Source organism: Podarcis raffonei, chromosome Z, assembly GCF_027172205.1.
Source record: "Podarcis raffonei isolate rPodRaf1 chromosome Z, rPodRaf1.pri, whole genome shotgun sequence".
In the NCBI taxonomy this organism is placed as follows: Eukaryota; Metazoa; Chordata; class Lepidosauria; order Squamata; family Lacertidae; genus Podarcis; species Podarcis raffonei.
In genome coordinates this window covers 2,489,321-2,590,427 of record NC_070621.1, presented here as the reverse complement: position 1 = coordinate 2,590,427, position 101,107 = coordinate 2,489,321, and the positions used below count along the sequence as shown (strand labels likewise).

Sequence of the window (101,107 nt, the reverse complement as noted above, 5' to 3'; positions counted from 1 at the left end):
AAGGTTCTGAGTGGTGAAAATGGCAGCATTCCTTAAACTGTAAGTAGGAATTCTAGAGTCAGACTAGCCAGCGATTAAAAGAAATCACTTTGGTCAGAAGAAAATCCACCTGTGGTGAACAGGGGCTCTCCGTGTAATTACATATCTTGCTCTCAACTTCCAAAACTGTTTCCCACAAAGTCACTGTTTACATTAGCTGCAGAAACCTCAGGCACAACCTACTTGCGCCGCGCAGATTCCCTCCCCCCCCAACTCAGAGACGCTGCTTGCACAGCACAGGGTGATGGAAGAATGCATAATTGGGGGTGACATTTATTTGTTTCCAAGGCCTCTTGCAAACAGACGTTGGAACTGGCCAGCTGTGAATGAGGCGGCCGGCAGGGAACCATTTCACTGGGAAGCTGGATGGCAAATGGTTTATCACTAGCTAAAAAGCCTCACCTCACCACCACAGGTATGTGATGCAGGTGCATTGCTGGGGAATGTGCCTGAGGTGTGCCTCCCCCCCGACAGTGAAGGGTAGGTGGACAAATGTCTGGTGTTAACATAAGCACCTTTAATCTGGCCTGGAAACAAATCAGCAACGAGTGTATAACGATCTCTGGCAGGCAAGCAGCCTGATAAGAAGCAAGGACTCTCAGTTTTGTGCAAGTTTATTTACAAGGAAAAACACATCCGGAGCATGGGTTCTCGCCTGCTCCCATTAATAGTAGTTGATCTGTCTGACTCACCGTCCCTCTCCCAACAGGAAGAACACCAAAATCCCACCTTTCTTCTCCTTCCCTTCCATTGTTCTCTGAGCTTCACCAGTCTCCTAGTACGGGGACTGAACAGCTGGCCTGCTTCCTCCTCACTCCCAGAAGACACAGCTCAGACTCTGGCTTATCTGCTGGTTGCCTTGCAACGCTCTGGCCGCTTTCCAACTCTTCCTCTCCTTGGGAGCTAACAGCGTCTTCCCTAGGAAGGAGGGGGGCCAAGCTGCCCTTTCTAGACTCTGACAGGCAGCTCTGCAGAGTTGGCCCTTTGCGTGCTTAGTTCAGTTTTTGAAGCGGACTCTTCTGCTGCACTCTGGGAGGCCACGTTCCTGACACAGTGCTGCTGCTTGTTTGTTTTTAAGCAGGGGTCACAGAAGCGCTACACAGAACCCCAGCCAGTAACCTGGCTGAATTTTGAACCCAAATAAAGTTACCTCCCTTGTATAATTGTCTCTAGATTGTAAGCCTACAAGGGCAAAAGCCTGTCTTTACTTGGCTGTAGCAGGGGGACAGGTCAGACACCACTGCCCAATACATTGGCCCAGCTGGAGCACACAGTTACTTAGAATAATAGAGAGTTGGAAGGGACAACAAGGGTCATCTAGTCCAACCCCCTGCAAGGCAGGAATCTCAACAAAAGCATCCCTAACAGGTAGCCATCCAACCTCTGCTTAAAAACCTCCAAGGAAGGAGAGCCCATCACCTTCCGACAGATTCCAAGGAGCCTGTTCCACAGTCAAACAGCTCTTATTTAGGCCAACTTCCTCTTCCATGCTGGCCATTAGACAGCAATATAATTTTATCACTTGTTCTCTTGTTGTCCATCTCTCTCCCCACACAAAAACCCCTTTTCCTTTGTGGTTCATGTCCTAGAAAACTTTGTGCTAGGGATGGGGAGCATCTGGTGCCCCCAGGTGCTGTTATCTAACCCCCATCAGGGTCATCCAGCATGGCCAGTGGCCAATGGTCAGGAATGCTGGGGGAGGGGATGCCCCACATTCCTGAGTGCCACAGGTTGGTTTTTAGGTGCTTAACAACAAAATGAGCTACAGCAATCATTTCACGGCACTTTACAGAATAGAAGAAGAAGAGTTTGGATTTGATACCCCGCTTTATCACTACCCAAAGGAGTCTTAAAGCAGCTAACATTCTCCTTTCCCATCCTCCCCCCCAACAAACACTCTGTGAGGTGAGTGGGGCTGAGAGACTTCAGAGAAGTGTGACTGGCCCAAGGTCACCCAGCAGCTGCATGTGGAGGAGCGGGGAAGCGAACCCGGTTCACCAGATTACGAGTCTATCGCTCTTAACCACTACACCACACTGGCTCTCCTAATAACCTAGAACATCACAACAGCTTTGCTGGATCAGGCCAGTGGCCCGTCTAGCCCAGAATCCTGTTCTCACGGGGACCACACAGATGTCTGTGGGAAACTGGCAAGCTTCTTCCAGCAACTGGTATTATTATGATCATTTGGTTTTTTTATTGCATTTATACCCCACCCTTCTTCAAGGAGCGATGGAGGCAGGGCAGAGCCATCGTGGCCAGTAGCCACTGAAAGCCTCCTCCTCTGTGAATTGGTTTAATTCTCTTTTGAAGCTGCTCTAATCCTCTTTTAAAGCAAGTTTGACAGTTTAGCTATGCACTGCATGAAGAAGTATTTTCTTTTATCTGCCCAGAAAGAAAGGGGGGAATGAAAATGTATCTCCCTTGCTGAAGGAACTTACCATTTAGAACACATATTTAAAGCACTGTGATACAGTGGTACCTCAGGTTAAGAACTTAATTCGTTCTGGAGGTCCATTCTTAACCTGAAACTGTTCTTAACCTGAGGTACCACTTTGGCTAATGGGGCCTCCCACTGCCACTGTGTTGGCGCAATTTCTGTTCTTTTTTTTTCTTTTTGAAAATCAATAAACAAATTTTATTACGGTAGAAACCGTTGCAAAAAAAACATCCAAATGTAAAAATATGGAACGCTTCACGAATTTGCGTGTCATCCTTGCGCAGGGGCCATGCTAATCTTCTCTGTATCGTTCCAATTTTAGTATATGTGCTGCCGAAGCGAGCACCGCAATTTCTGTTCTCATCCTGAAGCAAAGTTCTTATCCTGAGGTACTATTTCTGGGTTAGCAGAGTCTGTAACCTGAAGCGTCTGTAACCTGAAACGTCTGTAACCCGAGGTACCACTGTACTCCTTTAAACAGTCATTTGTTGTTTCTTGTTTAGTCGTTTAGTCGTGTCCGACTCTTCGTGACCCCCTGGACCAGAGCACGCCAGGCCCTCCTGTCTTCCACTGCCTCCCGCAGTTTGTTCAGACTCATGTTTGTAGCTTCGAAGACACTGTCCAACCATCTCGTCCTCTGTCGTCCCCTTCTCCTTGTGCCCTCCATCTTTCCCAACATCAGGGTCTTTTCCAGGGAGTCTTCTCTTCTCATGAGGTAGCCAAAGTATTGGAGCCTCAGCTTCGCGATCTGTCCTTCCAGTGAGCACTCAGGGCTAATTTCCTTCAGAATGGAGAGGTTTGATCTTCTTGCAGTCCATGGGACTCTCAAGAGTCTCCTCCAGCACCAGAATTCAAAAGCATCCATTCTTCGGCGATCAGCCTTCTTTATGGTCCAGTTCTCACTTCCATACATCACTACTGGGAAAACCATAGCTTTTACTATACAGGCCTTTGTTGGCAAGGTAACGTCTCTGCTTTTTAAGATGCTGTCTAGGTTTGTCATTGCTTTCCTCCCAAGAAGCCTGCGTCTCTTAATTTCGTGGCTGCTGTCACCATCTGCAGTGATCATGGAGCACTTCTGGGAGTTTAAACAGTCATGGCTTCCCCCAAAAGAATTCTGGGTGCTTAGTTTGTTAAGGGTGCTGAGAGGTGTGAGGATATTCTGCCCCATTCCCCTCAAAGACCTGCAATTCTCAGAGTTCCCTGGGAACAGGAATTGATTGTTAAACAACTCTGAGAATTGTAGCTCCCTGAGGGGGCTCTCCTAACTCTCACCACCCTTAATAACTACAACTCCCAGAATTCTTTGGGAAAAGCAATGACTATTTAAAGTGGTATCATAGTGCTTTAAATATGTGGTGTGGATGTGGCATAAGTGTCTACAATTGTGGAGACAGGGAAGGAAGAACAAACCAAGAAAGGGCAAAGAGATTAGTGCTAACCCCCCCCCCCTGCACCCTGAATACAGTTCACCAAAGGGGGAATGACTTATAAACATTTCTGAGCACAATTCAGAGTGTTGGTGCTGTCCTTTAAAGCCCTAAATGGCCTCGGTCCTGTATACCTGAAGGAGTGTCTCCACCCCCATCGTTCAGCCCAGACACTGAGGTCCAGCTCCGAGGGCCTTCTGGTGGTTCCCTCCCTGCGAGAAGCAAAGGTACAGGGAACCAGGCAGAGGGCCTTCTCGGTATTGGCACCTGCCCTGTGGAACGCCCTCCCACCAGATGTCAAAGAGAACAACAACTACCAGACTTTTAGAAGACATCTGAAGGCAGCCCTGTTTAGGTAAGCTTTTAATGTTTGATGGATTACTGTATTTTAATATTTTGTTGGAAGCTGTGCAGAGTGGCTGGGGAAGCCCAGCCAGATGGGCGGGGTATAAATAATAAATTATTATTATTATTATTCCCTCACTGCAAGAAGCGGTTACAGGGAACCAGGCAAAGGGCCTTCTCAGTGGTGGCACCCGCCCTGTGGAACACGCTCCCACCAGATGTCAAAGAGAAAAACAACTACCAGATTTTTAGATGACATCTGAAGGCAGCCCTGTTTAGGTAAACTTTTAATGTTTGATGGATTACTGTATTTTAATATTGTGTTGGATGCCGCTCAGAGTAGCTGAGGAAACCCAGCCATATGGGCGGGGTATAAGTAATAAATTATTATTATTATTATTATTATTATTATTATTAAGATCAGGTCTTCTAGTCCAGCATCCTGTGGCGAACCAGATGCATAGAGGAAAACCACGGCTGGGGCATGGAGGCAACAATGCTCTCATCCTTCCTAAACTGGCATTCAGGGGCACTGTGGCTCTGATCCTGGAGGATCAGGTACAGACCTCCACAGCTTTCACCATTAGTCTGTAATCCCTCTCAGGGCAGAGACCTGTTCTCTTGAACTCAGGAAAGCACGAATGGGGAAAAGGTGGCCTTCCATGTCCATCAGCCCCGGTCAGCACCACCAACAGTCAGGGATGATGGCAGTTGCAGTTCCATGCACCACCCAGGGTGGAAGGGGAAGGTTGCCGTGCGCACAGGGTCTTGTTCCAGGTTGGAGGAAACTTGCAAGGTCAGTGTTGTGCGGCAGTCAAGTGTCAAACTAGGACCTGGGAGACAAGGGTTCGAATCCCCCACTCGGCCATGAAGATCATTGGCAGTGACCCTGGGGGCCAGTCGCTGCCTCTCAGTGTAATCTACCTGCTAGGGTTTGTTGTGGGGATGGGGGTGTGTGGGGAAAACCATGTACACCTCTTTGTGCTCCCTGTAGGAAAAATGCAATAAATAAATAAATCTAAGATAAGCAATGCATAAACATCTTCATATTCCCCCCCCATACGAACCTGCCCATGTTTTGAGATCTTGTGGGAAGGCCTTTTTCTCAGGCCTGCCACTCTTTCCGGCACGCTTGGTGGGGACGTGAGACAGGGCCTTTTTGGTGGTGGCAGCTCCCATGCAGCTTTGGAACTACCTGTCTAGAGAAGCCAGACTGGCTCCCTCCTTGCTTTCCTTACATCAGCAGGCGAAGGCCTTCTTGTTCTGGCAGGCTTTTGGGAACTGGCTGCTGTTACTGAAAGGGCTGGTGCTGTTTTTATTTTAATTGTATGAAGTTTATAAATTTTATATATGTAGGTAGTTTTAATTCTATTAATGTTCAATGGTTGTTTAACGATACTTTCCCTATGTGTTTAGTGGTTCTTGTTTTTATATGTAAAGATAAAATAATAATAACAACAATTGGCCATTTAACAGCACAAGCAACACTGTTAATAACTAACTGCTATGCCACAGGCATTGTTTTTAAATCTCCACAATGTCTGAGCTATAGCTGTTACTATAGTAATAATAATAAAGTGGACTTTGGAGGGTGGGAGTTTAATAATAATAATAATTTTATTAAACCAATTAGTCTCCAAGCGACTTACAGCAAATATCTACCTACCTACCAGGACATACGCCACACAGTAGCACAGTTCAAGGAAGGGGAAAGGGTTGTGTGTCATGCATGAATATATATAACCATAAAAATATATATAAGCCATAAAAATAATAACAAGCAACATTAACTAACACCCCTCCTTCTTTGCCCAATGGAGCAGCAAAGCAACCCCCCCCCCCAAAAAAACACCCCAACACACAAAATAAACCAAGCAGGATCGGGGATGCCTCTGAGCTGCCTGCCTCCACCCTCGCCGCCTGCAGGAGGTCCCCTTTTCCGCCCCGGGAGGTCCCGTGGCGCGCCCGCCTCCTTCCTCCCTTTCTCCCCCGTCGCCTCCATTCCCGGTGCCCGCAGCCGCTGCCTCGATTCAGCTCCGCCCCAACGTACCGCATCACTCGGGAAGAGGGAAGCGCCGGGAGGAGCTTCCTCCTCCTCCTCCTCCTCCTCCTCCTCGGCGCCCTCGTCCTGGGCGAGCCGAGCGCTGCGCTCCCGGCTCCTGCCTCCTGCTCTTTGCTGCGGTGGCGGCGGCTGCTGGCGCGCGCGCGCGCGGCAGGGACTCGCCGTCGGAGCGGCCGGGCGATGCTCTTGCAAGATGCCGGTCAAGCTGAAGAACCGCTACAACCTGGTGGACGATGCGGGAGACTCGCGGGTGCCGCTGCACAACGAGGAAGCCTTCCAGCACGGGATCCACTTCCAGGCCAAGGTGAGCCGGGGGTTTGTGGCAGGCGCCTTTGCGCGCCTTTACGCACGGGATCCCGCGCTGCCACCGCTGCTTCTTCCAGGCCGGAGGTCCCGTCCCACAGCCCCACCCCGTCTGGCGACAGCCCAGCCGGCTTCTCTCCAGTACCCGCAGCCGTGGGGCGCGGATTGTCACCTCTAAAGAAAGAGGTCTGCCCGTGCATGTGCAGAGTGCTTCTCAAGACACGCTGTGATTCCTTGGCAAGCAGCTCTTCTCCTCCCTGCGGCGTGTTTAACTAGGAAGCTCCCGCGATTTCCCCGGTCAAAGCCGTAACTCGGAGCGTTGAGGAAAAGGGGTTCCCAGAACATGTGCAGAGCTTTTGGCTCGCGTTGGGCAGCGAACTCCTTGCATGTTTGCAGACGCCTACCGCCTTTGCTCCCAGTAGCAAGAGTGCTTCAGGTTGCAGCCTTTGATCCAACACCTAAGAAGGCAGGAAGGCAGAAGGTGCAGCTTTCCCCCCATCATTCCTGCCTCCAGGGAGTGGGAATAATTCCTTGTTTAGGATTTCTGCCTGTCGTAGAAGTTGTGACAGGTACAGAAGTCCTGTAAGAAGAGAGAGGCAATAACTCTTCCCTTCACCTTTTATTTGGCAGTGGAGAATGCAGCAATTTCATGTGCCTGTGAGGTGGGGCGGCACCTGAGCCCCCTAGGCACACTGTCCACACCTGGGCATCCAAGCCCACTGAACCTCTGACCATGCTTCAACCCCCAAGCAGCCTGCGAGCCCTGTGCACTGGCCGGCATGTGTCAGACAAGCGCTGGGGCTCAAACCTACCTGAAAATGTGCGCCCCCTCCCCAAGCTCAGACTCCCTACTCCTAGCACTTAGGGAAGGGGGCTAGGTTCCCACCTAAGTGGCCATAGTCATAGCCCCTAAAATGGAGCCTCCATGTGCAGGGGCAGTGTGCCCTCTGGGAACATGGCTTGCAGGTTAACAACCTTCCTGGGGTCATCCAGCTGGCTGCTTTTGCGGACAGAGTGCTGGACCAGAAGGACCTTTGGTCTGATCCGGCAGATCTCTCCGTTGCCTTGTAGCTAAATAGAACCTCTGTGTGTAGCTGCAGTCTGCTTCTGAATGCTGGGTACTGGGAGCAGCAGCTGCAAAGAGCGGGGGAGAGAGTACGCCCTTTATTCTCTGCTTGTGGAAATCCCTCAAAACGTGCAATTGCCCGTTGCTTAAATTGTGGTGCTGATCGAGATGGATGCTTGGCCCCATTGCCGGAAGGTTGCACCGCTGTACATGGTCCGAGCCCCTGTTCCTAAGCCAGACTGGAGAGCAGCAGTCCCAGGGGAAGGGGTGTGAGTGATTCCTCGCTTGTTGCATTCCTTCGGGGGGGGGGCGCTCCTTAGCACACAGGTAGCAAGAAGGTAGATTAGGATCTCCTGGGAGATATTTGGGTAACTTGGCAGCAGTAGGTGTTCTTATTACTAACTTCTGAATGCTTACCAGTTGCTGGAGGCCACAGGAAGGCAAGTGATGCTTTTGGGCACAGATCCTACTTGCCAGTGGGGCATCTGGGTGGCCACTGAGAGAAGAGTGGCCTGATCCAGCACGCTTGTCTTATGTTTTAAAAGAGTTTCTTGGCGGCTCTCTTTTATACATTCTTAGCTCTCTTTCTCTCTCTTTTGTGTTTTGTCTGCGTTGTTTTAATTTGTGTAAGCCACTTTCAGTCCCAGCCTGGGGGAAAAGCGGGATATAAATACATATAATTACAATAATAGATTGACAGGGCTACCTGCCTCCCAGCTGCCTGACAATAGCATGGGGGTGTGCCTTATACAGAATCGGGCCAACCACTGCCTATCTAGCTCAGCGTTGTCCACACTGACAGGCAACAGTAGTGGGTTTTACAGTTTTGTCGATGGGAGACATTCCCACCCTAACCTGGAGAGGTAGCGGATTTAGCATGGGACCTTCTGCACACAAGACAGGTGCTCTGCCACTGAGCCACTGTTAACCATGTGCTAAGGTAGGTTGTGCCGTGGGTTAAACCACAGAGCCTAGGACTTGCCGATCAGAAGGTCGGCGGTTCGAATCCCCGCAACAGGGTGAGCTCCCGTTGCTCGGTCCCTGCTCCTGCCCACCTAGCAGTTCGAAAGCACGTCAAAGTGCAAGTAGATAAACAGGTACCACTCCGGCGGGAAGGTAAACGGCGTTTCCGTGCGCTGCTCTGGTTCACCAGAAGCAGCTTAGTCATGCTGGCCACATGACCCAGAAGCCGTACACCGGCTCCCTTGGCCAGTAAAGTGAGATGAGCGCCGCAACCCCAGAGTCAGCCACGACTGGACCTAATGGTCGGGGGTCCCTTTACCTTTAAGGTAGGTTGCCAGAAAAGGCTGCTTGGGCTGGTGGGGCATCAGAAGCAGGGGTTCACAGGTATAGATTTGACAGTGGTTACTGGTGTGGTCCCAGGTCCCAGGCTACGCTCAAGACAGTTACTGTGCAATGACAGTTACAATTTGTAGTCCAGAATTCTCATAGTGACTAACCATATGCCCCTGTGGGAAACCCACAAGCAAGATTAGAGGCAAGAACAGCCCTTTCCCCTCCTGTGGGTCCCAGAAACAGGGATCCAGAAGCATTGCTGCAGAGCCAAGATGGCTAGCTCTCTCCTTCTCCATGAATTCACGTAAGAGCATCAGCAAGTACAGCTGACCTGCAGGTCTTTCCAGCCAAATTTAAAAGGACTCCGGCTTTTATTCTTGTAGTGTTTGGAACTGGCTGTTCCCACACCCTGCAGTCAAAATGCGTTTATCTCAAAAGATCTGCGATGTCATTTACAGAGGGAAAAACAAAGTCAAGAGAGTCGGGCCAACCAATTTCTTTTTAATTACGTCCTAATCGGATGGAGCTAAGGAGGTTTACTCAGGGAGTGAAGGGGCGCAGATTCAAGAGGTCATAACGGTTGTATGATCTTGTTCCATATAAACTGGCTTATCCTGCTCAGTATGGTTTCATATTCAAAATTAATCTTCTCTGGTTTTCAGAGTTTAAATCTGTTGGGCATTTTCCCTGCAGGAATCCTTAGGAACCTGCTCTGGGGTGGTGGTGGGGAAAACTTCCTCACGCCAGGATCCAGTCTTCAGAAGTTGCCTTAATACTCAGTCAGACCCTTGATCCATCCAGCCCAGTATCTGACAAGCAACAGTTCTCCCTAGGCTCTACTTGGAGATTCCGAGGAATGAGTCTGGGAACTTTTGCTTGCAAATCTGGTGCTTGTGCCGTTGAGGTCTCAGCCCCATCTTCTTAGAATCATAGAATCATAGAGTTGGAAGAGACCACAAGGGCCATGGAGTCCAACCCCCTGCCAAGCAGGAAACACCATCAGAGCACTCCTGACATATGGTTGTCAAGCCTCTGCTTAAAGACCTCCAAAGAAGGAGACTCCACCACACTCCTTGGCAGCAAATTCCACTGTCGAACAGCTCTTACCGTCAGGAAGTTCTTCCTAATGTTTAGGTGGAATCTTCTTTCCTGCAGTTTGGATCCATTGCTCCGTGTCCGCTTCTCTGGAGCAGCAGAAAACAACCTTTCTCCCTCCTCTATGTGACATCCTTTTATATATTTGAACATGGCTATCATATCACCCCTTAACCTCCTCTTCTCCAGGCTAAACATGCCCAGCTCCCTTAGCCGTTCCTCATAAGGCATCGTTTCCAGGCCTTTGACCATTTTGGTTGCCCTCCTCTGGACACGTTCCAGTTTGTCAGTGTCCTTCTTGAACTGTGGTGCCCAGAACTGGACACAGTACTCCAGGTGAGGTCTGACCAGAGCAGAATACAGTGGCACTATTACTTGTCTGAATTCTTGTCTGAATTGAGACTGGTGTGATGGTTGTGTGCTGCCACATGTGTCCTATGAATAGCTCTGTGGGTCTTGAAATCTGGGGGAAGAATATGCAGGCTGTGTTGCCGACACAGAATTCTTCATCAAGCAGAGCATAAGGGGAACGGATTCTTTTTAGACCTAGAGAATGAAGGTTTCCATGGCAAAATTTAAGAAGTGTAATGTGAATATTTGCATTTGAAGTGGCATTTACGTGATGCCAGCATTTAGGTCCCAGCTTTATAGAGGACTGAAAACAAAGTCTAATATTCCTTGGAGCCTCTAATCATGTTCTTGCCTGCCTGGGCAGCCAGTTGCTGATACCAGCTTGGTATCAAAATCCCATTTGCGTCTGAAAATAATGCAAGCTTCCAAGCTATACAGAACCCTTCACATGGCAGAATGGCAGTGGTATTTTTTGCCAGCTGTTTATTGCAACAACTGTGCTCAGCAGATGGGCAAGAAAACTTCAGTTCTGCCCTGCAAATAGTTCTGTGTCACTCTGAAGGGACACGTGGAATTTGATTTGACCGTTTGACCTGTATTTAGCCTGTCTCCCAGTGTAGGTGGTGCAGAGAGAACCCAAATCAGGATGTGATTATCTTGTGCAAAAGTAATTTGTAAATGCTTGCCAGTTGTTCAGGGATGAGCTCCAAGAGAGTCTTGCGATGTTGACCTCTCTTATGGGCCCAACCTTGCATTAAAGGCGCTCTGGGTGGCAGCAGGATGGCGGGAGGAGCTGTGTGAAGACTGACCTTCGGAGACAATAATGGGTGTTTTGGAGGGCAGGAGTGGGGGCTGGGGGAGAGAGATGCTTTAGATGCCGGACACTGTCATCTGCCCCCTCCCCCTTCTCAAGCTGTGCCACTGCTTTCTTCCTTTTTAAAATAGCCAGCTCCCCTCCCTGGCTGGGAATCTTCCCTTGCCAAACCCACTCTGTCTTTGTTCCCAAAACCACAATAAATCCTAAGATTGCAGTCCTAGAACCCAGTTGCTAGATAGTTTTAAGCCCTGTGGAATTGAACCAAGCTGGTTTCTGAGCAAAACCATGCCGAATATGTAACGCAGAGAGTGGTGTTTTCTGAAGGAGTTTGAGCCCAGAAGCACATTAGCACTTTTAGAAAATATCTGAAAAAATGGGAAAGGTGCAAAGGGATATCTTGTTGATTTCAGAGGGTGGGCGGACTTTTAAAATGGTAATATTAAGAATATTATTATTAATAATAATGTGTGGTTTATCAGTCTGTTATTAACAATGGTGCTCATGCTTTTAAAGGAATGCAGATGTTTATCTTCGGATTTCCTTATACCTTGCAAGCTTCCTCAAGCCTGGAATTAACTATTAGAGTGCCTTGGTATTTAATAAAGATTCCCTGAACAGAACTTGTGGTGAAGCACAAGAATAGGGTAAAGAAAGCCAAGGTCATCAGTTCTTCATAGGAGAGGGAGATTATAGTCTTGGGAAAACATTGGTCCCTCTCATTGCTTGAGTAGTGATATTCTGATGGACAATCGTGAGAATGATCAGCACCTGAGAGGGGGGGAACAGTGATTTCAGTACATCAATTTCCCCCTTATTATTCAGGGTTATTGGCTTTTGTTGTTATTACAGTGGTACCTCAGGTTAAGTACTTAATTCGTTCTGGAGGTCTGTTCTTAACCTGAAACTGTTCTTAACCAGAGCACCACTTTAGCTAATGTGGCCTATTGCTGACGCTGCGCCGCCGGAGCCCAATTTCTGTTCTCATCCTGAAGCAAAGTTCTTAACCTGAAGCACTATTTCTGGGTTAGCAGAGTCTATAACCTGAAGCATGTGTAACCTGAAGCGTATGTAACCTGAGGTGCCACTGTATTATGTTATGTATTTTGTGTTTTTATTTTGTAATTTATGCTGCAAACGTCCCTGTGATCTTCAGATGAAGGGTGGTATGAAAATTTAATAAATACAAAATAATAATAATAATAATAGTCATAAATTAATTAATGAAGAAGAAAAAGAAGCAGACCCTCATTACTGCAGATTGCAGTCTTCTAGGGGACAGAGCCCTGTTCTTGATTTGCTTTGTGGTTTGACATTCTTACACATCAGGCAGAGAGCACTGGCTGTTCATCATTTTTATGAAGGAAATACGTTTCACAGTTTCGTGGGGGTGGGGGTGGCACAGCTCTGCTTTGGACTGCAGACCCTAAAGTGCCAAAGGTGTCTAGGAGTCTGGTCTCCGTGAAATAAGACGGATTGCAGAGTGCCACAAAGACCCCTGAGCCCCAATAGAGCTGGAAAGGGGAGCAGGGCCTGGGAGGATCTGGGGGTCCTGACCCTGCCTACCTCGCAAGGCTGTTGTGAGGTTAAAATGAGGAAGTGGGAAGCCATATACGCTACCTTGAGCTCCTTGGAGGAAAGGAGGGCTATAAATGCAAACGACGACAACAACACAGGTGAAACTCAAAAAATTAGAATATCGTGGAAAATTTCATTTATTTCACTAATTCAGTTTGAAAGGTGAAACTAATACAGTGGTACCTCAAGTTATGTACTTAATTCATTCTGGAGGTCCATTCTTAACCTGAAACTGTTCTTAACCTGAGATACCACTTTAGCTAATGGGGCTTCCCGCCGTGGCGGCGCAATTTCTGTTCTCATCCTGAATCAAAGTTCTTAACCCAAGGTACTATTTCTGGGTTAGCGGAGTCTGTAACCTGAAGCGTCTGTAACCTGAAGCGTCTGTAACCTGAAGCGTCTGTAACCCGAGGTACCACTGAATATGAGATTGACTCGTGACATGCAAGGCAAGATATGTCAAGCCCTGATTTGTTATCATTGTGATGATCATGGCGTACATCTTATGAAAACTCCAAATGAACAATCTCAGAAAATTAGAATATTCAAGGAAATCAGCAAAACAAGGATTGCAAATGGAGCAAGATTGGACCTCTGAGAAGTAGAAGCAGATCTCGCTTTGCATGTCATGAGTCGATCTCATATATTAGTTTCATCTTTTAAGTTGAATTACTGAAATAAAGGAACGTTTCCACGATATTCTAAATTTTTGAGTTTCAACTGTAAATAACGTTCCCTCCTGCAGCATAAACAGGAGAACAGGTTTGGCAGAGGTTCCCTTCTTGATCTGCAGCTGCAGCAACTTTTTCAGCTCCAGCTCCCTTCAGCCCCAGCCAGTGTGGTAGTGGCTGGCCAGGAATGATGGGAGTTGGAGTCCACCAACATCCAGAGGAGAAGAAGAAGAAGAAGAAGAAGAAGAAGAGGAGGAGGAGTTTGGATTTGATATCCCGCTTTATCACTACCCGAAGGAGTCTCAAAGCGTCTAACATTCTCCTCTCCCTTTCTCCCCCACAACAAACCCTCTGTGAGGTGAGTGGGGCTGAGAGACTTCAGAGAAGTGTGACTGGCCCAAGGTCACCCAGCAGCTGCATGTGGAGGAGCGGGGAAGCAAACCTGGTTCACCAGATTACGAGTCCACCGCTCTTAACCACTACACCACAGAGGGCACCATATTGCTTCTGTACCTGGCCTGCAGGTGGCCAGTAAAGCAAAAACTGGTGCCCTGGGATTATGTGTTTTGCTCCTGGCATGGGTCCAGTTGCAACCATGAGGAGATTTCTGGGTGCCAGGTTGGCGGCCACAGTTTAAAGACCCACCTTGGTCCATAGTTAATTCCATTTTCACTGTGTGTGTTTCTCCTCCTTGCATACTGGGACAAGTGAATTGTTCCAAGAGCAAGATACAGTCAGGCAATACAGTAGTTGAGATCATGTTCTTGTTGTTTAGTCGTTCAGTCGTGTCCGACTCTTCGTGACCCCCTGGACCAGAGCATGCCAGGCCCTCCTGTCTTCCACTGCCTCCCACAGTTTGGTCAAACTCATGCTGGTAGCTTCGAGAACACTATCCAACCATCTCTGTCGTCCCCTTCTCCTTGTGCCCTCCATCTTTCCCAACATCAAGGTCTTTTCCAGGGAGTCTTCTCTTCTCATGAGGTGGCCAAAATATTGGAGCCTCAGCTTCACGATCTGTCCTTCCAGTGAGCACTCAGGGCTGATTTCCTTCAGAATGGATAGGTTTGATCTTCTTGCAGTCCATGGGATTCTCAAGAGTCTTCTCCAGCACCATAATTCAAAAGCATCAATTCTTCGGCGATCAGCCGTCTTTATGGTCCAGCTCTCACTTCCATACATCACAACTGGGAAAACCATAGCTTTAACCATATGGATCTTTGTTGGCAAGCTGATGTCTCTGCTTTTTAAGATGCTGTCTAGGTTTGTCATTGCTTTTCTCCCAAGAAGCAGGTGTCTTTTAATTTTGTGACTGCTGTCACTATCTGCAGTGATCATGGAGCCCAAGAAAGTAAAATCTCTCACTGCCTCAATTTCTTCCCTTTCTATTTGCCAGGAGGTGATGGGCCCAGTGGCCATGATCTTCGTTTTTTTGAGATCATAGAGTCGTAGAATTGTTGTGTGGGAAGTGACCCAGGGGAACCTCTAGTCTAATAATACCTTGGCCAATAGACATTCTGTTGTGGTGACTGTAACCTGGATTTAAGATGCCATTTGGCACCTAGCTTATATATCTGAATTTATAACACTAATGCCAGCCTCCCCCTTCTTGGCACTTTCTTGAAATCTGAGTGTTCCTATGTGCTCCATCCACTGTTTGCTGGTGTGCCCATGGCAGCCTTTGCCAAGCTGGTGCCCACTAGATGTCTTGGACTCCAGCTCTCATCAGCCCCCAGGTGGGCTTCAGTATACATTGACCCCAAATGGCTTTGAGGTCCCCCCAAAAAAAATTTATTTGGAATTGATTGTAAAAATCAAACAAACCAATGGTGACCTCAGAACGGTTTACAGAAAGAGTGAAACAATGGAATTATCAGTAAAACACGTGAAACAGCTATTTGAAACATTCAGATCTTAATTTAAATAAGTGGTTGAAAAATACTTGGAGTCCTGCAGTGATTTCATGCTCTTTATTGCAGCTTGTAAAACAGTGACTGAATTGCCCCCCAAACCTCAGGCTTTTATATATATTATTTACACAATGAGTCCCACCTGATTGGCTGATTCTGCTTCCCTCCTGGAGCCTGATTGGTCTTTTCCTGCAGGCCAATCAGTTGTTGCATTCTTCAATCCTACCAGCCTAATAGGCTGATTAACTTCCTCCTGGAGCCTGATTGGTCTTCTCCTGCAGGCCAATCCGTTGTTGCATTCTAGGATCCTACCAGCCTAATAGGCTGATTAACTTCCTCCTGGAGCCTGATTGGTCTTCTCCTGCAAGCCAATCCGTTGTTGCATTCTGGGATCCTACCTGCCTATTGTTCTAGGGATCCAAGCTTGGTACATAACAGCGATGAAACTAAAAACCAGATTAAAAGACTTGCCAATGTTCCACATAGCTGGGTAGGCTTAGCAGGTACCACAACCAGCCAGTTGTGCCTTCCTGGTGTCAAGAGGCAGGGAGTTCCAGAGTATGGGCAACACTGCACTAAAAGATCAATTCCTTACAAATTTGGAGCGGGTATTATGTGGCACCCGTAATAATAATTCCGGTTCCGCGGATCGAAGCGGCTGGCTGGGCAATCTTCTGCAGCCGAGTGCTATATGAATTTTATGAAATAAATAAATAAATGGCTTCCCTTCTGGCGCTCGGGTACAAGACCATTAAGCAGGATTAGAATCCCCATTTCACCTCTAAGCCCCCCCCCGCCCTATCCAAGCTCCTTTCCACCCCCCTTGTGGCTTAAAGAAGGTTGAGCAACTAATCTCCAGTTGAGCAATGTTGGAGTTGGCACCCTCAGTGGCAAGCTTGATGGGTATCACTCGGGTCCAAGTCCGATGGAGTGTGCATGTGTGTGTGTGTGAGAGAGATGGGCAATAGAAATCCTGCCACTGGCGTGCAAATTTTTGTACAGAGCCTCATTAAAACGAACAATTTGCAAATCAGCAGTTATTTCCTCCGGCGGGTACCAATTCCAGGCTGGCTGAGTTTGGCAAGAGGTGGGATTCTGTTGGCTTGGCTTATCTTGCGAGGAGCAGCATAATGCCAGGAAATGGAGGGTGAGGAAATGGAGGCCAAGAACTTTGTTTTTGCAACTCATTTCCACCGCAGGGTCAAGGGTGTTGTGACATCCCCAGGATAGGCACACATCAGCTGATATGGAACACCCGTAGGGTTACTCAACAGACCAGAGGGTTGCAATCCAGCTGTTGCAGTGCAAACACAGAGCTCTGTCCCAGCCAGAGTGCTTGCGAACTTTAATGCCAGGCACCCAATCTGTGCATACTTGTGTAGGCTTACACCCCAGGCTTTCTGGAGGACCATATCTTCCCATGTGAACCTGTCCAGATTCTGAGATCTTCAGGGGAAACCCTTTTCACAGTCCCACAGCCTTGGTGAGGACATAGGAGAGGGTCGGCTACTCCCAGACTCTGGTACTCCCTCCCTAGAGAGGCAAGCCTGGCTCTCTCCTTGTCTTTTTGCCAGCAGCTGAATGCTGTTTAATTCCCACATGCCTTTGAGAACTGACTTTTTGAAAAAGGAAAAGGCTTTGAAATTATGCTGTGCTTCTTTTTTAAACTGTATTTTAATACATTGGTTTTTAATATTCCTTGAATTCTATTACAGTCGTACCTTGGAAATCGAACGGAATCAGTTCCAGAAGTCCATTTGACTTCCAAAACGTTCGAAAACCAAAGCGCGGCTTCTGATTGGCTGCAGGAAGCTCCCGCAGCCAATCAGAAGCCCCGCTGGACACTCGGCTTCCAAAAATAGTTTGCAAACTGGAACAGTTACTTCCAGGATTGTGATGTTCGGGAGCCAAAGCGTTCGGGAACTAAGCTGTTTGACCTCCAAGGTACGACTGTATAGTATTCAGTTATTGTCTTTATATTTTTAGCCTGTGTCTGGGGTGTTAGGGGAGGGGCAGTACTTCTGGTGGGGGGCATGTTGTGCTCCTTCTCAGGTAGTTCGTCCCCCTTTGGTCCCCACCCCGCACTCAGCTCTCATCTGTGGCTCCTAGAAGCTGCCAGCATGTGACAGCAGCCACAGTCCTGAGAACGGCTTCAAGTGGCCAGCTGCATCAGCTGAGGGTAGCCAATGGGTCACAAACCCTCAGTGAGTTTGGGACTCTGTGTGCGAAGACAGGCTCCGAAGGATTGAGCGGACAAGACAAGACCTTGTACCTACGGGACTGCCTCTCCTGGTATGTCCCACGGAGGACCTTACGGTCTTCAAACAAAAACATCTTGGAGATCCCGGGCCACAGGGAGGTTAGGCTGGCCTCAACCAGAGCCAGGGCCTTTTCGGCTGTGGCCCCGATCTGGTGGAACGCTCTGTCACAAGAGACTAGGGCCCTGTGGGACTTTACATCTTTCTGCAGGGCCTGCAAGACAGAGCTGTTCCACCAGGCCTTTGGCCAAGGCACAGCCTGACCCCCTCCTTCTGTAATCCTCATAGAACTCTAGCCCAATGGTTGCCATTAATTTGATTCTGAATTGATTTTAGAATGAATTGATTTTAGAATGTATTTTAATTAATTGATTGTGATTGTATGTAAATTGTGTTACTTTTACTATTGTTAGCTGCTCTGAGCCCGGCTTCAGCTGGGGAGGGCGGGATATAAATAAATTATTATTATTATTATTATTATTATTATTATTATTATTATTATGAGTGGGTCCAGCAGTCAAGAAGGTGGTATCTGCACATGCTGTAGAAGGAAGTGAGGGCCAGGTGGGGCCAATCCACCTGGGAAGGTAGCCCACCTGGGAGAAGGAAAGCTCTGGTCCCAAACCTTGTAGGATAACTTCAAGAAAAGAAAAAAACTCAGGAGCAAATCTTACACAAAACCAAAGTGGAGTCCCTAAGGCTGTTGGATGGCACCTTGTACTCCACCTACCATCCAACTCCTGCAACCAAGCAGGTAACGTATTGCTCTGCTTTCCTTTAGAAAGAGGGGTCTGGTAGTGTGGTCAGCCCAGGACCTCCAGACACACTGCCCAGGCTTGCACCCCAGGGAGCTCACTTTGGTGCTGCTAACACAGTGGTTGGACATCACCCCTGGAGGTGCGCTCCATTGTCTCTCGAGACAGATGGATGCCAACAAAGCCTTTGTATTTTATTTGTGCTGCTTTGATTCGCGTAAGCTGCCTTCAGTCCCAGTCTCTGAAAAAGATGGGCTATAATAATAATAATAATACAGTGGTACCTCGGGTTACAGATGCTTCAGGTTACAGGTGCTTCAGCTTTCAGACTCCGCTAACCCTCGTAATAGTACCTTGGGTTAAGAACTTTACCTCAGGATGAGAACAGAAATCGTGCAGCAGTGGTGCAGCGGCAGCAGGAGGCCCCATTAGCTAAAGTGGTGCTTCAGGTTAAGAACAGTTTCAGGTTAAGAATGGACCTCCGGAATGAATTAAGTACTTAACCCGAGGTACCACTGTAGTAGTAGTAAGAAATAAGTGTGTGAATGCACAGAGCCCTTGCAGATACAGATGAGAATGAGGCAGATGTGCACAGCTTTGGAACAGGGGCAAATTGTTCCAAAAGTCTTTAACGAATCACTCCTGGCTTTGCTGTCTCCCTTCAGTACATTGGCAGTCTGGACGTGCCAAGACCCAACAGCCGCGTGGAGATAGTGGCCGCGATGAGAAGGATCCGGGTGAGTCATTGCGTGCGTCTTCCTTCCTTCCTTCCTTCCTTCCTTCCTTCCTTCCTTCCTTCCTTCCCCTCCCCAACCTGCAGATTTCTTCTGTTTACTTTGAGCCGCTCAGTGATGCAATCAGAAAAACGTTCTCCTCCCCCTGTGCCTTGTTCTCCGCCACCTCCGAAAGAAAAAAGCACTCTGCCCTTCCCTTCCTTTCCCCAGGAGGCATTCAACCAGAAGGCTGGCTGGACTCCACTTCACATACGCCCCCGCCACCCCCACAAATGGCTGAGCCCACGGATGAGCTGCGTTTCCTCCTGGAACAGAAGCCCAGATTCTCTCAAGTGGCTAAGATGGCCTTCTGGGAATGAATGACTGCAGCTTAGGAGCTGTCTTCTGGAGAGTCTGTGGGGGGCACACGTGGCAGTGGTAGACCAGGTGGTGCCTCTGTCCACTTCTGGGCTCTACTGTCAGTTTGTATTTCTCTCTCTTTCTTCTCTCCTGCCCCCCCCCCCGCCACTTTGCCTGACTTGAGGCAAGGCTGACTCTTTCTTGTCAGTTCTGAGAAGGAGAGCGAGGCCAAAGTGTCTCTTTTCATAGAATTGTAGAACTGTAGAACTGGAAGTGATTTCCAAGGGTCCTCTATTCCAGACCCCCTGCAGGGCAGGATCACAGCACAGGAATCCCTGGCAGGTGCCCCTCCAACCTCTACTTCAAAACCTCCAACAGAGTCAAGTCCACCACCGTCTATAGCTAAGGTGCTCTGGAGCTGGCATGGTAACGTGTGTTGAATTTTTCAGCTTCCAAAAATGGGAGCTGCTAAAAAAAGTTGTGACATGACTTGGGAATTCAAAACATATTGTACAGTCATACCTCATGTTACGTTCTTTCAGGTTATGTCCCTGGGCGACCCGGAAGTACCAGAAAGGGTTACTTCCGGGTATCGCCGCTCGCGCATGTGCAGATGCGCAAAATAATGTCATGCGCATGCACAGAAGCGGTGAATCGCAACCAGCGCATGCGCAGGCACGCTGCTGCGAGTTGCGCTCTTTTCATGTTGCGAACGGGCCTCCGGAACGGCTCCCGTTCGCAGCCAGAGGTACCACTATATATTAAGAAGTTAGCATAATTTAGTTTTGCTTGGTGAGTTAACAAAATTTTAAAAAACTGACTTTTCTATTGTTTTTGTGGAATTTCTGGGTGTGCAGAACCAGGTGCTTCTGGGCCAGTTCTACAGAAACAGGAGTGGGCCAAGTTTTCTTGGGGGACACAGAAGAGGTGCGCAGCAGAACTGCCATATGCAGTCGTGCCCCTTGCCACAAATTCCTGTTTTCAAAACAGGGAGGTGGGGGCGATTTAGATCCTTGGGTTTTACTGGGACCCTCGGCTCCCAGTAGTATTGCATCAGCACCTGGAGGACTGCAGGTCCCCCCCCCCTGCAACCAGTCCAGCTGCCCCCCAGGGCCTTGGGTTTTTGCACCTGCTTCCACCCGTGAAGCCCCACATCCAGTCTCCAACTTGGGAGGCTGTTAGGGAAAGCCTTGGCAGAGCTTGGTGGGTGGACCAGTGCTGCTCTGAGGTGGCCCAAGACCATCTCACCCCTCTGTTCACTGCACCAGGGAGTGCCCCAGCCAGCTCAGGGGTTGGGCACTTGGCTTGGCATACCAGGGGCACCAGGATCAACCTTGGGCGTCCCCTTCCCTAAGGGTTGCAAAGCTGGGAGGGGCCCTCTGGCTGGCTGCTACCAGTCAGAGGAGATAGTACTGAGCGCTGGGTGGATTTGTGGATCTAGCAGATAACAGGCCCCTCTGCCCTTAATAATAATAATAATAATAATAATAGTAATAATAATAAAATTTATTATTTATACCCCGCCCATCTGGCTAGGTTTCCCCAGCCACTCTGGGTGGCTTCCAACTGAATATTAAAAACAATACAGCATCAGACATTAAAAACTTCCCTAAAGAGGGCTGCCTTCAGTTGTCTTTTAAAAGTAAAATAGTTGTTTATTGCCTTGACATCTGCTGGGAGGGTGTTCCACAGGGCAGGTGCCACTACCGAGAAGGCCTTCTGCCTGGTTCCCTGTAACCTTACTTCTCACAATGAGGGAACCGCCAGAAGGCCCTCGGCGCTGGACCTCAGTGTCCAGGCTGAATGATGGGGGTGGAGATGCTCCTTCAGGTATACAGGACCAAGGCCGTTTAGGGCTTTAAAGGTCAGCACCATCACTTTGAATTGTGCTCGGAAACGTACTGGGAGCCAATGCAGATCTCTCAGAACCGGTGTTATGTGGTCCCGGCGGCCACTCCCAGTCACCAGTCTAGCTGCCGCATTCTGGATTAATTGCCGTTTCTGGGTCACCTTCAAAGGTAGCCCCACATAGAGCGCGTTGCAGTAGTCCAAGCGGGAGATAACTAGAGCATGCACCGCTCTGGCGAGACAGTCCGCGGGCAGGTAGGGTCTCAGCCTGCGTACCAGATGGAGCTGGTAGACAGCTGCCCTGGACACAGAATTAATCTGTGCCTCCATGGACAGCTGTGAGTCCAGAATGACTCCCAGGCTGCGCACCTGGTCCTTCAGGGGCACAGTTACTCCATTCAGGACCAGGGAATCCCCCACACCCGCCCGCCCCCTGTCCCCCCAAAACAGTAACCACCCACCCAGGGTCTCTGGGTGTTTTGCGGCGGGTCCTAGGAAAAACACAAGTGCGGGCACAAGCCCTCGCCCACCACCACCATTGCAATTCACACCAAAATCCTGTTGCTCTCTCTGTTTCCACCCTGCTGTGCCAGCCAAAGGCGCTCCAATCCTGTTTCCCAACAGCTGCCTGCTCTCAGGTGCCTTGCAGGGGTTCTCCCTTAGGCTGCCCCCCTCCCTGTCGCCCTGTGGGCTCTGTAGGCTGGCATCCGCTAATCCCCTAATCAGCTGTGCTGAGTGGCTTTATGAAGCATCCTCCTTGTGTTCTGGGCCAGCTATTCCGCCCTCCCCCCTTCCCCCTCCCCTTTTATAAAAAGGCTTCCGAGATTTAATAAGGAGGAAGCCATTCCTTGTGTTCGCATTTCCCAGCTGGGGCTCGGCGTGGGCGCCTTGCTTGTGACAGTTAATTGGCAGTTAGAAAGGGGCTGGGGGGTGGGGAGGCCAGGCAGCGGCGTCAGTGGAGGAAAGGGGGACGGGACCTACGTGCTCCCAAGCAAAGCCAGATCTACGTGACAAATCCTAAAGCAGTTTCAGGCATGCCAAAGGTCTATAATATTGTGTGTGGCGTGGAGAAGGTGGAAAGAGGAAGTGGCAACTCCCTCTCTCCGTCCGTCAGAACTTGGCACCCAGTGAAGCTAAATGATAATAAATAATAATAATAATAAATTTTTATTTATACCCAGCCCTTCCCGGTTCAACAACCAGGCTCAGGGCGGCTAACAACAAATTTAAAACACTTAATTATAAAAGCAGCATAAAATACAGTATAAAAACATGAATAACAATAAAATTCAAAAATCAATTAGATAATCCCCAGGGCTAGCTGGCTGAATTGGTACTACTTGGGCCAGTGAGGGGGCCAGGGGAGAATTAGCCATTGGGTCTCAGAGCGGGTGATCTTCATAAAAGGGAAGAGGGAGGGAAGAGAAGGGAAATAATGATGGAAGATTCAGCTTCCAACATAAAAGAGAGTGCTTCTTTGCACAATGCGTAGTTAACCTGTGGAACTCCCGCCCACAGGAGGCACATTCATGGAGGAGAGGGCTGTCCATGGCTCCCAGCCGTGATGTCCACAGTTGGAGACAGCAATGTTCAGGCCCAGGCAGGAGCAGGAGAGGAGCTTGAGTAGACTTGCCCTGCGTCTCAGAGGACTAAGCTGGCCAGGGCTCCCCGCCAGGTACATGCCAGACGTACACTGTCATGCCAAGATTGCCCCATGCCTCCCAGCTGACTTGGGAACTCTTGCCCTGGGCCTCAGACAAGCTCTGCACAGGCCTGGCTATGCTTCAGAAACCACAGAAAGGGAGAAGGCTCCATGCTTGGGTTCTGTTTTTAGGTTTCATCCAGGCACCTAGAGGCTGGCCTAGATGGGCCATTGGCCTGACCCAGCAGCGTCCTCTTATGTTCAGCACCAGGCTCCTGATCCAGACACCTGGAGAGATGGGAGCTGTAGTTTTCTGAAGGGCGTGGGGGTCCTTGCAAGCAGGGTGGGAAACTCTAGAGAAAGTTTTCCGAATCCTGTGCTAAACTGCAGTCTCCAGGGTCCTTGTGAGGAATTCTGCAATAAGAGCTGAGCATTTTAGGAACCAGCCAAATATGAAATGTCATAGGATCGGACTGACATTTTAAAAACCGTTTGCAAATGGGATAAAACAATGAAAATATCACTGAGAAAAATTAACAACAATAATTTAAGACCTTTGGGAAGTTAAGATAATGATGGACTAAAAGCAGATTAAAGCTCACACTTTCTAAACTTCTGGGTTCGCATGTCTAAACAAAAATGATTTTAGCAGGCACCAAAAGGAGTATAGTAAGGGCTCCTGACATCAGGTAGAGTTCCAGAATTACAGGTGCTGCCACCCTACGAGATCGAGTTCCCACAAATGCCAGAACGGGATGTGGCCAGTCCCACAGATCAAAGCAGGCGAGTGGGCATATATGGGGCAGTTAACAACAAACAAAGGCAAAATATTTGCACACTGACTCTTGGCAGTTTTAAGGCATCCCTTTCTCACGAAGGTGCTGGATGCAAGATTTGGCTTCAGTGTTTCAGGGCAGGATGCTTTACTTTGTTTTTTTTTATTTTTTTTTTTTTTATAATATTTTTTTATTACGTTTCTTTCCAACTTTTATACATTGCAAGCAAATAAGGAATTTACAAGAAACCATTTTTTTTTTTTTAACAAAAATCCCAATTTGGACTTCCCCACCCCTTCCGATTCTGCGTTCTTTATATTAACAATGTCAGCAATTTGTTACCTTATGTCATACCTTATTGTAACTTTTACATGTTATGTATCTAAATTCAATATATTGTGTCACAGTTTTTATACCTTTAAAATAAACGTAACATGTTCAGTTCATATTATCTCCTTTTCTCTTTTATCACTTAGTTTACTATTTACTTAATCATAATTGCTAAAGCGTATCATTTCGAAATCATGCACAATCTTAAGATTCATACAGTTTATAGTACTTTTGCAAGTAGTCTTTAAACTTTTTCCAGTCCGCCTCAGTTGTTTCTACATCCAAATCTCGGATTCTGCCGGTCAGTTCAGCTATCTCCATGTAGTCCATCAACTGCGTCTGCCATTCCTCCAGCGTGGGTAAATCTTGTGTCTTCCAATTCTTTGCGATAAGTATTCTTGCTGCTGTACTAGCATACATAAACAAAGTTCTGTCCTTCTTTGACACTTTCTGGTCTACCATGCCCAACAGGAAGGCCTCTGGTTTCTTGGGAAAGGTATACCTAAATATCTTTTTCAACTCATTATAAATCATTTCCCAGAAAGCCTTAACCCTTGGGCATGTCCACCAGAGGTGAAAGAAAGTCCCCTCTGCTTCCTTACACTTCCAACATTTATTGTCAGACAGGTGGTGTATCTTAGCTAACTTGACTGGGGTCATGTACCACCGGTATATCATTTTCATAATGTTTTCCTTCAAGGCCGTACTGGCCGTGAATTTCATTCCGGTGTTCCATAACCTTTCCCAGTCTTCAAACATAATGTTGTGTCCAACATCCTGTGCCCATTTAATCATAGCAGATTTAACTGTCTCATCCTGTAAGTTCCACATAAGCAGCAAGTTATACATTCTAGATAACAGCTTTGTCTTTGGTTCTAACAATTCTGTCTCTAGTTTCGACTTTTCCACCTGGAAACCAACTTTTTTATCCATTTTGAAAACCTCTTGAATTTGAGCATAATGTAACCAATCTCGCACCTTATTTTTTAGTTTGTCCTGGCTCTGCAACTTCCAATTGTCTCCAATTTTTTCAGTCAGTTCCCAATATTTCGGCCAATAGGCCTCCATATTGGGTCTTTTTCGGGCCTTGGCCTCCACTGGTGATAGCCACCTCGGAGTTTTACTCTCTAGTAAGTCTTTATATTTCATCCAGACTGCAAAAATTGCTTTTCTGACAATGTGACTTTTAAACAATTTATGTACTTTAACCTTGTCGTACCATAGGTATGCGTGCCATCCAAAAGCATTATTAAAACCTTCCAGATCTAGGACATCAGTGTTTTCCAACAAGAACCAATCTTTCAGCCAGCAGAAGGCTGCGGCTTCATAATACAACCTCAGGTCCGGCAGGGCAAACCCCCCTCTTTCTTTTGAATCTGTTAATATTTTAAACTTTATTCGGGGCTTTTTGCCCTGCCAGATAAATCTAGATATATCCTTCTGCCATTTTCCAAAGCAGTCCACTCTGTCCACGATCTGTAAGGTTTGAAACAAAAATAACATTTTCGGCAACACATTCATTTTTATCGCTGCGATTCTTCCCAACAAGGAAAGTTTCAATCTTGACCAAATTTCTAAATCCTTTTTAACTTCCAACCAACATTTCTCATAATTATCCTTAAATAAATTCAAATTCTTGGAGGACAAATAAATCCCAAGGTATTTCACTTTTTTAACCACATTCAGTTCTGTTTCTCTCTGAAACCCCTCTGTTTCTGTGTTTGTTAAATTTTTGGTCAGAACCTTAGTTTTTTGTTTATTCAACCTAAATCCCGCCACCCGACCAAATTCCGATATAAGTTCGAGAACTCTTTTTGTACTGGATTCTGGCTCCTGCAGTGTCAAAACTAGGTCATCTGCAAAAGCTTTCAGTTTATATTGTTTCACTCCGACCTCTATCCCTTGTACCAACCGGTCCTCTCTGATCATATTCAATAGCACCTCCAGGACTGAAATAAATAACAGAGGGGATAGAGGGCACCCTTGTCGTGTCCCTTTTTCAATTTTAAATTCCTCCGTCACCACATTGTTCACTATTAGTTTAGCTTTTTGTTCTGAATAGATTGCATGTAATCCATTCTCAAACCCCCGTCCCACTCCCATCCCTTCCAAGTTCTTCTTCATAAACATCCAAGATATGTTGTCAAATGCTTTCTCCGCATCAATAAAAATTAACACCGCCCTTGTGTTCCTATTAGTCTGCAAAAGTTCTAAAATGTCAATGATGTTTCTAGTGTTCTCATATAAATGTCTACCAGGGAGAAAGCCTGCTTGGTCTTTATGAATTACTTCATTTAACACTTTTTTAAGTCTATTTGCCAAAATGTCTGCAAATATTTTGTAATCCACATTTAGGAGTGAGATGGGACGGTAGTTTTTAAGCTGAGTCTTTTCAGATTCTGACTTAGGTATCAATGTGATGAAGGCTTCTTTCCACGTTTCTGGTGCCCTCTTCCCATCCATGATCTGGTTACATACCTCCAACAAAGGTTGTATCAAATAGTCCTTCAGAACCTTATAATATTTGGAGGTAAGTCCATCCGGGCCTGGAGATTTGCCTAGTTGCATATTCTGAATGGCACCTTCAATTTCCTGTGAGGTTATTGTAGAGTTCAAGATTGATCTTTTATCTTGAGTTATTTTTGATAGTCCATTTGTCTTTAAAAATTGATCTATCTCTGATTCTTTCTGGGGCCCCTGTGCATACAGTTCTTTGAAGTATCTGTGGAAGCACTTCCTAATTTCTTCTGGTTTCTGTACCATCCTTCCATCAATCTCTAGGTTTGTTATCGTATTTAGCTTTTGTCTTTTTTTCAGCTGCCAAGCTAATAGCTTTCCACATTTATTTGCTGATTCAAAGGATCTTTGCTTCATCTGTTTTATTTTCCATTCAATCTCCTGATTGATCAATTTTGAATATTCTGCTTGGTGGAATTTAATTTCTCTCAGCACCTCCTTGGACTTTGGTTTGGTTCTCAGTTTTTTCTCTCCTTGGTATATTTTCTCCAATATTTTGTCCTTCTTTCCATTCCAGAGTTTTTTCTTGATTGTATTCTGTTGTATCAGAAACCCTCTCATAACAGCTTTGCTTGCGTCCCAGATCGTTCTTTTTTCAACTGTAGTATTCAGATTTATCTCAAAATAGTCCTTTAATGTTTTTTGGGCCTTTTTCACAATCTCTTGATCTCTTAGTAGTGTGTCATTCATTCTCCATCTGAAGGAACCAGGTTGAGTTAATCTAAGTTCTATTTTCAAGGCATTATGGTCGGAGCATGTTTTTGGGCAGATTTCCACCCTTTTAATCTTGGGTGCCAGCCCCCTGGAGGTCCAGATTTGGTCGATCCTTGACCAAGACAGGTGGGCCTCAGAGAAAAAAGTTCCTTCTTTACCTAAGGGATTCTTTGTCCTCCATATGTCGATCAAATCCAGATTGTCAGTCAATTCGAAAAAAGTTTTGGGCAGTCTGCCGTCTAATGTTAAGTTTTGGTTGTAAGACTTATCCATGTGTGTAGACACCACTCCATTCATATCTCCCATCATTATGATGTTAGCATAATCCAGATAATCCAGCAACGTCTCATGCAGCTTCTTGAAAAATTCCAATTTCCCGTCATTTGGAGCATAAATTCCTAAAATCAATATTTTTACTCCTTGGGTTTGAATTTCAATTGCCAAAATTCTTCCTTGTTCATCCTTAAATAGAAATTTAGGTGTCAGGCTCTCCTTGGCATAAATCACCACTCCTCTTTTCTTTACTTTGTCAGACGAAATAAATTCTTGGCCTAATCTTTTGTTAACCAAAACCTTCCTGTGGAGCCTAGTCACATGGGTTTCTTGTAGGCAAATAATGTCCAATTGTTCTTTCTTCAATATGTGAAATAACCTCCTTCTTTTCTCCGGGGAATTTCCGCCATTTATATTCCAACTGAGTAGCCGCAGAGACATCCTGAACTATTCTGCTACACCTAGAGCGGTGTGTCTTCTTTCTCCTCTGGTTCCGAAGGTGCAGGTATTGCTCCACCTGGGTTGGGTATAGGCCAATTAGCTGCTGCTTCTTTTTGGAGATCTTCTCCGTGATCGTGCTGGAACTTTTGTAGGTCCTCTGGTGATCTTATTTTAACCTTCTTCTGTTTGTAAGTAAATGATAGCCCTTGTGGGAACTCCCACCTGTAAGGAATTGTGTTGAGTCTCAGCAACTTAGCCAATTCTGAATAGGTGGCTCTCAAGTCCAATAACTGTTTAGGAATGTCTCGGTAAATTTCCACCCTTTTCTCTTGTATCACAATTGAGTTTTTGAAGTGTAGGCCTAATATTTTATCTCTCTCCTCCCTTGATCTCAAAGCTATTAGGCAGTCTCTGAATCTATCTTTTCTTACTAATCTTCCCAACCGAAAAGCCGATACAATTTTGAAGTCACTTTCTTCTTTTAAGTCCCAGAACTTTGTAAACTCTGTTGTCAAAAGTCCTATTAGGTCTTCTTGTTCAATTTCTGGGACTCCCCTTAGTCTGAGGTTGGTCTCGCGATTTTTCAATTCCACCAACGAAAGATAGGTTTGTTGGTCCCCTATCTGTTTATGGAGAGGCTTGACTTCTGCTTTAACTTCCTCGACTTCTTTTTTAGCTGATGTTGCAATTTGAACGGCTTCCCCTGCCAGTTTACGATTCTCTTCTGTTGCTCCTTGCAATTTTTCAATTGCTTGGGTATGTTGGGAAACCTGATCTGTCAATTTCTGGATCGAGGATGTTGCTTGGTCAATTTTTGTTGATTGATTATCAATTTTTTGATTTATTGCTGACAATTGTTCCAAAACTTGTTTCAGTACTGCCTCAGCTCCTCCTGCTGCCATATCTTCCTCTTCAGATTTTTCAGGCTTTTCGGTTTCTACTTTTTGTGTCGCAAGCACAGCTGGAACTGATAGTCTACGTCCCTGAGTTAAAGTTGTTTGCAAAAGCTGTGCTTGCTTTTTTACTTTCTCTTTCTCCTTAGCTTCCTTAGCTTTGGCTGCTCTTGTCTTTCCCGTGCCACTCATCAGTCAATGTTCAAGGTCAAATGTTGTAATCCCATGGGAAAGGCAAGCCCAAAATTGAAAACAGTCTATTGAGAGAAGGTAAACAGAGAAACTTTTCCCAGGCCTCTATATTCCCAATGTCCTCTAGGGGGAGTGCCACCAAAATTTTAGTAAGAAGAAGGTAACTTTTCCCCGATTAAAGTCTCTTTGTTCCAACTTTAAAAACAATTTTAAAAGCAAATTAGTTCCAGCACGCTAAGAAAAAAGTCCTGCAGAGCGCTTTTAAACATGTAACAAAGTTCCAGCAAGGTGCCTACAGTTATATCCACTTCAGCTAGCAGAGCTCAAAATTACACTCTCCAGTTACAAAAGTATCAGGAAGCTTGCAACAGTTCCGCAGTTTAAACAACTTTACCCGGCCACCCGGGAATTTGGGGTTAGAGTCTTCCCTTGCCCCTTGGGGGACCGCTCCAGGTCAAATTTATGCTGTATTTATTCTTTAAAAGAAAAATTCAGATGTGCACGAAAGTCCCAATTTAAAGCTTTAAAGCTTCCCTGTTCACAGCGCTTTCCGCTCTTTAGTCCGTCTGCTTTGATCTTGAAAGCAGTGCCGGAAGACGGACTTCCTCTTTCTCGTCTCCCGTTTTTAGCCGAATTTTCCGAATTAATTTGTAGGATCTTAGGTCCTTACTCACGGGTTTGATGTTTCAGCCCGATGCTTCTTGGAAGAAAGGTCAGCGCTCATCCGTGACAGCCGCGCGGCTTCGCCTCCGCAGAAAGAGCGATGAACCCACAGCACCGCTCCCCCTCCTTCACTCCGGAGCCCCTTACGGGGTTCCTTTTGTGATTTCGGGGTCGCTCCAGGTGCCCGCCGGGTCCCACGGCCACGGACTCACTCTGCCCGTGGTTTGTCTTGATGGGTTGCCGCTGCGCCGTCGCGAACAACCCTTTTCTGCGGTGCCCCTCTTCAGAGCTCGAAGAGGTCCGCCATCACGGTTTCGCGCCGCCTCCGGAAGTGAGGATGCTTTACTTTGAAGCCATGCTGGTAAAGTTTTCCACAGGACAGGTGTCCCCCTTGCCTCCTACCCGCTGCTCAGGGTGGGTGAGGAACCCAAAATGAGTGGTGGGAGCCCTCTGTTCTTTTGGGAGCTCCTGGATCCACTCAGAGACACAGCCATGGCCCCCCCTCAGGCTGGTTTCTTGGCAAGAGGTGTTCTTTAACAAACAGAGAGAAAGCTCAGCCCTTGGAGCAGAATGTAAATTTGGTGGATGAAAATTTGGTGCTTGCTGGGTTGGCTTGACATTAAGGCTAAGCTAAGCCTGCATTTAAATGTGTGGGGGGGTTTTCTGCGTTAAAAATTGCCAGCCTTTCTCCTGGATTATTAGTAGCCTCCTGGAGCCACAGACTTTTTCTGCGACTGACTGAGCTGTAGCTAATCTTCCCTCCTCCCCAGCCAATTCCCCCAGCTTTGACAGTGACAGCGGATGTCATTATTCTTGCCGCTTGAATACTAAGTGGGGCGGCGATTGGTGCGCTCCTTGGCAGGCGCATCCTGGCCCCCCATCACATTCTGGTTCTTTGTAGCCTATGCTTGTTTTCAGAGCCTGGGGATGGTTTAGGAAAGGGCCTCACCCTGAGACCAGCTGCTGGTCCATCTAGCTCAATGTTGCCCATAATTGGTGTGAAGGAAGCTGCAGACATCCAGGTGTGGCTGGACTACAACTCCGATCCTCCCTGGTTGTTGGCCGCACTTGCTGGGGCTGATGGAAGTTGTAGTCCAGTAACATCTTGAGGGCCAAGGGTTAACCCCCCCGGGTCTGGTCTGCACTGACTGGCAGCCTCTGCCTTCCAGGGCCCTAGGCCAGGGACATTCCCAAGCCCTACCTAGAGATTAGTTTTATTTTTTTTTGGGGGGGGGTATTTGTTTTGTTTTGTTATGTTATGTATTTTGCATTCTCATTCTACAGTGGTACCTCAGGTTAAGTACTTAATTCGTTCCGGAGGTCCGTTCTTAACCTGAAACTGTTCTTAACCTGAAGCACCACTTTAGCTAATGGGGCCTCCTGATGCAGCCGCGCCACCGGAGCCTAATTTCTGTTCTTATCCTGAAGCAAAGTTCTTAACCTGAAGCACTATTTCTGGGTTAGCGGAGTGTGTAACCTGAAGCGTATGTAACCCGAGGTACCACTGTATATGCTTATGTTGTAAACAACCCTGTGATCTTCGGATGAAGGGCTTTATACAAATTTAATTAATGATGGTGATTATTATGATGATAATAAATATCTAACCTTTATCTCCCAGGAGCTCAAAGTGGAGTACATGGTTCTTCTCCCCACTCCTCACTGAATCCCCACAACAGCAACCCTCAAGGTAGGTTAGGCTGAGTGGCCCAAGGCCAGCCCACGAGAGCTTTGTGGCTGAGTGGGGATTCGAACCCTGGACTCTCCCGAGTGCTTATCTGATGCTGCAACCACTACACCACGCTGGTGCTCTGCTACTGGGGATTGAACTTGCAACCTTCTGCATGCAAAGTGGAGGATCTAGCATTGAGATACGACTCTTCTTATGCCACTCACAGCGTTAAATGGAACAGGTTGCGTGCCTCCTTTCTCTCCACGGCAAGATAATTCGTTCAGGCTTTGCCTCTGGAGGTGCAGTGTCAGAGCAAGGCCAAAGCAAGCTTAGAGTGCCTTGCTAGGACCTGGGAGGCCAGGGTTCAAATCCTCATCTCATCTATCAGGCTATTGCCTCTCAGCATGACCTACCTCGCAGGGTTGTTGTGAGAGGCTAACATGGGAAGAGGGAGAGCCAGGTATGTCACCCTGGAGGAAAAGGTGAGACAGACATGCAAAATATAAATCTATTGACCCACTGAGAACCCAGGTTAATACAAAGGAAGCAGAGAGGCAAGCTGGCGCTGAAACCATAAATCACATTTTCAGAATAAGTAAATAAACCAAACAGGGTGGAAAGTCAGAAGGCAGCGTAGCCAACTTTGCAGCCGTATTCCTACCAGCAATCCATCGATCAGGAGCCTTGCTTTAAAGGAGAGGATTTAACCTGGCGCCTGAACGCTACAATTGAAGACACTTATTTGGGGGTGCCACCAGCGAAAAGGCCCTACCCCTTGGCATGTGCGTTTGGGGGTGGGAAGTTCCTGAAGAACTGCCTCAGAAGAAGGTTTTTAAGGCCACCCATAGGGCTGCCATTTCCCTGCCTGTTTTATCCTTTGCAAACAACCCTCCGAGGTAGGCTTGTCTGAGAGAGAGGCCTCCAGTTCTTTCAGCCTGGCATGTAACTGCTGCACCGGTGGTGAGGAACATCTGTGGCACTCAGGATGTTGTCAGGATCCCAGCACCCATCAGCCCCAGCCACCTGGAGGTCTATGCCCCGCAACCGCTTCACTACGCCTCCCTGCCTCTCAGTGTGGGCTAATTGAAGTTGGGAGGTTGACGGATCAAGCCTCTGCCTTTTAGCTGATGGAAACATTTAAGAATTGATTGAGTCAAAGTTAAATGGGGACAGTACAAAACCTCAGCAAAGTTTCCTTGTTCAGGACCGTCGAGGACAGGCAGAGAGGTGAAAATGAAAAGACAGGCATGTCTAGATCAAGCAAAGTGCCGTATTTTTCACTCCATAACATGCACCTAGTTTTTAGAGGAGGAAAACAAGAAAAAAAAATATTCTGAATGAAACAGTGGATGTATGATTTTTGTGGTTCATGCTGTGGCCACAGACATGATATGTGATTTGACGGTGAGTTTGGGCTAGCCCAATGCAAAAATCCTGAGGATCCTTGTGGATCCGTGCTTTGTAACCACGTTTTTGCACCATTGAGGGCCCACGAAACAGTGGATGCGTGGGGGTTTTTTGGTGCAGGCTGTAGCCATGGACATGCTATGTGATCTAATGGTGAATTTGGGGTGACCTAATGCAAACATCCTGAGGATCCATGGGCTTTTACCTCCCCCTCCCAGGCAGCCTCCTTTATTGCTAGCGTCCCTTATCTCCCTCCCCGATTGCTTGCCGATCAGCGGCTTTGTTTCAACACCCACTTCCCTCTTTCAAAAAAAGAGAGCATGATCTGCTTTTCGCCCCTGGGCAATTCAGCTCCAGGGACCATGCATTCACTCCACAAGATGCACAGACATTTCCCTTTACTTTTTAGGAAGAAAAAAGTGCGTCTTATGGAGTGAAAAATATGGTAATAGCACTGCTGTATTCTGCCTTGGTCAGGCCACAACTGGAGTCCTGTGTCTGGTTCTGGGCGCCACAATTTAAGAAGGATGTTGACAGGCTGGAAGGTGTGTAGAGGAGAACAACCAGGATGATCAAGGGTCTGGAAACCAGGCCTTATGCGGAGTGGTTGAGGGAGTTGGGTCTGTTTAGCCTGGAAAGAGGAGACTGAGAAGCGATGTGGTAGCCAGCTTCAAATAAAGGCAACTACCAATTTAGACATGTCTGATTGATATGCGATTGCACACACACACACACAGCGCCAAACCTGGAAGTGACCTGAAAATGTCACCCAAATGGCACTAGAAGGGCGGAGCAGTGTGGAACGGAACACTTAACATGGGCCCCCCTGGGGCCCAGAATGTAAAGGTAAAGGGACCCCTGACCATTAGGTCCAGTCGTGACTGACTCTGGGGTTGCAGCACTCATCTCGCTTCACTGGCCGAGGGAGCCGGCATACAGCTTCCGGGTCATGTAGCCAGCATGACTAAGCCGCTTCTGGTGAACCAGAGCAGCACACGGAAACGCCATTTACCTTCCCGCTGGAGCGGTACCTATTTATCTACTTACACTTTGACATGCTTTCGAACTGCTAGGTGGGCAGGAGCAGGGACCGAGCCGAACCGCCAACCTTCTGATCGGCAAGTCCTAGGCTCTGTGGTTTAACCCACAGCGCCACCTGTGTCCCGGTCCAGAATGTAACCCCATGCAAAAGAAAGACTGCCTGAACCTGGAACATGGAAGGCTGTCACATGGAAGATGGAGCAAGCTTGTTTTCTCCTGCTGTGGAGGGTAGGATTCGAACCAATAGCTTCAAATTACAAGGAGATTCAGACTCAACGTCAGGAAAAACTTTCTGACAGTAGGGGCTGTGGAATGGTCTCCCTCAGGAAGTGGTGGGCTCGCCTTCCTTGGGGTTTTTAAGCAGAGGTTGGGGGGCCATCTGTCATGGATGCTTTAGTTGAGATTCCTGCATTGCAGAGCGTTGGACTAGATGACCCCTGGCCTGGGGTCCCTTCCAGCTCCACAGCTCTGTGATTCGACACTTTTTTGGGTCCTAGCAACTTAGTGCTGTAACCCTGAATTCGTCCCTGCTCAGTGACTCCTTTGGAGAAGGGTGTGCTTCTGTAGCAAACAAAGGTCCGGCTCTGCTAAGCCCATCAATCTTGGCTACCATTGCAGCTGGCCACCTCGCCTCCTCTTTTGTCTTCTGGGTGACATTCCTGGGCTGGTGGGACTCCTGGTGCTGGTTGCCAACCCTGTAGTGATATCCTGACAAATCGCAGTTCTAAAGAGGAGGTTGAAAGCTCTGAAAGTCATGGATTGAGTACAGGCAGTGGGCCAAACTGATCCTCCAGGAGCAGCTATGAACCGCAGATCTCAGCCACGGGAAACTGGCTATGGAGCACACACAAAGCAAGTTCTTAGCCCTTATGGGTGAGAATAAGCATTTTATAGGGAAGCTTTTAATGTTTAACAGACCACTGTATTTTAATACTTTGTTGGAAGCCACCCAGGGTGGCTGGGGAGACCCAGCCAGATGGGCAGGGTATAAATAATAAATTATTATTATTTATAAGCAAAAAAAATCTGAAGCCAGTTGAAGAGAAGCTGAGTAAGGTTTAGCATAACCAAGGGGGTGGATTCAGTGCCCTGAAAATCTCTCATCTCCCCCACTCAATGACTAGAAAATTAAGGTAAATTACTCTCCTACTGTTTGCCTCCAAGTCTGCTTTAGCTTGCAGGGTTTGTGGCACAAGCTTTTGCTCTTGAGCAAGGACGAAAAGAGCAAAGATGCTGTCCTCTGTCCTCCTTGCTCTGCTGCCTCAAAATTAATCTGTTCTCCTCTCCTACGCCTTAATTGTTAATAGAGAGGCAGGCATGACTTTTCCCCAGAAGGGTCATTATTCTATGGGTAAGTCAGGTCCAGAGCCAGTTCAGTCGAAAGGTGCATGCAAGAGCATTCTAGCAGTGCATGTGTGCACCTCCCACCCCCCACCCTGGGGGGACTGGTTTTGCCGCAGGCTTTCTGTTGGAAACCACACAAGGCTTTCCCAGTGACACCCTCTGTAAATGTGGATTTGCATGATGCTATCATGCGAAGTCAGTGGAGAATTCATATTTTGTTCCCCCCTAAAAAACCCTACTGGAATTCTGTCCCTTTGGGGGAATGGTCAGGAGGGGCCAGGGCCGTCTTAAGCATATCTGGCGCTGTGGTGCAAAGATCCCTCTGGCACACACACACCCTTTCCCAGAGTTTCAGCCTTTTTTTAGGGCTGGAGGAGGTGGGCAGCTCGTTCGGTGTTTCCCAGACTCTCGCCTGGCGCCCTCCAGAACTTGGCGCCCCGGCACCCTGCGCCACTAGTCCCCATGGGTAAGGCGGGCCTGGGAGGTGCATTGCAATAATACAACTGCAGGCCTCATTCACAGGCAGCTTCACGTGCTGATTGCATTGGGCGCCTTTTTGCAGTATTGCAGCAGCAGCAGCCTACAAGCCAGGAACAACCCCCCCCCCAAAATAAGGCGTCAGGTTTCAAAATGTTTAAGAGCCTCTTCAGAGCTTCAGCAGCACGCTCCATTGTCTCTTGAGACAGATCGATGCCAACAAAGAGCATAAAAAGAGCTTGCTTCTACTTTATAGGTTATCTTTCAAGAAGTGGCTGTTTTCTGTAGTTTTTGCAAGGTGCTGAGAGGTGTAGTTCCCCTCCTAGAACTACAGTTCCCAGAGTGGTTTAACACACGGGTGATGGAGCCAACATCTTTTCTCCTGCTCTGGGAGGTAGCACCCAAACCAGTGGATTCAAATTTCAAGCAAGGAGATTGAGATTAAACCTATAGCACAATATTCTGTGCTCACCAAATGCCACAATAGGAACCGCCCCCCCCCCAAAATTAGGACCTGACAACAACAGAGTCTGAAGGCATAGGCTGTTTCTCAGTGCCTGGAAGTCAATAGCCTATTTCCTCTAAATGTGGAGGGATGCCTCACTCTGCAGCAGTGAGTTCCGTAGGCACTGCATCCCATTGGCTTTGAGAGACTGCCCTGAGTTCCAGAACAGTGGGAGAGGGAGAAAACCCCCTCTCTCTATCTGCACTCTGTCAGCGATCCACCGGGCAGGACTGTAAGGAAGACACATACGGAAGAATGAGGACTATATGCAAGTTATCTTTGGACTATCTGGGTATACTACTTTGCAGTGGAGAGAGGGCTTTGCATAGGCAGGGCTCTTTAAAAATAATTATTATTATGTGCCAAGATAACCTGAGCTCAGTTCATGATTATGCAAATCATGAAGATTTGCATGCATTTTACATAATTCTACATTTCATCATGCAGAATGAGGAGCCCTTACCCCTGGCCTACCGCAAGTGTTGCTTAGCCCCCCTCCGTTTCCATCCTTATCTCTGCAAGGGCAAAAAAAATGGCCTTTTTTATTAGCAATAGTAGAATAGAATAGAAAGCTAAAATCGTGATGCATCCCCTTGGGGTCGCTCCAATATATGGTGGCCGCCATCGCCGTGGCCATCTCCTCCTGTCAGAGTGATGGTCACTCTGTTAGCTGAGAAGAAAATGCCGCAGTTATGAGATCACGTTCCAGGGATGATTGATAGCAGATGGGCTGATGGATCAGCCTGCAAAACATGTAATCTCTAAGCAATGGTGACCTTTTAATGCCATGCTCAGAATTGCTGGAACTGGATTCCCAAGAGCCGTGTGGGTGGATGGGGGGGGCGTGCCTGGTGCTGGCGCAATCTCTGCAAGCTTGTGTGAATGTTGATTTGGGTTAGCCAAGGAGGGGTCAAGGAGCTAAACTAAACACGATGGATAGACCTCATTTGGGGACACGGCTGCTTTGGGGACATGGCTGTCTGTGGGGAGGGGAGGGGAGGGGGCACAGATAAGCCATATCTTTAATTTTTAATTTTAATTTTAAAGAGTAAAGGATATAATACGTGCCCTTCTGGATCAAGCCAGTGGCCCACCTACTGCAGCATTTTGTTCTCACAGTGGCTGAACAGATGCCTGTTCGAATCCTGCAACGCAGGACCCAAGCACAAGAGCCATGCTTATGGATTTTACTTATTTCATAAAATTTATACACCACTTGGTTGTAAAAAAACACCACCACCAAAAAAACAAAAAAAGAATAAAGCAGTTACCAGTAAAAACAGCCAACGCTTATTTAAAACGTTCAAAAAAGTAGTATCAGCAATAAATTAAAAACAGATTAAATCATACACCAACGTTCTACATGTCTGGGTAAAGGTAAAGGGACCCCTGACCATTAGGTCCAGTCATGACCGACTCTGGGGTTGCGGCGCTCATCTCGCTTTACTGGCTGAGGGAGCCAGCATACAGCTTCCGGGTCATGTGGCCAGCATGACTAAGCCGCTTCTGGCAAACCAGAGCAGCGCACGGAAACACCCCTTACCTTCCCGCCGGAGTGGTACCTATTTATCTACTTGCACTTTGACGTGCTTTCGAACTGCTAGGTTAGCAGGAGCAGGGACCGAGCAACGGGAGCTCACCCCATCATGGGGATTCAAACCGCCGACCTTCTGATCGGCAAGTCCAAGCTCTGTGGCTTAGACCACAGCGCCACCCGCGTCCCTACATGTCTGGGTAGGGTTGCCTAAATGAAAATGGCCTTAGCAGGTGCCAGCAACAATACAGTGTTCTGCCAAAGCATTGTGGATCCGATATAATTATGCATAGGATCACACCAAGATTCTTGGGTGGCAGGTGTTAACCACTGTGCACACAGTGCAAAAAAGCACCGTGGATGCGGTCAGCGCATGAAGATTGGCTTTGTGCAGTGTCTGGTCAACACAGTGATGGAATCATAGAGTCAGGAAGAACCTTAGAGACCATCTTCTCCAACCCCTGCTTAGAGCAGGGCAGGCAATGCAGGAACGTAAGCATCCCTGGCAGAAAACTGCCTGGCCTCTGCCTAAGTATCTCCGGCAAAGGAAGCAGGTTGTTGCAGTGGTGAACACCTCCTAAGCATAACGAAGTCTCTGCTGATGTTTAGCCAAAATTTGCCTTGTCTTGCCCTGCGGGGCAACATTGACAGCACCCAAGCAGAATGCGCAGATCCTCCTCTCTTGGGGCACTTTCAAATGTCACTGCTCCTGTGTGGGTGTTTTTGGAGGAGATCTCCTGGAAGAGTGCCGTGTGTGGCTGAGCATGATGTTCCTTTATATCTGCCCAGCAACCTATAACTTTCCATTAAAAGGCCGCTGACTCCAAACCGTCTCAATTTTTATTTTATTTCCTACCTGCCCTTTATCTGCTGCCTGGAAGGAAATGGTGGGAACCTCAGCAGGCTGCTGAAAATAATACCAGCTGGCCTTTGCTAATTCATATTATTATATCATTGACAAGCTGAAAGGTGTGCAGAGGAGGGTGACCAAGATGATCAAGGGCCTGAAAAGTAAGCCTTAGGAGGAAGGGTTGAGGGAGTTGAAACGTTTAGCCTAGAAAAGAAGAGACTGAGAGAAAATATGATAACCAGCTTCAAATATCTCAAGGTCTGTCCCATGGATGATGGAGCAAGCTTGTTTTCTCCTCCGGAGGGTAGGATTCGAACCCATGGCTTAAAGTTACAAAAAATGAGATTCCGACTAAACATCAGGAAGAGCTTTCTGACAGTGGAACAGTCTCCTTTGGGAGGTTGTGGGTTTTCCTTCCTTGGAGGTTTTTAAGCAGAGGTCGGATGGCCACCAGTCAGGGATGCTTTAGCTGAGATTCCTGCATTTCAGGGGGTTGGACTAGATGACCCTTGGGATCCCTTCCAGCACTGTGATTTTGACTCCTTGGCATGCTGGTTTGGTTTTTTTAAACTGCCCCTGTCCTGATGTTGCCCGTGCTCCCCTTCTGAGCTGGAGCCTGGAGCCAGCCAGTGCTGTACTGACAGATGAACACAGGCGTGGCGAGTCACGAAATGCACCCCCCGGGGAGGTGGCCAAGTCCTGGGATGGGGGCAGGCTGTGCGTTCCTGCACGATGGGCGTGGGGTGCGCTGGCTGCTTCAGGAACGGTCTGTGTCATTATGCCATCTGGGCCCCGGCTTGTGCCAGCACACAAAGCGATTCAAACAAGGCATCCTGGCGCCAGGAGGTGAGCGTGGGAGCCGGAAAACGGACGCTTTTTTCTCAAGAGCAACAGCATCCTCCGTTCGCAAAGAAGCTCATTTCTGGAGGCTGGCCTGGCTTCCAAGAAGGGGTGAGCAGCCAAAGATTCTTCCAAACCAGCATTCCAACCCTTGTGGGGACCACCCCCTGGGAAAAGCCTAGCTGCGCTGCCCAGACATCTGCCCCCCACCGCACCCTCCAAGCCCTACTACCTTAAAGCAGGCTGCTTCAGCTTGCTGCATGGTGGGGCCATGCAGGCCAGCCCCCGACCCCACGCTTCGTTTTCCTCCTCCAAATGTGCTGCCTTCCATCTCTGCTTCTCTTCGGGGAGTCCTTTCTGTGAAGACTGGCTCAAGGGATTTTTGTTCTTTTCCCGTGCTAAGTGAATGAATCTCTTCCCCACCTCTCTTTGGCAGCCCGAAATAGCTCCTTTGCAATGAAGAGGAGAGGGAGGTTGGGTGTGTGTGTGTGTGTGGAGGGGTGGAGATGCATTATTTAGTATCCAGGATGCGCTTGGCGCCTTCTCTGCCCACACAAGACGGCAGCATTAGGGATTCTCCTTGTGTCTGCAGTGCCTCTGCAGAAACGCCTCTTGACTGCCAAAGGGAGGCCTATGCTCATTAAACTCCCCCCTCCCCCCCGCCAAATAATTCTGATGAGGCTCCATCCATCACGCTCTTCTGCAAGCGCATTTCATTCTGCAAGTGGGACATGACTGATGCTTGTGAAATCATGCGCAGCCCTAAGAAATGTGTACAGGGAGGTTTTCACCTTCTGGCATCCTGTTTTAGCTCAGGGTGGGATTGGCGGGGAGATCACTAAATGAAATGCACTTTTCACCAAATGCACATGTTTCATGTGCCGATGGACTCCGCTGCCATGTTGAGGGTGTTTTCTGGCATATATTAAGATGCAAGGCCATGGCTGGCTGGCTCCCACTGAATCATGTTTCATTTTGGTACTGATTTGGTACATATTGCTATCCACTACTGCAAGGCCTCGTTCCTGCAAGAAGAGCCATCCTGTTTTCTTGTCTCACTTCAGATAAAACTCATTCGGGTTCAAATGTCGTATCCAGCCATGTACCGGTACTCTGAATCTAAAATAGCAAGTCGCCACCTAACTCTTTGTTTTGCTTCGTTGCAAAATATTTAAACCACTTAGTAAAGTTTTTTTCTAAATAAAAACTTTAACAACAACGAAAGATCAGCAGGGTGGAATCTACACATGTTAAAATCATGAAAATGCTTTTTAAAAAACTGTTTTGAAAAATGCATTGAATCTGCTATAGCTCACAGTCGTCATCTGGTGTCACAATTGTATATTGCACTTTGCAACACATTCAAAATGTTATATTTGCAGCTGTATATCTGAGTCCCAGGTAAATTCAGAGCAGATAATATTTTATGCATGCATGCATTTATTTATTAAATTTGTATACCACCCTTCATCCGTAGATCTCAGGGCAGTTCACGGCATAAAAATACAAGTTAAAAACACAAAATACATAATAAAAACAAGAACAGGGGGGGGGGAGATTAAAAGGTTTTTAAAAAAATGATTTCTTCACAAAGCTAACTTTTGGAATTCACTGAAACAAAATATGGTGAGGGGCAGTGGCTTAGGAGGCTATTGAAAAGGATTATATAAATTCATGGAGAAGTGGTGGCTATTTGGGGGCTAGTGGTCAGGGCACCTAAATGAAGCTTCCATGTTAACACAAAGTCTACCTCTGAATACTGCCGGTTGGAGACAGCTGAGATCCTGAGCCGTCCTTCTGGCCTTCTCAGAGGCATCTGGCTAGTTGCTATTGGAAAAATGAGAAATTTTCATCAGATCTCTCATAATAGGGAAGTCGGTGGTGGTGTAATGGTTAATTGTTGGACTAAGACCCGGGAGACCAGGGTTCAAATCCTTCTTGGGCATAAAGTTCACTGGGTGACCTTGCGCCAATCACTGACTCTCTATGTAAGCTCTACCTCACAGGGTGGGGGGTGGGGAATGTGAGATAGAAATCCAGTAAATGACTGCATGAATGTTCTCCATCCCCACACCAATAAAAGTTCAGGACTCTGATCATATCTTGCCTGCATGGGATTAACGGGGCCCAAAATGCTTTTTGTGCAGCTGCGGTAAACATGTTTTGCCAGTTAAGCTCTCCGTTCTGGAGGAGGCGGGTGCCCATGTGCCCAGTGGGCATCTCCACCTGGGCAGGTGCTTGGCGGTGGTTGTCTCAGGGTGGGTGGGGGGTGGAGTTGAGGTCTTTCTGTGGCTGCTTTGGTCCTCTGAGATGGGAGCTAGGCGGAGGGAGAAGGGTGGTGCTATTACTGGCTTTCTAAACAGAGGCAGGATCAGGGGGAGTGCTGCACGGAGGTTGCTGTTAGGAGTTTCTTAACACTCCTGCATCGCATGGGGTTGGGCTAGATGACCTTTGGGGGTTCCTCCCAACTCCATGATTCTGTCTTCTTTGTGGGAGGGAAGTTGTGCATTGGAATGCAGGCCCATAAGGAAATGTGAACCAGAAGGACGGTGCAAATGGAGGCAGAATCTGGCAGGGCCAACTGTGTTTTGTATGCGAAAGAAAAAATAAGTTGGAGTGGTTTCTGTGTCCTTTACATGGTGCAAATATTTTTGTTGGTCATGCACCATTTATCCCGATATGGAGTTAAGGCTCCAAAATGCTGGGAGTCCTTTTCACTCACACACACACACACACACACACACACACACCACCACCACCACCACCACCACCATCATCATCGTCGTCAATAATTATTCCTAGCCTGGCAGAAGTGGAATCATAGAATGGTGGAGTTGGAAGGGATCTCCAGGGGTCATCTAGTCCAACCCCCTTCAATGCAGGAATCTCGGCTGAAGTACCCCTGACAGATGCCCACCACCTTTTGAGTTAATGCATCCCACTGTCACACAGCTCTTACTGTCAGAAAGTTCTTCTAATGTTTAGCTGGCATCTCTCTTATTGTCGTTAGAATCTACAGTGGTACCTCAGGTTAAGAACTTAATTCGTTCTGGAGGTCCGTTCTTAACCTGAGGTATGACTTTAGCTAATGGGGCCTCCCGCTGCCGCCGCGCCGCCTCATCCTGAGGTAAAGTTCTTAACCCGAGGTACTATTTCTGGGTTAGCGGAGTCCGTAACCTGAAGCATCTGTAACCTGAGGTACCACTGTACTGGTTCAGGTTCCAATGTCTGAAGGAGCTGCAGATGTCAGTCTTGCTCAAACTTCCAAGTGGTTTGTTGTTGTTTAGTCGTGTCCGACTCTTCGTGACCCCATGGACCAGAGCACGCCAGGCACTCTTGTCTTCCACTGCCTCCCGCAGTTTGGGCAAACTCATGCTGGTAACCTCGAAAACACTATCCAACCATCTTGTCCTCTGTCGTCCCCTTCTCCTTGTGCCCTCCATCTTTCCCAACATCAGGGTCTTTTCCAGGAAGTCTTCTCTTCTCATGAGGTGGCCAAAGTATTGGAGCCTCAGCTTCAGGATCTGTCCTTCCAGTGAGCACTCAGGGCTGATTTCCTTCAGAATAGAGAGGTTTGATCTTCTTGCAGTCCATGGGACTCTCAAGAGTCTCCTCCAGCACCATAATTCAAAAGCATCAATTCTTCAGCGATCAGCCTTCTTTATGGTCCAGCTCTCACTTCCATACATCACTACTGGGAAAAGCATAGCTTTAACTATACGGACCTTTGTCAGCAAGGTAACGTCTCTGCTTTTTAAGATGCTGTCTAGGTTTGACATTGCTTTTCTCCCGAGAAGCAAACCTGCTTTTAAGAATTAATAATAACAGTAGCGATTGAGCCCCTCTGATATCAGATCCAGCGGCTTTTAGCCTCTTCCCCTGAACAGACGGATGTGTTCAGAACCTGTGCAGAGGAACCAAAGCACAGGTCTCAGGAGGAGCCAATCCCTTCCACCCTTGCTCTGGGGTGCAAATATTCTTTGGCTTCCAGTCCCGATTTCAAAGCAGTGAGCAGCTCTGCGTGAGTGCTGAGGGCAGAAGAGGGCAGCAGCCAGCTGGCACCCATCCCTGGCATGGCTCCCATTCTCACGCCTTGGAGAGGTTCTCAGCTCCAACAGCCCAAGGGGGCAGCCTCTGCCATCCTGAGGAAGCAGAAAGGGCTCTCCGCGCAGCTGCACTGCCCTACTGAGGTATAGGGCTGTAGCAGCCCACGCCTGGGCAGTCCCAGCAGTTCAAAAGTGGAAACAGATCTCTTAGGACTGCCTTTGCCCAGGGCTGATGGGAGTTGTAGTCTGAAACCGCTAGAAGGTCTCCTGGCTGGGGGAAAGGGTGTGTTCGAAGGAACAGGCAGCACCTGGCTCTGCCCTTGGGCAAAGGGCAGATTTTGGTTCCACAGGTGCATATCCGGTATGTGTGTGTGTTAGGGAAGAGAGAATCCATGTTCTTAGCCACAGGCAGAGGTTGCAGTGGCAATGCTTCTGAAGGAACAGCTTTGGCGGAGCGGCTGCTGTCCTTTCAGCAGGGATCATACCCTGTCCCTCTTTTTTGTGTAAACAAGAACACAGCTGGCTGGCCTTTCTTTCTTTCTTTCTTTCCTTCCTTCCTTCCTTCCTTCCTTCCTTCCTTCCTTCCTTCCTTCCTTCCCCTCTCCCCCTCTCTCTGTGTGTTCACACTTTGTGGCTAAATTTAGCTTTCTAAACAGCTTGCCCTGTGTAATAATTCATGGATTGATCAAGAGGTCACAGCTTAACGGGGACCAAGTGGTTGCCTGGGGCTGTTCTTGCCTGCTTGCTGCCTTCAACTCTGGACCCAAGGTTGTGGGTAGGGGGAGGCCAGGCTAGGCTAATCCATCCTTCTGACTGAGTAGGTAGAAAGCAAAGTTCAGGGCAGGGTGGAGAAAGGCTACTGATGGAAGGTCAAGCAAGGAAGGCTTAAAACACAGCTGAGACTGACCTTGGGACCCTTGCCTCTGAGTGCATGAAGCAAATGCAGGCGCCTCTGAGGATGTGCAGAGTTCACACATCTGCACCCCATTGAGTAAGCACACCCTGCATTCCAAGACTGAGCCCTTCAAATCAAAGGATGAAATCAGAGGGCCTTCTTGGTAGTGGCGCCACCCTGTGGAACACTCTCCCATCAGATGTCAAGAAAATAAGCAGCTATCTGACTTTTAGAAGACATCTGAAGGCAGCCCTGTTTTTAATGTCTGGTTTTTATTGTATTTTTAATATTTTGTAGCTACCCAGAGTGGCTGGAGAAACCCAGACAGATGGGCAGGGTATAAATAATAAATTATTATTATCATCATCATTCGTCTGACTTTCTCTCCAAATGATTTTATTTGGGGTTTGGGGAGGGCTGTTTTGTTTGCTACAACACACACCGAAACTGCTCCGTTCTGCTGCTTCGTTCAAAACCCGCTTTAATGAATATTTAAGTGGTGCAGCCACATCAGGGGCCGTTTCAGTCTGACAGCCCACCACAAGTGGTCTTTGAACATTCCCACTGCAGGCCTGAGTTGCCTCTCTCCCTCCTGAGCTGAGATAAAAAAAGCCCAGCACATAACGGTTGAGAGAGGGAGGAAGGTGGGGGAGGGACTTTGCAGTCTGCAATTAACAAAAATCAGGGTGGGCAATGCAGCAGGAGGCTTTGGGTGCAAACGGTTGCATTTACAAATTGACCAGCATGAAATCTAGAGGTAGAAATTGGATAGGTATTTTTATCCACTAGCCGTGTGACAGGGCTGCTGTCGTGACCTTTCCCCCCCCCCCCCACTGCAAAGCCTTGGGGCCAAGCTGGACGGCAACTGGCCACCCTAATGCATCTCTACGCCCTCTTCCTTCCCGCAGTATGAATTTAAGGCCAAGAATATCAAAAAGAAGAAGGTCAACATCATCATCTCGGTGGATGGAGTGAAAGTGATCTTGCGCAAGAAGCAGAAGGTGAGGAGTGGGGCCTAGAGGAGTCGTGCTGGAGAGCTGGGAGGGGGCAGAGAAAGGGCCCCCACCCTCTCATCCTGCAAAAAATGATCAAGGGGATGGAGGGCAATCTCCCTTAGCAACATTTGAAACTTCTTGGTTGGAAATCATTGATTGCGAAAAATTGGAAAAGTGGTATTATACCGACAAAAACAGAGTGGCTTGCCAAATTATTGGAGTATTACAATATATCCAAAACAATGGGAGAAATTGGAAGGATCTCAAAAGAGAAGATAGACAAGGACTGGAAAGTGTTTAAAGGATACTTGCAAAACCATATTGAAAAATCAGAACTCCAATTAGAATAAACAAGTTCCATTTTAAATACTGAAGTACTAAATAAGATGGGTAACAATGTGTAATAGAAAAAGAAGCATGAAATTAGGTTAAAGGTGTGTGAAAGAAAGTAATAGAAGTGGAAGGAAATTGCAACTTGTGGAAGTCTAACACAAAGGTGGGGTGAGGGGTGGTGGATGGTGATGGGAAAAGGAATTATCTGTGGGATTGAGTGCAGGTATGTTTGAACATTTTTAAGGATTGTATGAAATGTATGTATGCTTGTATATTCGCAATATGTGTGTATTAATGCTGAATTATTTTAATAATAAAAACTTTTCAAATACATACATTCATACATAAATAAATAAATAAAGGAAATCATGCATGAGGTTGAAGAAGTAGATGGACCTTTCTTTTCCCTCTCTACTAATTCTAGAAACTAATGGCGTCCTCCAGTGATGCTGAGTGCTGGGAGATTCAGGACAGGCGAAATAAAGCACACAGTTAAACTGTGGAACTCACGTCCACAGGAGGCAGAGATGGCCACCGACTTAGATTGCATTAAAAGGGCACTATGCAAATTCATGGAGGAGAAGAGGTCTATACTAATTCTTTGTTCCTGTCTGCAGAGAAAGGAGTGGGCCTGGGACGAGGGCAAGATGGTGGTCATGCACGACCCAGTTTACAGGTAGGTTGCTGTGGATTCTCCCTGCATGCACCCAAAGATCCAGTGCGGCTCCAAAGGTGTAATATAGCATCAAGTCATTCAAATATTCCCTTTGGAAACAAATAAGGTTTATAAAAATAAAAGGTATTATCCACCTGTGAGTTTCATTGTTTTTGAGAATGGAGGTTCTGTGTACTCTTAAAGGAACCAGACTTTCATATATACTGGTGGCAGTAAGTGGCCATGTGCCTTAATAACTATGATAAATAAAAACACAACATATATGCAAAGCTGCCCTATTCTTCCAGATTGGCCAGAGATGACATGGAGCAGATTGACCCCTGCCCCTTTGGTGGGCTAAAAGGTGGCCACTAGTGGCTCAGCTCCCTTCAGTTGCCCCCCTGCCCATTGGGCACATATGGGTCCTGCTGTCCTCAATAGGGAGTGCCAACCCGGCCTCCGTTCCAGCTGGTCTCCGCAGTGCCAGCTGGCCTCTCTGTCTGTGCTGGTGCAAATTCCTGGGGTTCCCCTGCTGACCCACCCAGGCAGTCCCTGACAAATGTCCTCTGCACTACCAGATTGGCAAAGCTGCTAATTTGGTCCAGGTGGCTCAATCTCCTAAGCTGGTAATTGCTTCCACCTCATTGGAGCAAATCTGAAGGACAATCTGCCCAGCATTCCTGGGAAACAAGGGAAGGGTTTGGCACAGTGCAAGGCAACTCCCTTGGGACGCAGGTGGCTCTGTGGGTTAAACCACAGAGCCTAGGACTTGCCGATCAGAAGGTCGCCAGTTCAAATCCCTGTGACGTTGCTCGGTCCCAGCTCCTGCCAACCTAGCAGTTTGAAAGCACGTCAAAGTGCAAGTAGATAAATAGGTACCACTCCAGCGGGAAGGTAAACGGCGTTTCCGGGCGCTGCTCTGGTTCTCCAGAAGCGGCTTAGTCATGCTGGCCACATGACCCGGAAGCTGTATGCCAGCTCCCTCGGCCAGTAAAGCAAGATGAGCGCCGCAACCCCAGAGTCGGCCACAACTGGACCTAATGGTCAGGGGTCCCTTTACCTTTACCTTAAGGCAACTCCCAAGCTATGCTGTTACCATTCCCCTGTGCCCAGGACTTTGGAGACGCTTTTTCCTCCTGGTTCACTTTGCGGACCTCCTCTCCTCTCCTCAGGATCTTCTACGTCTCTCATGATTCCCAGGACCTGAAGATATTCAGCTACATCGCCAGGGATGGCGCGAACAACTCTTTCCGGTGCAACGTCTTCAAATCCAAGAAGAAGGTGGGCTGGCTTGGGCGGGGGGCCCTTTGCCATGGGACCTCCTCCTTCCCCACCACTGCTGCTGCCTTTAACTCCCCCCGTCTCTCCTCATGCTAAGGTGGGCCTTCTCTCTCCCCACAGACGCAGGCCATGCGGGTGGTTCGGACAGTGGGCCAGGCCTTCGAAGTCTGCCACAAGCTGAGCCTCCAACATGCCCTGCAGAACGCTGATGGCCAGGCCGATGGAGCCAGCAACAACTCTGCGGATGACCCCCAGGTGGAAGGTGAGGGGTCTGGGTCAGATCTGAGTGGGGATTTCAAAAGGGTTGGGGCTTGGTTTCTTCATATTTAAATTTAAAATACCTGCCTGGTGGTAGCCTTTCTCCCCGGAAGGAGGAGGATAAACACTGACTGGTTTTGCAAGCTTAAGGGGGCACCCAAAAGAAGATGAGAGGATGGATTCCCCCACCCCAACAGATTGGTGTTTGCTTGTTTATTTAAATAACTATTACTTCTTTCTAATTTCATACATGTTATGTATGGCTAGATGTTAGGGAGCATAGAATCATAGAACTGTAGTATTGGAAAGGATGCACTGGCTCCCGGTGGAGCACAGGGTCAGGTTCAAGGTGCTGGTTTTGACCTTTAAAGCCCTTCACGGCCTAGGACCCTCGTACCTACGGGACCGCCTCTCCTGGTATGCCCCACAGACGACCTTAAGGTCCATAAATAGCAACACCCTAGAGGTCCCGGGCCCTAAGGAAGTCAGATTAGCCTCAACCAGAGCCAGGGCCTTTTCAACACTGGCTCCAGCCTGGTGGAACGCTCTGTCTCCTGAGACCAGGGCCCTGCAGGATCTGATTTCTTTCCACAGAGCCTGTAAGATAGAGTTGTTCCGCCTGGCCTTTGGAATCCACTTTCATCCCCAAAAAGTTTTTGATTTGAGTTTCTACTGAAAGGAGGCTGCATTTTAATGTTGCATTTTAGTCTTGTTTTTAAGTTGTATTTTAATCAGTTGTTTTTATACCTGGTGTTAGCCACCCTGAGCCCAGTCTTGGCTGGGGAGGGCGGGGTATAAATAAAATTTATTGTTATTATTATTATCATTAAGGATCATCCAGTCCAAAACCGCCCCCCCTTGCAGGAATCTCAGCCAAAGCACCCATGACCAATGACCATCCAGCCTCTGCTTCAAAACCTTCAAGGAACGAGAGCTCAGCTCCTCCTGAGGGAGACCGTTTCACTGTTGAATGGTTATTACTGTCAGAGAGTTCTTCTGGTGTTTAGTTGCAAATCCTCAAAGCGCCTTCTTTCTTGCATTGATGTCACACCTTTTTCTCCAAGGAGCTGAAGGTGGCAAAGTACATTGTTCTCCCCACTCCTCATTCAAATCCTCAGAACAGCCCTGCAAGGTAGTTTAGGCTGAGAGTCAGTTGTTGGCCCCCAAGGTCACACTGAGTGAACTTCATGGCCATTGGGGATGGGTGGGGGGAAGAGAGATTTGGACCCTGGTCTCTCACGTTCATCCTGACCATCTAACACATTAATCAATTCATGTTTTTAAAAAATCCAAAGCTATGTACAAGAGGAGGTTCTTCTTCTTGTTGTTTTTAAATAACCGCACGTAGAACAAGAACATATAATAAATGATACGGAAGATGTCAGCTCCAGGAAACTTGCAAGAGTATTGGTGCTTCAAGACCTGGACCATTGCATTAATGGGAAAAGTTAACAAAATATACCCGAACCTTTTAAGGTAAAGGGACCCCTGGTCATTAGGTCCAAACATGACCGACTCTGGGGTTGCAGCGCTCATCTCGCTTTGCTGGCCGAGGGAGCCAGCGTACAGCTTCCGGGTCATGTGGCCAGCATGACTAAGCCGCTTCTGGTGAACCAGAGCAGCGCACGGAAACGCCGTTTACCTTCCTGCCAGAGCGGTACCTATTTATCTACTTGCACATTGACGTGCTTTTGAACTGCTAGGTTGGCAGGAGCAGGGACCGAGCAACGGGAGCTCACCCCGTCATGGGGATTCGAACTGCCGACCTTCTGATCGGCAAGCCTTAGGCTCTGTGGTTTAACCCACAGCGCCACCCGCGTCCCTGAAGCTTACACCACCCAAAAATGAAGGACAACTTTGTAAATTATGCTTGGCACCCGTTTATCAAATGTACTAAAAATAAAAGGGACCTCATTGGCAGCTGCCCTCTTCTCAGTGGAGTTCTCTGGAAAAACATTATTGGATAATACGCAGTGCTGTTTTCGGAATGCGACCAACTCCCTCCTCGTTTCCGTCCTTTCTTTCCTCCCCCTCCCCACTTTCTTCCTTGGGATCATTTCTCTCACTATTTATTACCGTTGCTATTGCTTTCCATGCATTAGGAAATGAAAATAAAAACAAATTTGGGCTGGGGGGGAATGACATAGATTCTGATATAGTACAGTTCTGTTGTTTTATCAAGTTTCTGCTGGACATGGCTGGGCTCAGGCCTGTGGGAAGTTTTGTCTGAATTGACAAAAAAGCCTTCATTTGGTGCTGAAGCCCCAGTAAGCATCAGCAATGTCTAGGCAACACGATGACCATGTACATACGCGATAGACAATTTTTATAGAATTCCTTCAAACCATAAAAGTACAAAATGAAATCTTTAGTCTCAAAGTCTCTGAAAATCTTTAAATGAAGCGAGGTACCAGACTTTGTATGATGAAAGACAAGCTGTGAAGCTTTGTGTATTCAGCAAATATGATGTCCAACACTGAACAGTGATTCCGGATATTGACTACTGTTTCGTAGAATTCTTCATCAGCGTGGTGGGAGGATATAGAATTGCTTCATAAACCCATCTTATTTCAAATGAATGTATGTAAATGAAAATATCAAATGCTGTGGAACAGTGCTCATGTAATAATGTAGTCACATTATTGACTACATTATTACATGAGCACTGTTCGGCAGCATTTGCTATTTTCATTTACATACATTGGCTACATTCTACGAAACAGCAGTCAATATCTGGAATCACTGTTCAGTGTTGATCATCATATTTGCTGAATACACAAAGCTTCACAGCTTGTCTTTCATCGTACACAGTCTGGTACCTCGCTTCATTTAAAGATTTTCAGAGACTTTGAGACTAAAGATTTCATTTTGTACTTTTATGGTTTGAAGGAATTCTATAAAGATTGCCTATCGCGTATGTACATGGTCATCATGTTGCCTAGACATTGCTGACGTTCTCTTTGCAACACAGAAGCCCCAGTAAGGTCAACACCTGTCTAAATGTTCCTGGAAGTGGGAAACACCATGTTGTCTTCTCTTGGCTGAGTTGATAAAGGAGTTCCTGCATGAGGTTGAAATCGGGGGCCACCTTCAAGGCAACGCTCTCCCAGGTTGCAATGCAGCCCCCCCCCCGCAAGATGGGCTCCCTCGCCCTTGGGAGAGTGACCTCTTCTGCTCTCTGTTGTTGTGTCACTTCGAAGGTTTCCAGCTGGCTGGGGCAGCAATGGCTGATGAAGAAAACGGCCCTGAGGGAGCGTTCGCACCCGACTTTGGAGCCTGCGAGCTGCGCTTGGCTGCACCCAATCTAGGGGTCCCACAATCTGGGATGATCCTGAAGGACAGGAGCAGCCAGGTAAGAGCCCAATGCAATATTTTTTTCTCCTCTGGGGAGGCCCAGAAGAGCATGAACAGGTACCTCCACTTTGCAACTGTGTTCTGCCCTCTCAGCCACCCCTGCAAGGTAGATTAGGCCGAAAAAGAGTGGCTGGACCAAGCTGGCCATGCACTACTTCATGCTAGAAAAATGCAACCTGCTGATGGAAGTTGTGCAACTCATGCAACACGTTGGCGATTAATATACACAGAATAATTATACATACCGTATTTTTCGCTCTATAAGACACACTTTTCTCCTCCCAAAAAGTAAGGGGAAATGTATGTGCGTCTTATGGAGTGAATGCAGGCTGCGCAGCTGTCGCTGAAGCAAGAAGATCCCTCTTGCTCTCCTGGCTTCGGGGAGAGCCACGCAAAGCCTCTTGAGCAAAGAGAGAGCGCTCCTCCCTCTTCGCTCAGGAGCCTTTGCGTTGCTTTCTTGTTTTCCTCCTCTAAAAACTAGGTGCGTCTTATAGAGCAAAAAATACAGTACTTTATCAACCTTCTGAGAAATATACAAAACATTAAAGAAAGCCACAAACACTTGCGAACTACCCAGCCTATAATGTCTGGTTTCAATAGATTTTTTAAATGCTTAACTCAGTCTTTTAGATAAGTTCATGAAGATACCAACAAAAGGTAAGTTCGGCGATATTCACAATACCGAGAGATGCTAGTAGAGTTGTAGAGACAGAGTGCCGGCGTTTTGCACCTGCTTTGCCCTGGCAGTCCAAGTAATCAAAAGGCCGCTGTTTGCCCCCGATGGGGCCCTTTAACTGGGGCTTGCAGGTAGCACAACCCCAAGATAGTTTTCTGGGCTTCTTCAGTGGTCTAATCTCAAAGCCTTGATACGTATATTGATATTCTTATAGAGAATACTCTTTCTTGACTTAAGCTTAAGAGACTTTGAGATTAGACCACTGAAGAAACTGCGCATGCACAGAAGTGTTCTGCGCTCTTCGTGCATGCACAGAAGCATTTTGCGCGCATCGCACATGCGCAGAAGCGCTCTATCTCACTCCACGCTTGCACAGAAGCGCCGCTCTAGTTGCGGACTTTTTGGGGTGCGAATGGTACCCTGGAATGGTTCGTGTCCGCAGCTAGAGGTACCACTGTAAATAGGTTCAGCTGGATTTTGGATAAATGTGCAATTGCTACTGTTAATGAGTTTTATAGTGTTGCTGTCGTCCTTAGTGGGCCGTGCAAACTGCTACTCTGAATAAGGCTATTTGCAGGGTAATGTAGGGGGTCCTGGCAGGGGTGAAACTAGGCTTTATTTCACCCAGGTCAAAGACACACACCAATGCACATTTGCATACACACATACCCAGGCTGGGAGCCTCAGTGGCACCCCTCTGGGGGCTTCACCTGGGGCAAAAACCCGTCTAGCCTTTCCCCCTCTTAGCTGCAGCGCTGGGTGTACTAGGGATGAGTTTATGGAACCAAGAGAGGGGTGGTCCCAAAATGTTTGGGGAGCACTGATTTAAGGTGTCTGTGAAGTCAAGATGATTAGCCCTTAGCCCACACTTTCTCAGTGAGGCAGAAGCCAGACATGGAGGGCACCACTCCTGCCCTCCACCTCTACAAACATTTGGGGCTAGGGGCCAAACCTAGAGAAGAGATGGGATTTTATTTTTAAAATCTATACAAGGTGGGGTTTTGGTTTTTTTCATTTGTTCATAGAAGTTCAAACTGTAACAATAAGCACATTATGTTCTTATTGTCAGCAAGGGGTTCCCCATTTGTGGAATGCGGCACCAGGTGGAATGCGGCACCAGGTGAAATGTCCCTGTTGGGCTGATTAACATTCCATATCCTTTTAAATGGGGGAGGGGTGGGGTTATTGGTCTGTTTCGTTCTTATTCTTATTATGTATTTCATATTTTTATCTTGTGATTTTTTTGCTGCGAGCTGTCCTGAGATCCTTGCAAGAAGGGCTGTATACAAGCTACATAAATAAACAATCCGTTTTGTGCAAACGATAATTGCATAAATTCACAAAAAACAGGGTAATTTGTTGTCTTGGGTAATGACTACTACCGAAACAGGAGTGTTGGTTGTCAGGAGCTCATCCTACACTTGAGTACACTCCTCTTCCTTTTGTTCAGCACTTTTTATCTAATCTTTTGACAACCACTCACAATAATCAGCAGAACTACTCCAGGGAGAGAGAGAAAAGTATTTTTTAAAAGGCTTCACATCATGACATTCTGCAAGAAATATGTGGAGGAGCTGCAAATCGCCTGGGCAGCCAGCAGTTCTCTTTGTGTGGCATGAATATGTGTTGTAGAAGGGAAGGTGTGGAGGGGGTTCCTGATTGTCCCCTCCTTTTCGCCGCATGCTGGATTCCAGGAAAATGAGACCGGGTCGCTCCGCCCTTCCACCGCACAGCCGCTGGGCAGTCCTGCAAGCCCCAGCTCCTCCGCCTCAGTGACCCCGCTGGCCTCTCAGCACTGCCTCCAGCTCCTCCAGCACCAGCTCCTCCAGCAGCAGCAGCAGACGCAGGTGGCTGCAGCTCAGGTAACTATGCCCCTACCTGTCTGGCAACCACCTCACTGCACTTTCTTTGACGCAGTTTTCAGCAGGTCACCGCCCACCTCATTCCCCAATCCTCTTCTGCATTACTGTGGGGTGTGTATGTGTGTGTGTGTGTGTGAGAGAGAGACGTAACCACTAACTTCTACCCTAAATTGCCCCATATAGGATGTTGTTGTTGTATTGACATCCTGGCTTTTCGCCTGGTGACTCACACAAATTAAAGCAATTCAGGTAAAAAGCTAAAACCATGCAAAATGCAAATAGTTAAAAAGTAATTAAACTCTCAGTAGAATAAAAGCAGCACAGAAGAATGGGTTTTAGAAGCTTGCAACAGCATGTAAGTGCTTGTGTGTGTGTGAGTATGCATAAATGCATATATTTATATTATAATAAAGGGGATAAATATGATAGATGGCTTGAAAGGAAAGGAAACCAAAACCAACGCGCCTCTGACAAATCCACTGTGGAGGACAACTTTATTGATAGCTATCACAATTCCTAGTTGGAAACTCTATGTTCAGAGTTTCTCTGAACAGGAGGCCAAAGCAGCAGAGAATGGCTGCCATCTGCCTACGTATGGGTTGCCCAGTGACACCTCTAGCTGACCACCATTAGAAGCAGAGAGTTGGGCTCAAAGGATGCATTGGCCTGATCCAGCAGGGCCCCTGGTGGCTTCACTCAGCCCTCTCAGCTCATGAGACCCTCTCATCGTGTCCCCACCCCACCTCCCGGCAGGTGCAGCTACTGAAAGACCAGCTGTCAGCCGAAACCACAGCCCGCGTTGAAGCTCAGGTCCGTGTTCGGCAGCTCCTGATGACCAACCGCGACCTCCTCCAGCACGTCTCCTTGCTAGTGAGGCAGCTCAAGGAACTAGAGATCAAGGTGCACCTGCGACATCCAGGTGAGTGACCGGAGTAGTCTGGAGGGGGCGTGTCTCCATGGAGGGTCACTCAAGGGCCCCTCTCTGGTGCCCAGTGATGCACCTGATCCTCGCTCTCTCTGCATTATCCTCCTAACAACCCTGTCAGGTAGGTTAGGCTCAGTAAAATTAAAACGGTTTGTAAAGTAAGTTTGCATGCAACACCAGAAGATACCCAATTATTGCCATTCTATAATTACTATAAAATGGTTGTATATCCTTAGAAAGTTGTATAGTCTGAGAAAGAGGGTGGCTGTGCAGGGCATGGCTGCAACTGCCATGAAGGGACCCTGAGCTTCTGAATTTGCCACAGCACTACTGCAATGCAGTGCAGAATTAGAGCAGTGGATGTGCTCAGTGGCTGGTGTGGCTTTGCGAGGTCTACCAAATAAATGGCTTTATATCCTGATGGATGGGACGCGGGTGGCGCTGTGGGTTAAATCACAGAGCCTAGGACTTGCTGATCAGAAGGTTGGCGGTTTGAATCCCCACTACAGGGTGAGCTGTACGCCAGCTCCCTTGGCCAGTAACCCCAGAGTCGGTCACAACTGGACCTGATGGTCAGGGGTCCCCTTATACTTTACCTTTATCCCGATAATAGATGGAGCCTCCAGGCGCAGAGGCAGTCTGCCACTGAATACCAGATAAAGGTAAAGGGACCCCTGACCATTAGGTCCAGTCGTGACGGACTCTGGGGTTGCGGCGCTCATCTCGCTTTATTGGCCGAGGGAGCCGGCGTACAGCTTCCGGGTCATGTGGCCAGCATGACTAAGCCGCTTCTGGCAAACCGGAGCAGCGCACGGAAACGCCGTTTACCTTCCCGCAAGAGCGGTACCTATTTATCTACTTGCACTTTTTGTGCTTTCGAACTGCTAAGTGGGCAGGAGCAGGGACCGAGCAACGGGAGCTCACCCCGTCGCGGGGATTCGAACCACCGACCTTCTGATCGGCAAGTCCTAGGCTCTGTGGTTTAACCCACAGCGCCACCCGCGTCCCTTCGAATACCCGATACTGGGGGCATAAAGCAGGGCCAGGGAGGGCTGTTGGCCTGCACCCACAGCTTGGGGGCTTCCCCAGGAGCCTCTGTGGGAAGCCTTTGGTCTCAGACCACAGGCACGGACGCTCCATCCTTGTGTTATTACCTATCTACCATTCCCCGCCCCCCACTTTTAGTTGACCGATCCCTGCAGAACCTGACGCTGGCTCAGTCGCTCTCCCTCAACTTGAAGAACCACTACAGCCTTGAAATCAACTTGCCATCCACCTCGACACCGGCCAGCGTCCTGGGCAGCCCTGTGGCACAGATGGGCAGCGCTTGCGAGTCTTACCTGAATCTGTCCAACCTGGAGAAGGGAAGCCAGCTGAGCCACTGGGCAGAGAGCGAGGAGCACCTGGCAGTCCTGGAGGGGCCAGACGGCCTCCGCAGCGTGGAGGGGTCTGAGGCCGCAGACTGTGCGGTGCTGGGAAGAACCGGCCGGCAGAAGAGCAGCAACCTGGGCACTCCGGCACAGGAGGAGAGGTAGGGAAGTCTTGGCGGAGAGTTGCTCATAATCAACCCACGTCTGGGCCCTTGCAAGGCAAATTGCGCAGCTTGGTTCTTGGCACTGTGTGGCGGGAAAGGGGGTTGGGCTGCCATACATGCAGATTTTTGCAGTTTTGTAGCTGTTGTGCCAGCGCCAATGACGCTGTCAGACCCATTGGTCTGCTCTCATAGAATCAGAACTGGAGGTATCTCCAAGGTCATCTACAAGTGAAACTCAAAAAATTAGAATATTGTGGAAAAGTTCATTTCTTTCAGTAATTCAACTTAAAAGGTGAAACTAATATATGAGATCGACTCATGACATGCAAAGCGAGATGAGCTTCTACTTCTCGGAGGTCCAATCTTGCTTGATTTGCAATCCTTGTTTTGCTGATTTCCTTGAATATTCTCATTTTCTGAGATGGGTAATTTGGGGTTTTCATCAGCTGTACGCCATGATCATCGCAATGATAACAAATCAAGGCTTGACATATCTTGCTTTGCATGTCACAAGTCTATTTCATATATTAGTTTCACCTTTTAAGTTGAATTCCGGAAATCAAGGAACTTTTCCATGATATTCTAATTTTTCGAGTTTCACCTGTATGTGGTCAGCTGTTTTGCTCCAGATGGCTGGGGGGGGGGGACTTTTCTCAGCCCAAGGGCCATGTTTCCTCCTGAGCAGCTTTCAAGGGGCCACATGGCCAGAAGCCGAAGTAGGTGGAGCCATGGATGTGGCCCACCCCTTCACACAGAACCCTACAAATGCAGCTTCACCACAGCCAGAGATTCCTATGCTCCCACCTGCCCCATTTCTCTACCTATCCAGGCAGGTGAGAGGCACCATCCTGATTTGAGGAGACATCCCAGCCAGGAAAAACCCCTTTCTCAATACAGGACGATCACATCTTGCACAATTCTGCTCTCTGCCTTGCTTACCGGTCAAGTCCTGCTCAGGCTCTGGGTGCTCTTGTGAGATCTTGCTTAAAATCTCTTTCCTCATCAGCGGAAAGAATGCAAAAAGAGTTTTAAAGCTCTCTGCCTTGCGTGCAGTTAATTTGTGCAGTTTTGACTGGCAGGCTTTCAACCATGCAAGGTTAAAGTTGTGCAAGTTAATTGCACGCAGTAAGCGATCATACTGAATGTCAGTTTAGTAATGGAGAATGCAAAACATGGTCCGCTGTGGGAGGGCCTTTGGTGTCCATCAGCCCAGCCCTGTGGAACACTCTGCCACTAGAGATTCAGCAAGCGTTTTTTGTTTCAACTTTTAAATGCCTGCTGAAATTTTTTCCATTTTGCCTGGCCTGTCGGGCTAATTAAGAATACATCCTTCCACAGTAGTTGACTGATTTCTGATCTTAGCATTCTTACATGGTTTTTATTGCATGATTTTATCTATAGTTGTTGTGAACTGCTCTGATATATCTATATTTTTTAAATGAATAGGGGAATACAAATAAAATATACCGTATTTTTCCATGTATAAGACTAGGGTTTAAAATTGGGGCTCGTCTTATACACAGGTAGTGTTGAGTGGGTGTTTTCTTAATTTGGAGGCCCTCCAAAAAGGAGGCGTCTTATACATGGGGGCATCTTATACACGGAAAAATACGGTATATATTATTTTTATTCTATTTTATTCCTTATTAGGTTTGTACAATGCCCTTTATCCGAAGATCACAGGGTCGTTCACAACATAGAGTTATTTATTTGTAGAAGTACTTCTCTGCCGAACATCAGGGCAGTGTGCAAAGTCACGAGAAGCCTTTGAAAGCCACCCAAAGCCACCCATCCCTTCTCCGTTTGACAGGTTGCAGCCCCTCATCCCCAAGCTGAACCCACCCCCTCCAACCCTGAGGAGGAGGTCAAGCAAAACCACCTCGCCCAGCCTAGAAGCAGAGACGGACACCGCAGCAGCAGCCACCAGCACCAGCACCTCTGGGCCCGGCCACGGCACCTCCACACTCACCAGCATCACCATCTTCTCCCTGGCCAGCTTGGAGTCTGAGCCCAGGACGCTGGGAAGAGGTCACACTTGCGGCCGTGCCGAAAACCAGGTGGCCCTAAGCCAGGAGCGGGCTGGGGAGGGTGGACAGGCACCCCCAGCAAAAGGGACCTTGGGACGACCTGAGAAAGGCCCCTCTAGGGATCTGGATGGCAGCTTGTCTCTCCGGCGTCCTTTCCTCTCCTCGGCCAGCAATGAAACCTGTTTGCGCATCAGTCTCTCGGAGGACGAGCTGGACACATCAGGGGCCTGCATTGCTCGTGCATAAACCATGCACTTGGGGAGCAGGCTATTAGCTTGCACTGGTTGCCAGGCACAGATTGTGGGGTTAGAAGTGGCTTGTAGGGTGCTGCGGCGCCAGAGGGGAGTCTCTGAAATGGCCACCAGTGGAGACTGGCAGTTCCGTAAGAGCAAAAGTGGGAGACTTTGAGCCAGAAGTCGTGTGGTCTCCAAAAGAAGCGAGCTGGGAGTGTCTCCTGCCTTTGTCTTCCACACAAGCAGAGGTCCTCAACAGACACCAGGAAATGACCAGACGTCTTGACAAACTGGCTGACCTGGAATGGAGGAACACCTAAGGACCTTGTGTCACCCAGGGTACAAGCACCAGTAAACAACCAGGCGCAAGGTCCTCAGTCTCTGTGCCCCAGGGAAAGAGCTCGGCACGACTGGCTGAAATCTAGACTGTGTGCCACAGATTGTCCCCCCAGCCAAGAAAAGCTGCTTGCAGTTTTTGGGGGCAAAAGAGGAAGGGAGAGGGAGGTTCGTGGGTGGCCTGCAGCATTTGGCGTTGTGAGGCAAGGTTAGCACCAGAGCAGAGTGGGTGGTGGTTATCCCAGTGGTCACTTCCAGAAGTCTCCCCTGGAATGAGAGGGATGCACACAGGTGAGATTAGTCCAGTATTTTGAAGTCAGCCCCCTTCCTGGTCGAGAGGGTCAAGAAGCCCCATCTTGGACACCCCTATGGGAACCAGTGCGAGGGCATCCTGTCTGCCATTTCCAGACTAGGTGGCGGCTGTTAAACCAGAGAGGGGCTGAGGTGGTGCCTTCCAAAGACCTTACCTCTAACCTCCAGGGGGGGGGGATGCTGAAGGTGCAGGAAGTTTGCACCTGAATGAAGGAGAGCCACCCTTCAGATTCCCCCCCAATTTCCCCCACCTGCAGACCATCCCTTCCTTCAGCAAGAGTTTTGTGGCACAGATGCTCCTTTCGGTTTTATTTTATTCTGAGGCTGGAGAAATTAAGCATATTGGTGTTTCCTAGATCCTGAGGTAGTTATTATCATTTCTGTTTTCCTATTCCTTCTCGGTAGTGGCACCCACCCTGTGGAACGCCCTCCCATCAGATGTCAAGGAAATAAACAGCTATCTGACTTTTAGAAGACACCTGAAGGCAGCCCTGTTTAGGGAAGCTTTTAATGTCTAATGTTTTATCACTTTATTATTATTATTATTATTAATTTGGTTGGGAGCCGCCCAGAGTGGCTGGGGAAACCCAGCCAGATGGGTGGGGTATAAATAATAAATTATTATTAAAATTGGTGAAATCCAAACAGTTTTGTGCTAAGTTAGAGGCATAAGAGTGAGAGAGTGCAGAAAGGCAATTCCAGCGCATGCTTGAGTGGTGGACAGCGAAGTTTTACTCCGAGTAGACCCATCCCCAGAGGGCCTCACTGTTGGCAACTTGTTCTGCCACTCATCATATTGCACACTCACAGGGGCATCGAAGGATATTTCCCCCCCCCAGGCCATCTGTGCAAAGTAAAACACTGGAATTGGGGACCAGGCTGGTTTCTCCAAAAGAAAAAAATAGAGAAATGCCTGTACATTTTACCTCATCCATCAGGTTCTGTGAATGCTGCAAACCTAGTCTTTTTTTTGAAGTGAAAGCTGGAAATTGGGGGTTGTGGGTCATCCAGAGGAGGGGGCACAGCTGTCTCCTCCCCTCAGTGGATGCTCAGAAGGGTGGAAATGGGTTGTTTTTGTTTCAGAAACAAAACGCATCAGCCATGCGAGAGAGGATGGAAACTGTAATGTTTGGTCACAGAGAGAGCGAGAGTGGAGGAGGACCAGGAGTATGTTGCTGAAAGGATGAGTTTGAGAAGAGGGAGAGTTAAATTTGGGGCCAGGTGGGAATGCAGTCAGGAGAACTGGACAGCAAGCCAATTGCAAGAGGTGGGCTCAGGAGGAGTCGGGAGGCCTGGATGCTCAGGGGGGTGTCATGGTGCCAGTGGCGCCATTAGATGGATCAGCCACTGAAGGCCGCCCCAGGTGAGCACGTGTCACGGGAGCGAGGGTGAAGCACGTCAGCCAAGCAAGCTCAAGTGGTGGTGGGGAGGTGGTTTTCACCATATCAGGGGCATTTTATCGCCACCTCCAAACTTTCAGGACCCTCAGAGCTGCCACCCACTAGTGAACAAAGGCACCCCCAGTTTGTGATTCTCACACCTCGCACGAGGGCCTTGCAGGTTGGTTCACACAAGCAGAGGAGCCGTATTTCGAAAGGGATCTGAAAAGGAAAGGGAATGGGGATGTGGATGGAGCGCCTTGTGGGCTTTTATCCCAGGATGCCATCCAAAAGGTGTGTCCCTTAGCTGGGGGGGGGCAGAGGGGAGGGGTATGTAGTGCACCTCCTTTGGGGGCCAATGCACAGATAAACGAGGCAGGTTAGGAATGTGTTTAGAAGGTTGATTTGGGGTGAAGGGATGTATTGTTGGTAGCAATTCAGGGGGGGGGGGAGAGAGAGAAAGAGAGACACAATGGCCATCCATGTCTGGGTTGCCTAGCAACCCTCTGCACAGGTAGAACAGGCCCCGCAGAGGCCAAGTAGCCTAGGGTGGGCACCAGAGCAGGGCACCACTGGAAATTGTGGCCACTGCCCATCAGCTACCACTAAACAAGTCCTCAAGGGGCAAGTTCAAAGGGCAATTAGAGTTCCTGACCACCCTGGTTGGAGGGTGGGAATGCTCTTGTCTACATTTTTTTCACACATGCAGAAATCTTGGCAGCACAGAGATTTTAACACTTGCTTGTCAACGCATGTGCTGATCAGGCTGCTTTCAAAAAGGCACAGCCACGTTTAGCCAGTTGAATATTCAGCAGGGTGGCAGGGTGAGAATCCTGCTTCCTGCGGGTAAAGGTAAAGGGACCCCTGACCATTAAGTCCAGTTGTGGCCGACTCTGGGGTTGCAGTGCTCATCTCGCTGAGCGAGCCGGCGTACAGCTTCCGGGTCATGTGGCCAGCAGGACTAAGCCGCTTCTGGCAAACCAGAGCAGCGCATGGAAACACTGTTTACCTTCCTGCCGGAGCGGTACCTATTTATCTTCTTGCACTTTGACGTGCTTTTGAACTGCTAGGTTGGCAGGAGCTGGGACCGAGCAACGGGAGCTCACCCCATCGTGGGGATTCGAACCACCGACCTTCTGATCGGCAAGTCCTAGGCTCTGTGGTTTAACCCACAGTGCCACCCGCGTTCCTCCTGCAGGTAGATGTACTAAAAAAATCAAGGCATGACGAGTGAGCACCCAGGCAAGTCACTGCACGTGCAGAACAGCTTCAGTTGGCCAGTTCCGTGTGTTTGGAAGGGAAATGTCACTTTTCATGTGTTTGTGTGTGCCCTTAACAATCGATGGGACCACGTGTGTGTTCCATACTTGGATATTTCTGGCCATGTGCAATGTGTTGAGTGAGAATCTGCTGCAAGGCAGGCTGAAGTTCCACTGATGGTGCTGATTTCTTTTATCACAGTGTTGCATAGTGGGAAACTAAACAGCTGACACGCACGCACCTCAGCGAGGTGCGAGGAGAGGAAGGTGTCCATATCTTACTTTCTTTTATCATCTATAGGAACCTCTGAGCCAAAAACCACAGAGTTTCACATTCTTTCAAAGCTATTTCCAAGTTATCACAGAGAATGGAAACCCAGTGGTTAAAAAAACAGCAACAACCACCTGTTTGAAATAATCAGGATTTTTGCAAAATGCAGGACTCTCTTTTGCAACCTGGGAGCTGTAGTCCAGGACATCTGGAGACTACCAGGTTAAGAAAGACTAATGTAGGATGTATCTTATAGTCTCCTCCCCACAAAACGTTTGTTCTTTACGGCTTACATTTCCCAGTCCACACTGGAATCCTCGCTTCATTCAAACAGCCAATCTTCACTTGAAATAAAAATCTCTGGAACAACCTGCAGGGGAGGTTGCAGAAGCATGTGCAGAGTGCCGGAGCCGCCAGCTTGAATGTTCTGCCACAGTTTTCTTGCCAGGGCCAAAATGTTGGGCCAGAGGTTTGAGTCAGGGGCTTTTCTGTGGGTGGGGTGGGGGGGACAGAAATTGTGTCATAATTTAAAGCCTACTTGAGAGCAGAGGAGTCGAGGGTCGTTTTATTTCCAAGTGTTATCCTGTAAATTGTTGTTGAAGACTTCGAGAGAGAGAGAAAGTTTGAATTTATTGTGTAAAGCGTTCAATGTTGTTGGGACATGAGTATAATTACAGATTTCTTTCTCCTTACAGTTTGTCAGCGTGTTCTTTCTGGTGAGGTGAGGGTGGGCGGAGAGGTGGTTTTTGCCTGTTTTCTACCTATTTCACACGTTCTTCATCTTAACAAGGCAATTGACATATTTAAGTTTTCTCTCTCGTGGGGGTAGAAGGGGGGTCACTTTGGTTCCTGATGCATTAATTTCTCAAAAAACAAAACCAAACCCATGTTCTGTCATTCATCCAATGTGCCCCCGCCATCATAAAATCCAGTTGGAGTGTTTCTTCATCTCCCCTATTATTTATTTATTACATATATGCTCTACCTTTTCCCTCCAGGGAGCTCAAGGTGGCAGACATGGTTCTCCCCCCTCAATTAATCTTCACGACAACGCTGTGATGAAGGGCAGTGACTGGCCCTCAAGGTCAACCTAGTGGGCTACATGGCCAAGGCGAGATTTGAACCCTGGTCCCCCAGACCCTATTCCAGCGTGCCCTAACCACTACACCACAACAGAGCTCAATCTGCTTTGGAGGCTAGCATGATTGTACGGTCAGAAGAGTCTCTGCTCTGGTTCCCAAAAACCTGTTCCAGAGGCTGAACATCAGCTCAAAACACGTTTTAAAAATGATTTCATGAATAATATTCTAGGAGGGATACTGAAAATACATTAAGCCAGCCTCATGCAACAGGTTCAGCAGTGCTGGGGGGCTTTAAGAAGTCTTCTTTTCGAAAATGGTGCAAGTCAAAGATAAGTACACTTCAAAAAAGCAAGTCTTCCTTGATTTGGTACATTTTCTCTCTCTAGCATCTAGAAAATTATTATTATTATTATTATTATTATTATTATTATTATTATTATTATTTATATCCCACCCTCCCCAGCTGAAGCCGGGCTCAGAGCAGCTAACAATAGTAAAAATAACACAGTTTGCATAAAATCACAATTAATTAAAATACATTCTAAAATCAATTCAGAATCAAATTAATGGCAACCATTGGGCTAGAGTTCTACAGTATGAGGATTTCAGAAGGAGAGGGGGGGTCAGACTGTGCCTTGGCCAAAGGCCTGGTGGAACAGCTCTGTCTTGCAGGCCCTGCGGAAAGATATAAAGTCCCGCAGGGCCCTAGTCCCTTGTGACAGAGCGTTCCACCAGATCGGGGCCACAGCCGAAAAGGCCCTGGCTCTGGTTGAGGCCAGCCTAACCTCCCTGTGGCCCGGGACCTCCAAGATATTATTTGCGGACCGTAAGGTCCTCCATGGGGAATACCAAGAGAGGCGGTCCCATAATACGAGGGTCCTATGCCGCATAGGGTTTTAAAGGTCAAAACCAGCTCCTTAAACCTGACCCTGTACTCCACCGGGAGCCAGTGCAGCTGGTATAGCACTGGGTGAATGTGATCCTGCAGAGAGGACCCCGTAAGGAGCCTCGCCGCGGCATTCTGCACCTGCTGGAGTTTCTGGGTCAGTCTCAAGGGCAGCCCCACATAGAGTGAGTTACAATGTGTGAGAGTGCAGCCTAGATGTGGTTGGAGTACCATTCTGCACTTGGCAGTTTAACCATTACACCGTGCTGGCTCTGTAGTCCAGAACTGGAGGGGCACCAGGTTGCTGGCGGATGAATGCCTCTGCCTTCTTCAGGGCCTCCGGATTAACTCTTGCCCACAATCTCTACCCTGCAAACACTAGGATTTCTGATGGAAGTTCAACATGCCTGCACAGTACAGGCCTATCGTGCCCTCTGGTGGCCATAATTAATTTAACATTGCCGCATATGTTACACTCCTGCCTTACTGACTTTTAAGCTGGGGCATACCTACAGGTTGGATAGGTTCGCCCCCACCAAGGGCGCAGGCCTTGGGTGTGTGCAAAAGTCACCTCTCTCCATTCTGGCTTGCAGTGGCTAGAAGAACGCCTGCTCTTCTGTTGTTCTGGTCAGCCAACATCTTGCCAAGGGCACAAGGGAGTCTAGGTATAATCAGTTTAATTGACACAGAAATGAAAATCTATGTGTATTAATGAAGGTTTAAAATGGAAAATGGCTAAAGGTATATTGCAGAAGTTTTAACACGGATTTTCCATGGGGCTATATTAAAGCCAAGGAGAGCACTCTGAGCTCTTGCTGAGCTGATAATTAACTAACCCGTTGTTGATCTCTAGTAGCTAACACGTGAGTGTTGTAACCTTAGATCATGGGATGAAGGTATTGGGTTGCCAATCTCCATTTTGAAGGGAGTAGCCTTTGAGTCTTTGTCTCCCAAACTCCACGGAGTGAGGTTGAAAATGAAGCCCTCCTGAGAGGAAACAGCCTAAGGCCAATGGAGGCTGGAAAACAGGCTGTAGTAGGAAGATCTCTCTGCTTCTAGGTCTCTTTGGAATATTTCACATTCTTTAAGATGCTGAGCCTGTGCTGGACAGCACAATACATTGTATGGATATTTTTGATGTTTTAATTCTGCTATGAAGAAAGTACTAGTAAAATTTGAATAATATCTTTATGGGTCTTGGCAATGTTTCACTTCCAAAAGGAGTCAGTTTTCATGCATCTATCTAGTCACTTCAAACTGCACAATATTAATATCTGCAATAAGGTATGTTCTCTGTTCTTAAGGCCAGCTGAATGACCCACTTGTGTTTGTGATCTGCCAACAGAGTGAGTTGAGTTGGCCTGAACACTTGAAGACTGGTCCCTTTGCTTGCAATGGAGAACACTGTGACCATTTCCTAAAATTGCAGCTCTCCCAAGGCTAAGGGAGGATCTCTTCCCTGCTTCTTCCTTCAGTGCCCATGGTCACTGCACTCTTTCATGGGAGAGGATCCTGGAGTTACTGTATGCAAAGAGCCTCCCAGAATTTCAGAGGGGTTTATCATGCTCAGTGTTTCTTGCAAGTCTTTGAAAGGGACTTTCCCCCCAGCCCATCTGGGAGACACCAGGGATCAAACTTGGCACTGTCTTCTTGCAAAGTGCCTTGCCACTGAGTTACGGAAAATCTTGCAACTGGATCTGGGCAGATCTGCATTAAAACGCCCCATGCCTCTTCGTGCAAACCCTGGCAGATTCTTTGCAGCATTAAAAATGTAGAGAGTGCAGTAATTGAAGGGGGGGTCACAAGGCCAAAATAGACTACTGAGGGGGCTTGGCAAATAGAGGCAAAGGAAGCAGAGGGAGGGAGAGGAGCCTGTAGCCTTCAGGAGCTGCTGAACTACAGCTCACTGGAGGTTCTTAAACAGAGACTGGATGACCATCTGTCAGGGATTCTTTAGGTTTGATTCCTGCTATTGCAGGGGGTTGGACTACATGACCCCTAGGGTCCTCCCAACTCTACACTTCTGTGATTCTAAGAACTCCCTGACAGGATTTGGGGGCCAAGCATATGCAGGGCCACAGGCTCCCAATCTCTTCTTTTGTTATTTCAGAGCGGGGTTGTATCCAGTGCTAGCCCTATACCAGGCAGACCCATTGAAAATAATAACAATAATAATAATTTATTATTTATACCCTGCCCATCTGGCTGGGTTTCCCCAGCCACTCTGGGCGGCTCCCAACAAAATATTAAAATATAGTGGTATGTTAAACATTAAAAGCTTCCCTAAATAGGGCTGCCTTCAGATGTCTTCTAAAAGTCTGGTAGTTGTTCTTCTCTTTGACATCTGATGGAAGGGCGTTGCACAGGGTGGGTGCCACTACTGAGAAGGCCCTCTGCCTGGTTCCCTGTAACCTGGCTTCTCGCAGTGAGGGAACCGGCAGAAGGCCCTCGGCGCTGGACCTCAGTGTCCAGGCAGAATGATGGGGGTGGAGACACTCCTTCAGGTATACTGGACCGAGGCCATTTAGGGCCTTAGGTCAGCACCAACACTTTGAATTGTGCTCGGAAACGTACTGGGAGCCAATGTTGATATTTCAAGACCAGTGTTATGTGGTCTCAGCAGCCACTCCCAGTCACCAGTCTAGCTGCCACATTCTGGATTAGGGTTACTTCCGGGTTTCACTGCTCGCACATGCGCAGACGTGCAAAATGACATCACGCGCATGTGCAGAAGCGGCGAATCATGACACGTGCGCAGACGCGGGTTGTGTTCTGTTCAGGTTGAGAACAGGGCTCTGGAACAGATCCAGTTTGCAACTTGAGGTACCACTGTACTTCTGTCTTGTCAGGATTCAACCTCAATCTGTTAGCCACCATCCATCCTCCAACCGCCTCCAGACACTCACACAGGACCTTCACTGCCTTCAGTGGTTCTGATTTGAAAGAGAGGTAGAGCTGGGTATCATCCACATACTGATGAATACCCAGCCCAACCCCCCTGATGATCTCTCCCAGTGGCTGCATGTAGATGTTGAAAAGCATGGGGGAGAGGACAGAACTCTGAGGCACCCCACAACTGAGAGCCCAGGGGTCTGAACACTCATCCCCCAACACCACTATCTGAACACGGCCCAGGAGGAAGGAGTGGAACCACTGTATGACAGTGACCCCAGCTCCCAGCCCCTCAAGACAGTCCAGAAGGATGTTATGGTTGATGGTATCAAAATCCGCTGAGAGATCCAGCAGAAATAGGAAACAGCTCTCACCTTTGTCCCTAGCCTCCCAGAGATCATCAACCAGTGAGATCAAGGCAGTTTCAGTCCCATGATGAGGCCTGAATCCCGACTGGAAGGGATCCAAATGGTCCACTTCTTCCAGGCGTGCCTGGAGTTGTTTAGCAACTACCTGCTCAATCACCTTGCCCAAGAATGGAAGATTTGAGACTGGGCGATAGTTGACCATATTGGCCGGATCTAGAGATGTTTTTTAAGAAGCCGTTTAATGACCGCCTCTTTCAGCAGGTCTGGGAAGGCTCCCTCACAGAGAGAAGCATTCACCACCCCGCAGAGCCCATCGCCCTTCCCGGCTAGCTTTCATAAGCCAGGATGGGCAAGGATCAAGGAGACAGGTGGCTGGTTTCACTCATCCAAGCAGCCTGTCCACATCCTCGGAGGTAACAGATTGGAATTGATCCCATGCAACTTTAAATGGGCATAGGTAACTTAGACCCATTAATTTAAATGAGTCTGCTCTGGGAAAAACATGGCTGTGAACTGTTGTGATCAAGATCATGTTTGCACAATTACACAGAAAAAACAGGAAGCTGAAAGATATTTTTGCCATAAGTTCTTGTGTTACAGTTTTATGTGTATGCATGCAATTTGGCATAGCAAGAGCCCTTCATGGGCACTACTGTATTCTAGGTTCCTGGGGTTCTTTTGGCTAACCATTGTACAGAAAGAGAGAGAATCATAGAATTGTAGAGCTGGAAGGGACCACGAGGGTCATCTAGTCCAACCCTCTGCAATGCAGGAATCTTTTGCCGAGTGTGGGGCTCAAACCTATAAACCTAAGATTAAGAGTCTCATGCTCAATCAACTGAGCTGTCCCAGGTGTTATAGAATTGGGAATTCAGCCTGGATGATGCTGGTGGCTCACTTCCAGGCCTGTGATTCTATATCAAGGAAGCTTAGAATCTAGTAGAAGATCAGATAAGTTCCTTTGTTAAGGCTGGCCAGTTAAGTACAGTCCTCTACATGTCCAAAGAGGTTCCCATCATGATAATTTCCCCACCTTACGGGAGAACAATAGGCCCGTGAGGGAGGTGAGAAATGTTTTGGCTGATACTGGAACCTGGGGAGACAGAGGCATGTCTTGCTCTGTGCTGAACCCCAAAGCTGTGACTTGGGGTCCCTCTGAAAACCTAATGGAGAAGCAAGGTCTGCTGGGGTGCAGGTGCTGTGAAACTGCCCCCCCCCCGGCCAAGCCTATGCCTGGGTTGTAGAGATATGTAAATATAACAATATATCCTAAAGGTTCTTCTGTCTCCATTGACCATACTCAAAGTAAGCAGAGGAACCCCTGGAGGTTTGCCACTTAAAGACGGGGGGGGGCATGCTACAGTGCTATGATCATCTGTTTGGGCTGCCTCTGTTTTCCTCGAGGGCCATATTTTGATTATATATATTGTGGTTTTATATTTTGATTTTGTTCTGTGAACTGCACTGAGACCTCTGGGTATAGGGCAGTATATAAATTCAATCAATCAATCAATCTTCAGAGATGGATGGGCATGCCAGGGTTATGGATTGGTTGCACACAGACACATGCTTTGAATGTAGTGATGCTGCTGCGGACCACACAGTCCTGGCATTCTGAACCTTTCCCTGCTGGGGGGAAACTTGCTATGCAAATGCTGTTTGCCAGCCCACAAGGATGACTCTCCCCCTGCAACTTCCTTCCCACTGAAATTCTGCTTGTCTTCAGTGCACCAAACAGCAGTTTAGTGGTATGCAAGGAAGTCAAATCAGCAAAATTTACCAGCAAGGAAGGGGATGTTGTTGTTAGCTTGGACATCTGCAGCAGGCTGCACGGGAGGTCTGTGAGGGCCAGCTGTGGCCTGTGCAAATCCACACTCGCACCTGGACATGAACCTGTGCCACATACTTTATGGAATCTAGACAATGGCATCTCCAGAATTCATGTGGATCACAGCTTGGAGAGAGTAGATAGAGAAATGTTTTTCTCCTTCTCTCATAACCACAGGAGCTTGAGAACATCCAATACAGCGAACAGTGGAAGATTAAAGACAGATAAAGTACTTCTTCATGCTGTGCACAGGTTCTTATCTTCTTGTGGAATCTCCAGCATTCACACAGACCAAAAGTCCACTTCCATGCCAATATTTTGGCACCCTTAAGTCCACTGATTTCCTCTAAGCAGGATCAGAACCCTATTCCTCTTTACTTGACAAGTGCCTCTGTCTGGAATGAGTTACCTTTTTATGCAGCTTGCAAATATTTGATTCCTTGCCTCCGCTGAATGGGCCAGCATACAAGGTGGGCTCAAAAGGGATCCTAAAAAAGATCCCCCACCCTTCAAAGATTTGGTTCACATTCTTGCAGGGGACAGGTGCCCCACCCCCCCACCCCACTTTGTGATACAACCCCTTCAGCTAACATTTTCAGAAGGACAGAGACAGACATGATTTGGCTAAAATTGTGGGGAGTTGGACTTGAGGCTCCTGGGTTCATTAAAGGACTACACACAAACACACAACCTGGCTAGCTAATATCCATCTAATACTGTAGTGAACATTGGGAATTTTTCAGATCACTCCATAATCAGACCAGAAGAGGGCAGCCCTGCTCTAATTTATCCGGCACCTGGCAAGCACAGTATCTTGAGATCACGGTTTTTTTAGCACACCAGTGTTTTGGAGCCCTTGTCCTTTGAAGCAAGTTCCACCGTTTCAAATCTGCACTGCTTGAGGGACTTTATTTTATCTGTCCCGAATCTTCTGACCTGGGCATTAGAGGCAAATTAGCAGACACAGGATTCCCTGTAAGATCACAGCCTCCCCTCTTGTGTTTGTGAGTGCAATAGCAGTGAACTCTCTTCATTCCTGGTCTGCTCAATCTCCCAAACAAGGGGCTCATTTGAACTGTAGTTCTGTGAAGGAGGTAAAGGTTCCCCAAGCATTTTCACCGCTCTCTAAATCAGGTGAGACAAACCGGTTGCCCTTCAGGAGCTGTGGGGTTCCAGCTGCCATCCACCCCAGCCAGCGCGGTCAGTGGCTCAGTAGAAGTTATCTCTTCTCTTCTCTGGGTGCCACATTTAGGAAAGATGTTGACAAGCTGGAAGGTGTGCAGAGGAGGGCAACTAGGATGATCAAGAGTCTGGAAGCCAAGCCTTATGAGGAGCTGTTGAAGGAGCTGGGTATGTGTAAACTGGAAAAGACGAGACTGAGAGGAGAGATGACAGCCATCTTCCAATATCTAAAGGGTTGTCACATGGAGGATGGAACTAGCTTGTTTTCTCCTGCTGGTGGAGGGTAGGACTCGAACCCACGGCTTCAAGTTAAAAGAAAGATTACAACTAAACATCAAGAAGAGTTTTCTGACAGTAAGGGTTGTACGACAGGGAATGGACTCTCTTGGGAAGTTGTAGACTTGCCTTCATTGGAGGTTTTAAAGCAGTGGGCGGATGGCTACCTGTCATGGGTGGTTTAGCTGTGTTTCCCGCATTGTAGGGGGTTGGACTAGATGACCCCTGGGGTCCCTTCCAATTCTACGATTCAATGAGTCTATATGCTGCCTCATATTGGGGTTCAGTCTACTTACCCAGCTAAGCCAGCAATGCCTCCTCTGGCTGGCAGCAGCTCTCCAAGGGCTCAGGCAGAGAGGGGTCTTCCTCATCACATCTGTGACATAATCCTTTTAAGTGGACTGGGGATTTAACCTTGAACCTTCTGCATGCAGAACAAGTGAACTATTCCCTCCCCCCATTCCCAGATGGAGCCATAGCCAGCATCCAAACTGCTGCTGTGTGTATATGACCCCAACTTCTGTCAGTCTCAGGGTAAAAAAGCAGAACAAAAGTTTTGTGTCCGTCCCCCCCCCCGGCCACATGTTAGCCTTGTATAAGGTGGTCCAAAGAGATGCAGTTCCCAGCAATGCGGGGGGGGGGTGTTGGTGAGAGAAATCTGATGTGGTTTACACTTTAAACCAAACTTATCAAATTTGCACTTTCCTAAAACAACATGAGGGACACGGGTGGCGCTGTGGGTTAAACCACAGAGCCTAGGACTTGCCGATCAGAAGGTTGGTGGTTCGAATCCCCACAACGGGGTGAGCTCCAGTTGCTCTGTCCCAGCTCCTGCCTACCTAGCAGTTCAAAAGCACGTCAAAGTGCAAGTAGATAAATAGGTACCGCTCTGGCAGGAAGGTAAACGGCTTTTCCGTGTGCTGCTCTGGTTCTCCAGAAGTGGCTTAGTCATGCTGGCCACATGACCCGGAAGCTGTCTGCAGACAAATGCTGGCTCCCTCGGCCTAAAGAGCGAGATGAGTGCCACAACCCCAGAGTCGGCCATGACTGGACCTAATGGTCAGGGGTACCTTTACCTTTACCTAAAACAACATGAGACCCAAAACCCGGTTGTCCTTTCGAATATTCACTCATCTGAATTTTGTGATGCAATTTTCCAACCAAACAACTTTTAGGTGGGGAGATGAACACACTGAGGGAAATTGTGCATAAAAATGAATACATCAGTGAAGGTAACATGCAGAAATGCATTCCATTAGAAGAAATTGCTTGTGGGGGGGGGCACACATTTGCCAAGACTGTGGACAAAAATGTGGTAACCAGGAGAAATTCACAAAAAAATGCTGGATTTTTCTGAGGATTTGTTTTATTTAAGGAAAATCACAAAATGCTGCACAAACGCAGAGAGCCACTGAGTTTAAGATTGGAAAATGAGAAACAGAGAGAGCTGTAATTGACAGAACCTTCCATCCCTCGATGGCAAACGGGCAGGGAGGGATCTCTGCACTAAAGCAAGGTTGCTGGCACTTGCTGCTGCTGGATAAACAAGCCTTGTGAGGAACAGTGGAGAAAGTTGGGTGTGTTCAGCCTGGAGAAAAGGAGCCTGAGAGGTGATGTGAGAGCCATCTTCAAATATCCAAAGGGCTGTCACATGGAGGGTGGAGCAAGCTATTTTTCTCCTGCCCCCTAGGGGAGGACTTGGACCAATGGGTTCAAATGATAGTAAATTCCGACTAAACCTTAGGAAGAACTTTTGATGGTAACAGCTGTTCAACAATGGAATGAGTTGCCTTGGAAGGTGGCGAACTCTTCTTCACTGGAGGTTTTTAAAGAGAGGTTGGGTGGCCATCTGTCATGAATTGTCTAGCTGTGATTCCGGCATTGCAAGGCCTTAGATGACCCTCTAGGTCCCTTTCAAATCAACAATTCTGTGATTCTAAAACTGGGGGGGGGTGTGTGCTTTCAGGGTGGTTCACATTGTAAAAATACAAGACAAAAATCACAAGATACATAATAAAATCAAAATGAAACAATAAGACACACCACGGTTCTGAATAAAGGACTGAATTAAACGGGAGCACAAAGAAGGCTTTCTTTCCCGGCCCCAACTGGAGATGACAAAGACTGAACCAGGGACCTTCTGCATACAAAGCATATGCTGAGCTCTGGCCCTTCTGCCAGCCCAGCACCTTGTTCTCAGAGTAACCAGCTGCCTGTGGGTTGCCCAGAAGCAGGGCATGAGCTCAGTCGTTCAGCTGCCCACTGCAGGTATCCCACTAGGAGCCCTGGCAGCAGTTCACAACCAGTATGACTTGTAGCTGTTTATGAGATAGCCTTACCCTCTTCCTAAACGGCTTAGGACCCAAGTACCTAAAAGAGCGCCTTTCCCAGTACCAACCACCTTGTACCCTGCAATCAGCATGTGAGGACTTGTTGGCGGTCCTCACACCACCACTAGGAGCTGCCCATGACAGGGCCTTTTCAGAGGTGGCTCCCCAGTTGTGGAAAAATGCTCCCCTAGTGGGGTGCACCTGTCTCTATCATTCTTAACTTCTTTAACTTTCAGAGGGAGTTTGAAAAACATTCCTATTTACCCAGATATTTTGATGACTGAGAACCAAGGCAAACCTGAGACCTTTGGATAATAGAAATGATAGATCTGTAGAGCTAGAAGGAACCCTGGGGATCATCTAGTCCAACCCCCTGAAACGCAGGAATATGCAGTTGTCCCATACAGGGATTGAACCTCCGACCTTGGTATCTAACCCCTGTTAAATTAGCAAAAATGTATAGAACAGGATCTAATAAGCGTTGGAAATGTAAAGAAATAGAGGGTACGTTTTATCATATGTGATGGGAATGTAGGAAGGTTAATAAAAACAGGAACTGATATATAATGAAATGAAAAAAAATATAGAATAACCTTTATTTAAAAAAACCCAGAAGCTTTTCTATTAGGTATTGTAGGAGCGGAAATTCCAAAAGATCAGAAAAAATTGTTTATGTATTCTACAACGGCTGCTTGGATGCTGTTAGCCCAAACGGAAGCAGTCCCAACTAAAAGAAGAGTGGCAAACCAAGTTAATGGACTATGCAGAAGCTAACTGGAAAGCTCAGAAATCAAGATAAGAATTTTTTAAAAGAATGGGAAATGTTTATTATGTATTTGCAAAAGTATTATAAACAGATAAATACATTGGCAGGATTTTAAGAGCACTTGTAATTTTAGAAATAGTATAGGAAATCAGAGGTTAGAAAAAATTTGGAGTAGAAATGGTACGCAGTTGATAAGAAATTTAGGGAACCAGGAATGGGGGAAGAAAGTCATGGGATTCGGAGAATCCCACTTTATGGATTTGATATGGTTTTATGTGTAATTTTCTTTGTTTATGGATGTTACTGCATTTGTTACTGTTTGCTTTTTTACCTTTTTTTTTGCTACTTTTGTTGAAAACTTAATAAAAATGCTATATATATCCCTGCGACCTTGGCATTATCAGCACCATGCGCTAACAAACTGAGCTATCCTTTGGTTGGAAGAATGTGTTTAACCATAACTGCTTTTAGATGTTTTTAATTGTAATTGTTTTTAGAATTTTAAAGGAAAAAAGAAACCCTGAATATATATTTTCCACCCTGGGCTTCTTGGGGAGGAAGGGAGGGATATAAATCACCGTATTTTTCCATGTATAAAACGCCTCCATGTATAAGATGCCCCTTATTTTGGGGGGCTCCAAATTAAGGAAAACAACCCTCGGCACTACCCATGTATAAGACGAGCCCCAATTTGAAACCTAATTTTTTGGTGAAAACAACAACCCATGTCTTATACATGTAGAAATACGGTAAATTAATTGTCTAAAGACAGATTAGACAAGTCATCTAATAAGGACATAAGAACATAGGAAGAGCCCATAGGATCAGGCCATTGGCCCATCTGTTCCAGCACCCTGTTCTCACAGTGACCACGAAGAGGCCTGTGGGAAACCAGAAAGCAGGATTTGAGCGCAAGAGCCACACTCTCCCCTCTCACTGTGATTTCCAGCAGCTGGTGTTCAGAACCATTGCTGCTTCCGACTGCGAAGGCAGAGCTGAGCCATCGAGGCTTGCGGTCAAGGGCAGTCTTCTCTTCCTCCACGAATTAATCCAATCCTCTTTTAAAACCATCCTAGCATGTGGCCATCATCAGTGCCTTACAGAGCCAGGCAGAGACCTGGGCCAGGTAGATAATGTGCCCCCCCCTTTTTTTACCCTGGGGATAACTGAAGTCTTATAAATAAGTAAGTATATAAATAATTTTCACAAACGTTATGCTGACAAATAATTTTATTTCAAGGCTTGAATTGTGAATATGCTGACCGAGGCCCCCTTTGGAATCGGAGGCCCGGGCCAAGTGGCCCATATGGCCCCCCCTCTGTCTGGGCCTGGCCATCATTGCCCCCTGTGGGAGTGGATTCCGCGGTGTGACTATGTCCTTTATGAAATACTTCCTTTTTAAAAAAAATTCCCATGTCTTCCAACACTCAGCTCCATTCAGTGTTCATGAATTCTGGTGTTATGAAAGGAGAAAAGCCTTTGTGGTGGACATATATTGGGGCAGTGAATTCCATAGTTTAACTGTATACAGTGGTACCTCAGGTTACAGACGCTTCAGGTTACAGACTCCGCTAACCCAGAAATAGTACCTCGGGTTACAAACTTTGCTTCAGGATGAGAACAGAAATCGTGCTCCGGCGGCGCAGCGGCCGCAGGAGGCCCCATTAGCTAAAGTGGTGCTTCAGGTTAAGAACAGTTTCAGGTTAAGAACGGACCTCCATAATGAATTAAGTTCTTAACCCAAGGTACCACTGTATTCTAATAATTTTGATGATTGTGTTGCTGAACCTTGTTTGATTGGGTATGATTTTGCTTTTACAGTGGTACCTCGGGTTACAGACGCTTCAGGTTACAGACTCTGGTAAGCCAGAAATAGTACCTCAGGTTAAGAACTTTGCTTCAGGATGAGAACAGAAATCACATGGTGGCAGCAGCAGGAGGCCCCATTAGCTAAAGTGGTGCTTCAGGTTAAGAACAGTTTCAGGTTAAGAACGGACCTCCGGAACGAATTAAGTTCTTAACCTGAGGTACCACTGTATGTTGCCAGAGCACCTCCCCACCAACCGCCGAAGAATGGGTGAATGAAGATATGCAACAGGAATGTGGTGGGGGGTAAAGACCTATGTCAGGACCTGCTGCCCCTCTGGATCCTGCTGCCCGAGGCAGTTGCCTCACACTTTTTTTGAAAAACTTTGCTGCATTTATTTTTATAGCACACATGGGCTCAATCTGATCTCGCTTGTTGTGTTGCTGTCTTTCCCCTTTCCCGGAGGGAAGCTTTCAGAAATGTGATTCCACACCCCCTGTCCACCTGTATCACACACCCCTCCAGACAGCAGTCTGAAATGCTACGGCTCATTCTATCACCTGATTCTACTGCATGTGTGGACTGGGTCTAAATACAACTTGTGCTAGATTGTGTGTGTCTGGAGTGTGTGTGTGTGTGTGTGTGTGTGTGTGTGTGTGTCCCTCGCCTCTCTTTGACAACACCCTTTCCCCAAATGCCAAAATGCAAATCTACGGTGCAACTGCATTTGGAGTACAGTGGTACCTCGGGTTACATATGCTTCAGGTTACATATCCTTCAGGTTACAGACTCCGCTAACCCAGAAATAGTGCTTCAGGTTAAGAACTTTGCTTCAGGATAAGAACAGAAATCATGCTCCGGCGGCTCAGCGGCAGCAGGAGGCCCCCTTAGCTAAAGTGGTGCTTCAGGTTAAGAACAGTTTCAGGTTAAGAACGGACCTCCGGAATGAATTAAGTACTTAACCCGAGTTACCACTGTACTGTGTTCATTTCTGGTCGCCTTACCTCAAAAATGACATAGCAGAGTTGGAAAGGGCTGGGAAAATGGCAACAGTAATGATCAAGGAGGTTAAGGGATTCCCATAATGAGGAAAGGACACAGCATTGGAGACTTTTTAGAGAAGGGAAGAGGCAACATGATATCAGTTTATAAAATGATGCACAGGCTGGAGAAAGTGGACAGAAATAAGTCCTGTCCCTCACCTTGCATAACATTTGTGGGCATCAAATGAGGCTGAATGTTGGAAGATTCAGGACAGAGAAAAGTATGCAGTTCTTCATGCAGCACAAAATATGGAACTGCCTCTCTCAGGAGCCAGCGCTGGCCACCCACCTGGATGCCCTTAAAAGAGGATTAGACAAATTAATGGAGGAGGATAAGGCTATCTTAAGTGAGAGATTTTACTTTCTTGGGCTCCATGATCACTGCAGATGGTGACAGCAGTCACGAATTTAAAAGACGCCTGCTTCTTGGGAGAAAAGCAATGACAAACCCAGACAGCATCTTAAAAAGCAGAGACATCACCTTGCCGACAAAGGTCTGTATAGTTAAAGCTTTGGTTTTCCCAGTAGTGACGCATGGAATGATAGCTGGACCATCAAGAAGGCCGATCGCTGAAGAATAGATGCTTTTGAATTGTGGTTCTGGAGGAGACTCTTGAGAGTCCCATGGACTGCAAGAAGATCAAACCTCTCCATTCTGGAGGAAATCAGCCCTGAGTGCTCACTGGAAGGACAGATCCTGAAGCTGAGGCTCCAATACTTTGGCCACTTCATGAGAAGAGAAGACTTCCTGGGAAAGACCCTGATGTTGGGAAAGATGGAGGGCACAAGGAGAAGAGGAGGACAGAGGACGAGATGGCTGGACAGTGTTCTCGAAGCTACCAGCATGAGTTTGACCAAACTGCGGGAGGCAGTGGAAGACAGGAGTGCCTGGCGTGCTCTGGTCCAGGGGGTCACAAAGAGTCGGACATGACTAAACGACTAAACAACAACAAGGCTATCTTAGCTACTCGTCACCGTTGGAAGCAGCAATGCTCCTGAACACCAATTGCTGGAAGCAGCCCCAGGAGAGGAGAGTTACTCTTGTGCTTGAATCCTGCTTGTAGGTTTCCCATCGTTATCTGGTTCGCCACCGTGAGAACAGGATGCTGGACTAGATGGGCCATTGGCCGGATCCAGCAACCACGTCCTATGTTCCGAAAAAGTGAGCACCTGCACCTTCTGTGCAGTAAGCTGGGGCCCACCACGGGTTGCCCAGTTGTGCCCCGTGCCATTGCGAATGTGGATTGTGAGACGCACAGCCCACGCTACCCAGCTCCCTTGCAAGGGAGAGAGGAGCCACGTATCCCTTCTCTTTTTGCTGTCTGGATAAAGCTGTTCGGCAATCATCTGGCACGCAGGTGGTAAAGATTCCTACCCATCCAACAATGGCATTTAGTTTGTAACCTGTGACTAAAATCGGAGCTGGCTTTAATTTCAGAGTCTGCATCAGGGGCACGCTTGCTAATCTCTATGCAAAGCAGATGAAATGAATATGCAGCATTTGAGGGATGTAATTGTACGGCTTCCATTCAGGCACTATAATTTTCCAAACAGGATCTTGCAATCAAGATCCTATTCATTAGGGTATAAACAATTTGGTTTTTCTCCACTCTCCAGTATGCCAATCATTTCAATGGAGTGAGCATCTCTGCTATTTAAAACACCACACACACACACACACACACACACACACACACACACACACAAAGTTTCCTTTGTGTTAAGAGAGGTAAAAGTTGCAGGCAACTTCTGATAAGGAAGGGGGGGTGGAAAGAGAAACAATCCAGTTGTTTTAAAGGCTGCTGTACTCATCCTGTAGGGCTATGGGGAAGGACTATAGCTCAGTGGCAGATGATCTGCTTTGCATGCAGAAGGTTCACTCTCCAGTGTCGTCTCCAAACAGGACTGGGAAAGGCTCCTTTCCTGAAACTCCAGCATACTGCTGCCAGTCAGTGTAGACAGCACTGGCCTCAATGGATCACTGGTCTGACTCAGTGGAGACACTTTCCTGCGCTCTAAATTTATATAGCCCTTTACTCAGAATCATGAGGACTATAATCTTCCTTCATGCTTTGGGGGTGAAATGCAATAGGTTCAGTGGGAGAACACCTGCTTCCCGTGCAGACAGTATCTGGGGTCTCCAGGTAGGGCTGGGAGACATCTCTGGGCTGAAAGGCCAGAGAGCTGCTGCCAGGGCCAGCAGTGCGGGCAGAACTGAGCCAGGGAGATCAATGTAGTGAAGCAGCCTGGGGCAGCTTCATGTGTGTGTCCTTCACAGAACGCACTGTCAACAAAGGTGGCGACTGAATCTTCCCTTGGCTGGCTTGTCTTCTTGATAAAATAATATTAAAGGTAAAGGGGACCCCTGACCATTAGGTCCACTCGTGGCCGACTCTGGGGTTGTGACGCTCATCTCGCTTTATTGGCCGCAGGAGCCGGCGGACAGCTTCTGGGTCATGTGCCAGCATGACTAAGCCGCTTCTGGTGAACCAGAGCAGCGCATGGAAACGCCGTTTACCTTCCCACCAGAGCGGTACCTATTTATCTACTTGCACTTTGACGTGCTTTTGAACTGCTAGGTTGGCAGGAGAAGGGACCAAGCAACAGGAGCTCACCCCGTCGCAGGGATTCGAAGCGCTGACCTTCTGATCGGCAAGTCCTAGGCTCTGTGGTTTAACCCACAGCACCACCAGCGTCCCTAAAATAATATTAGACAAATTCCAATCTTAGAATCTGCCCATGGCCATTTGACATGGTAGTGAAGCAGGACCTGACCAGTAGTTGATCTGGGATGGAGAAAAGGAAGGACTTCTACATCACACAGCACCTGTTGAGCATGTGGAACTACCCATCACAAGATGGAGTGCAAGCCACATAGTTCAGATGGGTTTAAAAGGCAGGATTAGGCAGGATCCACACCATGCATAATTTTTAACAGCACTATTATGTCCCCTCACCTCCAGATTCTTACCTTTAGTTTAGGAAAAGGGGAAAAGCAGATAGAGAGGTTTTCTTCATCTCTTGTAATATTAGGGCCTGAGGTGGTCGTCCAACAAAGCTGAATGTTGGAAGACTCAGGACAGACCAAAGGAAAGTACTTCATGCAGCACAAAGTTAAACTATGGAACTCCTTCCCACAAGAGGTAGCGGTGGCGTCAAAGAGGAATCAGACAAATTCACTATCAATGGTTACCAGTCACAATGGTCCTGTGTGAGTGTCTGGAGGCGGTTGGAGGATGGATGGCGGCTAATGGATTGAGGTTGAATCCTGACAAGACAGAAGTACTGTTCTTGGGGGACAGGAGGCGGGTGGGTGTTGAGGACTCCCTGGTCCTGAATAGGGTAACAGTGCCCCTGAAGGACCAGGTGCGCAGCCTGGGAGTCATTTTGGACTCACAGCTGTCCATGGAGGAGCAGGTCAATTCTGTGTCCAGGGCAGCTGTTTACCAGCTCTATCTAGTACACAGGCTGAGACCCTCCCTGCCCACAAACTGTCTCGCAGAGTGGTGCAGGCTCTAGTGATCTCTCGCTTGGATTACTGCAATGTGCTCTATGTGGGGCTACCTTTGAAGGTGACCCAGAAACGACAACTAATCCAGAATGTGGCAGCTAAACTGGTGACTGGGAGCAGCTGCCGAGACCACATAACACTGGTCTTGAAAGATCTACATTGGCTCCCAGTACGTTTCCGAGCACCAATCAAGTGTTGGTGCTGACCTTTAAAGCCCTAAACAGCCTCGGCCCAGTATACCTGAAGGAGCGTCTCCACCCCCATCATTCTACTGGGACACTGAGGTCCAGCTCGAGGGCCTTCTGGCGGTTCTGGCTGGGAAGCCAGATTGGCGGGGCATAAATTATTATTATTATTATTATTATTATTATTATTATTATTATTACTACTACTACTACTATTGCTATATGCTGCCTACTGGGTTCAGAGACACTATGTTTTTGAAAACCTGTTGCTGGGAATCACAAGTAGGGATTGTCCAGATCAAGGGAAGTAACAGTACCACTCTATTCTGCCTCTGTCAGACCACACCTGGAATTCTGTGTATAATTCTGGGCACCACAATTTAAGAAGGATGTTGACAAGCTGGAAGGCATGCAGAGGAGGGCAACCCAGATGATCAAGAGTCTGGGAACCAAGCCTTATGAGGATCGGTTGAAGGAGCTGGATATGCTTCGCCTGGAAAAGAGGAGACTGAGAAGAGATATGATAGCCATCTTCAAATATCTTAAGGGCTGTCACACGGAAGAGGGAGCAAACTTGTTTTCTCCTGCCATGGAGGGCAGGACTCAAACCAATAGCTTCAAGTGACAAGAGAGGAGACTCTGACTAAACATTCGGGAAAACCTTTCTGACAAAGCTGTTCGACAGTGGACCAGACTTCCTTGGGAAGTGATGGACTCTCCTTTGTTAGATGTTTTCACACAGAGGTTGGGTGGCCATCTGTCATGGATGCTTTAGCTAAGATTCCTGCATTGCAGGGGGTTGGACTAGATGTCCCTTGGTGTCCCTTCCAACTCTACAGTTCTCTGATTCTTTGAATTAGCTTTGAACCACCCCTGTTGATAGAAGCACACAGAAGCGGCGTGTCCTCTGTGAGAAGCAGGTTGCCGGCTAGCTTCCACGCTGCCTTTCTCAGCATTGGGGCCCTAAATGCTGTTGGACTGTAACTCCCAACATTGCCAGCTGGCAGTACTAGTGGCCAGGGATGGTGGGAGTTGTAGTCCAACAACATTTAGGGCCCCAGTGCTGAGAAAGGCTGTCCAGAGCATAGCTGTCAACGTTTCCCTTTTTTTAAGTGAAATTCCCTTATTCTGAATAGGATTCCTTGCAAGAAAAGGGAAAAGTTGACAGCTGTGGTCCAGAGGCACCTGGCTGTCCACTGTTGGAGGCAGCACACTGGGCCAGAAAGATCTTCAGCTTGCTCCTTATAGTCTTTCAACTTGCAGATCCCCTGTCTCTTGAAACGCAAGCTGGCAGGTCCCTATCCCCACATATGCACCTCCTCTGAATCCCCTTAGAAAATCTGCAGCGTCCTGAGGACTTCCGGGTTAGCGCCATCGGCTAATGGCGGATTCCCTCCGAGCTCCGGAGGGAAATGGCTCCGCAGGAGTTGGGTCCTGCCACGGCGGCGACGCGGGGACCCTCAGAAATCACAGGCGGTGAAGCCTGTGAACTTGGTGACTCGGCGGGCACCATTTGCGCCCCCCCGACCCGCGAAGGAGCCTTTTTAAAGGCTTTGGAATGGGGGACGGGGTGAGCGGCGCGGTGCTGAGAGTCGACTGCTTCTCCTGCGGAGTGAAGTCGCATGCCATGGTCGGAGAGCGCTGACTTCTTTTTGTGAACAATTGGACTTTAAAAGCAACAACCCGTGAGTAGTACGGAAATTGGATTTACAAAGAAAAATTATTATTTTTTAATTAGGCACGATCGGGGAAGGCGCAAACAGGAAGTCCGTCTCCCCGTCTTGTAAATAATCTTAAGCAAGGATCAGCTAACTAAGGTCGAGAGAATTTTTTTTCTTGTTTATTGGATAAAAGACATTAATTTCACGGTTTGGCAGTATAAGTAATTTTACTGGAGGATAAGAGCTAATTTTGGGAGCTGAAGTGCCACCCCCCCGGACCCGGGAGTGATCCGCGAGAGAGCCTGTTGATGAGGTATTGAAGAGTTTGACAGCTGTCAAATTAGCTGTCAAAGCTGAAAAAGAGAACTTTGTTTCTGTTGTCTCTGCTGGTTATATTTGTTACAATTTGGTTATAATTTGTTGAAAATAAGGAAGAACTGATACAAACTACCTTGACTTTTGGATTTGAACTGGAAGGAATATTAAGTAACCAAAATCCCTCTAGAGGGGGTTTTGGGACATTACAAGAATGGCCGAAGGAGGGAAAATACAAGCTAAATTGGACAGAGTTTTTGTTCTCTTGGGAAAGTTACAAGGCCAAATTGATGTTTTGGCTACAAATGTTGCAACTCGACTTAACAGTAAATAAATTCATTGAATTTGATAAGGACTTGACTCAGGAAGTTTATGCAGCTGGACAAGAAGAGAAACTTGAGAGCTTTGAGAGTGTGGAGAAGGAGATATATATTGTTCCTGAGGAAAAGGAAGGAGGAGCTGTAATGCTGCAGATGACAAAGGAGAGCCAGAGGCCTGACATGATGGCTACAAAGGAAAATAAGAACTTGATGTTGAAAATCTGGTTTGAATTGGAGATTGAAGAATGGAGAGATCTCCTTATGTGGAGATCTGAAGATCCAAGGATTACAAATCTGATTAAGGTGGAAGTTGGAGCTTTGGGGACATTTGGACTTGAAAGGAGTAAGAAACAAGATTCGGGCTCCACTTTTAAGTATGGAGGTCTGGCTGGAAGAAATATGGATCCCATTGGGCTAGAGCTTCTCCGAGATCTGGTGTTTAATACTAAGGACTACCAAAAAAACCGGCAGAGAGGAATTGAGAGAGAATTAAGAGCCTCGGACGTGAGGTCTCCAGGCTGATAGTAGATCAAGACTGATGGACATTTGTTGGGGATTGAAACCGGGAAAGGGGGGGGGGTTGGAGTTTGGGAATCCAAAGGGTGCATAATTACAATCTGTTTTTGCTTTTATTTTGTTTTGCTATTTGTATGAAAATTGGGGAAGTCGTGGAAGGGAATTTGGGTCGACTTTAGAAAAAAGTTTTAAGAATGAGAATTGATGTATAAATATTGATGTTTATAAGGTAAAATTGGCTTTTTTAAAATGAACTAAACAGAAAAAGGTTAAAAATTGGGGATAAGAACTTGTTGAACTAACAATTTGAATTGGAATATAAGAAGGGGAGGTGTGGGGAAGTCAGGGAAATATGTTATAGAAAAATAAGGATTGTAAACTTTATGTGTTTTTAACTTTTTTTGTTTTTTCTTTTTTGATTTTTTTAATGTATTAAAGTGGAAAATTTCAATAAATATCCTTTTTTTAAAAAAATCTGCAGCGTCCTGCAGGATCTGCCAAGCCCTTGGTACGTTCCCCATTTCCAAATGAGTATTGATGGTTGTAATTGCAGGTCTGCCTTCCAAAGACATAACTTTACTGCATTACACGAGTATCCAAAAGGAAAAGGAACAAGAGAAAGAGAGAGAAAGAGACTGTGCCATCTTGGTCTCAGGCTCCTCTGGAGCCAGCTCATTCATGGAACGCAGCAAAGCACTCCCCGGTGAGCGACGCAGCAGCAGCACACACACACACACACACGCACACCCACCGCCAAACTAATTACTTCCTGATTGTCTTGCGGCCACCCACTGGGCATAATGGTAGAGCCCAAGTTTGGCTGGTGCATAACTGAGCACTCCGCAACAATTTGGAACACAATGATCATCCTCTGCGCTGCCTAATTAAAATCTGATCACTTAGGGTAATTATTTCATATCTAAGTATCGGGCAAGGGTGCGTTAACACAGAGAGTGGGTGGGAACAGGCGCCGGAGGAGCTGCCTTGGACTCGGAGGCCCCCTAAGATTCAGAGAGAGGCCTTCTGCGGCGTCAAGCATTCAGGGCCAGCCCAAGACATTCTGCTGCCTGCGGGGAAGGATGAGATGGCAGCCGCCGCTCTCTGCTTTGGTTCATAGACCGCAGCCAGCTGGCCTGGCAGATGAGTTCTCCTTCGGCACTGGCGGCACAGTAGGGTCCTCCACCACATCTGGGGTCTGCAGGCTACCTTAGCAGGCCCAGGAGATGCTTAACAGCAACAGATCATGGAGACCTAAGAATGCAAGAAAAGCCTGCTGGATCAGGCCAATAGCCCAGCATCCTGTTCTCACAGCAGCCAATCAGATGTTGTTGTTTAGTCGTTTAGTTGTGTCCAACTCTTCGTGACCCCATGGGCCAGAGCACGCCAGGCACTCCTGTCTTCCACTGCCTCCCGCAGTTTGGTCAAACTCATGCTGGTAGCTTTGAGAACACTGTCCAACCATCTCGTCCTTTGTTGTCCCCTTCTCCTTGTGCCCTCCATCTTTCCCAACATCAGGGTCTTCTCTTCTCATGAGGTGGCCAAAGTATTGGAGCCTCAGCTTCACGATCTGTCCTTCCAGTGAGCACTCAGGGCTGATTTCCTTCAGAATGGATAGGTTTGATCTTCTTGCAGTCCATGGGACTCTCAAGAGTTTCCTCCAGCACCAGAATTCAAAAACATTCATTCTTCGGCGATCAGCCTTCTTTATGGTCCAGCTCTGTTATGTACTGAGTTGAATAGGATCCAAACTGCAGCAGTCTGATTGGTCCTAGAACAATAGGATCCAAAAGGCAGCAGTCTGATTGGTCCTAGAACAATAGGATTCAGAATGCAGCAGTCTGATTGGTCCTAGAACAATGCAGCAGTATGATTGGTTGGCAGGAACCACCCAATCATGCTCCAGATAGAAGTGAATCCACAACCTGATTGGCTTACAGTAGAATTCCGGAATTAGCCAATCATATGCAGCCCATTGTGTAAATAATGTATATAAAGCAGATACTTTGAGGGGACATTCATTCATTCCTCCTCACCACTATGAGCTGAATAAAGAGCATGAAATCACTTTGCGACTCTGAGTATATTTCACTGGCGACGAAGGTGGGATCCCGCTGAGCTGACTGCCACACACAGCACCGCAACACCGCCACCTGCCGCACCGCTGCCTCGCACTGTGTATCCAGGCTTCAGCTCCGGGACACAAGGAACTCAGAATGGCAACCGACAGCAGCTTCTCGCCGTTCAACCCAGCATCTGGAGACTGGGAAGCGTACGCCTCCCGTTTCACCTTCCTCCTAGAAGCCAAAGGGGTCACCGATGAAGAAGAGGCCAAGAAGAGGGCAATATTCTTCAGCGTCTGCGGAGAGGAGATGTTTGAAATCGCCCGGGCTCTCCTTGCGCCTGAAGACGTTGCTACTGTTCCATACAAAACAATAATGGAACAGCTGAAGGGGCACTTTTCACCACAGCCCTCAGTGGTGGCTCGTCGAAATGCCTTCTACGCAAAGCAGCAAGCCCCTGGGGAAACCATAACTGGGTTTGTGACCTCTCTCCGCCAAGCCGCCCGGTTCTGCAACTTCTCAGAGCTGGAGAACATGCTTCGTGACCGCCTCGTCGGTGGCCTGAAGGATGAGAAGCTGCAACGACGCCTCTATGCTAAGAAGAACCTAACGTTCCAGGTCGCTCTGGAGGAGGCCCTGGCAACGGAAGCTGCCGAGAGGTCGACGCAAGAGGCATGTCCGAGCCAGCCGTCCCAACCGAGGGTCCACCACGAAGACCTCACCGACGACTCAGGATCCAACAGGGAGGAGGTGCACCGAGTACAGCAGCGCACTCAAGCAGCCCACATACCACAGCTGCCTCGGCAAGAAGGAGGGAACTGTGCAAGCTGTGGAGAAAGTCACGAGAGGAGGACCTGCCGTTTCCGCAACGCAGAGTGCAGGCAGTGCAGAAAATCGGGACACATCACCCGGGTGTGTCGGGCTTGGCTCACCCGACGCCAGGCATCAGATGACCAATCCAAGAGCCCCAGGTCCTGGGGCCCAACGCACCAAGGCAACTCGACGGAGCTCACGGACTTCCAGGTATACCAGTTGCCTCACCCCAACGTAGAGAAAATTTATGTAGAGGTACAGATAGAGGGGGCCCATGCCACATGGAGCTTGACACGGGTTCAACTCTATCCATAATCTCGGCAAGGACCTTAAGGAAACTGTGTCCTACTGGGGTTCCCAAACTCAGGCCGGCCCCATTCACCCTCTGGGACTTCCAGAAACGTAAGGTCCCCACAATGGGGGTGGGGACCTTCAGGGTGCAATACCGAGGGCATACGCGACAACTGGACTTGCTTGTGGTCAAGGGCCCCTACATTAGCTTACTGGGATTGGCATGGTTTGGACCACTGGGGCTAGCCGTCACCGGGGTGAACCACACCAGCTTACAAGTGGACATGGACGCCATATGCAAGGAATTTCCGGGGGTTTTCGATGGGAAATTGGGACAGTATACGGGCCCCCCCATTGCTCTACAGCTTGACCCCGCAGTATGACCGGTGAGGCTCAAGGCCCGCCGGGTCCCTTTCGCCCTGAAACCCCGTATAGACGAGGAATTGGACCGGCTCGTGGAGCAAGGAGTGCTGGAGCCGGTGCCTAATGCCCCCTGGGAAACCCCAATCGTCACACCTGTCAAGCCTAATGGTTCGGTCCACATCTGCGCAGACTACAAATGTACCATAAACAAGGCCCTCACGGCCCATGCATACCCAGTGCCAGTGGTCAGCCATGTCCTTGCCACCCTGGCTGGGTCGAAAATTTTTGGCAAGCTGGACTTGGCCCAAGCATATCAACAGCTGCCAGTAGATGAGGCCACAGCAGAGGCACAGACGATTGTGACGCACAGAAGAGCGTTCAGGGTAAAGCGGCTGCAATTCGGTGTCAGCGTGGCACCAGGCATATTCCAGAATTTAATGGACTCTCTCCTTAAAGGGATTCCTGGCGTCACCCACTTCTTCGATGATGTGTTGATTGCCGGGCTGGAAGAGAGGTACCGGTGGCATACTTTTCCCAGACACTCAACGCAACCGAGCGGAACTACTCGCAAATCGACAAGGAGGGTCTGGCAATCGTGAAGGGAGTAAAAAAATTCCATGATTTCTTGTACGGGTGGCCCTTCCCCGTGGTGACTGACCACAAGCCGTTGCTTGGCTTGTTTGTCCCTGAAAAGCAGACCCCCCAAGTGCTGTCTCCTCGCGTCCTCAGGTGGTCAATTTTCCTTGCCAGCTACCAGTATGCACTGATTCACCGCCCTGGGAAGGCGATGGGCCATGCGGACGCCCTCAGCAGGCTACCACTACCGAAAACAGGCCCCGACCCAGCACCTGCACAAGAGGTTATGAGCCTGGAGCTGCTTCCCGACCGCCCCATTCAGGCACAAGAAGTTGCACACCATTCCAAGAAAGATAGGGTCATCTCCCGGGTCCTGGACTGGGTGTGGAGGGGATGGCCCAGCAGCAGCCCTGGGCCAGAATTCGCCGGCTACACAACCCGCAAACATGAACTGTCGGCCCACAAGGGGTGCCTGTTATAGGGAAGCAGGGTCGTTGTTCCCCAGCCCTTCCGCAAAAGCCCTACACGAGACACACCCAGGGGTAGTAAGAATGAAGGCCCTTGCCAGGAGTTACGTGTGGTGGCCGGGGATCGACAGAGAGATAGAGGCCTGGGTCAAACACTGCCAGGCCTGCCAAGAATCCCGCCCAGATCCCCCAAGGGCCCCAGTCCAGTCCTGGGAGTCCGCCCGAGCACCATGGTCACGCCTGCATGTGGACTTCGCTGGCCCCTTTCAGGGGAAAACATTCTTCATAGTGGTGGACTCCTACACCAAATGGCTGGAAGTCGCACTGGTACCGTCCACTTCTACGTCCGCAGCCATCCGGGTACTACGCAGGCTGTTTGCAACCCACGGGCTCCCTGACACTCTCGTCTCAGACAACGGGACTGCATTTACGTCAGGAGAATTCCAAACCTTCACAGCGCAGAACGCCATCCGCCACATCCGTTCAGCACCATTCCACCCTGCCACCAATGGCCAAGCAGAACGCATGGTGTGGACCACCAAGGACACCCTTCGCCGCATGACGCAAGGGGATTGGGAGTACCGCCTTGCCACATTCCTTCTAGCACAGCACAGCACCCCCAGCTCAACGACTGGCCGGAGCCCCGCTGAACTACTAATGGGTCGGGGCCTTGCAATCAGATTGGACCGCCTTCACCCCGATAGAGCTCAGGATGAGGTAGTGGTGGGGGAAGGCAGGAACCCCCATACCTTCGAGGCCCAGGACCCAGTGTATGCAAAGAATTTTGGGGCAGGCCCTGCATGGGTACCCGCCACAGTCACCAGGGTCACTGGCCCCGTGTCGTACGAGGTGCTAACAGATGGGGAGCAATGCTGGCGCCGCCACTGCGACCAGATACGGCGACGATTCCCGGGAGAAAACCAGGAGGAGGAGGACAAGTCAGAGGAGTCCCAAGGGAACAGTGGGGCAGTGAGGCCCATAGAGCAGCAGGGGCCAGCAGGAGAGGCAGAATCAGTAAATACAGAGAGGACCCGTGAGGCCGGAAGGACACCAGAACCAGAACCACGACTGAGCGAGCCGGTTGCGCCAGACCAAACAGCCCCATCACAGCCAGCATCCTTGGAACACGAGCCAGAACCTGAACCTCGGACCAGGGAATACCCCAGGCCGCAACGCACACGTAGGCCACCGGCGTACCTTGAGGACTATGAATGCGACCTCCCGGGCAGGACTGGAACTTAGAGGGGAGGGGTGTTATGTACTGAGTTGAATAGGATCCAAACTGCAGCAGTCTGATTGGTCCTAGAACAAGAGGATCCAAAAGGCAGCAGTCTGATTGGTCCTAGAACAATAGAATTCAGAATGCAGCAGTCTGATTGGTCCTAGAACAATGCAGCAGTATGATTGGTTGGCAGGAACCACCCAATCATGCTCCAGATAGAAGTGAATCCACAACCTGATTGGCTTACAGTAGAATTCCGGAATTAGCCAATCATGTGCAGCCCATTGTGTAAATAATGTATATAAAGCAGATACTTTGAGGGGACATTCATTCATTCCTCCTCACCACTATGAGCTGAATAAAGAGCATGAAATCACTTTGCGACTCTATTTCAAGCTCTCACTTCCATGCATCACGACTGGGAAAACCATCGCTTTAACTATACGGACCTTTGTTGGCAAGGTGATGTCTCTGCTTTTTAAGATGCTGTCTAGGTTTGCCATCGTCTTTCTCCCAAGAAGCAGGCGTCTTTTAATTTCGTGGCTGCTGTCACCATCTGCAGTGATCATGGAGCCCAAGAAAGTAAAATCTCTCACTGCCTCCATTTCTTCCCCTTCTATTTGCCAGGAGGTGATGGGCCCAGTGGCCATGATCTTCGTTTTTTTGATGTTGAGCTTCAGACCATATTTTGCGCTCTCCTCTTTCACCCTCATTAAAGGGTTCTTTAATTCCTCCTCACTTTCTGCCATCAAGGTTGTGTCATCTGCATATCTGAGGTTGTTGATATTTCTTCCGGCAATCTTAATTCCGGCTTGGGATTCATCCAGCCCAGATACCTATGGGCAGGATCCAAGCACAAGCCCTCTCCTCTCCTGTGGTTTCCAGCCACTGGTATGCAGAAGCATTGCAACCTCCAGCTGTGAAGATGGAGCCGAGTCATTGTGGCCAAGAGCCTTAACTCCTTGACAAATTTGTTCAGTCCTCTTTTGAAGCCGTCCATGTTTGTGCTCCTCACTGCCCCTTTGGGAAGGAGTTCCACAGTTTTAACTGCTCGCTGCATAAAGAAGGGCTTTCTTTTGTCTGCCCTGAATAGTCTATTTAGCTTCACTGGAGTTTTAATGAGAGAGGGACGAAAAAGTCTCTCTCTCCACTTTCCCCACAACACACATCGTTTTGTAAACTACTATCATGCTGTTTCTTATTCACCACTTCTCTAAACTCAAGAGCCCCAAGTGCTGCAACTTTTCCTCAAAGGGGAATCAATCCATCCCCTCCATCATTTCAGCTGCCTTTTTCTGAACCTTTCCAGTTCCGCAATATTCTTTCCTCAGATGAGGCGGCTAGAGCTGAGCCCAGTATCATAGCTGTTAACTTTCAGATTTGAAAATAAGAGATCAGCAGCCTCACTTGTCCCAGGGATCATCTACGGGATATCTAACAATCCAGGATAGCAGCGGGAAGCAGCGGGAAACGGCGCTGGAATAAGGGAATTTCCCACCAGAAAAAGGGAAGGTTGACAGCTATGCACAGTATTCCAAATGCAGTTGCCAGAGAATGGCTTCCTGTGGTGTTGAAGCATCAGGGCCAGACCCAGGCCTTCTGCTGGCTGAGGTGAAGGAAGAGGTGGTGCAACAGGACTGGAATACGAGTCCTCCTTCGACACTGGGGGTGAGATAGCACCCTTCACCCTGCCTGAGGTAAGGAAATACTGAGTGGCACCAGACAGGAATGGTAGCAGTGGGAGGTCTCTGCTCTCCAGCAGCTGCTGCCCATTGCCTGACCTCTGCCTAATAGTGGGCCAGGCCTGTGGCCAATGGATAGCGACTTTCAAGATGGCAGCCTGGAATTCCCTCCCACAACAGACACAAAATGTGGTGCCGTCTGACCTTGGGAGATCACAGTCTGCATTAACCTTCACTCCAAGGAAACCGAATTCTGGGGTTAGAAGAAGAAGAAGAGTTTGGATTTGATATCCCGCTTTATCACTACCCTAAGGAGTCTCAAAGCGGCTAACATTCTCCTTTCCCTTCCTCCCCCACAACAAACACTGTGAGGTGAGTGGGGCTGAGAGACTTCAGAGAGGTGTGACTGGCCCAAGGTCACCCAGCAGCTGCATGTGGAGGAGCAGGGAATCAAACCCGGTTCACCAGATTACAAGACTACCGCTCTTAACCACTACACCACACTGGTTAGTGAAGGAACCGCCAGATTTCCTCACTGGTCGGAAATTAGGGTGCATGAAGTATTATTATCACTGTTCAAGGACATGAGTTGGGTGGTGCTGTGGTCTAAACCACTGAGCCTCTTGGGCTTGCCGATCAGAAGGTTGGTGGTTCGAATCCCCACAACGGGGTGAGCTCCTTTTGCTCGGTCCCAGCTCCTGCCCACCTAGCAGTTCGAAAGCATGCCAGTGCAAGTAGATAAACAGGTACCACTGTGGCAGGAAGGTAAACAGTGTTTCCGTGTGCTGCTCTGGTTTCGCCAGAAGCAGCTTAGTCATGCTGGCCACATGACCCGGAAGCTGTACGCCAGTTCCCTCGGCCAATAAAGCGAGATGAGCGCTGCAATCCCAGAGTCGTCCGCGACTGGACCTAATGGTCAGGGGTCCTTTACCTTTTTTTTATCTCATGTGAGACGTGCATCCAGCTGTGATCTCACAAGTTTTTGGGCACTGTGCTTTCACCTAAGGGCTTGCCCCCTCTCCAAAACATGATGTCCCAGACAGTTGACAAGTATGTGCCATGGAGGCCACAGGTGGGTTAGGCGGATCTCCTGGGGTCCACCAACCACCAATTGGAAACCACTGGCCTAAATTGTCAGGAGGGCTATCAAGATAAGGGGCTGGGAACCTGGGAACCCCCTGTCTGGTTCCTCTCAAAGGCCCACCAGCAACATTTTTTTTCTTGTTGTCCAGAAAGCACCCAGGGAGATCAACTGGGCAGCAGAAGCTGAGTAAAAGCCCCCCCACCCTGACTGAAATGTCCCTTGTCTCTATGCTCCCTGAGAACAAGACGGTGACCTCTCCGCTTCTCTGCGGAGCATGCAGACTCAGAGCTGAACTGTGGTCAAGTCCCTGCCAGAGGCGTTTGGTAATAAAGCAAAGCCCAGTGTGTGGAAGGATGTCTGTGTGTGTGACAGAGAAGAGAGAGAGAGGTCCATTAGCTTCCCTTGGAGGGTCCCGGAGGGGCTTGCAAAGACACTGAAAGAATATGTGGATATTGCTTGAGAGCTGGCACTCGGCCACCACGCCAACTGAGACACACCACTGTGCCGTCTGGACCCATCAATCACCGGCCAATGACACCCTCCTCATTACTTTTTCCGAGTGCGGATATTTCGATTCCTGCTGATTATACACCAGCAGGCCCGGGAGGGGGGAGGGGGTTTGAATCTTGCATTTCCAGGAAGGGAGGGGACCGCAAAGGAAAAAGCACTGATAAAACTTCCCCACTACCACCACCCCGAACCCCATCAGTTTGGCTCATGCGGCGCATCAGGCTATTGTTCCTGCTGGAACTGTCCGCAGAGTTGGGGGGAAGTATTTCCTTAGCTATAAATCTCCTGGGCTCTTTTTCTTGGCACTGGATCCTCCCCAACTTGTTTTCAAAGAAATTGCCTTTTTATTAGGAACCATTCTTTGCAAAATAACAAAACTTTTAACAGTGTACAGGCTGAAAGCTGCCTGTTACCCACACATTCGGTGAGCTGCAATGATGTCATGGCATGGCAAGTTAAGCCAGCATTGCTGTGTGGGAGCCTGTCAGCAACGGAACGCTGACCATCACTTCTGCTTGTGCAAGAGAAGTGAAAGGTTATTTCAGGAGCAGGCCTCGATCTCTGGACAGGAGGAGTTGCAAGGGGCAGAGATGACTGACTGATAGAATCAGAAAATGGGGGGGCAACTCAAAGAGGAGTGGTTTAATGCACAGAAGTGGTGGGAGAACGAATTAAGTTCTTAACCCGAGGTACCACTGCACTAAGACCCAGCATGGGTTTCACAAAAACAAGCCTTTGCCCAACCTACATACAGGATGAAGGAATTGCCTCAGCTTACAGAATTTGCTCAGTGAAGAGGCAGAAGTCAAAAGGCTGATGATTTTAGGAATAAATGACTCCTCACAACTGAATATACAAAATGGATATAAAGTCTGATGAACTATATCCAGAAGCTTCTCTATTTGGCAAAAAATGATATAGGCCTAATTGCACAACACTTGTTTGGTTATAAAGTCCAAATTGATCATTCTTATGCAGATTTGTGTATGTGTGTGTGTGTGTGTGAATTGTATAATTGTTGTTAATATGTGCCGGTATTTTATTTATGCAAGACCTTTCTATTTTGCCATTGTAATATTTATAATATTTGTAATATTTATATGATATTTATATTTATTTATATTTGTAATATTTATATGATTATGCAAATATTTACATGTTTTCTTCAAAATGTTGGTCGTGGGTTTGTTTGTTTTTTAATTGCATTGTAGGGGCAGGAAAACCACCCTAACCTTGTCATTCTGCACATCCTCTGCATATCCTCCTTCCCCAACCTGGTGCCCTCCAGATGTTTTGGACTGCGGCTCCCATCGGCTCCCATCAGCCCAGGCAGCACAGATGTTGTGTTGACCTCAGGCTCTTGAGATGAACCCTCAGACATGGATTGACTGTGATGGCATCATAGAATACTATGGGGTCAAAGTGGACTGTATTCTGTGAGGGACAGGGACAATGTCTGTCTTGCAAGGGTTACCATACCATATTGGCATCATTTTCTGTTGAGAATGGGGCAGGAAACAGCAACACAGAAGAAAGAGCCTTGGTATCCCTGCCTTGCAATGGGTTGGGTTACATCAGGGGTCAGCAAACTTTTTCAGCAAAGGGCCGGTCCACTTTTCCTCAGACCTTGTAGGGGGCCGGACTATATTTTTTGGGGGAAATGAACTGATTCCTATGCCCCACAAATAACACAGAGATGCATTTTAAATAAAAGCACACATTCTAAAGGTAAAGGGACCCCTGACCATTAGGTCCAGTCGTGGCCGACTCTGGGGTTGCGGCACTCATCTCGCTTTATTGGCCGAGGGAGCCGGCGTACAGCTTCCGGGTCGTGTGGCCAGCATGACTAAACTGCTTCTGGCGAACCAGAGCAGTGCACGGAAATGCCGTTCACCTTCCCTCCGGGGCAGTACCTATTTATCTACTTGCACTTTGAAGTGCTTTCGAACTGCTAGGTTGGCAGGAGCAGGGACCGAGCAACGGGAGCTCAGCCCTTCATTGCGGGGATTCGAACCGCCGACCTTCTGATCGGCAAGTCCTAGGCTCTGTGGTTTAACCCACAGCGCCATCCCTACACACATTCTACTCATGTAAAAACACCCTGAATCCTGGACCGTCTGTGGGCCACATTGAGAAGGCGATTGGGCCTGATCTGGCCCCCAGGCCGTAGTTTGCCTACCCCTGGCGGAGTCTGAGGAGGGGCTGGGGTTTAAGTGGAAAGGGAAAGCTGGCCAAGAGGCAGGAGAGCTGACAGAATGGGGGCGGGCCAGAACAACCCCCCAAAAGCCTGGGGCAAAGATGGCTGGTGGCGAGACAAGGCTGCGGACAGGAGGCTCCAAGCACTCAGGCAGAGAGAGAAAGGCAGGAAGGAGTTTTGCGGGGGTGGCTGATGAATTCGGGGACCTAAAGAAGCCACAAATTGTTGGTGGGGTGGGGGGAGAGGTTGCACTTGACATATCAGCTAGCCAACGTCTTCCAGTCCTCACAAGCTTCTCAGTGCCAAGGGCGAGGGGGGGGGGGCGGCTCAGCCAAAGGAAAGGCAAGCTAGGCAGAGAGAACAGCCCCCCCAAGCCAAAATGGACGACCTTCCCGCACTTCAGCCAGCCAGAGTCAGAGGGATGAAAAATCGTTCCAATTTCCCCCCACCCCCACCCCACCCTGAAGAAATTAGAGGCAATCTGATTTTCATCACCCCCATCATTAGCGGGATTTGAGGCCACCAGCCGACTCTTTTCTTTCCTAGCTTCTTCTTTAAAAATGACTTCGCTCCCTGTTGCTTTGGAAACTGCTGCAAAAAAAAGAGAAAACATTAGAAAAATAACCCCATCCCCACCCCCCACCCCCCCTCAAGCAAGCAGCACCAGCACCAACCCACCCAGCACTTCCTTGCGAGGTAACCAGCAACAGATGCAGCTCTGACCTTTGCAACTTCCTGGAAATGTAAATTTGTCAAAATAAAAAATAAAGGAGATTAATGTGAGGAAAAGGCTCTTTAAAACGATGAGGAAATGGCACTCTGGGGCCCAGACATGCAGGCCGCCAAGCCCCAGGTTGCGGCCTAATCCTGAGCCCAGCAGAGAGAAAGAGGTTGTATCATCTAGCAAAATGGGGGAGGGGTTGCTGTTCCTCCCCTCCGGGCAGATTCTGACAGGCCATGAACCACTCTTTGGAGGCCTTTGACTATACCTGCTCGTAAGTGTAGGAACATAGGACGTATATTGCTTGGTATTGTCTACACTGACTGGCAGCTATAGCCCTCTGGCATTTGAGGCAGGGAGTATCTCGCAACCCTTCCGGGAGACGCCACTGGGGATTGAACCAGGAACCTTCTGCTTGAAAGGCAGATTCTCTGCCCCTGAGCTATGGCCCTTCCAGATGATGCGAGGGCCCCTTCCACCATTGTGCTGTAGGCGTCAGAGGCTGCTTCACCTTATCCATGCAGAGTTGAAACTGAAAACAAAAAGGAGGTGAGACGGGTGCCTTGCAACGGGTATCTTGAAAGACCTACACTGGCTCCCAGTACGTTTCCGAGCATAATTCAAAGTGTTGGTGCTGACCTTTAAAGCCCTAAACGGCCTCAAAGGCCCAGTAGACCTGAAGGAGCGTCTCCACTTCCATCGTTCTGCCCGGACACTGAGGTCCAGCTCCAAAGGCCTTCTGGCAGTTCCCTTACTGCGAGAAGCCAATTTACAGGGAACCAGGCAGAGGGCCTTCTCGGTGGTGGCACCCACCCTGTGGAACTCCCTCCCACCAGATGTCAAAGAGAAGAACAACTACCAGACTTTTAGAAGACATCTGAAGGCAGCCCTGTTTAAGGAAACTTTTAATGTTTAATAGGTTATTGTATTTTAATACTCTGTTGGAAGCCGCCCAGAGTGGCTGGGGAAACCCAGCCAGATGGGCGGGGTAAAAATAACAAATTATTATTATATTCTTATTGCAACCATCCTACCTGAACATACGGGCATTTCGTTGTGTTTTTGTGCAGCCGACTTTCAACTTGCAGTGTTTTTAAGTCAGAAATTTCTTTCAGTATGCAAGTTGATAATAATGTTGCAGGCACCCCAGTCTCCCAGTGGGAGGGGCTCCAGGGTGTGGCTTCCTCAGAATGAAGGTCAGTGGAGCAGTGGTGTTTTCAGGATACATGGTTTTATTTACACATCTGTACAACCTGAGCCTAGACTGGAGGAACTCACAGCATTAATGCCCTGACAGATCTTGTTTCCCCATTAGAGTTCCTGGGAAGCCCCAAGTCACAGCTTTGGGGTCCTGGACAGAGGTGGCACCAAGTTAGGTGAGGTAGGGAAAGGCCCACCCATTTGTCCCTATGGCAACATAGCAACCTCTTTGGACATCCACATGGAAGTACTTAACTGGCCAGGCAAAGCCATCACCTTAACGAATGAACTGGTTTGGGTGGTTCAGCAGGTCTCCTCATATACATTCTACCCTCACAGATACAGGATCACAGGTTTGGAAGGGACGTGAAGGCATCATCCAGACTGACACCCCCCCCCCAATACCCTCCTGTAACAAAAACCACCACTGTCATTCTACACTAGAAGAGCCGCTCACCTTTTTTTCCAAACTAATACACCTTTAAGACAGCATCATAAAAAGCAGGGACATCACCTTGCCAACAAAGGCCCGTATAGTTAAAGCTATGGTTTTCCCAGTAGTGATGTATGGAAGTGAGAGCTGGACCATAAAGAAGGCTGATCGCCGAAGAATGGACGCTTTTGAATTCTGGTGCTGGAGGAGACTCTTGAGAGTCCCATGGACTGCAAGAAGATCAAACCTATCCATTCTGAAGGAAATCAGCCCTGAGTGCTCACTGGAAGGACAGATCCTGAAGCTGAGGCTCCAAGACTTTGGCCACCTCATGAGAAGAGAAGACTCCCTGGAAAAGACCCTGATGTTGGGAATGATGGAGGGCACAAGGAGAAGGGGACGACAGAGGACAAGATGGTTGGACAGTGTTCTCGAAGCTACCAGCATGAGTTTGACCAAACTGCGGGAGGCAGTGGAAGACAGGAGTGCCTGGTGTGCTCTGGTTCAGGGGGTCATGGAGAGGCAGACACGACTCAACGACTAAACAACAACAACAACACACCTTTGGGGCCTTTCAGTTTAAATAAAAGGCAAGCAAAGTGAGTAAGACATGACAGAAATGTATAAAATTATATGTGATGTGCAGAAAATGGAGAGAGATGGGGGTGTTTTCTTCTTCTTTAAAAATACCGGAACTCGGGGCCATCCAATGAAACTGAATGTTTGCAGGGTCAGGACACACAAAAGAAAGTCCTTCTTTTTTATTCTTTTTTTAAAAAAATCTTTTTATTGAGTTCTTTTTAAAACAAAAGAAAGTCCTTCTTTACACAACGCAACATTAAACTGTTTAATTATTATTTGCTGATGTTTAATTTTACTGTTTACTGTTAGATTCTGATGGATTGTTAAATGTTGCTTTGTTTATTTTAAAGTTATTGTGACTTTTTATATTGGCTCAGATTGTTATTATTAATGCTTGATGTTTTATTGCAGAGCCTCTAAGTGTCTGTTTTCCAGGGACAGTCCTGGATTTACAGAAGTCATTATGGTTTTTGATTTGATCCTGGAATGTCCCGCTTTTCCTTAGGATGTCCCTATTTTCACTGAAGAAAAGTTAGAGGGTAGGGGGTTATGTGACCCCCCAAGCCAAGGAGATATGTAACGATATAACCTTTAGAAGACATCTGAAGGCAGTTCTGTATAGTTTTATTTTGTTTTTATATATGTTGGAAGCCGCCCAGAGCGACTGGGGCAACCCAGTCAGATCGGGGGGGGGGCAATAAATAATAAAAGTATCATCATCATTATCATCATTGAATAGGACATACCTGTTTTCATTGGAGAAATGTTGGAGGGTATGTTATTGTGTTTTTATATATGTTGGAAGCCACCCAAAGTGGCTGGGGCAACCCAGTCAGACGGGCGGGGTATAAATAAAAAGTTGTTGTTGTTGTTGTTGTTGTTGTTGTTGTTGTTGTTGTTGTTGTTGTGAACTAAACTATGGGATTAGGTTTCCATGTGATGTAATGGCCATGAGCTTGGGTGGTTTTAAAAGGGCTTGATCCAACTGCAGGAATTGTCTTACGAAGACCTTTCTCCTCTGGCTTCTGAGAATATATTGGACGCCACCCAAAATAAGGGAAGGTTAATTTCCAATATTCCTTCATTAGAACACTGGCCCACACCCATACCCCTGGACAATCTTGCTGGTTGGCCAACTGCCCCCTTTGCCCAACGACAGGGACGGTTCACAAGCTGGCTTCAACCCCTGATTGCTCCCAAGAATCAGCAATGGTGCTCCTCATGACCTCTAGTGGCTTCAGGTTGGGACTGCGACTTGACAAACAGCTGCATCCTGGCTGACTGACTGACTGACTGACAAACAGCTGCATGAACACTACAGTTTAAAACAGGAATCAAAACTGCATGGCAAGGTGAAGTCAGGGAAAACAGAAAAGGCCTATTTTTATTTTTATTTTGCTGTGGCCTCCTTCTCGGCACACTGCCTTGGAGATAAAGAGTCTTAGCCTCTGCACGTCTTGTCCTCCAAGATGTAGTAGGAAGGGAAAGATTTTCCATGCATGCTCAGGAACACCCTATTTATTCATTTATTTATGCACAGCCTTCTTCCCTGACAGGGACTCAAGGTGGCTTACATATAAAAACAAAAACTGCTAAAAACAGAGAAAAAACAATAATTGAAAAACTATTAAACATGGACTATATGCTGGATAGCTCAGTCTGTAGAGCTCTTAATCTCAGGGCTGTGGGTTCAAGCTCCACACTGGATGAAAGATTCCTGCATTGCAGGGGGTTGGACTAGATGACCCTCATGGCCCCCTTCCAATTCTATGATTCTATGAAAAATCTATTAACAACATACAGATAATTACAATAAAAACAGCACCACCTTTCAGAGAGCTTGGGCCTAAGCCTGATATACCTTGAGCACTGGGCCCAGGGATAAATTTAGTGACTGGGCAGCAGCAGTAGCAAGGAGGCAGTGATGGAGAAGGCTGTCTAGGGCCCTTCAGACCACCCCCCCAAAATCTGGAACAAGCCCTGTGTCATCTTCAGCAGCTGCCCATGCATCTGGGGCACAAGCTGTTTTTGGACCCCAGATCCCTCCAGCAGCCAAGGGAGACCGAGGATGGGAGTTGCCGTCTAAAACTTCTGGAGGCTGCCAGGTTGAGTGAAGCTGATCTGGGACTTCACGAAAGGCTTCCCTCCTTTCAGACATATTTGGGGGTTTGTCTCTTTTGACAAAAGGATGGGCAGACTTACACCACCTGATGCCTTTCCCAAGATCAGCTTTCTTGGCACCCAATGCAGCTAATTCATTTCATTATATTAAATTCCACAGACTCCCAATATTTACCGCTTGCACCAAACGCTGTGTGGAGAATCCGCACACCCAGCCTTCTTGGAGACTGTTTATGCTCTCCTAATCCTTGCCAGAGCCAGCCCCCGCCCTCACCAGCCCAAGACCCCTCTCTGGGTCCCTCAGGCTGACTTCATCACAAGACTATGCATTTTCGAAAGGCATGTGGAAGGAAGGCTTGCAAAGGCTTTTCCCCCCTTCCCAGGAACTCATCCTTTCCTAGCTTAGGAGGTAGCAGGGAATGAGCTGCGGGGGGCTAGGAGTTATTCCTCAGATCAGGAGGCGTGGGACGGATTGGCCCATATTCCACAACTCCACTCAGGCCAGGCACCAGCATGGAGCACCCTTGGGCAGATGCCAGGTTGCCCTGGGCTCCCGCATGGCCCGCTGGCACAAGACTTGACCTAGAACCCTTTCTTTGCCCAGCACCCTCTGCCCTGCATTCACAGGGCTGGATTCGCCACCTCCCTTGCGATACACAGCTGTGCGTTCATTCAACGTTGCATGAGGGAGTGATGAAAATGGTGCAGGAGTCCAGCTAGGAAGTCTGATTTCACCTGCCAACACCGCAGTTGGAACAGCGGGAAGTCCCTGTCTATTAGACACCAGGAAAGGGGGCTTCGCTATACTCTTTTTGGCCCCTTACAGAAAACATTTTGGTTGAGGCAAGCCTACCCAGATATGTAAAATGTCGATATGTATTTTAATCAGTTTTTAGTGGCTTTATTTTATTTTTGAATGTTTTACGTGGCTGTTTTTATTTATAGTTTTATACTTTTCTTCTTCTTCTTCTGCAAAATGCTACAAGGGATTCTTTGAACAGTGCATAAATTTTATGAATTAAATAAATAAAATCAAATAATTGTTGTGTGTGGGGATCTTACCTGGCACAGCATACCCGGAGTCGGGGGGGGTTATCAAAGCAGGCCCCCGCAAACCTAAAAGCAACTGAGTAAGCATCTACTAAATCTGGCATGTCCAAAGAAGTCAGTTTCGGGGGCCTAATCTGGCTTTTTTGGTCGGTTTAATCCAGCCCCTGTGGCAGTTTATTTCCTGAGGTAAAATCCCCCCCCCCAAAACCCTTCTCACTTCATCACATCTGGCCCTCTTTGAAAAAAGTTTGGACACCACTGTCCTAAATGGACTCAGTGCTCCTTCATATCTGAAGAACCATTTCCTTCCTAGGCAACCAGTTAAACCAGTTTCACATCAGATCAACCTGACAATTCCTGCACCGAAGGGACTGAACTAAAAGACCCTTGGATTCTCTTCCAGCTCTAGGATTCTATGACATGCAAAACATTAATGGGATTAAGTAAAAAAATCCCTTTGCGCCTCTCCCAAAATAGGAAACCCAATGGTGCTGCAGGGAAGGAGGGTAGTTCAACACTAGAGCAAGACATTTTTGTTGGGATAATCACACTTTCACAAAATGATTGTGCCAGGAGTGCTTGGCCACCTTTACATCTATTTTTAACATATTTTAAATGCAGTGGTGTCGAAGTGCCCTTTGAAAGCAGTCCTCAATGATTTCCACCCCCATCGCTCAGCCAGGACACTGATGTC

The 101,107-nt window shown here is 48.0% G+C and overlaps 1 protein-coding gene and 1 non-coding gene across 3 annotated transcripts; one reads left to right on the top strand and one right to left on the bottom strand.

Annotated features, from left to right (window-relative positions):
• Positions 1–2,718: 2,718 nt before the first annotated feature.
• Positions 2,719–2,825, bottom strand: LOC128407041 (U6 spliceosomal RNA). The gene has a single exon (XR_008328693.1). It is a non-coding gene; the product is annotated as a U6 spliceosomal RNA (small nuclear RNA).
• Positions 2,826–6,376: 3,551 nt separating this feature from the next.
• Positions 6,377–59,165, top strand: LOC128406239 (carboxyl-terminal PDZ ligand of neuronal nitric oxide synthase protein-like). Of its 2 annotated transcripts, XM_053373422.1 has the most exons (12): positions 6,600–6,620; positions 19,076–19,147; positions 31,394–31,462; positions 45,292–45,384; positions 46,329–46,387; positions 47,539–47,647; positions 47,768–47,909; positions 51,106–51,257; positions 53,630–53,797; positions 54,551–54,716; positions 55,908–56,253; positions 58,067–59,165. In XM_053373422.1, the coding sequence occupies exons 5-12, from the start codon at positions 46,359–46,361 to the stop codon at positions 58,527–58,529; spliced, it is 1,575 nt and encodes a 524-aa protein (XP_053229397.1). In that variant the 5' UTR covers positions 6,600–6,620; positions 19,076–19,147; positions 31,394–31,462; positions 45,292–45,384; positions 46,329–46,358; the 3' UTR covers positions 58,530–59,165. The 2 variants fall into 2 exon arrangements, with proteins under 2 accessions (XP_053229396.1, XP_053229397.1); XM_053373421.1 differs by lacking the exon at positions 31,394–31,462 and having other exon boundaries at positions 6,377–6,620.
• Positions 59,166–101,107: the final 41,942 nt, after the last annotated feature.

What these genes read in the sequence shown, in the direction of transcription:
- LOC128406239 (XM_053373421.1), top strand. Translation starts at nt 6,510, where the DNA reads ATGCCGGTCAAGCTGAAGAACCGCTACAACCTGGTGGACGATGCGGGA. An exon ending in GGATCCACTTCCAGGCCAAG is followed by an intron (nt 6,621 to 19,075) that starts GTGAGCCGGGGG and finishes GTCTCCCTTCAG; the next exon opens with TACATTGGCAGTCTGGACGT. An exon ending in ATGCACGACCCAGTTTACAG is followed by an intron (nt 46,388 to 47,538) that starts GTAGGTTGCTGT and finishes TCCTCTCCTCAG; the next exon opens with GATCTTCTACGTCTCTCATG.